The sequence below is a fragment of the Apodemus sylvaticus genome, chromosome 6 (genome assembly GCF_947179515.1).
Source record: "Apodemus sylvaticus chromosome 6, mApoSyl1.1, whole genome shotgun sequence".
In the NCBI taxonomy this organism is placed as follows: domain Eukaryota; kingdom Metazoa; phylum Chordata; class Mammalia; order Rodentia; family Muridae; genus Apodemus; species Apodemus sylvaticus.
In genome coordinates, this window is record NC_067477.1 from 109,816,574 (window position 1) to 109,938,469 (window position 121,896).

At 50.2% G+C, this 121,896-nt stretch overlaps 2 protein-coding genes and 1 pseudogene across 2 annotated transcripts; 2 read left to right on the plus strand and 1 right to left on the minus strand.

Moving 5' to 3' along the window:
- Window positions 1-56,619: 56,619 nt before the first annotated feature.
- Window positions 56,620-57,012, plus strand: LOC127687973 (40S ribosomal protein S12-like; annotated as a pseudogene).
- Window positions 57,013-72,085: 15,073 nt separating this feature from the next.
- Window positions 72,086-101,905, minus strand: Hs1bp3 (HCLS1 binding protein 3). The gene is made up of 7 exons (XM_052186140.1): window positions 101,827-101,905; window positions 97,883-98,048; window positions 94,317-94,524; window positions 91,952-92,177; window positions 79,952-80,106; window positions 78,521-78,659; window positions 72,086-74,114 (listed from the first exon to the last, which is right to left on the minus strand). Exons 1-7 carry the CDS (start codon window positions 101,856-101,858, stop codon window positions 73,856-73,858), a joined length of 1,185 nt encoding a protein of 394 aa, XP_052042100.1. The 5' UTR covers window positions 101,859-101,905; the 3' UTR covers window positions 72,086-73,855.
- A 9,793-nt stretch (window positions 101,906-111,698) lies between these two features.
- Gdf7 (growth differentiation factor 7) lies at window positions 111,699-120,862 on the plus strand. The gene is made up of 2 exons (XM_052186141.1): window positions 111,699-112,156; window positions 114,819-120,862. Exons 1-2 carry the CDS (start codon window positions 111,790-111,792, stop codon window positions 115,814-115,816), a joined length of 1,365 nt encoding a protein of 454 aa, XP_052042101.1. The 5' UTR covers window positions 111,699-111,789; the 3' UTR covers window positions 115,817-120,862.
- The last annotated feature ends 1,034 nt before the right edge of the window (window positions 120,863-121,896 follow it).

The following is a 121,896-nucleotide window of genomic DNA, read 5'->3' on the forward strand; positions in this document are numbered from 1 at the left end:
GCGGCTGGAAGATGGATGGCACATTTCAATACCGCTCACTTCATCCATCTGACTCCTGCTTATTCAACGCCTGTTAGTGTGTTAGGCTTTGTGTGGATGCAGATCCAAGTTTATACACGCACAAACACACACATACAGACATACCACATACACACACAAATGCAGACACACACACCACACATACACAGACATATGCACCATACACATACAGAGACGCACCAATACAAACACACACCTCACACACGGACACACACTCAAATACAGACATACACACAAACACAGGCACAAATATGCACCAACATACATGCATAATCATACACACATACTGCACGCACATACACACACAAAGAAACACAGAGGTATACACACAAAGACATGTACACACAGAGATGTGCATGCACACACATATGCATGCATACACATACACACACACAAAGAAATATGAACACACAGAAAGATGCACACAGATATGCATGCAGGCACAAACACAAAGACACACAGACACAAACACACAGACATATACCACTTTTGCTTAACAAAATGTTATCAAACATTTCAAATTATCCGAGGAACAAGAAAAAAAATCTCCTTCTTCATAGCTCTCCATGTTTAATTAAGGTGATCTAGAAACGCCTGGTTTCCCTAAGCTCTAAAGTTTAGTCCCAGAGTGAATTGGAAGCTGGTACCAGTCTTCCAAAGATGATAGTTCAAGGGACAGACTTCTGGACTTCCTCTGGCTGCTCTCTACTGCCCCCAGCCATGGCCATTTGGCCAGGCTGTCTGGACAGGACAGCAGGGGTGTCCTGTCACCCGCTGAGACTTTGCTGGGCTGAGATGGCATAGGAGTGGCCATCCACAGCCCACCACAGGAAGACCTTTCTGCTTAGCTGACTTCTCCTGCAGCTGTCTAGGGAAAAAAAAACCAAAACAAATGAGCCAATGCACCCAGGGTGAGTGATGGGGCTGCATGTGGCTTTCTTTTGCTCCTGTGGATTTTTCAATCATGGGAGAAGAGGCTTATCTCTCATTTTTAATTGATTTTAATGCTGCTCAGCCAGGGTAGATGAAATCTCAGCTTCTCCGTGGCCTGTGAGGAATGGCGTGAGAAACTGGCTGAATGTTAATGAGGAGGCATAGAGGCCCTCACAGGCTTTGGAGGCCTCTTTAGCTCAGCCTTGGGCTGTCCGGTCATGGTGTGCTGATGTGTGCCTTTCAGAGATGGTGCCGATACAGGACTGTGGTACTTTGACCTCTGAGCCGTGGAGCTAATACAGAGAGAAGAAATGTGTGGTTGTAATTACAGTCTCAGCGAGCTAAAATTAGTACGAGTTTTGGACTTGGTCTGGTCAGCTTCACATGACTACAATACTAACACACTAAGTCACTAATATAATACTAATACACAAATGAGCAATGAAGGAAACTGCTTACTTTGTGAGACAGGAAGCCCAAAGAGACAAAGTTGGCAGTCCACAATCCCCACCACTCCAATGTTACAGTGACCTAAAGACTGTGCATGGACCCTGCTTCTCAAAGGCTTCACCATTTGCCGCCCTGGGCACCATCAAAGTGGATTGTTAACAACTCATCTGAATCACAACAGGACTCCAGTGAGCTGATGGACATTGGACACACACACCCTCAACCTAATCTCCCTCACTAGGGCTTCTGCCTCCTCTTCAGGTGCCTTTGCAGTTCTCCGTGGCACTGCGAGTGCTGTCAGGAAGCCAGGCTTCTCTTTCTCTGAGCTGTTTCGTCCTTTCTCAGCTCTTACCCCCAGCCACACTGGACTCTGCCTCTAAATGGACGTGCATGAATGATGGTGTCTCCCTGGTCCTCTGCTTTTGAATTGGGATACTTACATTGTTTGGAAAGTTCAAAAAAAAAATGGCGTGCTGAGACTCGGAGACTGGTGCAGCACCTGGGGGATGGTGCTGACTCTTGTTCTGGCCTCATGATGAGATTCTGCTGGTTTGAATAGGAATGCCCCTCCCCGCCATCTCTCGTGTGTTTGAATGCTTGGCCCACAGGGAGTGGGACTATTAGGAGGTGTGGCCTTGTTGGAGGAAGCACGTCACTGTGGGGGCAGGCTTGGCGGTCTCCTATGCCCAAGCTCCACCTGCCATGGAACACAGTTTCCTGTTGCCTTCAGATCAAGATGTAGAACTACCGGTTCCTTATCCAGCACCATGTCTCCCTGGACACTGCATGTTTCCTGCCACAATACTAATGAACTAAACTTCTTAAACTAAGCCAGCCCCAATGAAATATCTTCCTTTATAAGAGTTGTCTTGGTCATGGTGTCTCTTCACAGTAATGAAACCCTAACACAGATCGATGCTCATCCAGTTTTCTTGAGGGTAAAGGGGCAATGGGTATACCAGAAGACTGACTTTGAAACTCAACTCCTAGAGAGGAACAGCTAGAACTGTTTTATAAAGTCCAGAAGTGGTGTTTATGTTCTAGGACCTGGCTCATTGGGTTAAGGTGGGCTGGACACTGGATTCTCTAGAAAGTAGAGAGTTTGAGATAGAGTGGGAAAACAGACTGTCTCATTTCACAAAATGGAAGCCCCTCAGGAGCTCCACTCAGAGCTCCTCAGATTCTCCCCCTGATGGATTTCTATTGGCTTCTTCCTGTGGTCACCAGAGTCATGTCATCTTCTAGTTTAGTTCTAGACTCAACAGAGCATCCTGGGAGTTTCACAAACCAAGACTGTGGATGGATGAGTAGGGTGGAGAAGTGCATCTCTTTCCTTATTTCTCAGTCTCTCTCTCTCTCTCTCTCTCTCTCTCTCTCTCTCTCTCTCTCTCTCTCTCTCTCTCCTGCCATTGAATAAAGAGAGCTGGTTCAGTTTCTCACAGACTCACATAGTACAGTGACAGCTTTTCTGATGTGTACTAACTCTGAAACACCTTCTCTCCAGATATCATTACCTCTAACCAGTGCACACACATACAAATGTGGCTAAAGCCAGAGCCACACTTATCTATAAACACGTTGTCAAAGATTGATGAATGCAGGATGGCTTAAGATTTTTATCTTCTGTGGAAGAGATTTAATTGTTTCCTTGGTTTTGAGAATACCGCCAGAGGATATGAGATTCCTGGCCCAGAGATGAAGGATGGTTTAACATTCACAGAAGTCTCAATAGTCACAGTACCAGCACTCATTCTGTGAGAATTGTCAGTACTAATTCCCACAGAAGGACATCAAGAGGATTAGATGACACCTGAGTTACCGCATACAGGAGATAGCAGAGTACACCACTAAGCAGGAACTGGATCTACCAAGGCTGTCTGCTAGACAATGATCAATGCCTACTTTGCAAGGTATGCAAATATCGCAAGAGATCTAACAAAGAATAATCTGACCTCCAGGTTCGGTTAGACATACACTTCCAATGGCCACTCACGCAGCATGTCAACACAACCAATCTACACAGAAACACACATATTTAGATTTCCCCCTCCTTGCAGCTGCCTGGCACCTGTTCTCTAGAAGCTAAAATCCTATCACTGAACTGTTGAATTTTAATAAAGATACTTCAAGTTCTGTCCTTTTCAAATAAAGACCATTGTCTTCCAGCCATTTTCTCGACTTGCGGATTTTCTTTTTGTAGAATTCTGGATGGTGAGGACAAGGCTCCTGCCCTGACCTTCTGTGGAGGGTCTTTGCTACTGACTTCTCCTGAACCCCTTTAGGCTGCCGTTACCTGGCTCTGCTCCAGCCGTCCTTCCCTCATCCATGTGAGGAACATTCTCTCAGTGGATCCCTGGGAGCCACAGATAGTACTGTACACTATGAAGGCTGGGCTACTAATCCTACACATACATTCTTGTGATAGAATTATTAAATTATTAAATTAGATGGTAAGAAATTAACAACAATTACTAATGAAATAGATTACTCTGATATAATTTTAATTTAGCAATTACAAATTCTTTCTGGAATTTTCCATTTAATATTTTCAGACCTTAGTTGTATTGCAACTGAGGTCTGGAAAGGAAACATCAGATAGGGGACCCCTGTAGTCCTCTTCGTTTTTCAAGAAATGTTATGACATGAGGTTTGGGTTTCTTTTCTGAAGTGGGGGGTTGGATAGGCTTCAAGACAATTTCTTTGTATAGCTTTGGCTGTCCTGGAACTCACCTGCCTGCCTCTGTCTCTGTTGGGATTAAAGGCATGCACCACCATGCCTGAATTGAGATTATTGTTTTTTTTTTATTTAAGATTCTTAAGATTTATTTATTTATTATATGTGAGTACACTGTAGCTGTCTTCAGACACTCCAGAAGAGGGAGTCAGATTTCATTACAGATGGTTGTGAGCCACCATGTGGTTGTTGGAATTTGAACACAGGACCTTCAGAAGAGCAGTCAATGCTCTTAATCACTGAGCCATCTCTCAAGCCCCGTTTTTTGTTTGTTTTTGTTTTGTTTTGCTTTTTGTTTGTTGGTTTTGGTTTTTTTGTTTGTTTGTTTGTTTGAGGTTTTTTTGAGAATTTCATATCTGAGTACTACATCTATATAATTTCTATAACACCTCCTTCTCTCCCTTCCAACTCCACCATGTACCCTGCCACAGACACTCCAGAGGGGCTTTTGCAGTGTAATCTTGTAACTCGATTATGAGGCTTTTAAGCATGAACTTTATAGATAGCAATGTTGTCTCTCAATGTCAAAAGGTTGGATGGACCTAGGAGAAGAACCTACCTGAGCTCCTGGGGGCTGTTTTGAATCACTTGAAGTTCCTCTCATCTCGGTTTCATCCATTTGGTGCCTCGGTTCCCTTGTTTCTCACACACACACTTAACCTATCTTACTGGGCTTTGTATTGATTTCGGCTCAGGCAGTGAACAGGAAGGTCTCTCTGTGATCGGATGACTCTCTTTCAGTGAGGGGTAGGTCAGTCAACGGGGAGTGGATTATACGGATTGTGAGGAGTCCTGAGTCTGACCTTTGATGTGAAGACATCAAACAAGGGACAGAAAAGACACAAGAACAGGACCCAGAACCATATAGCATGAGGCTCATGTTTTATAGTCACGCATCCTAGAACAGAGTCACTGAATATATCCTTTGGAGACAGGCTTTCAGGAGGGAAAGGGCGTCTCTTCTGGAGAACCCCTGGTCATTTTAGCAGGTGGGAGTTCGGGCTCACGGAAGGTCCTGTATGAGCAGAGTCAGAGGGAATGCTTTGTCAATGGTCTGTCCTGGGAATCAGAGTAGGTAGGTGGGCTTCCTAGGCTTAGCAGCAGATCTGAGCTCTTGGCGTGTAAGGAAGAGTGGAAAGTTCCAGAGTTCGCAGATGTCTGCTCCATTGCCAGTCAGAACAGGAACAGAGCAGAACTGGAGAGGATCCATGCAGAAAGGACCCTTACTACAAGCTTGGAGCTGTGTGACTGGGTCTTTTTTTGTTGGTGTAGAAACTGGGTCAGGTGTGGGAGCTACCACCCTCTCTGCAAAGCTTACCCCTGTGATCCTTCCAGAAGATTAGTTATCTGAAGGCTTTCTTCCATAGGACCCAGCCTGCCTGCCCTCCTGAGCAGGCTGGAGATTCAGCGCTTGGCTTCCCCACATGAGGTCTGAGCCTACCTTCATCATGGGCTCTGCCTTGCCTAAGCACTCAAAGCTAGGACCAGGGCCTGTTTTGAGTGTCTCTTTGGGTGTGCAAATGACCAATGAACTGCATTGTCTCAGGTCACTCTGCTTCAAGCTTTGTCCAGGTCCACAGCTGACTTCCTGGGCTGTTCCTGCTGCTCTCGACTCCCTCATACCTGACTGAGCTCCACACCACAGTTTTAAACTGTAAACAAACTCCTGGAAGTTTGGAGGATTTCTTAGAGGTCATTTCAAGGAAGGAGCAATATCAAACCCAGAATCTCAGAATTCTTGGAAGTGAGAATATGGGGCCCAGGGGTTAGGACTCCATTTAAATCATCCTACTCTTGGACAGCTACAAATGACACAATCCCACTCTCCCCCTGGCAGCCCTGGGTGAGGCTAAAGCAGGCCACAGAACGCATAGTTATGGGCATCTGTATCTCAGATATGAGCACAGACTAGGAAACAGAGAAGGTAACTCTAGGGCTTATCTCAGGCAAGTATCCTGGGGTTTCAGACCTGAGTCCAGCTAGTTTCCTATTCACTGGTGGGTTAGCAGGTGATGGGACCACAGTCAGGCCAGAAGATCTATTCTCCCCACCTCTCCCCAGTCCTGTTTTGGCCGCAGAAGTCTGTCTCCTTGGTTACTCTAGCCAAGAATCCAGCAGGAAGCAGAGGATGGGTGAAGTTATAGGGTCCTTCCAGGGGGGATGCCAAGGGGGTGAGAGGCAACTGCTCTGTTCTTGCTGAAACTGCCCGCTGTATCCTGCAAAAACAATTGCAGTGTTTTCGCTACTCTTGAAAGCAGTGTTTATCAAACTCTTGACCGCTATTATGTTAACGGCAAGATAGTCATATCTTCTTGTTTGATAAGAGGAGGACCCTTGGGTCCAGAGAAGGGGAGGGCCTTATTCAAGGTCACTCAGCAGAAAACACAGTTCTCAGGCCCAAGCCCAGGCTCAGCTCTTGTCCTGGTCCCAGCTTCCTCCTGCAGGTCCCATCACAGAGGTGCCCATGACAGGTAGCCCAAGTCACTGCTTTCTCTTTCCTCCCTGGGGACTGAATGCTGAGACAGTAGAGAAGGCAGGTCTGAGGGCCTCTTCAGTCTTCACAGGATGAAGGATGAGGGTGGGCAGCAGAGAACAAGAGAACTGTCAGAGCCTCCTCCCATACTCAGGTGTCTCCAAGCAGGGACTGATCTGCTGCCTCCTCTGGGCCACCTCTGGTCCCACCTATCTCTAGACACCTTTGTCTTTCTTTCTTCCTTCCTTCCTTTCTTCCTTTTTTAAAGGAATTATTTGTGTTATGTATACAAGTATACTGTAGGAGTCTTCAGACACACCAGAAGAGGGTGTGATCTCTCAGATCCCTCAGATCCCATTATAGATAGCTGTGATCTATCATGTGGTTGCTGGGAATTGAACTCTGCACCTCTGAAAGAACAGTCAGTGCTCTTAATCCCTGAGCTGCCACCTTTGTGTTTCTACCCTCATTCTTTGTCACTCTTTTGGTTCTGCCACTCAAGGCCCAAGGACAGGACAGGCATCTCTCTGGTTCATCTCAGTTCCCAAAACATGCCCCAGGCAATACATGGAGTGAGGGGCGGGGCACCTCCTGCAAAGTAAATGGGGGGGGGTGAGAGGCTGGTAAAGATGTGGGCCTTGAGCTGAAGATGTAAGTAAGTTAGTCTAGTGCTTGCCTAGGCCCTAGGATAGATCCCCTGCCCCTCCAGTACCCCATAAACCATGTATAGCAATGCTTGTCTCTAATCTTAGCATTTGGAATGTAGAGAAGAAAAAAGATCTGAAGTTCAAAGTCCTCTTTGGCTACACAACCAGCCTATATGGAACAGCTGTGTAGCTTGGTCTTCGTGTGGGACTCCTAACTGTAGGAGCAGGGATGTCCCTGACTCTGTTGCCTACCTTGGGGACCCTTTCCCCTAACTGGGCTGCCTTGTATGGTCTGAATAGAAGAAGTGCCCAGGCTTACTGCAACTTGACTATGTCAAGACTGGTTGATATCCATGGGAGGCCTCCCCTTCTCGGAAGAGAAGAGGAAGAGGAGCCGAGAGGGGAGGTGTTGGGGGAAGGGCTGGGAGAAGTGGGAGGGGAAACTGGGATGTTAATTAATTAATTAGAAAAGCAAACTTCACAACAATGATCCTGAGCATAACAGAATACAATAGGTACTTACTGGAATAGAAAAACAAATCCCAAGACTTATCTATGATGCCCCGACATCACAAATGAAGACTTTGTCTTCACTTTCTATTACGCATATATACACGTACAAGAGCATCCTTCCAGAACATTCTGAGGAAATCCTGCTCTGCAACAGCCAGAGAGTTTCACCCAGCACACCAAGTACCTCACTCTGAACACTCACATCCTGGGCCTCTGCTGTGACGCTGAGATGTAGTGAGAAATACCTGTATTCTTGTCTCATTCCCTGTCACACAACTCAAAAAATCTTTAGGCTCTGCAGAGTGATAGGGTGTTTTTGTCCATTAACGACATGACAGGTGACATCTCCCTAGACAGACTCAGGATGTTAGGTGATCACCAGCCAAGATTCTGGCGACTCAGGACTGGTTTCAAGCTCTATGGACCATAGAGGAGTTGACAGTCAAGCTGGCCTCTAAGGGACCCAAAAGAACCAGATTCACAAAGCTTCCAGATGGTTGTCCATAAGGAGGTATGGGGAGGGGGTGACCAGAGAAGTAGTAGCAGTCCCCACTCAATGCTTAGCCACAATTGGACAGCTATATCCCCCTTACCAAGGCTTTGGGACACTGTGGAGGGTTGGTGAAGGATTGTAAGAACCAGAGATGGGGAGCCCTAGAGAAAAGGTATCTTCTGGACAAGTCAGACCTGCAGTGTTCATGAGCTCACAGCACCCATGGTCACCTGTACGAGATATGCATGGGATCAAGCCAACATTCTACATGAGCCCATATCTGTCACTGAGGAGCAATGGGCAGTTGGGTGCTTCTAGCGGAGGGACAGATGGTTTTCTTTAAGGGTGTAGCTTCAGGTAGGCTGGCCATGTTCCCGTGGATGCCTGTAGCCCCCACATGAGCACAAACTAGAATTGACGGGTTATAAAACTTAGAGGACATGAAGGGGGAGGGACTGGGGAAGTGAGAGTGGACTGTGAGGAGTGAGGGGAAATGGAAATGTGAAAGACTTAATCTATCTATTCATCTCTCTCATCTAGTCGTTCTCTGAATCCTTCACTTATCCTGCATAATAAGTGAGCAAACCTATGTGAAGTGTTTCCCTGAGCTCTGTAAGCTGTCTTAGCAAATTAGCTGAACTCGAGGCAGGAGCTGTGAGGAACCCTCATTTATAGCTTTCTGAGAATCCCTGAGCACGTGCCCCCACCCCTCGGGCTTTTGATTGGCATGCGGAGTGGGGGAGGGGTCATAGGACTGAGTCCCCAGTCTGTGTGGGATGACAGGACACTATCCACAAGAAAATAGCATCCGAACCGAAGTGTGTGGGGACACTCTGCTGCCACCCCCTGAGAACTGCTTAGTGCATGGGTAAATGTCCCTGATTAATGGCCATCTGACAGGCCCTGACATGATGTGGGAGGGTAGGAGGGCACTTTTTTTTTTATCTATCTTTAACACCCCTCCCCAACTCGCTCCCGGGAGAGCAGAGCAGCTTTTCCACATCTTTGTCAGCTGCGTTAAGGAATCACAACCTGTAAGGTGCCAAAGCTTCCTAAAAATATCCAGAGAGCTACAAAGGTGAGCTGGAGTGCGCACCCCCAGGAGCCTTCCTGGGCCCTGGGCCATCCCCAGGGTTATCCCCTTCTCCGCCCTAGCCTGCCCTCATCTGCATGAGTGAGCATGCCTGGATCCTGTACACACACACACACACACACACACACACACACACACACGCACACACACACGGGTTGCAAGGCCTAGCACTTACAGGGAGCATCTCCACTGTACCCAGACATAGGAAAACTGAGGCCCAGAATGAGGCTCCCCAGGACACCCTGGCTACCACCAATGGGCTCTGTAGAGTGTTTTTCAGTAGTCAGAAGCAGCTGACCATACAAGGAAGGCAGAGGAAGCAACCCCCACCCCACCCCGACCCCAGGGATGGAATGTTGGGCCCCAAAGGCTTCCCTCTACTCAGGAGCCGCTTGATTGTGCCTCCCCCCGCCCCGCCCTAGCCCATGCCGTTTGAGATTTCCCTTATTGCTTTTTTTAATTAAAAATTTTATTCTTTGGGAATTCCATGCATGTGCACAATGTACTTTAATCATACACACCCCCACTCGCCCCAGGAGTAGCTATCTCTCTGATGTGAGCCTCATGCTGGGCCCTTGACATGCATAACTGTTTGGTATGGAACAGGAGGAGATGGGTGGATGGTGCAGTCTTTCTAGTTGGCTAATAAAGAAAGGGCTTTCAGAACTTGCCCGAAGCCTCAAGCTAGAGAATGGCCCCTGTTCTGTGCGGGATCGCCCATCTCCTAGAGCTGGCAGTGTTTGCTTCCAGGGCAGGGGCCCTCTGAGCATTGCCACCGGCTCTGTCTCATGCCCTACTGAATTGCTGATCTTCTGCCTTAGTCAGGGTTCTATTCCTGCACATACATCATGACCAAGAAGCAAGTTGGGGAGGAAAGGGTTTATTCAGCTTACACTTCCACACTGTTGTTCATCACCAAAGGAAGTCAGGACTGGAACTCAAGCAGGTTAGGAAGCAGGAGCTGACACAGAGGCCATGGAAGGATGTTTCTTACTGGCTTGCTTCCCCTGGCTTGCTCAGTCTACTCTCTTATAGAACCCAAGACTACCATCTCAGGGATGGCACCACCTACAAGAGGCCCTCCCTCCTTGATCACTAATTGAGAAAATGCTCCACCTCTGGATCTCATGGAGGCACTTCCTCACCCGAAGCTCCTTATTCTGTGATAACTCAGCCTGTGTCAAGTTGACACACCAAACCAGCCAGTCCACTCTCTGCTAGTTCTCTCTCTGGTGTCGTGGGAGCAGCTTCGGGGCTATGGTCCTCCTTCCATTTCGAGGCGCCCTATCTGAGCATGGCACAGCTCTGAGAGAGCCACAGATAGTGCCCAGGCTAGCCTCCTTCTCAACAGTCCTCTGAACGATTCCAGGGGCTGATGCTATGCAGACCAGAGTCGCGGAACACTCCCCTCAGCCCTCTACTCTTCTGTCCAGTTCCCCGTGCTCCTGAGTGTCCTCACCATTGTGAGTGTCACTGGGCTTCACGTTCCCATCTTTCTGGTCCGATGACATAGGCAGGATCCAAGTGTCACTTGCTCTTGTATGCCAGCCCTCTGATTATGGGTTCCTCTCCTTGGCTCTGGCCACACCCAGCTGCCACAGGCAGGGAACTAGTCCCAAGCATCCCTTCAGTTCCTGGAGATCTCCTTCCTGCTTCTCTACTTTGTGTGCCCAACTCTGGAACCTCTGGGCACTGCGGGATTCCTGAGGACAGGATGTCTGCTTGCGCTAGGCACATGCGAAGACCATCTAGTCTTGCAATAATGTGGTCTGGTGAGTCATCTTACACATGACAAAATAAGGTTTGAGGAACTGGTTTCATTAGGATCATCACCAGGGGCTTTAGGGTTCAAGTCTGAGCCTCAGGGGTCCTAACAACTTAGACTTGGCCACTTGCCCCCCACTACACCAATTAGAGCTGCAGTGGATAGGAGCTTTGCTCAAATCAGCCAGTCGGGAAGAGGAACTGATGAGGTTTGATGCTGCTGCAACTCTATCTCCTGGGTACTAACATCAGAATTAGGCTTAAATGGACAGCAAGAAGTACATGCAGCCGTGAACAACACAGCAATGGCCAAGATTAAGGCTCGGGGCCTGTGAGGAAGGAAGAAGCAGGAGCTGTTGAAACAATTAGATGATCTGAAGGTGGAACTGTCCCAGCTTCGAGTCGCCAAAGTGACAGACGCTGCATCCAACTCTCCAAGACAGGAGTAAGCAAATCCATCGCCCGCGTCCTCACTGTCATTAACCAAACTCAAAAGGAAAACCTCAGGCTGGGTGGTGGTGGCACATGCCTGTAATCCCAGCACTCTGGGAGGCAGAGGCAGGTGGATTTCTGAGTTCGAGGCCAGCCTGGTCTACAGAGTGAGTTCCAGGACAGCCAGGGCTACACAGAGAAACCCTGTCTCGAAAAAAAAAAAAAAAAAGGGAAACCTCAGGAGATTCTACAAGGGCAAGAAGTACGAGGCCCTGGACCTGCGACCCAAGAAGACTGGAGCCACTGCAGCCGGCTCACCAAGCGCGAAGAGCGTCATAGTAATGAAGCCGGTTAATAGAGAAAGGCGAGAAACTATTCTCCACTCTGCCTTCAGACAGCAAAAGGAACACGCTGGAGTAAAATCACAATACATAAACTTGTACCAGGAGTAGTGGTGCATGCCTTTAATCCCAGTACTCAGAGGACAGAGGCAGGTGAATCTTTATGAATTTGAGATTGACTTGACCTACATAGTAGGTTCCAGGGTAGCCAAGGCTCTGTAGATAGACCTCAGGTGACTCAAAAAGAAAAAAAAAATCAAACTTGAAAGAGGTGGGTGTTAGGCAAATCTCCTAGAAAGGGTCAGGAACCTCAAATGCCCAGGGCTTACCGCCTTGTCCCTGGCCTCTCTAGCCCCCTCCCTCCCAAGTACCTTGAGGTACTTTCTGTTTCTTAAGGAACTCTCTATTTCTATTTTGTTGTTGTTGATGTTGTTGTTGTTGTTGTTGTTTCAAGACAGGGTTTTTCTGTGTAGCCCTGGCTGTCCTGGAACTCACTCTGTAGACCAGGCTGGCCTCAAACTCAGAACTCAGTCTGCCTCTGCCTCTGCCTCCCAAGCGCTGGGATTAAAGGCGTGCGCCACCATGGCCGCCCCGCTTCTATTTCGATTTTTAACTTTGCGATCCTCGTCCACTTCTTTGTCAGGGTGGGTCAGAAGAACCCGGATACTTCTTTAGGTGCTTTGGAACTTAAATCTGGGATACAACGAAAGTGTGGCCCTACCCGCCAATGACCTTTATCATTGTCTGAACTCTTGGTCTGTCCTGCAGGGTGGTGTGATGGGTCAGAACCGTGTAAATTCTCTTCCTGGGAGACAAGTTCCCCCTCTGGCTGGTACCAAGGTTTCAGTCTTGTCCTTCCCTCATGACCAGATAGATTCCTGGCGGCCTGTCCCTTCAACAGTCTGATAGCCACAAGGGATCCACAGGTGTTTCTTGACGTTATAAGTTTGGCTCTCCAGCAACTTACCTTTCCGAGGCAGCAGTGTAAGCAGCTACATCATCACCAGCCCTGCCTCCAGGTGCACCACATGCAGAGCTTGAAAGGTCCCGGGCCCTCCAGATCGTGAGTGCTTTCTCTTCCATCTCCTCTCTCCCTTGTTTGGTCTCTCTGGCTCTGGCTCTCTGTTTCTCTCTCGTGTCTTTCACTCCAAGTCGGCCTTTCACTCTCCCCCTTCCCCAATAAACCTGTTGGCCTAGATCTGTTTCTCTGCCCGCCCGCCAACGGTAACACCCCACCCCGCCCCTATCCCCACCCTCGCTTTATCCAATACGTGCTCCTTCTAGGAATGTCCTAAAAGAAGCTTAACTGGCAGGAGTGGGATTCAAATCAACACGGTTGACCGTGGGTTCAAGTTCTTTCCAGGCCAGTGTGCTGCTTCTTGGGATGAGAGATGTATACTTGAGGATTATTAGCTTTGTCCTGAACCTCTCAGGCAGAAGGCTCGATGCTTGCGGGGTAACAGGAGGATGTGGCCCCGGGGACTCCTGCTCCCCCTCCCCCATTATAGTCCCAGCTGGTCTGTTGTCAGACTAGACAAGAAGGCACTCGGCTGGCAGCAGAACAAAGGGGTCTGTGGGTCAGTCAGATACTTCCTCTGCAGCACAAAGCCCTGGCCCTCCCCTAGACTCAGACCTCAGCTTTCCGGACCCCAAAGAATGCCTGGAATGTAATGGAGCCAGACAGCCCCTGGGCCGCAGAGGATGGAGGAGAGGCTGCCTTTGTGTTAGCAAGCTTGACCCCAGCCTAGAAAGGTCACTCCCTGAACTGCAGTCCCCCTCTTACCCCATTCCCTGGGAGTGGCTGGGTCACCCCTTTCCACAGCATCCCCAGTGTCTCTTGCTTGGCCCCATTTTATAACAGCTTCAGGAAAGAGAACACCCCCACACCCCACACCTGCTCCTCCATAGCTGTCTCTGAGCCCACAGGCCACGCGGCTCCCTGTCATTCCCTTGAATGATCACCCCCACCCCCCCCACCCCCCACCCTCGCCCCTCTTTCTTGTTCCTCTTCCAGGCCCCGCTGGTCTGTGCCCCTGGACCTTTCCATCTTGCTGGGTGTCCCAACTGTCCTCAAAAAATGGGCCTCTGACAAAACGATTGTGTCAGAAGGACATTATGTCAGAAGACTGAATGAAGCCTAAGTCAGGAGGGAGGACCTAGAAGCGGGGTGGGGGGATGGGGGGATGGGGGCTAGGGGAGTGGGGGGGTTGGGGGAGTGGGGGGTGGGAGAGTGGGGGGGTTGGATCTAGTCAGGGCTGAGGTCTTTTGAGTGACTGCTTGATGATGGTGAGATGTTTTTGCCAGCCCATGGAAGGTGGAGAATGATAGCTATACAGCGACTGCTCATCCTGAGAGCCACACCATTAACAGTCAGGAAAGGAGACTCCTAGGAGCCAAGGTGGCTGCATGGAATGAGGAGGGAGAGTGAGGAGGGGAAAAGCCAGGGTAAGTGATAAAGGCTGAAGTTTAGCAACCTGGACTTTTTGCTACTGTGCAGGTTAGAGAAGGGGGTAAAGGGCGGGGCAGGAGTCTGGGTAGCCATCTGATCATCCTGGGAGAAATGAAGACATTCTAGGTCGGCAGCTCTCTTCCTTCCTAATGCTGTGACCCTTTAATGCGGTTCCTCGTGTTGTGGTAACTCCCAATCACAAAATGATCTTCATTGCTACTTCATAACTATAATTTTGCTACTGTTAGGAATCCTAATGTCAAAATCTGATATTTCTGATGGTCTGAGGTGACCCCTGTGAAAAGGTTGTTTATCCTCCAAAGGGGTCACGACCCCATAAGTAGAGAACCACTCACTCACTGTTCTAGAGACACTTCCACCCCCTTCCCCTGGCTATCAGACTATTGGAGCAATAGTCCTCAAGAAAATGGAAGCCTGGTCCCTCTGCCCGGTGTAACCACACTGGATAGATCTGCTTTCCAGTGTTCCTTGTCTACCTAATTGGTGTGCGGAGGACAAGGGAGCGAAGCTACCTTGTTAGGACTGACAGGGAGCAGGCTCTCTAAGGACTTCAATAAGAGGCTCCTGGCTCAGTCGGGCACCTCTACCAGTTCTCAGGAGTGGCTCCTTGGAAGGAGCAGGACCTAGGCTGGGCACATGTCTGTCATAGCCACTTTATACTCACTGGGCCAGGACTGGGGGGGTAGCTTAGGTGGTTCTACCCATTCAGAGCCTCCAGCTCAGGTTTCGTACCTGCTCAGAGACCCTGTAGCTTTCTCTCCATCTCTGCCTCAGAGCGAGCGGCCTTTGCTCTGCTTTTAGCCTTGGCCTGCAAGGTTTGGGGCTGTGGTTTGAGGGTCTCGTGAGGTGAAGATGCTCGGGGGTCACTGGAGTCTGAGGTCCACATCCGGTACCAATAGAGCTGGTGGAGAAGACAGGGCGACCCTGGGTCGGCTCATTCTCAAAGGCCAGAGAAGCACGCTCAGCTTGAAGGTGACTCATTGCTTCTTCCTTAGAAGAAAACTTTGTTTTTTCCTTCAGAATCGCAGACTTCCACCTTCAGACAATAGCATGTTCTCAGGAAGTCTTGCGTTTTGTTTTCTGTGGAGGATTCTGGGGGTTGGTTTTTCAGAGTAATTTACTGGAATTGGGCCTGCAGGCTACTCTATCTCTCAGACCAGGCTGATGCCCAAATAAGGTTCACAAATATGGCAAACAGAAATATAGGACCCCCAACTAAATTATATATATTTGATCTAAGTTTGACCCTTACAATATCTGGGACCTACTCAGACTGGGGGACAATGTTATTTATCTGAAGTCAAATGTAATCTATAATTTACTTGGTAATCCTGCCTTGGCCTGAAGTCCACCAATAGCCAATACCATGAGGTATCCATCTCTGCCCTCTGCTTCCTGATGTCACCACTTGAAGCCACCGCAGAACACAGTGAGTCTCCCACTCTGTCTATGCCTTTACATTTGGGTCTCAAGACAAAGTCCAGGCCTAAGGCTGAACTTTAAAGCTCCTCAGAGTCCGAAAACCTTGCTTTGCCTTCTATTGGCCACCTCCTTTCCACCTTTAGGAAAGTAGATGGGGGGTTGGGCAGTGTCCCCTGTCCCCTACTGCTGCTCTCCCTGGGATCAGTATCCTTTACCTGGTGACTGATAGGAGATGCTGATCCTGCTCTCCAGCTCTGGCCAAGGCCTTCCCACCTCTTCTTCAGAGAAAGTGAACTAAAAGTGGGCCATCCTTGTGTTAGCTGTGGGGAGACTGCCATCTTCACCAGTCTGAGGAGGAGTTGCCTAAAGATGTATGTAGGAACCTTAACTCAGGCCAAGCTAGGATCTGACACTGACGTTGATAGTGAAAATCTCTCTCTCTCTCTCTCTCTCTCTCTCTCTCTCTCTCTCTCTCTCTCTCTCTCATACACACACACACACACACACACACACACACACACACACATCAGGATTTCTCTGTGTAGCTCTGGCTGTCCTGGAACTGGCTCTGTACATCAGTCTGATCTCACAGAGATCGGCCTGCCTCTGCCTACCAAGTACTGGGATTGAAGGTGTACACCACCACTGCCCTGCTGACACTGAAATTCTTTTCAGCACAGCACTGCTGGAATTCCGACTCTGCTGTGGTGGGCAGCTTCAAGCAGATGCCTGGATGAGAAGTTCTTTTCTTCTTCCCAGGTCCCCAAGAGCTTCCCTGCCTTGCTATCCTGCCTCCCTTGAATATCACCTCCATCAGTCCCACCGCCCTGCTGGTCCCTCGTGGCAGATCCTTCCATGCCGTGAACACCCAGTTCCCTTGTTCCCAGTACCTGCTCCACGTGGCCATGTCTAGAAGGGGAGCTGCTTCTCTGCTCTCAGGCTGAGATAGCAGGATCCAGACTCTTGCTTTCCTTTGAAAGCCTCATTGGGCAGCTCTTGCCTGGGATGTGTGTTTGTTTACTCTTTTCTATTCCACAGCCTCAGAAGGTCTTTCTCCAGCTCACCTGGCAGTGGCTCTCTGGGTACCTGCCTTGGGCATGGCCATGCATGGCCCTGAGCTTATAAGGACATATACAAGGTTCTGTTGTGGCTCAGCAGGATAGGAAAGAGATAGTGATATCCAATGATGACCGGTGGAATTCTCGCGGTTATCATTGGATTTAATGGAAGGCATTGGGGCTACCTATGCCAGAACAGCAGGGGCTTCCTGAATGTCAAGATCTGAACTGAATGAAATTCTAGAGGTAAGTAAGGTTCTGTTAGGAAAACCCTTGGGAGGAAGAAATGGGGTTTCAGAAAGAGGGGTAAAGTGAAATCCCAGCACTTTGGGAGGCAGAGGCAAGCGGATTTCTGAGTTCGAGGCCAGCCTGGTCTACAGAGTGAGTTCCAGGACAGCCAGGGCTATACAGAGAAACCCTGTCTCAAAAAAACCAAATCCAAAAAAACCAAAAAGAAAAAAAAAAGAGGGGTAAAGTGAGGGGGAAAGTCCCCAAGGCCTAAGGCTTGGGGACAAGCAACTCTCTGCATGGAGGGTGGCAGAGTCCCAGGGCCATATACTCTTTTAGACTTCTGGGACCAGGGCTCCCTGTCGCCCAGGACCCCAGCTGCCCTCCCTTCCTGCTAACCACTCCCCATATTGTTTGCTTTTTGTCTGTTTTCCTGTGCCCAGGCCTTTCCAACTCTATTGCCCTGTTTCCCTTAAGGGTCATAATGCCAAACTGGAGTTGGCACCATGAGTTAGAAAACAGGCTTGAGAACTGCTGCCTCCCTGCTGGGTCCTAGGGGGGAAGCCATCAGAGAAGACCATCTGTCTGTCTCTTTCCCTTGGAGCCTTTAGGCCTGGCAGAGTCTAGCCTGCCCATAACATGTCTGTGACCCTGCCCTGGACATGTATGTGGGAGCTTTTATAGGGGTGTTATGGCCCTGGACCCTCTCTTGAAGGGTGAGACAGATCCTGGGGTAGATCTTGGACCTCCTGATGCATATCTTGTTTTGTTCTTTCTGCCTTAGTTTGCTTCCTTCTAGCTCAGAGTGCCAAGATTTGTATAAAACAAATAACAAGAGTCTCCTGTCTTAGGGTTTCTATTGCTATAACGATACACCATGGTCAAAAGACAAGTTGGAGAGAAAAGGGTTTATTTGGCTTACATGTCCACAGCGATGTTCATTGCAGGAACTCAAAACAGAACCCTGGAGTTAGGAGCTGATGCAGAGCCCATGGAGCGGGGCTGCTTATTGCCTGGCTCCCCATGGTGCGTTCAGCCTGCTTAATAGTTCTTATAGAACCCAGGACCACCAGCCTGGGATGACACCACCCACAATGGGCTGACCCCTTCCCCATCAATCACTAATGAAGAAAATGCCTTACAGCTGGATCTTATGGAGACCTTTTCTCAATTAAGGTTCCCTCTTTTCAGATGACTCTAAGTTGTGTTAGTCTACAAGTTGATAACAAGACCGGCCAATACAGCTCCCATAACCAACCTGAGCTCATATTTTGCTTCCATCCCTTACTAGCTATGATCTAGATCAGGTGACTTAAACTCGGCAAACTCTTATGTCTTCAGTTGTAAATGGTTAGAATGATTGTGAGTGCTCAGTGAGATAATGAAGAAAAGAACCTAACGTCTGTAACACAGGGTAGTAATGGTTTCAACCCTCCCGCACCCCCTCTTTTTAACAGAATCTTGAGCCTGGGTTGGCTCTCAGCCGGTCTCATTAAGTCTTTCATGGCACATGTGGATAGGCACAGGTAAGTAACCAAGACTCCACAGCTTCAGTCCTGCACCTGGCACGTCAAATGTCTCTCTGCCTGACCTTAAGGGAGCAGAGAAGCCAGGACAGCCCAATTGTGACTTTAAAGTTCCCAGGACCAGAACCCACTGGGGCAGGGGGGCTATCAAAGCACAGGGGAGAAGATAGAATAATGGATTTCCAAGAAATTAGATCTGAATTCTTGGGATCTATGAATGTCACTGTAGTGTGTTGAATGACATTCACCCAACAGGATGTGTTCAAGTCCCCATCCCTGGTACCAGGATAGAGGACTTATCTGGATGTAGTTACTGTGTCATTTTCTTTATGCTCTTGAGATGAGACTAGCTTGGGTTCCCTGTGCCCGAATTTGGATGATGGCATCTTTATAAAACAAGAGGAAGTTTGGATTAAGGACAGATGCCATAAGAAGGCAGAGAAAGGCGGGTGGTGGTGGCGCACGCCTGTAATCCTAGCACTCTGGGAGGCAGAGGCAGGCGGATTTCTGAGTTCGAGGCCAGCCTGGTCTACAGAGTGAGTTCCCCAGGACAGCCAGGGCTACACAGAGAAACCTGTCTCTAAAAACCAATTCCAAAAAAAAAAAAAAAGGCAGAGAAAAGTTTTGGTGATGCTGCTAAGTCTAGGGACACCAGGAGCCTGCAGATAAAAGATGTTGGTGTGTGTGTGTGTGTGTGTGTGTACCATTCCAGAGCTTCCGGAGTAACTGTGGCACTCTGCTTCAGGGAGAGATTAGATTTTTTGTTTTGTTTTGTTTTGTTTATTTTTTATAATCTGTGGGGACTCAAAGGGGTTATGCACGAGGGTAAGTCGACCCAAAACAGCACAATGGTTCCTCCTGTATCATTGTGGAATGATTTTTTTTTTCTTACTGTTATTTTTAATGGGAGGATGGGATAGCTTGTTTGGACTCCTTGGTATTCAGAAGAAGAATGCCAACCTGAGGAAACAACTTGAGCTGGTGTCCGAAGGGGAAGAGGAAGAGGAAGCTGTGATGTCGGTGAGACCCTTCAGCTCTTTGTGGGGGCACAGCACCTGCCAGTCCTCAGTAGCGTGCGTGAGAACAAGAGTCGCTGTCCTGTGCTCTGGCATTGCCCATCACTGAGCAATCCTCAGGGAGGCTGATGTCAAAATACGAACGCGTTTCGCATTCTTGACATGGTTTTGAAAGCTGCAAAAAAAAAAAATATATATATATACAAAATCAGGTCCTTCTCGAAAGATGTCCTCGAAAACCCCGGGAAGTGTCATGTTCACAGCAGGGGGAACAATTGCACTGATTAATTGTGCTTCTGTTGATGTCTGCGCGCTCTGGCTTCGACGTGCATTGCAGTGGTGTGCAGTGCAGTGGCGTGGCCATCTGCCAGATGGAAGCCGGCACACACAGCGTCTTGGTGCAAAAGTGCAAGACCTGGAGACACGAGCAGCTTTGGTAGAATCTCCATTTACTAAATGACCATAATCACTAAGCAAGCTATTTGTCATCTAGCAGGGAGCTTTAGAAAGAGGTGCTATGTAAAACCACAGCACGTAAATGTAGCGATTTTTTTTCTCCTTTTTTCTGCTGACGGTCGCAGAAAATATTCCAGCTTCCAGGGGATCCCACCGGTTGATAATTTTCTGCAAGCCTGTGGTCTGTGACTGCCTCCTCTCACCTCTGCAGAAAGCCCTGGGCTTGGTAAATTGGCCTCAGGGGGGAAATGAGAGCCCTTATTCCAGGTTCCAGCGCATGGGGAACATCAGGAAGGAAGGGGTGCTGTAAGCCCCTGGAAAAGGCATGCTTATATATCGAGTCTTATGGGCCAATAACCTGGCTGGTCTGTTTCCGTTGATATTTGGCCTTCACTGAGCAGATTCAACATCTTGCCGGGCAAGCTTGACCTCCTGTTTACCTTACCAAGAGTCTGCCTCTTCACCTAGTTGGATCCATATTACAAGGCTCAAGGGAACCAGGCCTCTCTTTTGATGAGCCAAAACTTTGTACCGCACTAACTAGGAAAAGAAAATATAACTTTGGATTCAACTCTCCACTCAGGCCCTAGCTAACCTAAGGATCTAGAATAATCATGGCAGTTTTTGAGCCCAGTCCCCTCATCTCAGTCTACAGCGGGTCACAATGCTGGCTCTACTTGATTTTTGCCAAGGCTCCATGAGAACGCAGAAGGGGAAGTGGTTGTTATTACTGGCATAAAACGAGCCTTTTCCCAGCTCATTAATGCGACTAGTGTAAACGTCTGGAAGCCTGAGACAAATCCTGGGCCCTTCCCGCATTCCTCTCTCACTCCCGTATTGTGACTGGGAATTTGTTTTGGTTCCTCTGGAACTTTCTGAGCATGAGGAGGAGGGGGAGGCCTGCAGCTATTCACGGCCCCTCAGGAAGCAGTAACCGAGCTCAAGGTCACATGCCAGGGGCCAGTCAGGATGTTTACCTGAATCAGCCGGGTGCTGAAGGCAGAGTGGCATCACTCAGACAGGATGCCCACAGATGCCCACTGGCCTGGGAGCCTGGAACCACTGGCCCAAAAATGTCCCAGCCTCATTGAACCCATCAGCTGTCTGCTTAAGTCTGGAAATGTAATCTCCCATCTTTTCCAGCTACTTGGTTTCAATCATGACTGTGGTTCTCTGTCTTCTGTCTGTATAGATCCCCTAAGGAATGTTAAGTGATTCTGTTTGTTGTTGTTATTGTTGTTGTTGTTGTTTTGATACAAGGTTTCTCTGTGTAGCCTTGGTTGTCCTAAAACTTGATCTGTAGACCAGGCTGGTCTCAAACTTGGAGATCTGCCTGCCTATCTCCAAAGTGCAGGGATTAAAGGCATGTGCTACCACCGTAGGGCTGGTAAGTGAGTCTTATAGCAAGCACCCTTAAAAGAGGCAGGACATAAGTGAGGAGGAAGGCAAGACTCACCCACTACTCTGATATCAAAGTCCGAGCCTCGGTTATTTGCTCAAATGCTTGACCCTGGAGCTGGGCCCTTCTCCCATCAGGGCCTGGAGAGTGAGCCTTCCTAACTCTCCGGGTTAGGCCCTCCCTTTGGCCTCTGAAAGGCAGGAGTTGTGAATGACCAGGAGGCTCTAATGTGAATTTATACACAAGGAGCAGGTGCTTTTTGAAAGACAGCTGTTTATTTGTTGTTTTTGAAATCCTGCTGCTTAGGTAGTGTTGGGAATCAAGCCCAGGGTTAACAGAATGCAAGGGAAGTCAACTGAGTAACCTTTCCAGTCCCCCAAGAGGCAGCTGTGGTAAAAATAAATAAATAAATAAATAAATAAATAAATAAATAAATAAAGAGGTTACTCGGGAAACTTCTGGAAGTTGTAAGGGGTGGAGCTTTAAGAAAGGCAGCTGAAACCTGCCTCAGTCCTCTCCCATCTTTCTCTTTCATTTCCTCTGCTCAGTCTTTTTGTAAGTCACTACTTCTGTTTGAATTCTTTCTCTTTACTTTGGAACTTTGCTGTGAGTGTGTGTGTGTCTGTCTGTCTGTCTGTGTCTGTGTGTGTCTGTGTGTGTGTTTGTTGTATCTGATTTATTTTTTGTTGAGACAGGGTCTCACTTTATAGCAGCTCAGACTAGTCTAGTGCTCACTATATAGCCCAGGCTGGCCTCGAACTTGTGAACAAACTGGAACCTCACCTCCTTTGAGAAGCTTCCTCATAGTCTTTCCTACCACTGAGTCCAGCTTTCCAGACCCAGTCTTGTCCTGCCTTGAAGCTTCATTGAAATGGAGCCTGGTTTTAGAGGCTGCTGATATTGAGGCTGGGCTGGGTTCCTTTCCAAGCTCTGCCACATTCTAGCTAGGAGTGATGGAAAGTGTCTGCCTCGTAGCTAAGGACAATAAACAGCCTTGGCTCAAAGTTCTTCAGGAAGCAGGTGTCTCAGCAGTGCCTTCAATGTGAGTGGGGTTCACACCAGCATCCAGGGTCTTTCATTCCACAGCAGAAGTAGAAGCTGAGACAGCTCCAGCTTCTTGGCTCTTGGCTGTTTTCTGGGAAGCAGAGTGTATGTATCATCAGAGGGGCGGTCCCAGCTGAAGTTGCAGTTCTATCTCTCAGAGAAGCAGGTGTTTTCTAAGACTCCAAGGATACCCCGTTATATCCTTTTGGTCATGAAAAACAAAAGACCAAAGGGCAGAATTCCCCAGGAATGGATCTATTGGAAGGCTAGCCTGAGTGGGCCCTCAGGAATTCCCTGGGGATTCCCCTGGGGCCATCAGTCTTTCAACTGAAGTTTAACTGTAGCTCTGACTGTCCTACAGGGACGGCCCTGCCTGGACTCTCACACAGATTAAGCAAATGTCGCCAGTCTTACAGCAGCACTCCTCTTAGGGAACCTTGCCACAAGTCCACATGCAAGCAGCCAGCAGAACACCTGACTCTGGAGACGTACTGCGACCAGCACCACAGACAGTAGATGCCTGTGATTATACGACCTGCTCTGAGGTTCTAGACAGTCTAATTCTGTGCAGCAATCCATCCACAGGAGTGTGGAAGATGGTTGATCCTGGGTGCTGAGTGGGTTAGGGAGGAAAACAAAGTGGCTGAGAACTGAGCTTGGCTTCGCAGACAGTTAGGCTTGGTGGGACCAAGCAGAGTAGGAGGAGAAATTCAGCAAGAGGAAAAAGTCAGGTTGGAGACCCATGAGATGGAAGAACAGGAAGAGATGCATGAGGGTAGGTGACAGGGAGGTCAGGCTTTGGGACAGGTCACAGGGTCCTTCCATGGTAGGCAATGGGTAGGAGTATGTGTACCTTGGTCTAGGAAGCTGAGCCACGTCACAAGAAAAACCAGGCTAGGGAAACCATTCATCTGGCAGAGCTCCTGCATGGAATGGATGGGAAGATGGTCTTGAGCCATGAGGCTAAAGATGCTGAGCTATGTGGGCCTACTGCCTGACTTGCAGTGCGGCTGATATATTGACAAGGAGCGGAAGGACCAATGGAGCCCAGACAGCACAGGTGTGTCAGACAGTGAGCACAGCTGTTTGGGAGAAGGGCGGACTCTGTGCCACACACTTAGAATAGTCATGTATATTCCTTTAAATTTTCTTAAAATTAGATTTATTCATTTTTTAATTTTATGTGTGAGTTTTTTGTCTCCGTGTATGTATACGGCCTGATGCACTCAAACAGTTAGAAGAGTTGTAAATGTCCCTTTTACTTCCTCAGATGAAGGGAAGAGATGAGAGCCACACCCAAACTTTATGAACCCATGGCTTGAGCTGAGCCCAGAGTGTTCTGGCTATCCCCAAACCTAGGGCTAGAAGCGTCTTGCCTCTGCACAATCTAATCTTCTGCAGGCAGGCCTTGAGGGCTGCAGCTTCCAGCCTCTGTCCGCTAACCTAGGTCTAGAATGTTTCAGCTTCCGGGACTCACCACTGAATAAACTCACCCTTTCTAGCTCTTTCTGAACTCTAGCTGGCAGGTTCTACTGAGCTGTGCTGGCCAAAACACCTCTCCAAGCTGACTGACTCAACTTGCTTCTCTCTCTCTCTCTCTCTCTCTCTCTCTCTCTCTCTCTCTCTCTCTCCCCTCCCCTCCCCTCCCCTCCCCTCCCCTCCCCTCCCCTCCCCTCTCCTCTCCTCTCCTCCCCTCCCCTCCCCTCCCCTCCCCTCCCCTCTCCTCTCCTCACTGAATTGTTCTGCTTGGTCTCAAACTAACTCTGGAAAACTGTTCTCGTCTTCTAGTCTTTTCTGGCTTGTTCTATCTTCACCTACAACCTGTCTCTATAAAGTTGTCCTGGTAAAACACATACACACACTCTCTTTCCTCCTCTTCCTCCTCCTCCTTCTCCTCCCCTTCTCCTTCTCCCCCTCCTCCTCCTCCTCTTCCTCTTCCTCCTCTTCCTTCTTCTCTGAAGTAGCCTCTCTTTCCTGTACTGTTCTTGTGTGAGTTGGATGTATTCTATCTCTTACTCATTCTGTCAAATCTTTCTCTGATTTGACACTTTGTCATTTTTAAAATATCTGCTTCCTTCTACAAACTAACCTCACCTCCACTGTTAATTATTAAAATGTATACTATGGGTGTCTCTGTATTCCAGCCAGATCATACTGTAATCCAGAGCATGTCTGCATTCCAGCTGGATCACATAGACCTAGAAGGTTTTTGGATGTGATCCCTTGCCAAAACCATCATGTTGCTGGATTACAACTCCTTTACAGCCGGATGTGGGAGTGCACGCCTTTAATCCCAGTGCTCTGGGAGGCAGAGGCAGGCAGATTTCTGAGTTCGAGGACAGCCTGGTCTACAGAGTGAGTTCCAGGACAGCCAGGGCTATACAGAGAAACCCTGTCTCAGAAAAAAACAAATAAAAAAAAATTCCTTTACAAAGAGTATATCAGGTCCCCCCTGGAATTAGAGTTATAGATAGTTGTGAACTACCATGTGGGTTCTGGAAATCAAATCCAAGTCTTCTGGAAGAAAAACATGTGCCCCTAACCACAAAACCATCTATTCAGACGTATGTAACACATATTTCTTTCACATCGGTCCTCAAGATGGGAAGAGAAGCACAAACCTTGTAACGTCTACAACTGGCCGAGGGAAGGGCCCTGAAGCCAGTCCACTCAGCGAGCGTCACTGTAGCAGCCCAACACTGTCCCGAGTGATGGAAGCAGGGTTTATGTAGTGCTTAGTGCTAGATTTCTCGAGAGAACTGCTAGAGTTGGGTATATGGAAAGAACAGGGTTTTCTATCGAGTCTGGGCTGAGGCACAGGGCAGCCCAGGCAGGCCCAACACATGAGACTCCAAGGAGGTGAAGAATTGGGGATGTGGTAAATTGATGCTCGTGTATTATTATTTCAGCATTTAATTAAGTATGGGAAGGCCTTGACAGTTGAGTAAGAAGACAATAGTTAAAGAAGACTTTCATTATTGCCTAAAGTGGTTCAGTTCTAGCACCAAACCCAGCCTCAAAAAGAGACCAAAGGGCTGCTCACAGGAAGCTGCCCAGCTATTAGTCAGGGCAGAACAAGATCCTGGGGATTTTGGCTAGGTTTCAAGTCAATTACCCAAGATGTTCTTTAGACATGTGAAGTGTTTTCTTTCTTTCTTTCTTTTTTTCTTTCTTTCTTTCTTTCTTTCTTTCTTTCTTTCTTTCTTTCTTTCTTTCTTTCTTTCTTTCTTTCTTTCTTTCTTTCCCTCCCTTCCTCTTTCCCTCTCTCTCCTTCCCTCCCTCTCTCTCCCTCCCTCCCTCTCTCCTCTTCTCTTCTCTTCTCTTCTCTTCTCTTCTCTTCTCTTCTCTTCTCTTCTCTTCTCTTCTCTTCTCTCTCTCTCTCTCTCTCTCTCTCTCTCTCTCTCTCTCTCTCTCTCTCTCTCTCTCCTTTTTTCTTTGGAAATGAGGAGAGGCATAGAGAGCAGAAAAGCAGCAGGAAAGCTTAGTGCATCAGAGATAACGTGTCTCGGGATGCCAAGCTGAGAATCTAAGTAGAGAGGGTACCCAGTCTAAGCTTTTGTGTCCCAGGTCAAAGCACCAGGGACACATGATTAGAAAGAGAAATAGAGACAGCTTATTAAGAAGGGGAAAGGCACGAAGGGGATTAGGCTAATGAGCTAAGGCAAGAGCCTGTGTGGCCCAGGCCCAGAACCCTTTTTTTTTTGGTTGGTTTGTTTTTTTGGTTGTTTTTTTTTGTTTGTTTTTTGTTTTTTTGTTTTGTTTTGTTTTGTTTTTTGTTTTTTGTTTTTCGAGACAGGGTTTCTCTGTGTAGCCCTGGCTGTCCTAGAACTCACTCTGTAGACCAGGCTGGTCTCGAACTCAGAAATCCGCCTGTTTCTGCCTCCCAAGTGCTGGGATTACTGCCCTGCCCTTTGTGTGATATTTACATAACACCCAGTTCCCTCTTTTGTATTTCTCTGGCTTTCCCCACAAATGCTGTTCCTCAGATGAAGCGCATGTGAGGAAGAATTGCTAGTCTTCTACAAACCTGTTAATCTTGATGTTACAGTCTGGAGTCTCTATTCTCCTACCACCCTTGGACATAAACTTTTACTAGCTCAAGATCCTAGAGAAACAACTCCTCCCAGTAGACTGAAGGGCTAGTGTGAAGGGGTTTTGCCCACGTAAAACTCCACTCCCAATATTGAGCCAGGATGAGTGTGTCTTGTAGCTTGGTATCAGAGACACTGGTCTATTAGCAAAGGCAAGCAAAGACCTGTTTAGGTTTGTCCCAGGGTGGCCTCTTCTTTCAAATTTCTCCACTGTGACTCTGTAACTTCCTCCACAGCTGTGCTGTGCTGTAGCCAGGAGCAATCATGGCTTTGCAGAAGCCAAGAGACTAGAAATGTACCTGGTGTCTCATGATGATCCCACGGGCCGGAAAGCTCGGTGTAGAACACTCAGAACGGTGTCATTTTCCCTCAGGGAACTTTCTGTGCCCTGGCTGTAGGCTAGAATGTAGGCAGGACAAAGTTCCTCTTACAGAGCTCCAGAATTGGGGCTCAGGAGGGCAGCTTGGTGCAGAGGCGGGAACGCATGGGAATCAAGCTGGGCCCAGCTTGAAATTGCATGAAGCAGAGGTTATCATGCTGTGCCTTGCCCTAGGCAACTCCAGCTTACAAGGCTGCATTGGCTTTAATTTGAGTACAAAACAGAGGCAGAATGATTCTTTTTGCACATGGACAACACTACATGTATAAAATAAACCGCGAAACGAAGACTGGTATTTTAGCCATACAGGTAAAGGAAAACCACCTTGGAACTTAGATGGGAACATATGGCACATGGGTGTGTTAACAGCATTTTTAAAAAGCCCAAAACCAGGTCTGTGAACTTATTAAACTCAGAAGGCCAGTGAAAGATGCGACAACCTGGGAATAAGAACAGGATGGCAAGGGTGCCACCAACCTCTCCTTCCCCCACTGTGTGCGTGTGTCAGAGGCCGGATGGACCCACAATTCTCAGCTGCCTCCAGGGCTTAGCTTACCTGGCCTCTAGTTTTCTGTCCATTCATTTACTTGTATCTTCCCTTGAGGGTTGCAGGTCGTCCGTTCGGACCTGCTGCTGTGTTCATAAAAAGATATAAAGAGAGGAGGAATTTGTTTTGGTGGATGTGTGGTGAGGTGTGGGTGAAGGGGTGCCTCTGTGGGCCCATGATGAGGCATCCCCTCCCCAGGGACTAGCCACAGGACAGTATAGTATAGAGTGGAGTTTATTCAGGGCATGGGGAGGGGAGTCAAGAGGGCGGTAGAGGCAGAGAGAGACAGAGAGAGTAAAGAAGTAGAGGCCAGCTATGAGTATGTGGGGGAGCGGGGGAAGGGAATGGAAAGAGAGCTGGAGCAGGAAGGCAATAGCAAGAGAAAGATGAGGGCAAGCAGCCCCTTTTACTGGGAGTCAGGCATACCTGGCTGTTGCCAGGTAACTGTGGGGCGGAGCTTAGACAAATTGCTAGCACCTGTGGCTCAGGCTCGGCTGTGTGAGCCTCCAGGATGTGTTCATTCATATCCAGCCTCATAAGCCACTCCCTTCACATCTACATCAGCGCTCTACCCCAGCCTCTGTGAGCCCTGCAGCCTCTTAAACCTTCCAAGATGTAACACACACACACACACACACACACACATACACACACCTTTGTGTGAAGTATAATGAGTGGTCTGAGAGTTCAAGCTCATTAAGACTGAAATAAAAGAATAATTTTGGATTGCCAACAACCATACTACTAAGTAAAATGAAGACTACTCAATAAATTGTCATCAACGAAACAAACTCGTGCATTTATCATTCTTCAAGAAGTTCTGACGTTGTAGAAAGACAAATCCATCTATGTTTCTGGCACAGCACATTCGTGACCTACTGGCTTCCCTTGACCTCCCTACTCTGAGAGGTGAGACAATTCAACTATACAGAAGGGCCTCACTTCTGTGGGCGACAAAGCAAAGCCCCACAACCTATTACTTGGAATCCAAGGTCTAGACTTTCCATACCTGCAGCCAAAGCCCTCTGGACTGAGATCTCTTGGTAAGGATCACTTACCACGGTGACTAACAAACACAGGACCCCAGCCGAGGCAGCTATGGCACAATCCTTGACACTCAGACAACCAGGACCATCCTCCCCAGAGGCCCTTCATGTGTCTCTACTCACTACCTGTGCTCTGAGGAAACGTGGCCAGGAGGTGAGGGCCAGGTCTGATCTACAAGGTAAGAGCCTTGGCAAAGCTCAGGAATGAAGTGGAGAGGTGACTGGTTTACTGAGCGCAGGCCAGGAGCCACATTCCCGGCCTATGCAGTCTTGTCCACGCTTCTCAGGGTCGACTGAGCAATGGGGCTCTCATCAGTCCACAGGAGTGGAAACTGAGGCTGGGAAAGGGAAAGTGAGTTCTCATGGCTGCAGCTGGTAGGTGGGCCCTGCTTTATGCCAACCAGAGAGGTGAACACTCAGAGACAAACAACAACAATGTCCAACTGGAAGAATACAAGTTTAGTGCCCCAGTCATATGAACAACCGGAGGCCACCCCGGCCCTTGGTCTTCTGCCACTGGCAGGAACATTTCTAATCGCACTGGGGTGGGGTGGGGGGTGGGGTGGGCGGCGGCAGCTTCCCTGGAGTACAGGAAACTCCACAGGACACAGCTGAAGCCCTGTGGCCACCAGATACAGGCGGTGTCAGAGAGAACAAAGGGGACTTTCCCCAGCTTGCCCTCCTGATACACAGCAGCGGAGGCTCCTGGAGATGGTGGGTGGACACCGGACACTGGGCAGCTCCCGGAGCTCTCTCAAGGCCAGGATCAACCTCTGAGCTGATTGCAGGAGGAGTTTCCCTGAGGCTGAAGAGACAGGGCTTCCCCAGCCCCTGAGGATGAGGTCATCCTCTGTTTCAGGCTGAACTAAAAGAAAGATCTTTAGGCATAACAAAGCTGGGCCTGGAGAGGGCCTGCATGACTCACCCATAGGCCAAGCACTGGGGGCTTCCGGCCCTCAGAAGACACAGACACAGAGGTTATTGTTCCCTCCGGAAGCCCCCTGGCACAGAAGCTCAATGGGGTCATTTGTATTTTCTCCCTAGTTCTCCATCAGACAAGAGTCCTCTAGTCTGCCTGGGTCCAGGGGCAGACTCAACATCCAGTCACCCTCCTGGGAATACACCCCTCCCCAAATGGCAAATCAAGGCCTGGCCTGAGAGGCAGAAGCTTGGCTCTTAACCACATTAAGATTCCAAGACTCAGGGGCTGGGGAGAAGGCTTAGGAGGTGAAGGATTTGCTGAGCAAGCCTGAGGGCCTGAGTTCGAATCTCCAGCACCCGTGTAAAAACTAGGTGTGCTGGTGTGTGCTTCCAGAGTCCAACTCTGGAACTGGGTAGGAAAATGGGGATCCTGGAGGCCCCCTGGTTAGCCATACCAGCCAAAATGGTGAGCTCCAGGACTTTGTTTCAAATGATTCTTTTGAAGATTTCTTTATTTATTTTATGTATATGAGTACACTGTAGCTGTACTGATGGTTGTGAGCCATTACGTGGCTGCTGGGAATCTTGATTTCAGGACCTTTGCTCGCTCTGGTCCGGCCCTGCTCATTTTGGCTTAAAGATTTACTTACTGTTATATCTAAGTACACTGTAGCTATCTTCAGACACACACCAGGAGAGGGCATCAGATCCCATTATGGATGGTTGTGAGCCACCATGTTGAACTCAGGACCTTCGGAAGAGCAGTCAGTGCTCTTAACCACTGAGCCATCTCTCCAGCCCCCTTGTTTCAAATTATACGGTAGAGAATGATAAAGGAAAGTGTTAAAACCTCTGGCCTTCGCAGGTCCACAATGCTTGCACGAGTTTGCACACACACACACACACACACACACACACATGCACACACACACACACACACACACACACACACACACACACAATCTCTAAAACTCATTCATTCAATTGTCTTTGTCCTTTCAATGGCAATAATAATTTTAAAAGACAAAGTTTTTTTATGAGGATGATATATCGATCTGCTCCAACAAGGCACAGACAGTGCCAGCTCAGGCTTTGAAGCCACGATGACTCTTGGCTTAGTCTTTTTATCTTTATCTTACTTCCCAATCTTCAGGCCAATAGAGGAAGCAGCCAATCCACTTCTATGGTAACGTACTGGGTGTTATCAGAACCGAAACTTTCTGAACTCACTCAACCCTGTCTACCCCAGAATTGTGTCCCTCCTGAAGGACACGGTACGGAGGGGACACAGCTTAGGGTGGAAAGCACAGCGGCCAATGATCCCAACTGAGGACAGATGTGGGCATTAGGCTGGGTGACTGAAGGGCTGCCCCAGCTTTCAGACATGTTAGAGGTTTGTCATGGGGAAGGAGGGAGAGGAAATGACACATCTCAAGAAGTTGAAAGGAGGGGGTGGGGAGAAGTTCGGAGGGCAAAGTAATTTGCTGAGCAAGGGAAACACAGGAGAATTGCAGGGGCTTGCTGACCACGAGCCTATACTCTGCTCAAGTCTACAGTGAACAGGACAGTGACAGAGCGGGACACAGTGTGTCTTCCTCTGGCTCCTCACATGTGTACTACACACCCAAAGAATGACTAAGAAAAAAATTAAAGGGGAATCCAAGTGACTAACAAGATCTCCAACTGATTACTGGAGAAACAATGGAATGCTATTTTAAACAAAAAACCAAACCAACTAACCAATCAACCAAACAAAAACAGCAACCAACCCTTCTAAGATAATCATACATGCAAAGTTATGGGGGGAGGGAGGAACCATTGGTGTAGACACCTGGACAGGCGGGTGATGGGCAAACTGGCACTTTTCATTAAAAATCAATATGTATGCTGGGGGGCGTGGTACATGCCTTTAACCCCAGTTGGGAGACAGGCAAGAAGATCTTCATGAGTTCCAGGTCAGCCTGGTCTACAGAGTGAGTTCTAGGACAACCAGGAATGCATAGAGAAACCCTGTCATAAGCTAATTGTTGGGGAATGTTTATAGGCACTGTATATTCATATGGTTATTTCTGTACCCAGAGATCTGATTGCAGTTCAGACTTTTGTAAGGCACAGCATTTTATAAAACATTGTTCACTGTCATCTCCTGATTGGCTAAATAAAGAGCTGAATAGCCTATAGCTGGTCAGGAGAGGATAAGGCAGGGCTTCCATGCCTGGACAGAAGGAGAGGGACTCAGGTGGGACCCAGGGAGTCTCCACCAGCACACTAATGAAGAAGATGTCAGATCGAGTCTAAGGTGGCAGGTAACAGGCCACATGACTGTGAAGTAAGCCAGGCCCATTGTCAGGTTAGAATAGCTTAGTATCCGCCTAGCTCCAGTGCCAGAAGTTTATAATAAACATAAAGGTCCCTATGTCATTATTTCAGAGCAAGGGAAGGCTTAGAAAGGCCCATACTTTTACAAGAAATGAACAAACAAAAAAGTTAACATGAAATTCAGAAGTGTAGGTGTTGTGAAAGGGAGTTCTCTGTCCCTGCAAGGCCACCCCAAGGATATAGATGCCTCCTCTGAGGATATAGATGCCGTAGCTAAGTGTCCTGTATAGATGTCACCAAGAGCCTGGTGTGCACTTCTGTCCACACCCTTCCTAGCTTTCAGGTTCTCAGCCCCAGGGAAGGCACCAGACACCCAAGCCTGCCCACTGTTCAGTTGCTGACTCTAGTTTGAGGAGAGCTTTGGGCCAAGTCTGAAGGCTTGGAGAAGATAAGCAGTTTCAAGCTCTCAGGCTCCCGTGTGACCTTGGGAAGCCTTCCTCCTCCCTGCCGGTACTGGTGTCATATGATGTGACAAATTACTGCAAATTTAGCAGCTCGGGACAACACCCCTTTGCTTTCTCACAGTTTCTCAAGGCCGGGAGTGTGGACACAGCTTATCTGGATCCTTTGGCCCAGTGTCACATGGACCTGAAGCTATCTGCTGATCTGTGATCTGCTCTGGAGGCTTATGTGGGAAAGAACCCATGTCCACACTCAGGATTTCTTCTGCAGTGATGGGAGGGGGCTAGTTTGGGGGAAAAGCAGATGGAAGCTGCCTTGGGTCCCAGATTTTGTCTGTAGTTCCTCTCCAAGATGGCCTCTACTGTATTGTACCATTATGGAGTGGCTCCCTTTGAGGAAGGGTCAGCTTCTCTTGCAAGGTTTCTTCCATGTTGGAACCAGATTTGTGCAGAAGGGTCTGCTTTGATGAATTCAAAAGGTCTTAATTACATAGGCAAAATCTGGGGCTAGAGAAATGGCTCATTAATTGGGAGCACTGGTTGCTCTTCCAGAGGACCTGGGTTCAATTCCCAGCACCCACATGGCAACTCACAACTGTCTGCAACGCCAGTTCCAGGAGATCCGACGCCCTCACACAGACATGCAAGCCGGTAAAACACCAACTCCCATAAAGTAAAAGCAAATACATTATTTTTTAAAAGAGGATATTATTGTTGTAAACCTGAGGGTGAGAAGTCACGAGCCATTGCACTGTCTGATGTTCTACTAAAGGCCCAAGGCCTCATCCTGTCTACTGAGGCAAGTATGTCCTCAAGAGATGGCTTCCTCCAGGATCTGTGGGGATGCAGTTGGATGCTGGGCCACCAAGATGTACAGGGTCTAGAGTAGAGGAATATAGGTAAGGCAGGTCCTGGGTGGGGGGTGGGCGTGGCACTGGCTGATTACACAGGTTAGGTAAGTGAGAGCCAGAGAGATCTGGCCCTGTGCGTGCCGGTGAGGGCCTCTGAATTTCCCTTCTTCCAGCTGACCCCAGGAGTGCCTTAGTCTTCACATCAGTCTGGAGTACTGCAGCCCTTCGGTCCTCCCTCCTCAGATCACCCTCTCCATGGGAGTTTAGAAGGTCCGTAAGGGTCAGCTAAGGAGTAATGGGCACACTGTGCATACTAACTCTGTCGGGGTCAGTGGAAGACTGTCATGGGCAGATGTAATACCAGCCTGTCAGGCTTCCTGCTCCAGGGGTCTTCTGTGTCCCGTGGGAGCAAACAACCTCCTCCTCCACCCTTTGACAGACCTTCAAGTCAGGTCAAAATTTCCAGGGCCCATGAAACTGTTCTGACCTGGGGCTACTCTCAGGCTGTGGTTCCTGGGCTTTCTCCGTGACTTCATGATCCACCGTCACTTAGAGCTTCCAAGCCAGCTGTTACAGGCATAAAAAGGAAGTGTGTGCCAACTGTGGGGTAGGGGTAGAGGAAGTCCTCATTACCGTGTTGTCTCTCACAGAGGAGGAGGTGAGAGGAGGAGGAGGAGGAGGAGGAGGAGTTGGGATTTCCTTTCCTTTCCTCAGTACAGGAAGAGTCTTCAGAAACTGGGGTTGGACTCTCTCAGGTACTCACCCTTTGCAATATGGGCACCTCAGAACTGTTAGGGCTCAACCACCTACAATATGAGCTACACAGTCTTCCTGGTAGATCTGAGGGCACCTAGTGGGGAGGGGACTGTTGAGACCTGGCCAGCCATGCCCACATACTGCTCTGTATATGCCGATAGTGAATGAGACGGCTTGTCAAGTCTGGCCACTCCCACAAGTCAAGCAAGGTTGGCCCCAGTGTGGGTCTGGCATTTCTAGTCAGTTCCTTGGAGTTTCTGGTTCTACTCAGAGTCAGTACCTACCTCACAGACTCTGGTCTCATCATGTTTTAATCCTGGACATATGAGCCACTCTCTGCACATCAGATGAGGAGATTTCTTTTGTGGTTGTTAGAGATTTGCTATTAAATTTCTTCCTACAATCCGGGCAGTGGTGGCACATGCCTTTAATCCCAGCACTTGGAAGACAGAGGCAGGCAGATTTCTGAGTTCGAGGTCAGCCTGGTCTTCAGTGATTTCCAGGACAGCCAGGGCTACACAGAGAAACCCTGTCTTGAAAAAAAATGGGGGGGGCGGGGGGGCACTGGTGAGTTGGCTCAGTGGTTAAGAGCACTGGCTGCTCTTGCAAAGGCCCTGAGTTCAAATCCCAGCAACCACATGGTGGTTCACAGCCATCTGTAATGAGATCTGACTCCCTCTTCTGGTATGTCTGAAGACAGCTACAGTGTACTTACACATAATAAATAAATAAATAAATCTTTTAAAAAATTTCTTCGTACAATCAAAAATGGACAAAGCTATGTAACCTGGAGAACCCTTGGTTTAGGGTGGAGCATGGGAGTTACAGCCCTATAGTGGCTGGAGCTTTGTAAGTGGAGGTGGTTTGGGGGTGTCCCATGATGCTAGGTACTTTGTGCCTGGAACAAAGAAATGAGGGGACACAAGCTACCAGGAAATCAGGGCTCCCTTGTGCAGGTTTTTAAGCTTTGTTGCTAAAACAACTTTAATATGAACTCAGAAGCAAACTTTAGGATCATTTTATTTGAGTTTGAGAGAAAACCCACGTTGTAGACAGGCTGTAAGTCGCAGCTCTGGGAGATGGGAAAGGGGAAGAGAGAAGGCAACAGCCGGAGGCTTACAAGCAGCTGTGTGGACAAGCAGAGAGGGTGTGTTCTAAGAGAGAAATCCCAGGGCAAGCTCCGTTGGGATTCTGGTCCCTTTGCAAGGAAGAGGTAGAAAGAGAAAGGGAGAGAGAGAAAGCACCTCAGAGTTAGAACTCCTCCGGAGAGTGGGTAGGCTCACCAGCGAAGTTCTGTCAGTAATGACCTGGAGGGAGGAGCCTCGGGGGAAGTACATTATCTCATTAAGGAATAATTATTTCTCCCCTCTCAGTGTGTCATCAGGAGTGATCTCCAGGCCAGCTGACTGATTGACAGGCCTAGTTAGAGTGGCTTCAGAGAGCCCATAGTAATGAGTAATACTGTAATCTCTGGAGCAAAATTGAATATCAATGTCTCTAACGGGGGAGAGGGGCAGAGGAGGGACTCAGATTCTGTTCAACAAAGTCCTGGTACTTCCTTCCACCTATTCATATGATGTTTTACTAATTAATTGATTGATTGATTGATTGATTGATTGATCGATTCAGGATTTCTCTATGTAGCCCTGGCTGTCTTAGAACTTTCTCTGTAGACCAGGCTGGCCTTAAACTCAGAATTCTACTAGCTTCTGTCTCCCGAGTGTTGGGATTAAAGGCATGTGCCACCACTGCCTGGCTTACATATTGATTATCAATTACTTAATTATCAAGTGAAGGGTATCTATTCTGGAACTCTATAGATAGAGGCTGGGATTAAAGGTGTGTGCTACTCTGCCCGGCCTCACGCGATATTTTTTTTAAATCTTAAGGAAGTGAGAGAGTCTGCCCTTACTGGCCTTCGTGCTTGCTAATACAGATCTAACTATTAACACCTGGAAGGCAGCCATTATCCCAGAAAATTTGTCAGGGGTCTCAGAAGGCCAGGATGGCCTGACCCAGGCAAGCTTGTAGGAGAGAAACTGCCCTCAGCTCTGGATCCAGGGGCACCCCTCTTTCTGTTTCAAGAACTGGCCTGGGAAGACCTTGACCAACCAACCATCCCTACAACTATTTAGCTCTGATCTTAGGATTTCCTCATCTCTGTCTCCCTTCCCCACCTCCACACACAGCATAGACTCTAGGTAGGGATGTGTGGGGCAGAGCCAGGAAACAGCAGGACATGGCGGATACCTCCAGGAGCCTGGCCAAGGCTAGTAGTTGTTTGTTATTTACAGAAATGCCTGCCTGGCTTAGTAGTTAGGCAAGCTGTGAGCTCACCTTTGGGTGAGGAATTCACCCCTGGGAAGGGGAATCCGATGATTACACATTCCAGAAGCCTGAGTCATGCTTGGCTGGGGACCAAGCTTCTGGAATGTGTCTGGGTCACTGAGCTTCAGGGAAAAGCAAAAGGGGTCCTTTTGCTTACTCTGCATCAGACTAGCCCCAAGGCCAACGGCTGCGGGCTCCTTCCTAGGAGGAAAGGCCCAGACTGAAGCCTGTGGGTTACAACCTCTTTGGGGTCAAATGACCCTTTCACATGGATCCCATTATCAGATATTCTGCAAATCATCTATTTGCATTATAATTCCTAAGAGTAGCAAAATTACAGTTATGAAGTAGCAACAAAAATCCTTGTATGGTTGGGGGCTCCCTACAACACAAGGAACTGTAGGTCACAGCATTAGGAAGGTTGAGAACCACACTGTAGTAGGATATTGCCATAAGACTTGCTAGAGGAAGATGGGACCCAAGCTGCCACAGTTTCTGCCTCGTTTAGAGCTGGCTTTAATTGCTCTCATGGACAAAATAGAAGCGAGGCAGGCCTGGCAGGGTCCTGGAAGGGGAGCCACTCCTTCACTCTCCCTTATCACAGGCTTCCAGGGGTCATGGTTTCATGAGGCCCTGGCCTCTCTGACTCTCCTCAGAATATGGCTGTTAAGTCTGAGTCCTTTGCCCTGGTCCCATCCAGGAGTCTGATGTATAGTCCTTGTTTTTTGATCTGCGTCTAGCGTGGGCCAGCCACTGCTGCTAGGGAAACGTGCTACCCCATGGCGGTCATCACTGAGGATTTGTCAAGGGCTAAGTACTGTGCTCGGCCTTCCACTGAGTGGCCACATGCTCTGGCTTGCTGGGACAGTTCTGGGCCACTAGGGTGTTCGGAGGAAAAATATAGTTCCCACTTTAAGGGAATGAGATTATTTATTCTCAGTCACACATGAGAGACTATGGCCCAGGAATGTCGATTCAGGTGGCTCCAAATAGTGTGTTCCACAGTAGAAGCAGCTACGCTGTGTGAGCATTTATAGTCACTGAAGGGGGCTTAGAAAGAGACAAGGGGGGTTTAGAGAATGTGGCATGGCAGTGTGGGGGAAGGCAGTGCTTAGGCCGGCCCATGCCCAGGCACCTCTTCCCCCTGAGGGACCACACGCACACAGACATGGTGTAGAATAGAGTTTATTCAGGGCAGAGAATGGGAGTTAGAGAGAGAGAGAGAGAGAGAGAGAGAGAGAGAGAGAGAGAGAAAGTAGGGAGTAGAGAGTAGATAAGTGGAGGCTGGCCATGACCACATGGAGGGGGAGGGGAGGATAGCCCAAGGGGCAGAGAGGTGAGAGTGTGATGAGAGAGAGAGAGAGGAGGGGCAAGTAGCCCCTTTTAAAGTGGGCCAGGTCTATGGGGCGGGGCATACCTGGCTGTTGCCAGGTAATTATGGGGTGGAGCTTAGACAGAACACCAACAGTCACAGAGGGACAGTTGACTGCATTGCCAAATACAGTTATGAGGACTGCAGACAGCTATGTCACAGCAAAGTAGGGAAGTCTCCGGTACAGGTTTCAGATGTTTTGCTATGACATTCTTAGCTTTCAGGCTGGCGGAGGACAGGGATCTGTTAAATTGACACATTCCAGAGGTTTTATCTGACAGTTGGAAGGATGTTAGATCAAAGCAGAAGTAGACAATGAGTGGCTACTAAATGCACCTACAGATAGTCCAAGATAACCCCAAACCCCTAACATTCCAGGTCTCCTCAAGCGGGAAATGTGCGCCTGTCTCTCAAGCCCCACAGTCTCATGTAGGTGTGGCTTTACTCTGGAAACTTCAGTTCATAGATAATTTTTCACGGTGTTCCAGCTGAAAGGTGATTCTATACCTACCTGTGCTTTCTGGGAAGCCTTATATTGTTTTGTATTCAAACCCCTTCGTACCTAACAAGAAGAGTAATGTCAACATTTTTACAGGAAGAAAACTGAGGCTATGCGAAGTGACTTGCTCAAGACCACACAGTCAACAAGAAGTACATCTGGAAGTTGTTGGGAACTCAGCTTTTGACTATGGAATTGTTTTGGCTAGGCAGCCAAGCAAATTTCCTGAGATCCTTCGCTTGAACAGGTATCTCCAAATGCTATAAAGATGGGGTCCTGTAGTTAACTCTCTTCCCAGTCCCGTCCCTTGGTGTTTGGTTCTTTTCCTTTCCTGGAGAGGCAGTCTGGGCAAAGGTCCTTTGCACAGCAGCTGCATGACACAAGAAACGTCACTGCGCCTACCATGTGTCAAGGGTTGCACAGGGTTCATTGCTGGATCTCCATACCAACCCTGCCAGCTAGGTGTTAGGAAACTCCTAGAAGGGAGAGGCAAGGCAGTGGCTGGCATCCAGGGGTGCCAGCTTGTGTTGAGTGAACTCTCTGTGGTGAGGTATGCATTGTGGAGCTGGGCAGTCGAGTCCCATTTTGGCCTTAAGGGTTGGGGTTCTTCTGATTCCAAGGTAGAGACACAAATGGCTTCATTTGTGTCATGTATGAACATACATGAACCGGGCTTCTCCTCCTACCAGGGAACTGGGCTTTCTACCCTTTGAGCTCATCTTCACAACACACATTCTCCACGAAAAAGAGACCTGGATAGTGTTTGTATGTCTCGGTCAGGAGTGGTCAGACATCGTTTAGAACAGAGCACAGACATCTCTAAGCCGCTGCGACACTGTAGCCCATCCCCCTGCGTGGACCTCCCCTCCCCCTCTTCCTCCCCTCCCCCATCAACATTCTCTGGGGAGGAGGGATAAAGCAAGCACATTCCAGATGTTCCCAGGAAAACAAATTTAGGAAAAGGATGTTTTCTCAAAAGTTACCAAAAATAGAGAAATGAAGAAGAGGAAAGGCCCTCGGACCCACCTAAAGGGGCCATTTCCCAGTCACAGACATGGTGGAAAAGGAAAAGTCCAACAGCTGTGGCATAAAAATGCAAATCTCTGCTGCACCAAAACCCACCGAAAGCCAAATGAAAATGAAAGCCCCACAGGGGCTGTAAGACGCCTGGGTGGGTAAAGGGTTCCTGCTGCCAAGCTTGAGAGCCTGCTTTTTGGAGCACACACGATAGAAAGAGCCAACTGACTCCACGTTGTCCCCTGATCGCCACGTGTATGCCGTGGCACATGCGTGTCCACATGCATACATACACACACTAAATAAAGGTAAAAAGTATATATAAACAAATATCAAAATGATATTTCATATCTCAGGAAATAATTTCTCAATAATAAAATTAAATAAATAATGAAATCAAATAAGTCAATAAAATCAAAACACGGTTAGAGGGGCTAGAATGATGGTTAAGGCGTAAGAGCCTGAGTTTCACCTCCAGCATTCACATCCAAAAAAGAAAAGAAAAAAAAAAGCTGGATGCCTGTAATCTCAGCACCGTGGAGGGAGAGTCAGGCATATCTGTCCCTCAGGGCTCAGTAGCCAGCCAGTCTGTCCTGCTCAGGAGGCCCAGGCCAACGGGAGACCCTGCCTTAAAAACCAAGGTGGACGGTGGACGGCTTCAGAGGAACAATAATGAGATCGAGATCGACCTCTGTCCCCCACACTTACACACATGGTCCCATACATACATACATACATACATACCCAAAACCAGGTTAGACAGCAAGCAAAGTGTCCCCGCCTACCCCACCCCACCCTTCACCCCCCTCCTGCAGGGCCACTAACTAAATATACAGCCTTAAGCAAGCATTCTACCATGAACTACCATGAACTACAGCCCAAGACCTCAAAGAAATGCGGTGAGGAAAGGAGATATTTCAAAAAATATATACTGATTTCATAATTATGTTTTAATTGTTGTTGCTTGTCACATAAATTATTTGCCTTTCAGATACTAAAATTCTCTTTACTGGTATTACCCTAAGTTGGAACAGACAAGAATACCCTCAAAGGGAGGCACTCGAGCCAGGGGCAGCCCTTCTGGAAACCATCTGACAAATGCATCAAGGAGATTTAACGAAAAATGTAGTGGAATTCTCTCTGAGGTAATAACTTAGACTTTCAGACAAAATTTATTGCAGATATTATCAATAAAGAGGATGTTGAATACTAGAAAAGTGGAAACCCAGATGTTCTAAAATACATAAGTATACATCTGTAGGATTACATAGCCATTTCAAAGTGTTTTTGAGGCATATTTGTGCAAAAGAAAAAGAACCATAAAATATTAATGCAAAAAAGTAGGCTATGATTTCAACTTGGAAACCCAGGAAGCTAGCTGAACTGACCAACAAACTCAGAGTGAGGGCAAAGGTCATTTAGGAGGGCTTGCTTGCCTATGAGCCCTATACTTTCTAAAGCCACCCATTGCCAAGAGTCAGGGCTTAGGTTGTTGTCTTAGTCAATGTTCTACTGCTGTGAAGAGACACCATAACCATAGCATCTCTTATCAAGGAAAGCATTTAATTGGCGCTTGCTTACAGCTTCAGACGCTTAGTCAATAGTCATCATGGCGGGAAGCATGATCTGCAGGCAGGCATGGTGTTGGAGAGGTAGCTTGAGCATTCTACATCTAGAACCAGAGGCAACAGGGAGAGACAGACAGACAGACAGACAGACAGACAGATAGACATTGGGCCTTGCTTGAGCTTCCTAAACCCTAAAGCCCACCTGCAGTGACACATTTATCCTAGGCCACACCTCCTAATCCTTAATTATTTAATACTTAAGTAATGCCACCCCCTAATGACCAACCATTCAAATATATGAACCTATGGGGCCATTCCTATTCAAACCACCACAGGTATGCTATGCAGTTGATGTGTCTGGTCAGACTGTCCATAGTTGTACTGTGACTTTTTTTTAAGATTAATTTATTGTATGTATATGAGTACACTGTAGCTGTCTTCAGACACACCAGGAAAGGTCATCAGATCTCATTAGAGATGGCTGTGAGCCACCATGTGGGTGCTGGGAATTGAACTCAGGACTTCTGGAAGAGAAGTCAGTACTCTTAACCAGTGAGCCATCTCTCTAGCCCCATCCTGTGACTTTCTTAGGGACCAGAAGCTCGTCAAGCAAGCATGAGGCCCTGAGCTCAGATCCCCCAGCATTCGCATAGAAGCTGGATGTGGTAGCATCTGTAATCCCTGTACTCTTATTAAAGATGGGAGGTGGAGATGGGAGAATTCCTGGGAGCTCATAGGCCAGCTAGCCTGGTGTATATGAAAGAATAGAAAATACAGCCTAACTCCAGCCTTCTAAGGAGCTCCAAACACTTCACATTCCAGAGCCCGCTCTTTGTGCTCTTTGTTAGAAACTAGGTAAAAGGTCACAGTCCAGAGCCCATCCTTTAAGAGCTAGGCAGAAAGACCTTGAATAGGTGATCCTGGCCCCGTAAGGTAACTGGAAATGAGCTAAGCTTATCTTGCTTCTGTAAACTGCTTACGCCATTACCCCTATCCAGGAGTTCACGCAGCTATAGACATCCAAGAAAATAGGAAACTAATTGGTCCATTGAGCGTGGGCTCCAATAATTTAAACTGATTGGCCTAAAAACTATGGAGTGGTACAAATCGATTGGCTTGCACTTCAAGGGCTCTCCATGCTAAGAAATGATTGGTTTGTGATTCGTGGGCTTTGTTGTAAACTTATAAAAGCTGTCGCAATTCGGCACTCGGGGTCCACAGTCTTCTACACCTGTGCGGTGTACGACTGTGGAACCCAGAATTCTGGAATAAAGAAATCCTCATGTTATTGCATCGAGACTGTTTCTCGAGAGTGATTTGGGTGTCGCCTTCCGAGGCGTGGGATGCTGGGGCACCCTCGGTTTTTGAGGGTCTTACATATACGCTTCAGACAAGGCCCTCTCTCAAACAAGTGAAGTGACAAGATGTGAAGAAGACTGTCACCTGACAGTCCTCTCATCTTTAGACATGAGATGTGGGACCCCCCCCCCACTTACACATGAGCCAGCTCCAACAGTTGCAGCTGCCCATACAATGCAGACGTCAGAATTAAAGCCCATCCCAGGCTACAACAAGCCTCAGAGTGAGCCTGCCTTCTCCCATCCATCCCAGCAGCCGCCATGACCCGGAATCTGGGATCTTAGGAGTTAAAAGCTGCCATGGTACACAACTGACACATCTACTGTCAAGGCTCTGCGCCCATAATACGTGCTGCCTGTCACTTGTCTCTTTGGATCCTCATAAAATCATTTCTGAGCAGCAAGTATAGTTACAGGCAGCTGGGTAGTGGAATGAATCAGTAAATCTATCCCAGCTAGCAGGCTGCAGGGAACACATTTCCCATGGTGTTTGTGTATAATCAAGGCACAGAGATCAGAAATTGACCATGGAGGAAGCTGGCTTCCCTTTTCCTAGTCTGCTTACTGGAGGGTGAACGGTTTGCAGGGGAGCTTGTACTGTTGCAGAGTAACCCTGCTCTTACAACAACAGTCCAGCAGATCCTTAGGATTAGTTCTCAGGGAGTCATTCTGCTGAACTCAGGCCTACACGGAGTCTCTGGGGCAGACACTGGAGGGATGAACAGAGGCTAGGGACCCTGTAGGAGACAACCCTCCTCTCCCCTGCTTAATAACCCTAAAGGAAACAAATTTTAGGAGATAGAAGATCACAGTGATCACAGCATCCTGGGCCTAGAGATAGATGAGACACTGCTGATGACCATCTACTAACAAACCCTTTCCTTGTGCTCTTTTCCATGTTCCTTGTTTCTAAAACTGGGGCAACCCATCATGCCAGGGCTAGCTAAAATGAGTGGCATCTTACATATGGACTCTGTTAGCTCTACTATAGCTGCCAAGATTACTGAGTCAATAAGGATTTTGATCAAGGTCCAATCCAGTTGTAATAGGAAGGAAGTGCGGTGGTCCATTAGTGATGTCTGCTACGGGTGCAGGTAGGAAGGTGAGGACTCGGTGCTAAAACGTGTTAAAAGGTGGGTGACTGACATGAGTTCACTCTGGAATAAGACTGTGGCAGTCTAGGGAAAGATAAACGCCAGAAAAGGGAGATCATAGAGGAAGAGAACAGACCTCGATGAGTATCTACCGGCATTAACAATCCTAATTAAGTTTAGGAGACTCTGAGGTCATGAGTGTGGCCGGTTGTAGTGGATGACCTTCATGATCTAGTGGGAGCCTGCTTTTTCCTTAGACCTGTGCTGAGCTCCCAGGGCAGTTCATAGTCTTGTCTTGAATTTTGTTTCCTACGTGATTATGGTTTTTGGTGATGGAACCTTGGGCTTGAATCAGAACGGACATGCTGGCGAGTCTGATCGAGCATCTACTGAAGCTGGCCAGGACTGAGGTCTCCTGTCTTAGTCTTCTCAAGTTTCCATAACCAAGAACTATACACAGGGCACTACCAGCAATGAAGGTTATTTTCTGTTGTTCTGGAGTCAGGGAAATCCAATATCAAGGTACTGTTGGATCAGACTTGGCAGAGGGCCTGGTCTCTGGGTCACAGGTATGACTGCAAGAGGCTAGAAGTTCTCTCTGTCCTCGTGTCTATGCACTCGCCTCAGTCATGACCATGGGCTGTACCGTGAGGACCCGATCTCTTCTTCCAGGCCCTACCTTCTAATATCCTTACCTTGTGATATGAATTGTAACATATGAGTGAGAGTGGGGCACAAGCGTTGAGATGGAAGACCTCTTCTGGTCAGACACGGAGACCACCACATGTCTCCCACGGAGGCAGGAGACATTTGTGGAACAAGTGCCTTGGTCTCTGGAGGAGGAGAACCCAATACTACCAGACCTGCTTTCCCACCTGGAGGTGTAGGTTGTGGTAGGCTGCTGTGTTCTGATCTTCAGGCGGTAGCAGGGGCCTGCAGAGAGACCATGATCCCAGGGCTGTGTCTGCCCAGAGGACAAGTGCTTCAGTGTCTGTGCATTGTTCCCTAGACGCATCTAGCTTCATCACCACAAGACAGTTTCAGTGTTGTCATTAAGGGATGACTGGGGTTTAAGGCTGCTGCCAGGAATGGTGTTTCCTTCCTTCCTTCCTTCCTTCCTTCCTTCCTTCCTTCCTTCCTTCCTTCCTTCCTTCCTTCCTTCCTTCCTTCCTTTCTTCCTTCCTTCCTTTCTTTCTTTCTTTCTTTCTTTCTTTCTTTCTTTCTTTCTTTCTTTCTTTCTTTCTTTCTTTCTTTCTTCTTTCTTTCTTTCTTATTTAAAATAAAGTATTTTTCATACAGCATATTCTGACCAGAATTTCCCCTCCCTAATCTCCTCCCAGATCCTCTCTACCCTTCCAACTCCTTGCTTTCTTTCTCTCTCTAAGAAAACAAAAAAGGTAAATAAAAAGACAGGCAACAGGCAGATTTCTGAGTTTGAGGCCAGCCTGGTCTACAGAATGAGTTCCAGGACAGCAAGGGCTACACAGAGAAACCCTGTCTCTAGAAACCAAAAAAAAAAGTCTTCAAAAATACCATTGAGTTGGCTTTGTGCTGGCAACAGAGCCTGCCCTTCAGCGTGCTTTGTACACCCAGTGAACGTCCCTCGGAGAAAGCTGGTTGGGGATGGGAGCTTGTGTCTATGACGCCATCTCAGCACTGGGACTCTCTGTTTGGGATCTCTGCAGGCCCTATGCGTGCTGGAATGGCTCTTTTATAAAAGGGTGAATTTGCTCTCTGCCCCTTGTCCTTGCTTGGGCTTTCTATGTGAAGATTAGCAAGGAAGCCCTCACTAGAGGCAGCAAGGGACTGTGGACTTGCCAAGCCCCAGAGCAGTGGTTCTCAGCCTTCCTAATGCTGCGATCCTTTATTACAGTTCCTCATGTTACAGTGACCGCCCCCCCACCATAAAATTATTTTGTTACTAGTTCATAACTGTGATTTTGCTACCATTATGAATGGTGATGTAAATATCTGATATTTGATCCCTGTGGGGGTCACGAACCACAGGTTGAGAACCATTGCTCTGGACCATTGAGGCAAGTAACCCACCCATCTATCTCCTGCTCTTCAGGTGGTAGCAGGGGCCTGCAGAGAGACCATGTTCCCAGGACCGTGGCCTCCCAGAGGACAGGTATGTCTGTGTCTATGCATTTGCTCTCTCCTCGATCCCAAAATGGAGATTCTGATACAGCAGCACGACTAAGATCTGTCAACAGTAGTAGAGACATAACCCAGATCTGTTGTCACCCATAGCACCCTGAGGAATTAGTGTAGGGACTTCCACTCAGGTAAAGCAAGATTCTTGGTTTCAAATGTAGGAAAGAGGGGCTGGAGAGATGGCTCAGTGGTTAAGAGCACTGACTGCTCTTCCAGAGGTCCTGAGTTCAATTCCCAGCACCCACATGGTGACTCACAACCATCTGTAATGGAATCAGATGCCCTCTTCTGGTGTGTCTGAAGACAGCAACAGTGTACTCATTATAAATAAAATAAATATATAAATCAAATGTAGGAAAGAATGTCACTACTAGGCAGTATGAAGCAGAACTGTGTGTGTGTGTGTGAATAAAGGCATTGAAAGTAGAGTGTAAGCACAGGGCCTAGGACAGAGAGAGGATGTCTAGAGACACACAGCAAGGCACACTTGAGAGCGTGGGTGTGGACTTCTGTAAGAGTCACATGTTGTGAAGATATTGTTTTGTCTTGTTTTGTTTTGTTTTTGATTTTTTGAGACAGGATTTCTCTGTGTTGCCCTGTCTGCCCTGGAACACACTCTGTAGACCAGGCTGGCCTCGAACTCAGAAATCCACCTGCCTCTGCCTCCCAAGTGCTGGGACTAAAGGCGTGCGCCACCACTGCCCAGCTGCAGATATTGTCAATATAGATTTTTAAACACAGGGGTGGAAGGAAAGAGAGGAGCCCAGGGCAAGAATAAGACACACCCTAGTGTGGGTGTGTTCTTTCGAAGGGTACATCACACTAAACTGTCTTAGCAAGAGACATACATACCATTTTGGTGACTCTCAAGTTACATCTGAAAAGGTTGCTAAAAAACTCCCTCTGGCTCTCTGATAAATGAGATTATGGAGTGGCTCTAGAGCCTTGTCGGGTGGGATTGTAGTCTGATCAGGTAAAACCAGGAGCCGCCAAGGCTGGGCCAGGTGTCTAGGGAGTGTCCTTTTAGTTGGTAAGGGTTTTCTGGTGAGATTCCTAGAAAATTGTGGTGTAGTTAGGAAAGGAGAAAGGCCTTAGAAAGGAGAAAGCAAATGTTAATTGTGATCGGATTTCTTTCTTTCTTTTTTGTTTTTGTTTTTGTTTTTGCTTTTGCTTTTGTTTTTCGAGACAGGGTTTCTCTGTATAGCTCTGGCTGTCCTGGAACTCACTCTGTAGCCCAGACTGACATCAAACTAAAAAATCCACCTGCCTCTGCCTCCCAAGTGCTGGGATTAAAGGCATGCGCCACCACTGCCAGACTGTGATCAGATTTCTGATTATCAGCTGGCCAGAGGCTTTAGCCACATTCAGTGCCAGGGACGTCTCTCTCTCTCTCTCTCTCTCTCATCTCTCTCTCTCTCTCTCTCTCTGTTTTGTTTTGGCTTTTCAACACAGGATTTCTCTGTGTAGCCCTGGCTGTCCTGGAACTAGCTCTGTAAAACAGACTGGCCTCGAACTTACAGAGATCCACCTGCCTCTGCCTCACAGGTGCTGGTATTAAAGGTGTGTGCTACTACTGCCTGCCAAGGGACCCCTTTCTTTTCTCATGCCCTTGTAATATTCTGTCTTTCTTTCCTGCCTTGGTACCTCTGTCTAATTCACACAGAAATGCCCCAGGTATTAGTGATATCGCCGGCTCCACACCAGCTACTGTCCAAAGCAGTCATTCCCCTTCCCCCTGTTCCTCCTCCTTCCATCATCGCTGGAGAGTTGGCACAGACAGAACAAAGAGGGAGAAGAAGGGTTGAGCTGTGCCCATAGCAGCCACTACTCTATCCTGGCTGCTGGGTTTCCTTTCCTAGGGCAATGTGGTCCTTTCCAGCAAGGCTTTGTTCCTTCCTACACCCGTGCTTTAGAATCTCTTGCTCTTCAACTTACATGCAGATGAAACAATGAAACAATTAACTTCAAAGTCAAACTTCTAGCTAGATTGTCCTTGAGGTCCCCTGCTGGGCAGAGGGTGACTTTATCTATAAACTATGGTGATCCTTGCAGGCTTGACCAGCTGAAGAAATCTGTGGCTCAGAAACTTCCAAGGGGTAAGAAGAAGTTCCCATTGCCTGGCTAAGGCTTAGGCAATTTCCGTGAACTCTTTGAAGAATGGTGGACTTCAGCTGTCTTTTCCCAGATGTACTTAATACCATGGCTCTGGAGTCTTCCTGTGGGGCCTAGAATACAAAACCCAGCATTCCTTTTCTTTCCTTTGGAGTCTTGAAGCATGTCTACCAATCCTAGACTTCTTGAGCATTCTTGCCCCTAAAGTTGACGAGTTGCTGAGTTAGCTCAGCTGGTAATGGCACTGTAAGTCATAGCCTGAATTCAGTTCAACCCTGGAGTCCATATGGAGGAAACAGAGAACTGACTCCTGCATGTTGTCCTCTGACCTCCACCATCACTACCACCACTACCACCACACACACACCACCACCACCACCAGCAGCACCACTATCACACCACACACACACACACACACACACACACACACACACCAGTACCACCAACTACCACCATCAGCGGCATCAACACACATACACTCCCACTCCTGCCTGACTCTTTATCTTTTGATACTACCTGCTTTGTCACCCTGGAACAGCCCCCCTCTCACTTTTATTTTCCTGGAGAACAAGTCATCTTCTAAGATTCTACATAAATTCTTTTTTTTCCCTCGAGACAGGGTTTCTCTGTGTAGCCTTGGCTGTCCCGGAACTCACTCTGTAGACCAAGCTGGCCTCAAACTCAGAAATCAGCCTGCCTCTGCCTCCCAAGTGCTGGGATTAAAGGCATGTGACACCACCGCCAGGCCTCTACATAAACTCTTACTTTCTCTGGGAAGCTTCTACAATGTCTTAAATCTTTGTGTTTCCTGAATTTATATATCAGATGTTGGGGGGTCTCTGGGAGGGGATTCGTGTCTTTATGAAGAGGACCTAGAAACCCCCTTCCCCCTTTCACAGTGAAAGGACCCAGTAAGAAGACTCCCTATGAACAGACATCAGTTCTAGGCAGTTCCAGTCAGTGCTGCCTTGATCTCGGACCTCAGCTTCCAAAATGGAAACAGATTTCTGCTCCACACAAGCCATCTGGTCTATAGCTATTGTTGTTTTTTATTGCAGTCTGGAAGGACTCAGGTGTGTGTCCTCTGACCAGCACCATGGGTTGGTGGTGGCAGAATGATCATTTCTTCCCCTTCCTATAATCTCCTTACCTCTCCTGCCTTTCTTTTATACAACTTTGGTCTTATTTTGGGTCCCAATGTCCTTTATTTCACAGTCCCTGAGCTGGGTGACCATAGCTTCTCCTCTTGGGACCTTTGCTAGAACTTGGATCACATGGGTGTTTAGGACCCAGCTCAGGGCTTCCTAGAAGGCCACACAAAGGGGTCCCAGCTGGAGTCACCTGTAAACTCTCTGGAGGCCCATATCAGACTGGCCCAGATAAGACCAGAGGTGCCCATCTCCACCTCAGACTGCTACCATAGGCTCCCTCATGTTTATGACTAGTCCTTGAAAGTGGAGTTTACAGTCAGGAGCAGGGTGACGTTATTGGTTCCTGCCCAGCAAAACATAAGCATCTGTTTCATGACTCTGGAGCCAAAGGTCACTTCCTGGGTCACTGTGGAGGCTTGGTCTGTTGCTATGTTATGTTAATGTTATGTAATGTTAAATTCTGTATCCCAAGGTCTAACTGCTTCAGGACGAGGAGATCCTCACGTATATACCAGCTTTTGTTATATAAACCTTGTCTCCCCCACCCACTCCAGTTATCCGTGGTTATGAAGATGCTTACAGCTTGTAGCTGGGCAGAAGAGAGGTGTGGGGGGGCTTCCATTCCCAGGCTAGGGGTCTGAGGCAGAGACCACAGGGAAGGGAGAGGGAGAAGAGGAAGGAGGAAGCATAGGGTAGGTAGATCATGAGACCACCGTGAGGGCCACCAGTCCGAGTAGGAGCGGTCCAGGCAGAACACGGCAATCGATATCTTGGGGTTAACAACAGGGATGTAGACAAAATAGTACAGAGGGTTGATATCTTCCCAGCTCTAGTGCTTTAAAGCTTATTATAAATATAAAGGTTTTGTGTCTTTTATTTGGGAACTTTATGATCTAAGGTGTGGTAGAAGCCCCCCAAACAATATTTACCACAAAAGGTTACTGTGACCTGTCCTCAGCAGCTCTAAGTCTGCCCCAACTTTACAGTTTATGTTTGGGGGGCTAAGGAAGGTCTTGTATAGGTCTAGTGTTCTGGATGGATGTCTACGTGACCCAGATCCACCATAGGCTTGAGTGGACATCACTATGCCGCTAGCCTCTTCTCGACATTGCAAAAGATGGAAGGTAATTTTAAAGAAATAGGGTTCAAGTTGGGTTACAGGGGAACCTTAGGGATCCCATGGAATGCGGATGTACTGCCGAGAGGGTCCCTCAGCTGGGGAAGCTCTCTCAGTGATTTTACAGGTCATAGGTGTTAGGGACATAGGTAAGAACTGAACAGGGGAGACAAACATTGATTAAACCAACCAACCAACCACCCCAAACCTGTTGGACGTGACTTCTCTGGTTCAGGAATCTAGAAGTACTGATGTGGCAGTCTGTCCTGTGATGTTGGGGGTTACTTGAGGGCTGTCTGGCTTTCCCTTTCCTAGAAGGCAAATCATTATCTGTCTTCAGAATTACACTGGACTTTCTATGACTGTACTCTGGCCAGAGGGCTGGGTGGGAGCAGGCTGTGACTGCAGGTAGCTTAATGACTAGTGCCAGGCCCAGCCTGGAAGCAGTGTGGTGACCTAGCCAGGAAGTTAATCAGCTTGGACTCATGGGTGGGGTGGCAGGGAAACCTCCCTCTATGACCGACCTGTCTTTAACGTCAGCATTAATATCATCTGGATTCATTTCTTTGATCATGGTGCTCTTTAAATTCTTCTTAGAAACGTGGAATCGGTCCTCTGAATTTTTCTCTGGTGGAGGGGACAGAGGGGCCAGGATGGAAGAATCAGATGCCAGGAAACAGGAGGACAGACAGTGACGAGAACAGCCTGGCGAGCTGGTATGGAACCAGATACTGAGTCTGGAGCCAAAGGTCTCACCACTGTCCCAGAGCAAGTTTCTAAGACTTGCTAAGGAGACTGCTACACCCAGTGAAGGCTTCTCTGTTCATTTGTCCAAACTCCTGGCATCCGGTCCAGGCAGAGGCTATTGGGATTCTGAAACCACAAGTAGGGCAAGAAGATGGAAGACCTGTCAGGGCTCCGGGCTGATGAGGACACAGTGCAGGAGGTTCACATGTCTCTCTCCTGCAGCCTCCCCTGGAGCAGGGAAGGACATCCCTTGCTGGCAGTGCTGCTGACCTCGGGCAGCCAAAGGGACGCCCACAGCCTAGTGAACTGCCTGGGCTCAGGCCCAGCTGAGGACATGGATTTGCGTCATCCCCAGTCATCCAGGCCACTTAGAGCCGAGCAAAGGAGATTTAGATGATTTAAAATAAGATTTGCACACAGTCCAAGACAGGATTCTGTCTGGAGAGGGAGAGTGCTGGGATTGTCTACAGAGGCCAACAAGTTTAGCCTTGTCTGCACGCTCTCTCTCTCTCTCTCTCTCCCTCCCTACCTCCCTCTTTCTCTCTTTCCCCAAAGAAAAAATGTATTTATGAACAACTTGTGCAACAACGATAACAAAACACACACACACACACACACACACACCACACACACACACACACACTTATTTTTTTCCCTTAGAGATCAGATTTAAAGAACTTCCAGAAAACAAACGAATAAACAAACAAACAAAACCTAACTACTTTTAAACAGATTCCAAGTGAGGTCCTTTCCAGAAGTGCATGCGTGCGTGTGTGTGTGTGTGTGTGTGTGTGTGTGTGGGGTGTGTGTGTATGTGTGTGTATGTGTGTCTCGGGGAGGCAGGGTTCTGCATTCAGACTATGCATTTTAACTGCTGATTGGTTTGGAGTCAGCCAGTTCCCGGGTCTCAGTTTCACCATTGATATATCTCACTGGGAGACGGCCACAGAGAACCTTGGCTATGTAGAGTAATGAGTAGCCTCTCTGCTCAGGTACAGCTCTCAGATGTTTGCAGGATACTGGACTGCCAGCATCAGGTATGGGTATAGCTCCAGGGCCCTGAGCCATGGTGACTTCACACCCTTTTGTACTCCCCAGACAAGTCAGCTAAGCTTCTTTTTATGGGACAAGTTAACCAGGCTCCAGAGAGCTTCTGGGTGTCCCAGCGTCAGGGCTGTCAGACCCCATGATGCCCTGACTGCTTGGTTTGTCACCCAGCTGCTGATCAGCCATGGCCTGAGCTTGTCATTAAGACGGAGTTGGTCTGGTTAGGGATATTGGCCTAGTGACCCTGCCCCCATCCTGCACCAATCACTATGACAACAGCTCCCAATGGGCCCCAAGGGCTTAGGAATCCCACTTGCACAGAGGGCAAGGTTGGCTGAGGTCAGACAAAGAGGGATTAATAGAGCCCTGTTCTCATTAAGCCACAAAGTGCCATTATGACAAGCTACAAGGGCTCTACCAGGAGATGTATCGAGCTTTCAAGTCACAGAGAACCTGGCAAACTAAAGAGAACGTTCCCAGCATGGTCCCCAAAGTCACCATGGTACCTAGAATCACAGAGGGACAAAAACAAATAGAAATAACCCAAATACCAAATGAGAGGCCATCTTCTAAGGCCCTGCTCAGCCGTCAAAGCACAGGCTTCAAATGACAGTGCCCGTTGTTTTCATTAAACTCTTCATGATGCACGGGAACAAGTTCATGGACTGCGTGATGACATTTTTTTGTAAAAGATGACATATACAATAATTTCTAAAAAAAAAAAAAAGCTTCAAATCCATTATCAGCAGCTGCGTCTGAAAATTGAGATGAGGAAGAATATTGCTCTTTGTATTTCTATAACAAATGGGCACTTCTCTTGGCTTCCTTTTGTGTGTGTTTGTATGTATGTGGAAGCCAGGTTGGTAGCAGGGGTCTTCCTTAATTACTCCCTACCTCATTTGTCAGATTTATTTTACTTTTAATTATGTGCATTTGTGTGTGCAGGAGCATTATGCGCATGTGTGCGTAGGTGCCTGAGATCAGCAGCTGTGGATTACCACGGAGTTGGATTTATAGCAGTTGTGAGCTACCTGATGGTGCTGGGAACTCAGTTTTGGTCTTCTGAAAGAAGTAAACACTCTCAACTGCTGAACCCGCACTCCGGTCCCAGCCTACCTTAGTTTCTGAGGCAGAGTCTCTCAGCGAGCCTAGAGCTCCCTCAGCTGTGGGCTAGAGCACCTGGTCAACAAGATCCTCTTATTCCTGTCTCTGCAGTATCTGGGGTCACAGGAGTGTCTGACCCTTTTCACAAGTGTTCTGGGAATCGAACTTGGGTCCTCATGCTTGCTTTATAAGCATTTACTGGCTGAGCCATCTCTTCCATCCTTCTCTTGTATTTATTCTTTGTTTATTGATTATATGTATGTATATATGTGTGTATATATATATACATATGTGTGAATGTATTTGCTTATTTGTTTGTTTATTTATTTTCAAGCACTGATGGTTCTCCTAGAGGATCTGAGTTCAATCCCTGCGCTTACACAGTAGCTCACACATGTTTATGACTCCCGGGGGACTCTAGCACCCTCTCTGGCCTCAGCACGCATCAGGCACGCATGTGGTATACAGACATACAAGCAAAACACCCATATACAAAACAAACAAAAACAAAAACAAAACCCCACTAAATTAATTTAAAAAATGTTTCAGTCTCCTGCAAACAGCCTGCGAGTCTCAACGTTCTACCCGCTGCAATTCTTTTTTACATTTACTAGGCTGCTGTGTCTCACTTACCATCTTAGAAAACACAGAAGTGCTCGCCCTTGATCGTAGCATTAGGAAGGCAGCTCATCCAGGGCAGGAACCTGGATGCAGAGGCCATGGAGGGGTGCTGCTTACTGGCTTGCTCTCCATGGTTTGCTTAGAGTACTTTCCTATAGCACCCAGGACCACCAGCCCAGGGATGGCATCACCCACAATGGGCAGGTCCCTTCCCCATCAATCACTAATTTAAAAAAATGCCCCACAGTTGGACGTTGTGAAGACATTTTCTCAATTGAGGATCCCTCCTCTCAGATGACGCTAGCTTCTGTGTCAAGCTGAGGTAAGACTGGCCAGCACACTCTCTTTCAGTTAGTAAAGCCAAATGCATGTTCTCTTTAAGCAGAGGCAGGGATAAGATGCGTCTGTGGCCTTGGTGCCAGAGAAAGTGACAGCTCCTCAGTCATGGGTCTCTTTCTGTGCTGTGGTCTTGTGGAATCTCTGTGTATATAATCTTACTTCCTGCTCCAGAGTGTCTTAGTCACACACCTTCAATTAGCCTAGAATTCTGTGTTGTTGCTGAGGCATGGTCTGGTATATAGCCAAGGCTGGCTCACAATCCTCCTGCTTCAGCGTAGTGAGTGGGAGGAATTACAGGTGTGATGTTTTGAAAGTGGCATCAAATTATCTCTGGAATGATAGACTATAATGAAGGCTACCTTAAATCCTAGGCTTGCAAAAGCAGTGGTTCTGTCTAGGCTCTCAGATCTTTCCAACTTCCCATTCTGTAGGACTTTGTTCCTTTTGATCCAATGACTGTTTCAGGCTGAACTTATTTCTTTATGTCAAATATTACTCAGAAGAAAAAAAAAACCCAGCTGGGTGGTGGTGGTGCACGCCTTTAATCCCAGCACTTGGGAGGCAGAGGCAGGTGGATTTCTGAGTTCAAGGCCAGCCTAGACTACAGAGTGAGTTCCAGGATAGCCAAGGCTACACAGAGAAACCCTGTCTTGAAAAAAACAAAACAAAACAAAACAAAAACACCAAAACCCCAACACAAACAAACAAACAAAAACAACAGCAATAACAAAAACTCCAAAACAAAAAACAAAACCCTGGAAACTCCATGATTCTAAAAGCATAGGCTTTTAAAGAAAAATAAGATAAATGTATCAAAATTAAACATTTTGAACTGAGTGTGACTATTGAGTGTCCGGCCCTAAACAGGACACCAACATCATCACCCGCTCCAGGAACTCAAGTACCATTGCAAAAGAGGGGGCAAACAAGCCAGAGGATGGGAAAGAGTACTGTGGAGCGCTGTCGTCCAGATGTGACACAGGCATCACACTCAGGAGCAAAAGCAGCTCCAGTTCCCGGCTTAAGACTGAGCCATCCACATTCCATTATGGGTGGGGAAAGGCCTAAGGTCCAGCCTCAGTGTCAGGAGTAACTTTCCTCGGTGCTGTAGCCATTGCTAAGGTGCCTTTGCTTAAGTAAGTAAGCCCCATGCATGTCAGTGTCAATGCAAGCAAACTTAGTTAAACTTAATCACACACACACACACACACACACACACAGAAGACATGAATGGTCACTGGTTGGGTAAAACTAACAAGTTCAGCGGGAGAAGAAGGGTGACTGAGGCTAATTCAGGGTGAGAATGACAAATATAGCTATGTATGAAGTTGTCGAAGAACACTGAAAAATTGTGTGTGTACACACAAAAATAATAAAAAAAGTTAAGCCTTTTGGTTTTCAAAGGAGACCATGAAGAAAATGAAAAGCTAGCCCACATGATGGGAACGTTTGTAAATCCTGATCAAGGATTTAGAGCTAACATACGTAAGGAACACCACCACTCAATGATAAAACAGCACACAATCCAGCTCAAAAAAAGGGCTAAAAGATCTAAACAGATGTTTCTCCAAAGACAATGTGCATCTCATAACGGTCACATGAGAAGAGAGACTACATCCTAAGCTCTTGGTGGAGGTCAGCCAAAGCCACAAAGTGATACACCTCGATGCAGTGGCTCAGATCAAAGCACAGATAGTGCCAGGAGGGGACAGCCAGGAACCTGCAAGCTCCTCTGGCTGGGATGCAAAATGGCTCATTCTAGAACACACTGCGTCAGATCCTCCAAACATCCAACATGGAGTTCTCGCTTGCCTCAGCAACCCCTCTTCTGCGCACATGTGAAATGAAAGCATACTCTTGAATATGTGCAAAAATGAATGCTTACAGGAGGACAGTCATCAACAGCATCGCTTACAGCATCTGATTGGTGAAACACCCAACGACTGAAGAAGAGATGGCAAGAACATGCAGCATCCACAGGAAGGAATAATATTTGGCCACAGAAAGGAATAAAGCACTCACAGAGCATGCGGCAACATGAACGAACCTTGAGGTCTGTGTTCTACCTGAAAGATGTCGGGATTACCAATAGGTCATGTGTAAACATCATTCTGCTTGCTGAAAATGTCCAGAGGGAAATAAAAACAGAAAGTGTCCACCTAAGAGCTTTGAAGATGTGTGTGTGTGTGTGTGTGTGTGTGTGTGTAGTGCTAAAGTAGTGCGGAATCAATTTCTTTCTCTCTCTCTCTCCTAGGTCTCTCCAGGACTTTCTTTTCTCTTTCTTTTTGAGACAAGTTCTCAGTGTAGCTGACACTGGCCTCAAGTTCAGGTGCCTTTTGCCTCTGTTCCTGAGTATTGATTGCTATTAGATGTGTGTGTTATCACACCTGACTTGGGTTTCTTTCTGAGGTGATAAATATTCTAAAGTTGGATGTGGTGATTGTATACTCTGTGAACGGAATAAAACCCACCGAATTGTGCGGTTCATATGGGTGTGCTGTAGGGTATGCCAATTATATCCTAATAAAACCACTGAAAAGCTCCTGGTCCTTGGGCACACGCCTTTGGGAGTCAGAGGCAGGCTGATCACTCTCTGAGTTAGAGGTCAGCCTGGTTTATAGAGTGAGTTCCAGGACAGTCAGGGTTATACAGAGAAACTCTGAATCAAATCAAAACAAAACAACAAAAGAAAAGAAGGAAGGAAGGGAGAAGGGAAAGAAAAGAAAAGAAAAGAAAAGAAAAGAAAAGAAAAGAAAAGAGCCAGGCAGTGGTGGCGCACGCCTGTAACCCCAGCACTCTGGGAGGCAGAGGCCAATGGATTTCTGAGTTCGAGGCCATTCTGGTCTAGAGTGAGTTCCAGGACAGCCAGGGCTATACAGAAAAATCCTGTCTTGAAAAAACCAAATCCAAAAAAAAACACCCCAAAAACAAAACCCAAAACAAACACCCAAAAAAAAAAAAAAAGACAAGAAAAGAAAAGAATAAAAAGAAAGAAAGAAAGAGAGCTTTTCTCCTGCCATCGTGCAGAGACGGAAGTTCAGGTGTGTTCAAGATTCGGCGTCACCTGTCACCCGCAATCCACCGCCATGGCCCAGGAAGGCATAGCTGCAGGAGGCATAATGGGCATCAACTCTGCTCTACAAGAGGAGCTGAAGGCCGCCCTCATTCACTTGGCCGAGCACGTGGCATACGTGAAGCTGCCAAAGCCTTAGACAAGCGCCCAGCCCACCTGTGTGCTCACATCCAACTGTGATGAGCCCATGTGTGCCAAGCTGGTGAGGGCACTGTGTACCGAGCATGAAATCAACCTGATAAAGGCTGATGGCAACAAGAAACCAGGGCACTGGGTAGGCCTCTCTAAGATCGAGCGAGAGGGGGAACCACGGAAGGTGACTGGTTGCAGTTGCGTAGTGGTTAAGGACCATGGCAAAGAACCGCAGGCCAAGGATGTCATCGAGGAATACTTCAAATGCAAGAAAGAAATAAATAAAATTTTGGCTCATTACAAAAAAAGAAAGGAAGGAAGAAGGAAAGAAGGAAAGAAAGAACGACGGAAGGAAGGGAGGGAGGGAGGATGCATGTGGTACTTAGCTTACCTGGCACACCTAGAAGGCTGGGGACATAGATGGGAACTCAGGTGTGATCCCGAGCTGGTTTGAACTCCGGCTCAACCACTTGTCCAGGTTGCGCAAGCCCACAGTGGGACATTTTCAGACAATCACTGCATGTCCTTACTTGGGAGACAGTGACGCCTGAGGCACGGTGTGCTAGTGTGGTTCTGGAGGTGTGAGCACCAGAGGACCTGAACATGCTGTGTCCTGGAGGGGCTGCGGTGGTTTGAATGTGTCCCCCAGAGTCCCTATGAAGGGACTTGGGGGATGGCACAGTTTGTAAAATGCTGCCTGTATAGGCATGCCTCCCTAGAACTTCTCCCTAGAAAGGCTGGGCGTGCTGGTATATTCTTGGGATTCCAGCCCTGAGAGGCAGAGACTGGCGAGTCTCTGGGGCTTGTTAGCCACTCAGTAAGTTCCAGAAGAGTGAGAGACAATTTCTCAAAACTAAAACCAAAACAAAACAAGAGGGATGGCTCTTGAAAAACACCCAAGGTTGGCCTCTGGTACACACACACACACACACACACACACACGCATGCACACACTCATGCACATGAACAGGAAGGGGAATCTAATTCCCCAAATATATATGCTAATGATATTTGGAAAGCTGGATCCCCTTTGGGAGCTAGTTAAGGCTAGGGTGTGGCCACTGTGATAATCTTAGTGGCCTTATGAAGAGAGGAAGGGAATTGCAGCTGCCACGCCTGGTTGCTGTCTCACCATGTGATGTCCTCACCATGTGCCAAATGCCTAGCAGATGACACAGCACATGCTCTTCTACTTCCCAGCCTCCAGAAACACTGGCCGAATAAACATCTATTCTTTATAATCTACTTGGTGTCAAGTACTTTGTTATAGCAACAGAAAACAGGCTAAGGCAAGCCTCCCCAAAGCCCCTGTCCTCGGAAGGTGTTACAGATACATGGGGCCTGTAGATTCCCTTTATAGGAATGAACTACCGCTGGCCTTGCTAATGTTTAAATAACAGTGTTGGAACCCCGAGAGATGGCTTAGAGCTTGCAGCCAAGCCTGACCTCAATTCCCAGAACCCACACAGTAGAAGGAGAGGACAGATTCTAGCAAGCTGTCCTCTGACCTTCACAGACACCACTGGACACGTACTCCTCCAGCAAATGTTTAAAAATCAAATAGCAGTTCACAAAGTTTATGGGAGTGATAGCCTCAGAGAGGGAGGCAGGAGCTGCCGGGTAGCTGTGGAAAGCTACTCTGCCCTATTCCACAGGAAGCCCAGGGATGAACGGTAAGAGAGGTGGCTATCCACACTTGGCGCTTAGCTGGAGTAGCATTAGGCTTTTAGTCTACACTTGAGTCCTACTTTTCTGGGGCCCTGAATCAGCAACTGTATCTAAAACCTGACCAGGGGTAGCCCTGAGTCTTGAGGCCTTGGTTATAAAATTAGTGAGTCAATGCCAGGCCCCTGGTGATGAGATTGGAGGGCAGAGGACACAAGGCCAGAGTGCCTGACATGGTGGTCTTGAAGGGACTCTAGCCAGCTTGAGCATGACAATCCTGACTCTGGAAGGCCTTGCCCTTCTCCCCCAACTGTTAGATTGCATTCCTAAAGGTAGCCCCCAAGGTCTATTCCCTTATTTGGCCACTTCTTCATACTGAGGCTAACTACCAAGGTCCAGCTATCAAAGAATTGAAGTTTAGTAATCAAAAGCCTTCTTTGACTCACCTAATTAACATCCCCAATTAAAATTAAACACCTCATCCTAACACAGGTTCCCCACTTTACCTTTATAAACCACCATTTGCCTGTGGGCCATGTCTGTCTCCTCTCTCTCCAGAGGCAGTCAATTGTCCCCCACTGGGACAAATATCCATATCTATCCCTTGTTCCCTTTCTCTTCTCTCTCAGCCTCTGTCTCCTGTCTTTGTCTTCTATCCCCTGCCCTTTGTCCCTCTTGGACAAATAAATCTCCTTTGTGGTAAGCATTTGGTCTTGGGGTATTTGAACCTGGTCCTTTCTGTCTCTGGAGGCCACTTCTCTGGAGGCCCCAGGGAGCTTTTCTTGAACTACTTCAGCAAACCCCAATGTGCTCATATTTCCAGGGTGTTCACCCTCAGAATCCCACTGCTCAACTCCTGAGGAAGGTGTTCTTTTCCACACAGTGACTCCACAAACGTCATTAAGACAATGGCATGCTAGGAATCAAACCCTGTTTGCCTAAGCCAGAAGTCTCCATGTCTCCCCATCCCTGGCCCCCTCATTTCTGTACTCCAATGCTGGCTTCTCTGTAATTCAGGCTCCCTGCATAGGATCCATCTAAATCTGAGGCTGGGAGCTTCCGTTTAATGTCCCAAGGGAGAAAAGGAGAACGAAGCATTGCTGGCCGTTCCAACTTCCAAGCCCAGAGCCTGTCTCTCAGGATGCCTGCTGTTGCCAAGAGAGAAGAAGCAGATGTCTTGGCAGTAGCTTCAAACACTTCCTGCCAAACCAGGGGAGAGCTTGTCTTCAGTCTAGCTGCAGCCAAGAGAGACAAGCCCCAGCCTACATTAGTCACAGGAAATGCTCACACACACAACGAGAGAGCATCTCAAACCTGGGAGGCCTGCTGCTCCCGGCAACCGGCCTCTCTTCAGCAGGATTTCAATGCTGACTGCAGAAGTTGCTTGGCTAGGCTGTGACAGCTTCAAGGGTCCAGCCTCTAGCCCCACCCTGCTGATAGACTTCCCAGGTCATCCCCCTTTTTCCCATGATGCTTTGCTCCGTGGCGTCCTTGTTTGGCAGGGAAGGAGACCGGCTAGGGAAGTTCTACCTTAACGCTCTAGGTTTATCATTTTAGTTTTTTAGGGGATTAATAAAATGCACACAGCGTAACGTTCACCATTCTAACCATTCCCAAGTGTCCTGATTCGGTTGTATGTAGTACATTCACCAGACGGTGCAACCATCACCACCACCCATTTCCAGAACATTTTGCCACTGCAGGAGGCTGCTTACACTCAAGAAGAAATTTCTTCTCATTCCTCCCTCCCCTAGCCTCTGGTAAGTGGTCTCTCATCTCTCAGTCTACAGCTTTTCCATGGTTTATGTAATTCATATAAACAATATTCTATAGCACGGCTTCATTCACTCAGCATAGAGTTCCCAAAGTTCATTCATTCTTTAGCTACTATACCTGATGTACTTTATGACCGAATAGTACTCTGTTGTATGGATATACCACATTGTCTTTATTCACCCATTGGTTGGTGGGCATTTGGGCTATTTCTACTTATAGGTTATTATGAACAGTGTTATGAAGTTTTTGTATGTTTCATTTATTCAAACACTTGTCTTCAATGATCTTGCCTATATAACTTAGCTGTGGGATTGCTGGGCCATTTCATTTCTATTTAGAAGTCCTGATGAAAGTTTTAAGAACCACCAAACCCGGGCTGGAGAGATGGTTCAGCGGTTAAGAGTTCCGACTGCTCTTCCAAAGGTCCTGAGTTCAAATCTCAGCAACCACATGATGGCTCACAACCATCCGTAATGAGATCTGACGCCCTCTTCTGGAGTGTCTGAAGACAGCGACAGTGTACTTACATATCATATATAAATACATCTTTAAAAAACAAACAAATAAAAACCCACCACCAAACCAAGCTAGGTTTAATCCCTACACTCAGGAAGCAGAGACAGGTGCATCCCTGAGTTCGAGGCCAGCCTGGTCTACAGAGCAAATTCCAGGACAGCCAGGGCTACACAGAGAAACCCTCTCTCAGGGGAAAAAAAAATCATCATCAAACTGTTTCCTTTTCTGGGTTGTTTTTCATGTTCTTAATGATGAAGTTTGATGCAGAAGAGTTCTTGATTTGATCAGGTTTTATATTTTTTTCTCCTTTGAGCTGATTGTGCCTAGCATGCACAAGGTCCTAGCACTGCATAAAATAGGCACGACGGTTTACACCCATAACCCAGGACTTCGAAGCAAGATGTGATAATCAAGGTCATGCTTGACCACATAGCAAGGCTGAGGCCAGCCTGAGCTATGTGAGGGCCTGCCTAAAAAAAAATCGAGTTTCATAGATGTACAAGTTTATATCTGAATTCTCAGATCTGCGCGTGGTCCTTGTGCCAGTACCTACTGATTTCATTAGTCTAATTTCGTGGTAAGTTTTGAAATCAGGACGTATAAGGCCTTCAACTCTGTTCTTTGTCAAGCCTGTGTTGGCTGTTCAGAGTCCCTTGCAGTTCTCTTTATTTCAGTCCTCTGGGACAAGGTTTCATTCTGTATCCCAGACTGGCCTGGAACTCAGGGTCCAGCCTCCAAAATAGTGGCATTAGGTTTGCGTCACTGTGCCTGGCTCCATACATTTTAAGGTCAACCTTTCTGTTTCTTCCTTTCTTCCTTCTTTCCTTCCTTCCCTCCCTCCTCCTCTTCCTCTTCCTCCTCCTCCTCCTTCCTTGGTTTTTTTGAGACAGGGTTTCTCTGTGTAGCCCTGGCTGTCCTGGAACTCATAGACCAGGCTGGCCTCAAACTCAGAAACCCACCTGCCTCTGCCTCCTAGAGTGCTGGGATTAAAGGTATGCACCCCCCCCCCCCCGGCTTCTTTTCTTTCTTCTAAGGTCACTGAGATTTATATATGGATGGCATTGTCCTGTATATCAAATTGAAGGTTATTGCCTTCCAACAAAATTAAGCCTTAAACAATTTAGATTTATTCATTCAATTGTTTTATGTGTATAAATGTTTAGCCTGAGTGTATTGTATGTCATGGTCACCATGTGCATGCAGTGCCATCAGAGGCCAGTAGAGGGCATAGGAGCACTTGGGACTAGAGTTACAGATGGTGTGAGCTGCCCGTGTGGGTGCTGGGAATTGAACCTGGGTCCTCTGCAAGAACAACAGTGCTCTTAATGTCTGTGCCGACTCTCTAGCCCCAATGTTAATTAAGACTTTCAACCCATGACTGTGTGTGTGTGTGTGTGTGTCTGTGCACATGCACGCATGTGAGATGTGGAAGCTTATATTGGGAGTCTTCCCCAATTGTTCTCTATCTTACTCTTTTTGAAGCAGTCTCACAATCAACTCCAGAGCTCACTAATAAAGGTCTTCTCCCGGCCAGCTCAGCTGGAGATGCCTTGTCTCTGCCTTCCAAGGCTGGAGTTGCCGGTGGGTTGCCACACCCACAGAGCACTTGGTGGGGTTTGGGATCTTAACTCTGGCTTTAGTAGTTGACACATCATGTTCCCAATCATCAATGACGTTTAATGGTCTCCAGTGGATAAGTCTTTAACTTTCTAGGCTAAATTTACTTCTGAGTATTTTATTTTGTGAACATTACAGAAAGAAAGCATGGAATTACTTTCTTAATTTTCTTTCTACATTGTGTATAGATATATGCCTGACTTGGATGTTTTTATTATATCTTTTGGCTCCATGGAATTAATTTATTAGCTACCATAATTTTCTCTGTCTGAATGAGTATTTTTTACGAGTGTCTGTCTACATGTAAAATCACATCATCTGCAAAAAGAACACTTTTACTGCTCCTTTAGCCTTGTGGGTGCCTTTCATCTCTTCTTGCCTAATCGCTCTGGCTAGAACTTCTGGTCTTGTTGCTGACCTGGATGTATGCCTGGTGTGTGTGTGTGTGTGTGTGTGTGTGTGTACCTGGGGTGTGTGTGTTGGTTAGGGTTTCTGTTGCTGCAATGAAAATATCATGACCCAAAAGCAAGTTGGGGAGAGACGGGCTTATTTGGCTTCCAGATCATCATCCGTCATTGGAGGAGGTTGGGACAAGATCTCGAGGTTGGGACAGGATCTCAAGGAGGGCTGTTACCTGGAGGCAGGAGCTGATGCAGAGGCCATGGAGAGGTGCTGTTTACTGGCTCGCTCCTCATGGCTTGCTCGTCCTCCTTTCTTATTAGAACCCAGGACCACCAGCCCAGGGATGACACCACCCACAATGGGCTGGGCGCTGGGCCCTCCCCCATCTATCGCTAATCATGAAAATGCCCTGCAGCTGGACCTTATGGAGGCATTTTCTCAATTAAGGTTTGATAATTCTAGTTTGTGTCAAGTTGACATGCAAAACCAGCCAGTACAGTGTGTGTGTGTGTGTGTGTGTGTGTGTGTGTGTGTATGAGAGAGAGTGGAGGAGGGAAAGGGAGAGGGAAGAGGGAAAGTGAGAGGGAGGAAATGGAGAGGGAGGAGAGGCAGAGGGAGGAGAGGGAGGTCAGGACTCCATCAAACACTCTTCTGCCTCTTGTGATCCCTCTGTGGCCTTCAGGGTGGCTTCCACCCCTGCTCACTCTCCTGCCTTTGGCAACACTAGTCCCATTTCTGCCTGCCATTTCCTCAGAAAATACCCCATGTTTACAACTGAGAATGTTGAGTTCTTACAACTCAGAAGCTTGTGGGCCTAGTTTATGCAGCTCTGTCAGTTGGCATGAGTTCTGGGCCTTTCCTCACTTCCCGGAACATACAGACATAAGATTCATCTTAAGTGCTGGGGAACATGCTGGAAGCCTTTAGACGATTTTAGAGGCCAGGTTTGCTGTCTTAATCTGCCTGGAACAGGACAAATAAATCCCCAAACCCTCCAGCCTGATTTGGCAGAAGAACCAAAGGCAGTCACCGAATCACAGGTATTCCTGAGGACCTGACCCGTGGCAGGTGGCACCTGCTGACAGTCTGTAGGAACAAACAAAACCAAACTGAAACCCCATCTCCTTCAGCTAGAGGGGGCCAGATGTGCCCAACCCCTGAGCCAAGTACCTCTGTGAAGGCAGTGGCTGGAGACCCATGTGCTGCTTAGAATACAAAGGCAGAGTGAGCCCAGGGCAGTGCTCAGTACCTTCCCACTGGAGACATGAGAGTCACATCATAGACAAATCCTCACGGAGGTTCCCCGCCCTGCTCTGTGATGAGGCCAGAGTCTACCTTGCAGATCCTTAGAACTGGCACTAAATGGCACCCAGAAGCCCTTGACAAAATCACCACAGTAAGATATATGCATATCTTCTCTCAGATATGATGGGTCAAGTAATCCAGAATAAATAAGAATACAGAAACCCTGGGAACTGTAACTAATAAATTTGAAACTATATATTCCCCCCAAACAAGGTATAATTTAGGGAAATTTAAAATGAATTACAAAGGGATGGCAAAACTAAGGAGAGGACATGGGAAACAAAGATAAACACATAAATGTTACCCGCATTTAAAATAATTTATTATATTTTAAATGAGAAATAAAACTTCAAATTTATACTTGTTGAAAAATTAACAAAAATGAGAATGATAAATGATTAAGCCAATAGGAGGTGACCCAAACTGTGCTTTGATGGATAGAAGAAAATATTGGGTGCTGACGAGGTGGCTTTATAAGGTTAAGGCACATATACAAATAAATAAATCTAAATAAAAATAGAAAAAATACTAATATATACATGTAAAACTCAAACTATCTGCTTTTTTTAAAAAAATATCTATCTATCTATCTATCTATCTATCTATCTATCTATCTGTTTGAGAAAGGGTCTCACTATGTAGTTCTGGCTGTCCTGACTCTATACTCACTCTATAGACCAGATTTATTATTGTTAATTTTTGTTTTGATTTTTGAGACAGGGTTTCTCTGCCTGTCTGTTCTGGAAGTCTCCCTGTAGATCAGGCTGGCTTTGAACTCACAGGTAATCGACCTGCCTCTGCCTCCTGAGTGCTGGCATTAAAGACAAGATAGGTGACAGATAGGAGGGCTTGGCAGAGGGCTTCGTTGGTGATTTTCTTGACATGCAAGTGCATAAGTCTGGTTATAATACTCAGGAGCTCACTGGCCAGCCAGCCCCGTTGAGCTGTGGAGTTTTAGGCTCTGTGGGAGACCCCGATTCAAAAAATAAATGTAGGGGATGATTGAGGATGGGCATACAGGACCTGGCCTCTAAAAGCATGGACACACTCAGATACAAGCACACACATTTATTAAGTCCATATTCCATAATCAATATGCACTCACTCACTCTCTCTCTCTCTCACACACACACACACATGCATGTACACACACATACACACCTTTACATACATTTAAAACAGAAAGAACTGTGACATTCATTTCTTGTAGATATAAGTGCTAAAAGAAAGAATTAAAAACAAAAGCCCTAGACTGAAAACTATTGATAGTACAAACTCAATTTTAAAGTTATAGAAGAAGAATGTAAACTTTTGAAGTCTAAAGAAGAGGATGCTTTTCTAGAAAAATATAAAGGTTAAAAGCTAACTAGAAAAGAACTAGAAAAAGACACGAGGGGCTGGAGAGATGGCTCAGCAGTTAAGAGCACTGACTGCTCTTCCAGAGGTTCTGAGTTCAATTCCCAGCAACCACATGGTGGCTCACAACCTTCTGTAATGGGATCTGATGACGTCTTCTGGTGCATCTGAAGAAGGCTACAGTGTCATAGACATAAGATAAATAAATCTTTAAAAAAAGACATGAAATTAATATCCATTGAAGAAGCAGGTAAATATTGATAAGCTGAGGGAGGGTGGGGGGAGCCCAGACAGCTTGGTAGAGCCCTCACCACAGCTTGGTATTTTCTGGAAAGCTCACTCTGCTATCCTGATCCCCACATGAGCCTGGGAGACCGTATTCTTGAATTCAGGCTCTCAAACTTGCTCCCTAAACTTAGGACCCTCGAGCCTTAGATCTAAGGGGGGTCCTCAGGACTAGCTCAAATGCCATGGCTGGTGGCAGGGTGGGTATGATTTTAGGCAGGAGCAACAGCAGGAGCCTGCCTCTTATTTATTAGCAACAATAATGTCCCAGGCAGAAAGTAGGGGACAGGAAATGACTTGCTTAGCTTTGTCCCTTGTAACCATGAGACGAAAGAAAACAAAGCACAGTGAAGCACACACTTCTTTTTCGTCATTGTCAGCAGCTGAGTGAGTGCTGCTTGGGAGGGAGAGACAGCGACTTCATTACACACACACACACACACACACACACACACACACACACACACTTTGCTGTTCTCATAGCAGTGAACAGTCTGAGATCATGCAGTTGACATTCTTTGTTTCCTACACATCACACAGCTAGACTTCCTAGATGTTAACAAGGCCCAACACTGAATCAAAAGGGTGGTCTGTAACTTCATAGCCCACTTCAGGGACCGGTGTGTGTGTGTGTGTGTGTGTGTGTGTGTGTGTGTGCATGGGTGGGTGGTGATGAGGGCTTCTCTCCCAGGATGGCCTTTTTTCAACAGCCATGTGGCCTAGGCTCCTGCGATTTACTAAGGTGCTTCAGGGAGAACCCTGGGCACGGCTTCCTCACCAGAGACCCTTGACTGTTTAGGATAACACAGGACAACTTGAGGAAGCAATGGAAACTGGAAATCTCACACAGAGACAAACGCAGCTGGTGTCCAGGGCTTCTAGGCCCACTGGGGATTTTGCCCCTGAATTTCTCCAGGGGATTCTAGAGACTTCTATTCTCCCATAGATGTCCATAGCTCTTTCCTTCTGTGTGGTTGTCTCTGGGACAAGAGTCCTGACCACCACCAGGAAGATGTTTGCTGAGTCTTACCTAAATCCCAGATGAGGGACAGCACAGAGTTGGGGCAGGGTATAGGGAGGCGGGGCTAACCTCTAGGAGTGGCAGCTGTCTTCTGAGTTAAGAGATCTCCTCCTAGTGGTACCTTCCTAAATTTATGCTTGCAGATAGATTGTGTGTGTGCTTTATAGGTGTGTATACATGCAGGTGTATGTGCACCCACTGGGAGCTCATATTTAGAGGTTGACTTCCACCCAAGATATGGGTGTCTTCCACAATCATTCTCCACCTTATTTCTTGAGACAGTGTCACTAAACTTAGGGCTCACCAACTTGGCTAGATTCCCTCCCTTTGAGCTCCGGAGACTTGCCCGTTTGTGCCTCTCCAATGCTTGGCACTATAGGCTCACACTGCTATACCTGTTCTATTTTTGTTTGTTTAAAAAAACAAAACAGAACAAGTCCTTAAAGAATGTTTTTATTTCCCTCCAGCCCCGCTCACTCCAGCCATATTTTTTTAATGTATGTGGGCACACTGTCACTGCTTTTACACACAGAAGAGGGCATCGGATACTCATTACAGAGTGTTGTGAGCCACCATGTGGTTGCCGGGAATTGAACTCAGGACCTTTGGAAGAGCAGTCGGAGCTCTCAACCGCTGAGTCATCCCTCCAGCCCCCATACCTGCTTTTTATATGGGTGCCGGAGATCTGAACTTAAGCCCTTTGCCAAACTGAATCATTTCTCCAGCCCATTTTTAGATAGATGTTTATATTTTAGAGCATTCTTAGGTTTACAGAAAAACTACAGACAGTACAGACTTCCCGTAGTCCACAGTCTTCTGGCTTCCCCTCCCCCAAATGCATAGCGTCTCCTCTGTGGACACTCTGCTGTAAAGAATGACCAGTGATCCTATACAGCACCACTCATCCTTCCTCCCCCTTGACCCTTTGGTGACCAGTGATGTTCTGGGGCCCTGTAGTATCCCTCTGTGTGCTACCGAACTGGCACAACTCAGTCCTGTCTCTCAGACGGTACTTTGCAATATGCGCGAGATGCTCTCCCAACCTTTCAAGGCCTCCTAGTGCATCTCCTCACAGTACTAATGCTATCCCACTGCCTGGGTACCAGTCTTCATCCATTCACTCCGGGAAGGGCAGTCTGATTGCTTCCATGTTTGAGCAATTAGGAGTAAAGCTAAAGCTGTAAACACTGGGTTAGCGTGCAGACTAGGATCTTTCAACTCCTCTGGGTAAGTACCAACGTGCACAATTGCTGGATCCGCTGGGGTCGGCTTGGCTCCGGACCGTGGTTCCTCTTTGAACAGCTTTGCAGAGTCAGGGTTTAAAAGCAGTAAAAGCTCCCCCCCCTCCCCCTCCATTTAAAGCCAGGAGTTTGGAGCATCTGAGTGAATGTTGACGGCATGCTCACATTCAAACCATTTCCCTGCTCGCTCCCTCGCTGCTCCGGAATGTAAATGTTTCCTCATGCTGCTGGCAGTTGGGTCTCCCCCCCCCCCCACCTCTCAGCCCCCCAACAGCTCCCATCTGCTTTCTGCCCACACCACAGTTTTACCCTTTCCAGATTTCCACACAAATGCAATCTTGCAATGCATTTGGGGTCTGGCTTCTTTGGCTTCACAAGTTTTTGAGGTCCACTTTGCCACTGTCACTGGAAACTCTTCCTCTCCATGCTGAATGGCGTTATACCATATATGGATACACCACAGTATATTCACCCATTAACCCGAGGGTATTTGAGTTGTTTCCTGTGGACAGGAAACTGTGGAGAGTAACACTGCCCTGACCATCCGTGCCCAAGTATTTGCGTGGAGACTCCGGAAAGGATGGGATGCTAGTTCTGCTCCCCGGTGGGAGCAAAGCATGGAGGAGAAACATGGGGGCTGGGGGGTGGGTGGGGATCCACGGAGGAGGCAGCTGCCTTCTGCCAGTGGCACCCAGCCTACAGCTCTGAACAAAAGGTCAGGGGCTGGGAGAGAGAGGAAGATGTTTATTCATCTCCATGGAGCTGGGAGAGCTCTCTTGTCTCCTTTGTGGGGTGAGCCGGGATGAGGTCGCCACTCCCACCACCCTGCTGTTATTACCGAGTCTCATCAGAATGGCCGGTTTCCAGCATGTTCCTTCTACCCTGCTTCCCACATGCTCCATGGCCTACACCCAAACAGCATGATCCCAGCCTCGGTGGGCCTCGGTGGCGGTGTGTCAGGCTGCCATTTTCCAAGGTTCCTGAGTCATGGTAAGGCAAGGGAAGCCTGTCACTACCCAAGCCGGCAGACCATCTCAGGGGAGCTGAATGGCAGTTATGAGATGAGACATTTAATGCGGTGGGCTCCTTCCTCTCAGTCACATCTGTGCTCCACAGCACCCCCCCCCCCGACCCCCAGCTTCCCTTCCCATCCAGTATCTGGTCCTCCCCTTTAGGGATTTTTCAGTCCAGCAGGCCTGGGTTCGAATCCTCGGCTACTTGGACAACCAGAGAGAAGTTCATGGGCGCTGTAGACCAGCTGGGGCAGAAGTGAGGTCACTGTTGGGTGTCTGCTCAGTATCTCTATAGCCTTGGGTGCCGGGGAAACAGGTGGACAAGAAACCTGTTGTCCTTCTTTCTCATCTAAGAGCATGGCCCTCTGGGACCTAAAGCCCTTGTCAGGGGAAGTCAGTAAAGTGGCCATTAAACCAAAAATAAAAAGAGAAGCAGACCCAGGGGAGGCTATGAGCCTATGCTCCAGAGGCAGGAAACCAGTGTGGGCCAGCCAGTGCTGAGGCGGTAGCATATGGCGCGTATGGCCATCATGCGCTGGAAGCCCTAGGCTCTAGCCTCCAGCCCTCCCTGACTTTCTCAGAGGATGGCGAGCTGGCTGGAGGGATGTTCAGGAGGCAGCTGCTGGGGAAGGCTGAGCCACGCAGAGTCACACAAGGACAATGTTCTGGATGGCAGGTAATGCTCCGTAGAGGTGTCCCCTGGCTGTGCTGCCCTATAGGAAGGCAGGCAGGCAGACAGGCAGGCAGGCAGGCAAGCATGTCACCGTCTCCACCATTAGCAGAGACATCTTTGTGAGCTCTTTGGAGCAGGAGGCACAAGGAATAGACACCAAAACTGGAGGTTCACGCACAGAACCTGACAGCACCAGGACCCAGGATGAGACAAGAGGGAAATGGATCCTGTCTGCCCCAAGGTCAATTGTGAGTGCCAAATGCTTGGGACAGGAAAGGAGTATAATGAGTTGAAGAGCGTCTCCCCAAATTTTAAGACTACCCAGAAGCTGTGATTCAGTTATAGGTGATTGTGAGAAACCCAACCTGTCATGGGTTGTAGGTACTAGACTTTGCTACTTTAGAGCAGCAAGCTTCTGTGATCCCAACCTGACCACCTCTCACCAAAGTGCTGTGAGTCACATGAGAATTGTCAACTGTTTGTGTTACTTCTCTATCAGTCCCTGGTCACCTTTCTCCTGACTCCATAGGGTAGAGTTGGGTAGTGGTGGCTCAAAACAACAGGTTGCACTCCATGGGGACATCCAAGGCTGGAGCTGGGAAGCTCAGCTTTCTGCATCATGCCTGCTCATGGCTGGCGTCAGCCTGTGGGGAGACAGATGCACTGGGAAGTGCCTGCCACCCGGGCAGGAGATACACTGGTGACTTTGTGGTCCTCTTTTGAGGGATGCGTAAAGCCGGGTGGTGTGTGAGCTGGAAAGCGAAGCCAAGCCTTCCACATCAGCCTGGCGCTGGGCAGCGGTTTGTAGACACCAAGCCCAGGTGATAGCTGGGAACGAAGAGCAGCAGGACTTGGCTGTGATTAGCTTCTGCTGCAAGGGCTCTAGTCTCAGAGCAGATCCTTGCGCACATGGGAATGAACAGAGATGCCGAGAGAGTCCCTCTAGGCAGCAGAGCCCAGGAGGCCAGCCTGGCCAGGATTAGCCCTAGAACTGGGACTTTCCAGAACTGTCCCAAGTTCATGATGTTCTAAGAACAAGGATGGGAGGAAGGGAGCTGCGGATGCAGCCGCTGGCAACACTTCCTGCCCACGGAAACCCATAATAGCCCCAGAGAAACACACACTGCCGTCCGGCCTTCCCTTTCTCTTGCTTGGAGATATTAGAGCTGCAGGCTCCCGAGGAGTCAGTCCTCAGAACAGAACAGCCGTTGGTCCATCCTCAAGAACTTAGACTCCAATTCAGTCCTAAGAATTCAAACCAAAGTGCGGGGAAGAGAGGCTATGGGTGGCTCAGACTGCACACATCTGAGAATCCCTGAGAATCCGTTTGCTCTGCAGTGGGTGGCAGCCTGCAGAGCTGTATGCTATCGAACCCTGGATGAAGCAGTACCTTGGGGTGCAGGGGCCCAGGGCTAGCCATTAGGCGGAGCATGCCTGAAATCATGGTTGTTCCCGCCCTCTGCGGTACCCAAGGTGAGGATTTGGAGGGAAGGGGTCCTCCTCCTACACAGGGCTTGTCTGGGTGATTACTGGCCAGAGGCTCCACTGGGCCTGGATTTCTGGGCCCTCTGTCTCTGTCTACACAGTGGGTAACACTAGACTCCCTAGACTCCTTCCTTTCTCCTAGCTCCAGCTAAGAGACAGCCTGGAGGGCCATGGCAGAGTTAGCAGACATTTTGTACCTTCCCTGGTTAGAGAGAGAAGAGAGAGAGAGAGAGAGAGAGAGAGAGAGAGAGAGAGAGAGAGAGAGAGAGAGACAGAGAGAGAGACAGAGAGACAGAGGAGAGACACACAAAAAGAGGCAGAGAGACAAAAGAGAGAGGCAGGGCAAGAGAGGGGAAACAGACACACACAGAAACACACAGATAGATAGACAGACACACAGAGACAGAGACAGACAGAGAGAAACACACACACACACAGAGAATAAGAGACATAGAGTATCTTTCCTGGTTATAAAAGACTATCCTAGCCTCCATCACAAAGAAGGAGAGAGAGAGAGAGAGAGAGAGAGAGAGAGAGACAGACAGACAGACAGACAGACAGAGACAGAGAGACAGAGACAGACAAAGTGGAAGAGACAGAGGTGAGGAGAGAGACGGGATAGACAGAAACATGGAGGCAGAGTCATACACAAAAACAGAGACAGACACACCAGACACACCGAGAAACATACAGATAGTCAGAGACATAGAATACCTTCCCTGGTTACAAATGACAATCCCTCAGGTGGATTTCTGAGTTCGAGGCCAGCCTGGTCTACAGAGTGAGTTCCAGGACAGCCAGGGCTACACAGAGAAACCCTGTCTGGACCCCCCCCCCCCCCCCAAAAAAAAGACAATCCCCTCTACACACACACACACCACCTCCACCACCTCCACCTCTACCACCACCACCTCTACCACCACCACCACCACCACCTTTTTTCCGTCAGCTCATGAATACCCTCCCAGGCATGAATAAGAACACCACCGAAATTCTGGCTTTGTCCACACAAACTTTACTGGATAACTGGGAGACAGTTTGGCTGTTGTCCACAGACCAGTGATCAAAATAAGTCATGATTGGAAAAATGCTATCTGTGGGGCAAACAACCACGCCAGGATGTCCCAAAAGCTCCACAGCAGACAAGTCCCCACTAGTGGGCAAAACCACACTAGACAGTGGTAGGTCAGGTCAGGTAGTGTTAGGGACCCCAGGTGGGGATCAGTCCATGGTCATCCAAGCCCTGACACACCCATGGCTCCTATGTCATCTGTCACCCAAAGCAGGTGCAAGGTGTGTATGAAAGAGGTAGAGAGCTGCTAGCCAAGGCACGGAGGAATGGCGATAAAGGGAGAAGGGTCCAAAGACGCCCAGGGACACAGTAGGGTGGCTCCACACAAGACCAGGCCACGTGAACTATCCTTTGCAGTCAGTGAGGAAGGGGCTTCTGGGCACCGGGCTGAGAGCTAGGCACCGAGAGATGGAGGGGGTGAAGGCCCGCTGGTGAAAGGGGCGTAGAGTTGGGGTGGGGGCTATCTAGAGTCAGTTCTAGGCTCTGGGGAGACCCTTAACCTAGTAAAGCAGGGTCCTCTGGTCCTCTACCTAGAACCGACCGGCTATGTCCACTCATTCAGCCTGGGCGGGTGGCCTGCTCAGAACCAGGCAGGTGCCAAGGGACATGGTGAGATGAAAGACAGACCAGACTACTCCTAGTCTGATCCAGTAGGTCTTCCTACAGGGTAAGAGCTGGGGACCCAAGACACTGAAGGCAACAAACAATTGAACTGTGCCACTCAGGGACTCCGGAAAGGGACTCTTGGTCCCAACTGGGCCCTTCTAATGCCTCTGTGAAGCACAAATGGCTCCGTTTTGTAAACAAAACAAAACAAAACAAAACCTAAGTGTTTCATTTAAAAAACCCAGTTCCTGACACAAAGAATATACTCTAACGTTCTTTGTTCCACAAAACACCATCTAGTGGAAGGCACAGGGTTGCCCTGGGGCACAGCTCCTTCTCCCTCAAGGTGCCTCCACTGGAGAAAGGCTAGAAAGTAAGTTCAGATCCTGAAGGCAGACCAGGCCTCAGAGCCTCAAACCCCATGGGCTGAAGTCTGGGAGGTGCTAAGATGTACTCTGTTGAAAGCCACATCCAAAGGGCCATGGGCTGGCCAGGCTGGTGGAAAGGTGGTGGAAGGCTTGGGGTCCTGCAAGCCCTCGGTGCCCTAGAAAGGCAAGTTGGGCCTACGTTCTCTTCTTAGCATTGGAAGCCAGGAGAGTGAGAAGGGACTTGGGCCAGGGCAGTCTGGAGAGCTGGGCTATCTTCAGAACAACCTTGGCGCCCTAGCAGCTATGTCAAGGAGAGAGGCCAGAGTAGCCTGTCTCAGGTACATCTTTAGCCCAGCCTAGCCTCAGGATAAGCACTCCTTCCCATGCTGAGCTGGCAGAGGCAGTGGGCACAAGTATGTGGAAGATGTCCTTTCCCTTGATGGGGCTGAGGGGGACACTGTCCTCTGATCTCAAGACAAGCCTCCTCTTCACAGCCCACTGCGTTGATTCCTACAGTGTTTCCAGCTCTTCCTTCTGCAGAGAGTCCTTGTCCATCCCGTAGGCCAGGAGAAAAGGAAAGGATGTGGTACTGGGACTGGGCGGTCCAGAGTTCCACCTCTATTGGTGGTCCCTGCCTTGCAAGCAGAACCCACATATTCACATGCAGGCCTCCTCCCGAGGCCCAGTGCAGGTGGAAGGGCAGGGCTGTGGGGATGTCAGAAGAGGCTGGGGGAGTCTTGGGCAAGTGTGTCATGGTCCCGGATATACTGCAAGATGTCCATTTCATCCATAGCTTGGATCTGCTGCTGCTGCTTCTGTGGTCCAGCCCCAGTTTCTGACGGGCCCACTGACGCGGGCAGCACTGGTTTCCTGGGCAAGGCTGGTTTAGCTGGGACTAGAGGCTTGGGTTTAGTTGGGGGCTTGGGTTTTGGTTCAGATCCCAGGTTCAGAATCTGGTCCAGGTCCTCTTCAACTCTAGAGAAGCAAGGAGAACAGTCTTGGCGTGACTATATCCACAAAGGAGCAAGAGCCTGGAGCCCCACCATTCCCAACATGGGAGCTGAGAAAGCTACCAGCTTGCCTTATCCTACCAGCACTGAGGAGAAACCCAAGGGCAGGTCTTTCTGACCCCCCACCTCCACAGCAGCCAGAGTAGATAGAGCCAGTCCCTTAGTGGTGACACCACATCAAACCTGCTGGTGTCTTCAGGGGACTTGCCTCCCAGACCCTTAGAAGTAACTACCTGCTACCTGATACCAGACTCCCAGTATTTTCCAGAGCACCTCAGAGTCATTATCTGTCTCCTAAATCCCTATTTCAGGAAAGGACATATATATGTCTCTTATTTTGCAGACAGGAAGCTGCAGTCCAAGAGCCTGGTGGCTCAATGAGAGGTCACTAGATCATAGTTATGCCTGGGTCACAACAAGGATGTCTGACCTAGGAGACCCAACATGGAGCTAAATCAACTCCATCCAGAGACACGGTAAACACTGGATTCTGAGCTGCCGTGGGAAGGGGTCTGCTGGCCTCCCTGTATCTTCGAGTCACCCGAGTTCTAGATAGAGCCCTGTGAAGGCTGCAGTGGGCTCTCCAAGCCAGTGCTCTCCAAGATTGGGTCATGTGAGTCTGGAGCAATGACTCAGCAGCTGAGAGCACTGGCTCTTCCAGGGGACCCAGGTTCGATCCTCAGCACTCACACGAGGTTCACAACTACCTGCAACTCCAGTCCAAGGGAATCCAATCCCTCTGCTGGCTTCTGAGAGCACTGTACACACTATGCTCAGATACACAGCAGGCAAAACATTCACACACACAAAGTAATGAAAAAAATGTCTAGGTGATAGCAAGTCCTAGATTGCCCATAGGCTGATGGGATGGGGAGGCTTTAGAAGAAACTGGCAAGGAGAGTGTGTCTGGGGACTGAGGAGTCTGACCAATGGCCCACTGCTCACCTGTTCTTAGCCTAAGGGAGCTTGCATTGGGAGTCCCCACCGGAGGAGCTATCTCAGAACCAGATGTGCAAAACACAGCCTCCATTAACACATTCTCCCACGGGCCTACTCAGCACTGTGGCGAATCCTACAGGCCAGGTGCTTCTGCCTTCCTTAGTTTATTTGATTCTTTCAAAGCACTGTCTGTGAGCAGATACAGGCCTTATTTTACAGAGGTGCAAACCGGGCTAATGCAAGATGAAGGGCCCTATCTTGGGCTCCATCCATCGCTAGGATGAGGATAAAGTATCTGACCTATAGGTGGCTGGCTCTCTTCACCTTCCCGGGTACTGCTACATGGAGGCCCCTTCTCCAGCTTCAGTATGGGGCCATCCCTTGTGGCGATGGTTATCTCCACAGCACAGTCATAGGAAGCAGACAACCTGGGGGCCACTCAGCACCCCCATCTCCTGGAAGGGGAGGAGGAAGGGAGTCCTTAAGTGCTGTCCAGCAGCTGTGAGCAGGACTGGCTTCTACATTGGCTCTGTCAGCTCCTGAGGGGACGGCCTCAGGCCACTCCACCTCTCTGGCTCTCCCAGTCTCTGCCTATCTGTAAAGGAGGGGTGTTCTTGTTCCTCTCACCTCACAGGGATCCCCACAACCACCAAAGACAACAGCACACAGGAGGTGCCTCAACAGTCTAACGGAATACCACACTTATTGCCCCGGACAGACAGCTGAGGAGCGTTAAACAGAGCAGGCGTCGGCTGTAACAGAGTGAATGCTGTGTTCCTCCCACAGGGCACCCCAACCCAGCTGGACAGAGAGGATCTGACAGTGACAGGGGTCAGGAAGCAGTCCCTTGATGGCCGGGGAAGGGTGTGGCCAGAGAAGATTGGAACGGGTTCTAAAGGAAAAGGAGAAATAGCAGGATCCTCAAGAGGGAAATGACAGAGCGCAAAGGGCAGTGGGAATGAAAAGCAACGTGATGAAGGCTCTCTGCCCCTGATCGCATGTCCTTATCGTACGGCCCCAGCAGGGCTGCGGTGGGGGAGGGGAGGGGCATGGACAGAGGCGCTTTTGGTCTGAACAATAGTGGCAGCGTGAAAGAGGTCTGAGTGAGCCTAGAGCGGGTCCCAGAGAACTGCCTGCCAGGCACCAGCTGCTTGGGGGCTCTGGATTGTCCTGCCTGATTTCTGAGGTGACTGAGGCATTCAGAGCCTGCTTGGGGGGTAAAGAAGTAAACAAAAAGTCTCAGACAGAGGGAATGGGTGGGCTAGCGTCTAGAAAGACCGGCCCCTGTTGGGAGATGCTGGGGGTGTCACCCGTGGGAAGACTGTTCCCGCCAGTCTCGGCTCCAATGTGTAGCAGTTCTCTCCAGGCAGCCGTTGTCTCCTGACTCACTGGGTCAGGGGCTTGCTACCTTTCCGTTCCCTTACAGGACATCAAAGGTACCCACGAGAAGCTCAAAGGTTCAGAACTATCTTCAGAGTTCTTTAGGGAAGTTGAACAGCAGCTAAAGGCCTGAGGCTGATTTCAAGCACGGGCAGGACTCCTTGGAACAAGTCACAGATGGATCTGTTGAGGTTGGGAGGGGTGCCCTGGGCGGACAGGCACAGCACGGCCAGTATCGCCACTCTTAGCGTCCGGATGATCACCCGCGCTCCTCAGAACAGGTCTAACCCCGGGTCCTGCTCCTCACTCTTCCAGAGCCAGGTGGTACGACGCGGCCAACCAGGGAGGGTTGACGGGGGTGTCCTGAAGTGTTCTGCACCCTGAAGCCACAACATTCTCTGCCTTCCTAAGCCCCCACAGAGGATGGAACTCAGCTACAGATTGACTGAAGGCCTCAGATAAAGGCTTCTTAAAGTCCGCTTGGTTTTCTCAACAACCCAGTCACTGCCACCTCAGGAGAACTAATGCCCAGGCAGGTGGATAACAGCGATGGCGGAGCGAAAGCCTGCGACCAAGAAGCCGGCCACTCGCTGCCTACACAGGAACAAGGTGGGCACAAAGAAAAATAAATTCTGGCGCCTGCTTTCAAGAAGCCAGATCTTCACCACCAGATGTCTGTTAATGGAGACAGGGATGAGGAGCCCACATTCTTTAAGCCGTGATTCCCAGGGGCTGTGCAAGATATGGAGGCACAATGAACAGGAAGGTTCCCAGGGACCAATAAGGCCGTGAAATGCTGCACGGCATGCTTGCTTGTGCATGACAAGCCTGCTAAAAGCTGGTGTCAGCTGGCCGCGGAATCCTGTGAAAATTACCTCGACACACCCACAGAACACATTCTGTGGAAGGTGGGATTGAAAGGAAAGGGTTGAAAATATGCCATGCAGGAGAGGCCCCATGATGTCCATCCCACGGGCATAAATAAATACCCCGCTGTCACTGTCAGACTTTCCTGTGCCTCAGTTTCTTCCCTAATGGAGTAACAATGATCCGGGCTCCTCCCAGCCAGCAGGATGTGGAGGCAGAGGACACAGGAGGAGAGAGTGAACAGATGCCAGGGGCCTCTGGGAGATGTAAATACAGGCGCCGTCGAGGTGACTCAGGCTTGGCGGGCACTTAGAGGGCTGTGTAATAGCCTGGGGCGGCTAACGAGGGGTGCGGATGACAGCCTCTGAGGACCACAGGCCTCGGCGCCATTTAAACTATTCCTGGAAAGAGGCAGCTCTGCTTCATGCACCAAATATGTGCTGCATCCCGGGGGCACAGACAGGGAGGGAGAGACCCCAAGATGGAAGCAACCGGAAGCCGGCTTCCGGCACCAGGAGATGTCAGGGAAACCCGCAGCATGAGACAGGAAGGCAGGCCTCCCAGCCTCTTCTCCAAGGGCTCAGGGTTTTGCTGGAACAGAGAGGCGTCGACAGCCGCCAGGAGTGGTGGCCTTGGGCAAGCGATCGTTCCTAAACTATTTTCTGTAATTGCAGAGAATAGCGCCCACCCTAGGGGCTGCGTGAGGGGTGGATAAGGTTATCTGTGGTGAAGCCAATTTCTTCCAGCACCGAACACACAGTAGGCTCTAAGGAAATAGTGCGTTTTGTTTTTTACCACGTCTGATATCAACCTTCAGGTAACAGATTAGCCATGGCTTTCTCCTTCCTCTGATACGACCCTCCATATACTGATATGCTGCAGTATATCAAGGGTCAGTTTTATTGTCCCTGAACCCACTTAGGCCAAATTAGACTTGCTCATGAATTGTGTGATGTATTCCTTAAAATAGAAGTGTGCGAAGAAAATGAGTGTAGTTCATGGACCGGTGGGGCTACCCTGGTTGTCCGCAGCCTCCCCCCCTGCAAATCCTCACCCCCTTCTAGCCACTCACGGCTGCTGGACTTGGCCAGGCCTGGATGCCTCCTCCCTCGTGGGCTGAAGCTGGTAAGACACTCTTGCACTTGGGTTACGAGCTACTGAAGTCTTCCTGGGGAACAGCAGTACCTGAACAGCTCCGTGGAGGAGGCATCTCCGTGGACTGGGCGGGATGTGGGCCCTCTGCTCTCGCGGGCAGCCGGCAGCAGTAAAGGGTCACCCAGGGAGACAGCCCCGCCAAGGTCAGGGTCGTCAAAGAGCTTCAGGGCTGTGGGAAGAGACGACAAGCGATGATGAAGGAAGTGCTAGTCTAGCCTCAGATGCTAGAGAGCCCGCCCGCTAAGTTTCCTATTGCATCCCAGTGAGTGAGCATGAAAAGCTGAGTGCAGAGAGCCAGGAGGGCGGAACGAAGGGCAAGACCGTAGCAGCTCTATACAGGTCTGAGCTGCTTGTCCACCTCGGCCTGGCTCTGTTCCAGTCCTTGAGGGCGTCTCACTGCTGGCGGAAGTGGCTTCTCACTGTTGGCGGAAGTGGCTTCTCACTGCTGGCGGAAGTGGCTTCTCAAGACCTTGCACCAGGATCCCCGGAGTTCCGGGAGGACAGGGTCCCTGAGTTTGCCCACAGGGACTACTAATAAGTAGGTACTGAGGGGCACCCACCAGCCACAGATCTTGTCAAGGTCGTGAATGATGAGCAGAGGCAACTGACCCAAACTACCCACAGGTCCTAACTTCAGGAAGCCCAGGCCCTTCCAACCTTTCCCACCGGAGCTTCCCTTTGGGCGTGTCAATCACGTCTTGGAGGATCTTTTCCCAGTGGACCTGGTTAACCCCCCCTGGCCTTTTGGGATCCCCCGCTGCCCTCTCTCCCAGGATGTCTGCTGTCCTTTGGGAACCTGCGTCTCTCTGCTCAGCCCTGAGAGACTTGAGCTGTGCTGAAATTTTGGATGATATTATCCATCTCTATCCTCCATGCGCTCTGAGATCCAGAGGCTGGGGGTTTGAGCTGGATCTTCCCCTGGTGGATGCTCACTAAACACTGGGTAAATCAATATGTCACTGTCAATTGTTCCCTGGGGAGGAGGCCCTGGACAGGCATGAGGAAAGGTCAGAGACACATGGAAAAGTCCCAAGGCCTCTAAGCATTTCCTCTAAACCCTGCACCACGCCTTGCAGTAGAATCTCTATGGGTGGCATGCACTCATTAAAGTTAAAAATTGTACAGAGTCACATGCATGCCCAAGGTAGGTCAGTATCCACTTCCCATTAAATGGTTCCAGGGAGCTCCAGTACCTCTGCGGCTGAAGATGTAATTAAGGAACTAGGTCTCTAAGCAACTAAGAAACCGGTCATTCTCTCCTCTACAGGACATTCAGAGTAATCGTGTAATCCCCAAATGTAGCAGCCTGTGGGGACACCAGGTGTGAGGGACACCATCAGGAAATCTCCGCATACCTAATCCGTATTCTCTCCAAACAGGACAAGGATGAGACACGATTGCTCAGGGATGCAGACATCTACCAAGCTCTACGCCAACACCAGGAACAACACCAGTACTTACGGTCCTGTGTGGTCTCCAGAGGTCTCCGGGGAGACACCTTCTTGTCTGAGCTGAAGAGCCCCGCGTCAGGGTCTACCTCCTCATCAAAGATGGTGAGCCTCGGTGAAGGCTTGGGCCTCACAGCCACTTCTGGGTGTTTCTTGGGCTTCTTGGAGCTGGAGATAAAACACAGGGTAAGGATTCTCATGAGGTGGCCTACTGGTCAACCCCAGGTCCCCAGCTCAGCTGGGCCTTCTGGATGCCAAGGAACATAGAAGAAGCTCAATGGAGGACCACAGGAAGGTCAGGGATAGCCCAACCAGAGCCATCTGAGGTGAAGCAATCTCAGTAGTCATCAAATCTCCAGCTGACAGGTCCTCCTGATCCAAGGGGGTCTGACGGGAGAGAGGCAGGAGAAGGGAGGAGGCAGGGTTGGCAGGTTGCGCATGTGCTAGGAATGAGCTTCCTTATCATTTGACAGAGAGAAGAGACGCCCCACTACTGAAGGATCTGGGTACTGTGCTCAGGTGTGATGGGGACTGGGGAGGGCAGGAGAAGCAAGGGGCTATCTGAACTACAGACTGATGGCCAGACAGCTCCTAACCCACTTGCCACCACGTGTCCGTGGGCCTGACAACATGCTTTTCCTCTGAAGGTGGCTGTGGTGGTTTCAATACGCTTGGCCCAGGGGGCAGCACTATTAGCAGGCGTGGCCTTGTTGGAGTAGGCGTGGCCTTGTTATAGGAAGTGTCACTGTAGGGGTGGGCTTTGAGGCCTTCCTCTTAACTGCCCAGAAGACAGTAGTCTTCTCCTGTTTGCCTTTGGAGCAAGATGTAGAACTTCTCAGCTCCTCCAGCGCCATGCCAGCCTGGATGGAGGCCACCATACTTCCTGCCTTGATAGTGGACTGAACCTCTGACCCTGTAAGCCAGCCCCAATTAAATGTTGTCCTTTATGAGAGTTGCCTTGGTCATGGTGTCTCTTCACAGCAATGGAAGGAAATCCTACCTAAGACAGTTGGGCTACCGAACAGAGCCCTGGGGGTCAGAAGGCTGCACTCCACAGCCACTCAGACATGGGGTTGATATGATGTGGGGCTCAAAGTTCAAGGGACGGGGTCCAGGAGAGCAGGAAGACGCCAATGTTAGTGACTTTTCTTTTGTCTGGTACAAAACACTGGAGAACAACAGCAACAATAAGAAAACGACTTCAAGAAGGCAGGGACTGTGAAGGTTCACAGTTTGAGGGTACAGTCTACCATGTGGGGCACAATCACGGTGACAGGTGCGGCTGGTCACAACTACAGCCATCATTAGGAAATCAGAGAGATACATGCTGGTGCTTGGTTTGTTTTCCTCCTTTTATGAAGTCCAGGACACCCGACCATACAATGGTGTTGCCCATATTTAGGGTGGGTTTTCCAACCTCAGTTCCAAAGGCTGCTGTTCTAGTTAATCCTTGGCCCTGTTTGACTGGCAATCTGAACCACCACACAGCCTAAGCCCTTGCTTTGCTGGACATCTGACGTCCCTCAGTAGTATACCCTCCGCCCTCTAAGCAATACCCGGGTAGGGTAGCCTGCTCCTTTCTGAAGTTCCTCTAGAGTCAGCTGGGCCTGGCTCTGCCACACCCATTCACTGACTGATAAGCTCCTGCCCTGGGATGCTTGTGGTGGGAAACTGGGGGTCACCAGGGAGGTTTCTGGGGTGTGCCACAACTTTACTTCTTGATTCAGGTGGGTAGGCAAACTTCAAGTTGTAGGATCACATGCTCTGGGCTGCCTTTGTGACACTGCCTCCAGATCACAAACTTGGTTTTATTTTAACAAGTTGACCTCATTCCCATTCCGGGGGTGGGGGTGGGGGGTGCTACCACCCATGTTAGGCATTTAACTTAACTCCTATAAATGGCAAAAGTTTTTTTTTTTTTTTTTTTAACTGGAAACCAGGATCGCTTTCTCCTGAGTGCCTGCCTGGCAGCCAGTTCCACTGGACTGAGGTCATCTCTGAGCTCGTGCTGGCAACACAGTGGTAAACTGCACAGAGCCTGGCCATCGCCCAAAGCTGTAACACAGGCTATCCAGTGGCAGATAAAGATACCAGGTCCCTGGATGCTGCAAGGCCGGGGACTCTGAGGTGACTATTCCCCCAGACCCCTCCCTAGTTCAGAGGTGTCAAGTGTCCGGTGGAGATCACCCAGCAGGCCGGACAGTTTGGGGCTGGGAGTAGGGTAGTTACGACTTATGATCCTACTGGGATATTACTTATGATCTTGCTCCTTACAGTGTCCCATGAACAGGATTGTCCTTGCTGCCCTCTGGGGAGAAGTTGGCACATTTCAACAGTGATGATATTTGTGTCCCTACTGTCATAGGTGCACATCAACAGAGGCCTCCAAAGGGAAGTGCTGACAGAGCCCCGCTGTGCCGGTGGTGCTGGGGTGGGTGAGGGGAGCCAGGCTCTCTAGCCTGACGGTGAGCACCTTTCAGAAAGCCTCCGTTCCTCTCAGTCCTGCAGTGTGGGCTCAGCTGCTCTGCGTGGGAGGGCTCCCTTATATTTTTATCTATCAGGCAGAATCAATCGTCCTGGTGACTAACGGTGGCCACAGCCCTAGCAAGGATGGCCAGAGTCCGGACTCCCTGTGTCAATATGCCCAGAGGGCCCCGGAAGCTGTGAGCATGTCTCTGTAGAATGTAACCATCAATTGGGTTTGGGAGCCCCTGGACCAGCCCTGGGGGCAGGAAGAGAACCGCAGGCTCTGTTTCACCACCATTATGTCCCAATATGACCAATAAGTCCTTGCTTGGCCCCTCGCTCTGGATCCAGTGGGCACCGCAGCAGTGACTGGCAGAGAACCCCACTAACACGTGTACCAGCGCCTGGCCCAGTAGCTTCTGGAAGGCAGGCCGAGGCTGCTCCTCAGTCATTCTGGTAGTGTCCTCCGTGTCCAGTGCTTGCCTACTCGGAAACCACCTTCTTTGGGACAATGCTACCCACTCAAAAGGCCCACAGGGCAGGGGAGCAAAGTTTCCTATGGATCACGAGCAGCAGGAAGATGGCGGAGCAGGGAGTGCCTGCAGAAGACGGGAAGCCAGGCGAGGGAGGTTTTAACTACTTCCCCACTTCTGCTCAGGCTGGCCTGGACAAGCACAGATGAGGCTAGACCATCGTTCCGGGCGAGGTTCCCTCTAAAGCTAGACTCACATCTTTGTCCTCCTTGGTGATATCTGTGATTTTTGCTGAACTGAAATAAAGCAGTCAGGCACTGTCCGTACTCTACCCCAGCCCACCGAGGGAGCTGTCCTGTCCACAGACAGACAGACAGACAGAGTAGTAAGACAGGAAATGAGGGGTCAGAGCAGCAGTTGTCAGCACTCATGTTTACAAAGCCCTTTCTCTATTCCAACACTGCTCTTCTAACGATACTCCCTGCCGGCCTTCAAGCTGCAAGCAGTCTGTCCATTCCTCCTCCTCCTCCTCCTCCTCCTCCTCTTCCTCCTCCTCCCAGCATGCTCTCACGTAGAGGTGCCTGCTCTAGGTGACGCAGACAGACCCGCCTGAGCTGCATCCACAACCGTTCCCAGAGGCTGTGAGCTGAGCAGACACCAGTCATTCCCCAGGAAAAGCCCAGGCTGTCACAGCTGGAGCACAGAGGGGTGGAGTCAGTGAAGACGCAGGGAGGGGGCTCCTGGAGGAGGAAAGGAACCAACCAGGCAGCTGACCGACCTGGTGGGCTGCGAGCGGCTCACCCTGCACAGGAAGGAGCCCGACTGTAGCTTAACCAGGAAGATAAACCCCGCTAGGTGATGAGGAGGAGAAGCCCTCCCTCGTGGAACTTTGCTCACAGTCTGGCTTGAAGAACCAAGCTTCATGGGAGGCAGGGGAGGCCAGGGTAAATGCTGGAGGGAGGGACCATTACAGCACCATTACAAGGACAACACCCGAGTGTTGGATGGATGGATGGGGTCAATCGCTTCATCTGGATTTGAGTCACCGGGGCTCTGAGCATTCTTCCTCCTCCACTTTCCAAGGCCAACGCCTCCACTCAGCTGTCCACAGACACACAGCTCACCCTCAGGAGAGATAGCCATGTACCGACACCAGGGACAGAGCAGGGTCCGCAGCCCCCGACTTCCTGGCAAACCTGTGCAGATCCTGAGGGCTACCTAAAGAGGCATCTTGCCGAGCCCAAGGCTGTGTGAGGTGGGTGGCGGTCCCTGCGCAGCCGCAGGCATGTGTAAGCATGTTCATGCTGGTGTACAGACTCCAATTCTCCTGCTGTGTGTCTGACAGGAGCCAGATGCACAGCCGGGCCATGCTCAGAGCCGGGCGGGCGTAGCAAACGCAGGGAGATACAGCAGCTGCCTGGCCAAGAAGTGTCTCCCTCCCCGTGGCTCAGGCACTTCTGGTGACAGTGATTGACACAAGAGAGCAGCCTCTCCTCTGGCCACCCAGGGGCTTTGTGGAGCTGGTCCAGACTCCTCCACCTCCCGCAGCAACCAGTGACAGGCACCAGCTGCCCTGGACCTGAGAGCCAAGGAGTAGCCGTGAGGGTCTCCAGACATGGCCCGCCCGCCCGCCCGCCCGCCCGCCCGGGTCTGGATAGAAAGGCTGGGAGTCCACAGCACACACAGACCACCTTCAAAGCCAGGGTGCTGCTTCACCAAATATGGCAACAAACCTCTTTCCCAGCGGTGCAACTTTCCTGCTTATAAAAATGGAGCACTTCTTACATCTTGATAGATTAATTACCTAATCTATTTCAGTTGTAGAAAAATTCTTAGGGTGCTACTAAACAATCTTTTTTTTTTCTGTGTAAGCATGCCACACACACACACACACACACACACCTGTGTAGAAGCCAAAAGACAACTTAGCTGTCATTCCCTGGGACTGTGCACCTCGGGTTTTTGAATCAGGGTGTCTAGCTGGCCTGCAGCTCAGCAAGTAGGTGATAGGACCTGATCCATGCACTCCAGTGACCCACCGGTCTCAGCGCTCCAGTCCCAGGATTGTAAGCGTATGCCAGTGATTCAGGCTTTTTCTGTGCGGATTCTGGGTTTGTTTAGGCGATCTCTACAGTCCTTTCTGATCTTCAGCCCTGGACAGCTTTACCTGCAGCCAGTACCACACAGGCGTCCCCGGGGCAGCAACTGCCAGGAGAGTTAACTACCCCGAGGGTAGTCTGGAGCTTCAGGGAGGGACTGGGTAGAAGAAGCAGAAGCAGTAGCTGTGCCTCAAGGAAGTGCAGACACGAGCACAGCCTGGCACCCCTCGGTCGCCACATCGCCTCTGAGTCCATTTTCTTAATTTGGTGAGTGGGACTCAGGAGGAAGCGCTACGGAAGCACTGTGCAGCCTGCACAAAGATGGCAGTGGGCAAGGCCAGGGGCATGAGGCTGTCTCACGATGTCCAGCTTATGATTATGGGCTTAACAAGACAACGGGCCCAGTGTAGGGAACCACCCTGGACAGGCCTCATTGCGGTGGATCCCAATGGCAACAGCCTAAGCCTCTCCAAGCTTTCCAGAGCCAGGGCCTACGCCGGGGACCAGAACCTCAGTAGTGACTCCCTCTTCTTAGATTCTGGGTGACACCATTTCATTGTCTCCTGCCTACCACGCACCACCAGGAAAGCAAGTGGCCTCGCCTGCAGCAGGGACAACCCTTCGCCCTGAGGGGAATATCCAACCTTGCTCCGGCTGCAATTATTCCAAGCGATTACAATACGCACAAGGGGACAAGGGCCAGGCTACATGGACACTGACCAGAGCCTGCAGCAAACTGCACCCTCTGCGGCTGTCAGTCCCCAAAGGCCACGCACAATCAATACCTGCCAGGTTGCTTAACTGTCACCTTCTCTTCCAATTTAGCTGGATCGATCAGAGAAAGCGGGCCAGACACACCTCCTTAGCAATTCCCTAAGACCCAGAAGTCCTGTGTCTAGGTGCCCGTGCTGACACACCTCCAGTGACAGTCCAACCTCGCCCTCCCTTCTGTCTGCTGTCCCTTCTCTTCGAAGTCTTTTCTTCGGTCCCCATCAATATCCCACAGTATTCTAGCTGCTGGCACGACAGAGGGAGCAGGATGCCACTGCTGAAGAGCTGTCCATCATCACCCACGGCAACCGCAGACAGCACGCGGGTAAAAATGGAAAGTCATGGGTGTGGGTGGCACATGCTGTTAGTCCCGGCACTCGGGAGGCAGAGGCAGGAAGGTTTCTGAGTTCCAGGCCAGTCCTGTCTATAGAGTGAGTTCTAGGACAGTCAAGGTTACATAGTGGGATCCTGTCTGGAGAAACAAACCAACAAACAAAAAATTGGAGAAATCCAGACTTGACATAGGGAGTGGTCTCAGCTGGGTAGGAAGAGTCTGACCCACCTACCAGGTCACTGAGGCGCCTCCTCTCTGGACTTGTCTGCTGTCTTACTAATGTTTCTTAGCGGTCACCCAGAACACCCAATCCGACCTCCTACTGAACACAGACTGTCACACACTTGAGGTTGGGGAGCAGCCTCAAACAGGAGGATGGTAGACATGACCTCCCCTGACTCTATCCCCGAGGAATCAGATAAGCATTAGCTCCATCAAGGCCTCAGCCTAGCAAACCGCTTCCTCTAGGAGCAGAGCTGTGGGAGGCTAGCCAGCGTCCTCCACTGCACAGGTGCAGGTGGCAGGAAGTACCGCCCCTGTGCGCCCAGAAGCTTTTATCTAACCCTGGGATTTGCTTGACAATAGGAGGTATTGCTTCCTCTAGTTCATCAGATGCGAAAGACGTATCAGTCCTTGAGAGGAACACAAACTCGTTACAACATTGTACGAAGAATTCTCCTTCCTTTCTTTTGGACTGTTGGGCCTAGGCATTTGGGGGCTTTGGTGGGAAATGTAAGAGTTCTGAAAGGCTAGACAACCCCCCACTCCTCCACCCCACTGGAGGTCCCTTTGCTTCCGACACCCTGTTTCACAACCTAAGAAGCCACAGCCTGGAGCTCTGCAAACTGCCCACGGCCTGCTTCAAAGCTGCAATCCCAATGCAGAACCCTCTGAATCCCCTTGGGGGTGATCAGACATCTTCCAGCCTTCCCAGTGGCTTTCAAGCTATGCTGCGAGAGGCCCCATCTCTTCTAAAGTTATCCAGGGCCACTTTAGAGGACAAAGAGCTAGTCTCCATGCCTGTCCGCATGAAGTCAATTCTACTTGGGTCTGGTTTTTACATTAGGGGTCTGTGTGAGGCTTTCCTCTTGAATCTCTTGAAGCCTTTGCTTCTCAAATAAAAAGGACAGAAAGCACTGTGCTAACCATAGTCCCTGGAGCCCCTTCATTGAGGCTGGGCCAGGAGCAATCAGTCCCTGGATGGGGAACAGCAGCAGAGGATAACCGCTCCTTGGTAAGCGTGCCTGAATGTTTTGACTCGGTCTCCCTTGCTACTTTGGGGCCAGTCATGACGTGGGACCCTGGGGGTACTCCTAAGGATCTCCACTCTGGTACCTGGTCCTCAGAGAACCTCTTCAGTAGAGACAGTCAGCAAAGAGAGTCAAGGGGACCAGGAGGAGAGGGGATCCCTGCCCACCCCTCCCCTCTGCACTGTGTAGGTCCGTCTCTCAGACTTCTGCATACTTTAGCGCCTGGACTGCTGCAGTGTGAGTGTATTGTGTGTAACTCCCACACACAGGCTCGTTGAGAGTCCATGGTCCCACGCAGGGCCGAGGGGGCCTGGGAACCTGTATCCTCACCTGGTTCTAGACCTCCACACAGCCCCTAACTGCTCTCTGCTGCAAAGGAGTATCCAGCAATGCCTTAGTCTCCTGACTCAAAATCCTCAAGACAGGAGTGATGATACTATTATCTACTTAGTGAGAGGCACCCTGGCAGGCACTGCAGCGTTGCTTGGAAGCAGGAAGGGCAAGGCTGAAACCACTCCATCCCCAGAGCCTCTGACTTGGATTCTAGATGCTGGGTTTGCAAATCCAGGAGGACCAGCAGGGGGTCTACGGGCATCTAAAAAACTGGAGGATCATCCCAGAGCAGAGATGACATCCAAATTAAAAAAAAAAAAGCCATTTTTATGTTCATCACAAGCAGTTGCTTCATGGGAAAAAAAAAACTATATAAAAATAATGATAAAACAGTATCCAAGGAAAGGTCTTCTCCACCTGGATCCCGGGCTCTCCTCTTCCTTTGAGAGTCTGAGAAGCCAGTCTCACATATAGGCAGGGGCAAGAGCCAGCTGTCCTCTGTCACCAGCAAGCAGGCTGGAGAAGTGGCAGGTGGGGTGGAGGAGGAGAGGGATTTTCAACAGGACAAATGCATCGCCCCCAGAGAGCTTTTATCAGACTGTCCCCTGCAGAACCTTCAGGGACCATGTTCTGAGGCTATGATTTAGATGAAAAGTTCTATAGAAATGACAACTCTGGACCCGAGAAGCTCCTCACATTACAGCCTGCGACAGCTAAAGCCCAGGAAAGGAGGTACTACAGTGTCCCCAACTTGGGATCTGACAGTGCGGGTTTACTGTCTCAGAGGGATTGGCTCAGAGTCTGGAGAGAGACCAATTCCAAACTGTGGGAGCGGAGCGCAGATGCGGAACAAGCCCTTTGTTAAGGGGGAAGTGGGAGCAGTGAAGGCTACAGCGAAGTATCCGCGCTCCTGGGAAGGGACTCTTGCGCCAATCATTCCCCATGACCAGGGTATTTTTGAGTCCCGTTAAAAATGTTTCTACTGCAAGGCACGGTTTTCTCAGAGCCACACAGACACTAAAATAGAGTTAAATACGGAAAGTATGTATGACAAGAGAAAGGCGCCCGAGACAGAACATTAATTGGAACAGCGGAGTGTGAAACAGTATGTACGCTATGTCTAGAGTCCAGATGGCTCTGGGACAGGGTCAGAAAAAAACAACCCAGAAAATAAGATGCGATGCGGCTTCAACGGGCTAGAGTGGGGGCTTTTCTTTGCTCCCTAACGGTATAACGCAGCTGACTTTTCCCCTAGTCTGAGGCAGGTTGAAGAGACAAAGGAAAGCCGGGCAGGGCAGACTCCGCTTTGTGCCAACTGCTCCCACCCAAGCAGACACTCCTGCAATGGAGCCCGAGCGCCCCCGTGTGGCCGCAGCAGGGAATGTCTGAGGCAGACAGAGGTGGGTGGGGGAGATGTGTGTTGTGGGTAGAGAGTGGGGGTGGGGGAGCGCTGTGTGCACAGAGGAGCTGAGGAAATACAGAATACAAACCTCTCGTGGATAAGAAGAATACCCCAAAGGGTGAGGCGGGAAGCCCTGTGACCGCGGGGAAACCTGACCCCCAGTCTCTGCTGTCATATACCAGATGGTTAATTTTTTTTTTTTTTTTTTTTTTTTTTTTTTTTTTTTTTTTTTTTTTTTGTCAATTTGACCCAAGTTAGAGTTTCCTGAGAAGAGGAACCTCAGCTGAGAAAAAGCCTTTCTCATTGCCTTCATGAAGCCTGTGGGGCATTGTCTTAATCGCTGAGGAGGGAGAGCTCAGTCCACAGGGGCACGGCCATCTTTGGGTAGGTGGGCCCAGCAAACTGAGCAAGCCAGGAGGCGCAGACCAGTGAGCAGCAGTCCCTCCATGGTCTGTGTGTGCTTCAGTTGCCTTTCGTCCCTCAGGGGCGGACCTGAAGCGTAAGCCAAGGAAAGAAAGCGTTTCCTCCCCGAGTTGCTTTTGCCCATGGCCTTTATCCGAGCGGCAGAAAGCGAACTACACCACCAGGCTTTGGCCAAGCCCTTGCTTGGATGAGGCTTGATTTCCCTACGTGTAAGGTCCCTACCCTAGCTCTTGCTGCACTGCTGGAAGATGACTGACTGTAGGTGGCCTCAGGTCCTGGTTCTCTGCCTTTTGGGGCTCCATGACTGAGCTCAAGCCACCTGACTAAGAGTCTCCAGTGTCCTGCCACAGAAAACAAAAGCAACGCTGGTATCAGCCTCCCGGAGCTCTGTTTCCCACGCGGCCCCCCGGCAATGGTCCCAGAAAGCCATTTGGCACGTTATGACTCTTTTCACAAATGAAGCAGGATAGGAGCCATCAGCCCGGAATGCACACACACACACACACACACACACACACACACACACACACACACCCCCCGCACCACACGTGTCCTGACGCACAACGCGTTTACTGCAGGTCACAACCAATTTCAGAAGTGCTGTCTCAGAGGTAACGCGAGCTCCCGCGAGCAGAATGCCAATTAGCTCAGTTCCTGGCACTGAAAAAGGCCCTCGAAAAACATTACTTATTATTCCTGACAGAGCCCATAATACCAACTGGGTGTCACATGGGTCCTTAAAAGAAAATCTGGCAGGAAGGGGAGCCGGCTTGGTCCTGTGTTCCCGGAATCCAGGAGCCAGGGCCCCCCCCAAGAGCGCAGGGCTCGCTGCAGGTGGTCCCAGGCTGCCTGGCGGGCTGCGAATACCTCCGCCCCACCCCCACCCGCAACTCCTGCTACTAGAGTAAGAAATTCAAGGCAGCACTCGCCAACCCCAAGAGCATTTTCCTACCCAAAAAAGGAGCCACTTTGCTAACTGTGTTGTCCAGCCAAAGGCTGGTGCAGCCTCAAAAGTCCATTTCAGTTTGGCACTACTCATGGTTATTAGAACCACAGATGGCATGAGTTCAAACAGTGCCTTATCCTTAACAAAATAAAGTTCAGGCAGGGCCCCGGGACTGGGCGAGGCCGATAAGGCGTGGGCATTACAGGCGTCTCCCCATGTCACCCTGATGTCCTTACTGCCAGTCCCTTGGAGACCAGACCCCCCACTGACTGGAGGGTCCTGGGAGGACACAGATTTCTCTGGGCCCCACTGCAGCCTCTGTGTCTCTGTGCAGCTTTGGCCCACGTGAGGCCTCTATGGTGATCTTGAGGTTCTGCAGCTGATGGCTCACACATTACAGCACAGGAGGAAGACCTGTGCTAAGTGGACACCGATTTGGGGGACTTCATCACACTGAACACGCCTCTGTCCTATTCTTTGGTGGCTCTGGTTTCAGGCAAGGCCCCCTTGTCTGTGTACTGAGGACGGCAGTAAATTCCTAAGAGCCATTTGTCACAACTCGGAGCAGGGTGCCCTGGCCCGAGGTGGTCTGGTTCTGCTGACAGCAGAGTCTGTGACGACAGCTAATGTTAACATCTGAGCATATTAGAGCATCTTCCTGGGATTGCTCCAGGCGGCAGGCACTACCAAGGGCCCGTTTACTGCAGAGGCACAAAGCCAGGGAGCCTTGGCTACCGAAGGATGGAGCTAGAATTCAGGTCCCAGCAGTAAGCCCTCAAACCCAGTGCCAATGCAGTACCGTTCTCCACCTTCAACTCATGCTTACAAGGCAAGGAACAGATGCGACTCAGCATGGGAAGTACGGAGCACCACTCCCAGCACAGAAAATAGGAGCTGCTCCTTGCTTGAGCCAGGAAGGAAAGCAAGTATTCTGGGATGGCTGAGTAGCTGATTTCCATTAGGGAAGCCATCGCGTCCACTGGCGGGGCCGTGGTGGGAGAAGCCTGGTCTGCATCTCCTCCTCCAGCCTGAGCCCCGTCCTCAGGGCCAGCACAGGGAGGTCCACGCTGCCAGCGCTCAGGAGCAGCTAACTGGCGGGTTGCCTCAGAGCCAAAGCAAAGAAGCACCTAGTTGGGCTGCCTCTTCATTGTCTAGCGGAGTGGGGGAGGGGGGGGACGTGAAGGGGACACTGTCCTGTCACTGTTGGTGCTTACACCCATGTTCATGGAGACCTCCAACTGTGCTGGAGGAGCTGAAGGAAGTCCCACCTTACAGATAGATGGGGAAGCAAGCTCTGGGGGCAAACAAGTCACACGGTCACTCTGCAAGGAGAAGCCAGGTCCCAGTGCCAGCAGGGGATGTAACTAGGGAGGGGAGGGTGATTCTGAGCCCGGCCACAAAGACAGGGAATACTGAGGTGGGGCTGAGCCAACTCTCTCAGCACACCAGGTTAAAGCCCCACGGCCCAGACCTTTGAGCAAACGACACCTGAAGAAGTGGAGACATGGAGACGTACCGCAGGATGCCCAGGGGGTCCAGCGCCTCTTCTTCCTCCTCCTCCTCTTCATCCAAGGGCTTCTCCACATCTTTGTGGCTCAGGCTCAGCGTGGGAGGCTGCACTTCATCATCCTGTTGCCCAAAGAAGTCGAAAGCCTCATCCCTGTCCCCTGGCTGGCTGGCTGTGCCATCCAAGACAGAGGGATCTCGGGTGGCAAGGCCCGTAGCCCCGGGGGATCTGGTGCCTGTGGAGGAAAAGGAAAACAAGAGGTTGATGTCTACTTTCAAGGCGACATTGCCACACCCGCCCGCCCAAGCCAGGTTCTGAGGCTGAGGGATTCCTATAACTTCCTGGCACCAAATCTGCTTTAGCCCGAGGGGAGGGTCTGGAAGAGCGCCCAGTGCTGAGCTATCCTACTACGTGACGCTGGCGCCAAGGGAGCCCGATGCTGCCTGACTGTGGGAATGTCAGAACAAGCCTGTGGCAGGAGCTCCCAAAAGTGGCCTATAAACTTTTCCCAGGGAGACATGCCCAGATAGGGGTCCGCCTGCAGAACAAAGCGGGATTCCACCCATGTCTAGCTTAATGCGCGGAGTTTAACTGGGGTTACCTACAGGAGCGTGGGCTGCTTATAAGCAGTTACACCATGCAAGGAAAGCCTAACAACTATTAACTGTGTGTCTGTCCGTCCATCCGTCCATCCATCCATCCACCTATCAATTATCTACTTGTCCATCCATTTATCCATCCATCTATCCATCCATCCACCTGTTTAGCTACCTATCTATCCATCCATCTATTTGTCTGTCCCCTGGGGAGGGGCGGGGCCTTGTGAGCCCCTCCCACCCCCACGATGGAAGGTTAATGGACCCAATCTTGCATGGTTTCCGGATAGGTAAGTGGTCATAGCCGCTCAGCATTCAAGAGGACAGCAGCTGTGTTACACTAGAGGAGAGCGTGCCACCACACCCAGAGTTATCTGTGCCACAGGTGACTCTGCCCACTAACCCAGTGAGCCAGCCAAGGTACGGGCAGGCTGCGACAGGACTGTCTCTTTCAGAAGGCTTTACAGTAGTAAGTCTAGCAATAAACTCTGCTGATCTCACTGTGGACAGACAACAGCCTCTGCAGTATCAGATGACCCCCTGGCCAGGTGCGGTGAAAATGTGGAAGATCCTAGAACAGACGGGATCACCGGGGACAACTAGGCGTACATCAGCGCCTCTCAAAGTGTGGCTCAGAGACAGGTGGTGCCATGGTTAAGCTCAGAAAAGGGGAGCAAGACCCAGGAATGTCCATAGAGGCTTGTTGCAGTCACCACAGCATCCGACCGAGCACGCCATCACCACACGGCCCGCCCACGCAGGATTGTGAAAGTATCTGTCTGTGAAAGGCTGGGAATGCTAGCTAATTCTCCCCGGAGGATAGTTTTTAAGAAGCACAGATTCGGACTATTTGTTTGCTTATTTCTAAGCAAGCAGTGACTGGTAAGTTATCCTTTAAACAAGCCACTTAAAAAAAAAATCACTCTGCCAGGCGTGGTGGTGTGCACCTTTGCTTCCAGCATGGGAGGCAGAGGCAGGCAGATCTCTGTGAGTTTGAAGCCAGCGAGGTCTATGTAGTGAGTTCCAACATAGCCAGGCCTCATGTCTCAAATGAGTGAATGAGTGAATGAATGAATGAATGTCACTCAATAGTTAAAACCTTCACATTTGGTTTATGGGAATTATGCCATGTTCTGTGGAACTGGAGATCCAAAGAATTAGAAAAGAGCAAAGTTAAATGACTGACCAGAAGACGGAGAAGGGGAGGGGAGAGATAGGTTCCATCCATAGGTGTGGCCTGGCCCCGTCTTTCAGGGGAGGGGCAGATGCTTCCCCAGGGGGACTTAAGTAGACAGAAGGGGGGTGGTCTTTTGATCACTACCTCCTGATGATAGGCTCTGTCTGAAGCACTTTGTGTGTTAGTTCATACAATGCCCACAATCTCCCTCAGAAAATGGCTTCTTTTATAGAGAACTCTAAGAAAGAGTGGGGGTGGGAGCTCCCTGACGCTATACGGAAGAGCGTGATGCTTCCCACGAGGGATCGGGCCAGCACGAGCACAGTGTTCCCAGGCTGACAGGTCTGGTCGGCAGGAGGCAGAGGGACATATGGACACGTAGCAAGTGTTATAACTGAAGGGAAATATACCATCAAGGTGACCGGCCTGGGTCTCCCTCTCACCGTCCAGCCCAGGGGGTTATCGAGGCCCAACTCCCTCAACATCCTTGCTAATGCTCGCAGGGCGTGGAGGGTGGCAACGGGCCTCCCACTGAGACACAGGGGTGAGGTGGGTTCTGGGATGCAGAGACCTCACGGACGTGGGGCACAGCCTCGGGTACCTAAGAATTCTAGCAGCTCTGGGCTGCCTGCCAGCTGGGCGTCCTGGGAGACGCGGCGGAGGATCTCATCAAACATGACTCTCCTTTCCCGGATATCAGACTCCCCGACAAACAGCACCTTCCTAGGCAGTGGGGGCAGGCTGGCTGCTGGGTAACGATTGGACAGTTTCTGGTAAAACTCCTCGATCTCGCTGTATTTTTTGGAGACCTGGAACGACAGGAGCACGGGGTTTCCTGAGAGAAGAACCAAGGGTGAGGAGCTTCCTTGCCCTGACCAGATATGCGTCTGGAGCGGGCCTGCCTGCTGGCCCTCTACACACCTCCCAGCCTCAATCTCGGGTCCCCAGGGAAGGCTCAGAGTCCCCAAAGAAGGACACAATCATGGAGAGATTTAAGGTATTCCCGTCGGCTCATGTAAAGGACTCTGACACAGGGACTTGAACCTGGTCTGCAAATGACCACGACCTCCACCTATTCTGGCTTTTCCGAACCTGAGCAGAGTGGGTTTGGCACCTGGCAGGTGTCAGGCCATCTTGTGACAGCACTGTGTGACTTCTTCCCAGCACAGGACAGCTGGTGCCTGTCCTGACATGCAGCAGATGTAAGTAAGGTTAGCAGGAGTCAGTGGCGCACGGGGGTCCGGGCAGAGCAGGCCACAGCTCCTGCCGCTGCTCCCAAGAGTCTCTGAAGGGAGTACTAGGTTGACCGCAGACCACGGGACAGCTCCTTGGATGGATCGCATGAGCCTCCTCTACCTCCCCACAGCTCAGCGAGCACGCATTTGTCGGCATAGGTGACAATCCCCGGCTGGCTCTGGACCTCATGCGGCGAGCAGCCACAGCCCCGTGGGTTTGGTGGTGACATTGCCGGGACGTGTACAATCCATATGGGCTCAGACAAAAGTCACCGCCTTCACCAACACCCTCGACTTATCTCAGTCCTGAGCTCCTTGGTGTCTCCCCGGAGGCCAGGCCCATCTCCCCACGTGGCAACGCTAAGGAAGAAGGCATGGGTGACCTGTCCCAGGCCTGGTTGCACCACCTTGAATATGTATGCTAGCGTGTGGCCAGACTGTGGATGCCCCCATCATTGGGGGCTCAGAAAGGCGTGGGGGTTCCCCTGGGATAGGTAGCTGCTTTCCAGAGTTGAGAACAAGAGCCTGGTTCTGAAACTTTTCTGGAAAGAACTCCCAGGGAAAGGGAAAGGGAAAGGGAAAGGAGGATCCCCACTGTACCCCAGTGTACCAGTGTTGGGAGGGGCAGGCAGCTGCCGCTGGCCACAGTGAGGGACGAGCACCCCCTGCTGGCCTAACTGCTCCATGCAGGCTCAGGCCACAGAGCCACAACCATGCCTGTGAGGGGCAGGAAGGGAGCTTTATTTTAAGCCCTGGCTCCTGGCACCACCCAGGGCTCTCATCCATTGTGTTCTAGCCAGAACATCAGGCAGCCGCCAGGAGACATGTCAAGGTCGACAGGGAGCTGAGGCGGGAACACGGAAGTACCCAGCGGTTCGGTGAGGCAGGCAGTGCGGAGCGCTGGGCCAGCATGACATGACGCCCTGTCCTCTCATAGGAACATACATACATCTGTGTAACGAGACACGCAGGGTGTCTGCCAGACCTCAGACACAGTGCTACTTCCTGGGGCCGGCTTTCCTCAATGGCTAGCAACTAAATGCTTGCTTTCATTAAAAAAGTATATATCCTTTTAAGGAGTTGACACAAACTGCTCGCTAATTCTTTTAGCTAACTCATCAAATTCTAGGGGGATTGTAGACCTGGGAGCATAACTCTGGCCTACACCCCTGGATACCACCATGTGTCAGGGAAGCAAATGAATTTTCCTTTGCCCTCTCAGGTCTGTGAGGCACCGGCAGGTGTGTGCATGCCCACACTCTGAGTACACACCCCAGCATGCTTCCCACAGGGCATGGGCATCGCTGTTTAGGACAAGGCAGTGCTAATGTGGCTAATGTGGTCACAGGTGACCTTTCCTTCACCCTGCCCTGAGATCCAGCCTTTCATGCAGGACAGAACAGGCTGCGCCGGACCCCCAAGGGCTCCCAGGATGCTGCCTCTCCCTCGGGTCCCAGAATCACTGGGTGGACCTGAGCTCAGGTCAGACCACCAGGACCTACCACAGGCCCCTCAGACAAGATTCATACTAGAACACAGCCGACGCAGGACCATGGCTCAGAGGCCACCTGGGTTCAATCAAGAGTCGGTCTGAGGAGCAATCAGATGAAAAACAGCACTGTGGGAGCGATCTGTGACACATGTTCTTTTAGGATTCGGTCCCTTACTGTCGCAGAGCCGTACGCTCAGCACTTTCCTCTTCTTTGGGCCGTCTGGAGATGCCGCGCCACCCTGCAGGAGCTGTTCCCATGTGGAACTGAGGGACTCTGGTTCGTTTTACCATTTTACTGTATCCCAAGACCCCGAGGCCCATCGGTCTTTCCTGCACACCAGGTCTGGATCCCTTCCATAAGAGGCCGGTAAATGAATGTGTGAGCCCATAACGCCTCTTAGTTGTAATTCTCTGTCCCCTTAGCTTCCTTGCCTTCAGTCACCCGGCCGTCCAGCATCTTCTCTTCAAGGCCTTGATGGCTGATCCAGCTGTGGTCGTCCTGGCTCTCCACTTCTGCTCTCAGGGTAGCTCTGCCCACTCCCAGCTCTTCACGGAGCCTCTAAGCTGACACCTAAGGACCGTGGGCCTGGCCCACGCCTATGCTGGGCTTCCCGTGTCCGCCCAGTGGGTGAGCACCGCACGCCCACCTCAGCCTCTAACGCGCTCCTCACCAGTGTTGCTGATCTTGGCCTCTGCACACTGTGAGTATCTCTTCCTCTCCTTGTCTCTTACCCTGTTGCTTCTGCTGCCTCCCAGTATGGAGGTCTGCCTACTATGTGGTCCTCAGAACCAGGAGTCTCTTGGCCCCGGGGCTCTGCTGCCACTAGATGCTCTAGTTAAAGGCAGACAGGACTGTCACATCCCTGCTTAAAGCTACATGGCCACAAGACAAGTCCAGGCACCTGAGTCGTGCACGTCATCTAGCCTCAACTCCACCCGTGTCATCCTAACCCAGGTCCTCTTTCTGGGACAGTCTTCCTTCCTCCCCTGCTGCTTAACATCATCTATTCTTTTAAGACAGGGCTTCTCTGTATAGCCCTGGCTGCCCTGAAACTCACCCTGTAGACCAGGCTAGCCCTGAACTCAAGAGATCTGCCTCCCTCTGACTCCTGAGTGCACCACCACCATCCAGCAACACTATCTACTCTTTGAACCATCGTCCTGCCTTCGCCTCTTCCAAGATGTTGCCAGCATCTTCTCTTCAAGGTGTATTAGGTTGTTTCTTCTACACACTCCAAGGCCCCCAGGTACCTGCGCCATTTATGCCTCTTTACAAGTCTGCCTTCCTGTGGACTCTGAGCACAGGTCTACCCTGGCATCCCTGGCATCCCACAGTCTCGCATTCCAGATCCTGAACGCATGTTGTATAGAGATGCATCAGCACTCTGAGGGGGAGACATACCTGCCCGGGCACCCTTAGAGCTAGGGTCCCCCGCTCACCAAGAACTGGACGACATCTTCAGGCCGGTGCTTGGCTGACTTGAACACAGCCAACCGGGTCACCACCAGGATCTGGTACTCCACGTGGCCGGACATCATCTTACCCCGCACCTCCTGGTGCTGTGGTACGGTCAGGTCGAGGCCTGTGTGCGCATTCTGAACTTGCCTGTAGAGCAAAGGGAAGCGGGTCAAGATGAAGCGCAAGTTAGCAGCAGGCTTCGCCAATGAGGTGCAGGCAGGGGGTCAGCGCGGGCCCAGTCACCAGGTGCTGGGTCATTCAGCTAAGTGCCCTTGTCAGTCTGTCCTTACATTCTGAGGGGTTAGGGGTATGTAGGCCACGAGAGGAGCCTGAATCTGTGAAGACAGAGCAGGACTGAAGCCCTCCAAGGAATCTGGACAGACGCACTTCCTCAGTTCTGAAGAAGGCAAGGTTCCACAGAGCTGGCTGGCCCAGCAAAGTCAGATGCTCCCATCCGTCTTTAACCAGAGCATCTTGTGGCAGCTTGGAATGACACACGAGGCTGCAGGGAAACAGTGGCTTGCTCCTTAGATACCCTCAGGGGACAGACAGCTGTGCCTGAGTACAGTCAGAACATTCGCTCTGGGTCGCAAGGATGTGCTGGCTAACCTATTGCTCTCGGAGAGCTGTGAGTGCCTACCAGAGACCACGGAGTGTTTTTAATACAACACAACACAACACAACACAACAAACAACACACACACACAGGCCCAAGAACAAGGCTGCCACATAGGGACAAGCATACTAAAAGCATGAAAAATGCAATGAGACTGTACAGGGAATATTTGCATCCCGTGTGAGATGCACGAACAAGCAAGAATCCCTCTGCGGGCTGGAGTTGACTGCCGCTGGAGAAGCATCCCGAAGGCACCCAGAGCCGACTCAGGCTGCAAGATGAGATACACTATGCCAGGCCACGTCTCTTTTTAAAATTTTAGTATGTGTATACGAGTTTTGTCTGTATGTATGCAGTCTCCTCAGAGGCCAGAAGAGGGCGCTGAATCCTCAGGAACTGGAGTTACAGACAGCTGGGAGCTGCCATGTGGGTGCTGGGAATTGAACTCAGGTCCTCTAGAAGAACAGCCTGCGCTCTTAAGCACTGAGCCCCGAGCCAGGTCATTTCTTTACCAAGGACCAAATGACAGTGTTCTCTGACTAATGCTAAATGAGCACGTGCCACTGTCACAAGGACAAGAGGAGGCATAGGAGCAGAGGCTTAGATATGGCGGAGGAATCTGGCGCTCCCTGCAGGTGGATGCGTGAAATGACCTCAACAAAGGCTCCAACCGGAAGTAGCTTATCTTCGCGGAGGGAGTTCTGGGGAGCAATCCCAGGCGGGAGATAGGGAAATGCGGCGCCTTTTCTTTAGGATTGTTGCGGAGGTCTTGGGCCATGGTAATGAGGAAGGCTGCTCTCCCAGAACGGCAGACGATGGGAGACATCGGTTAAGCCCCACTCGGAACCTCCCACGGAGGTTTCCCACGGACAACACACCAGGAACTGAACTCACGTCCTATCCCGGTCCCTAGAGCCCTGGGATTGGTTCTGCCAGCTGAGTGGACCAAACAAGACTCCCTGCCCCTCCGGCTTGGCTCCCTTGTCTTCACGCCTAGGGCTCAGCTTACTTTAAAAAGCCTTGTTTAGCTTCTTTGCTCCTGTGCCTCGACGCTTATATTTCCGTATCCTTCCCGGATTGGCACAATTATGCTCTCCTGTCCTTCCCTGAAACTCCTGACTACTGACTTTTAGGCAAGAGCAGTCAGCCTGGGACTCCGCCTCATCCAGACACAGAGTTCGCATGAACTGGTTGGTCCCTGGACAGTATAAGCATCACTCCGGGACGTGCGAGAAAGATACACTTGGGTCCCTCCACTGGAAGCCTGAGACCATAAACATCTCAAGCTTTGCATGTTATCTTCTTTCAGCTGGGACTGTTCAGACACACAAGGGAAGCAGCCTCAGCCAACACCTGCACGGTCTGGGCGCTGGGCGCGTCCTTGTACAGCCGGAATCACAAAAGCAAGCAGTTGCAGGATATGGATGGCTCGCAGGCACAGTACACTCACTATGTCCTAAACCAAGCGGCACAGTCATGATGTGGCTATTACAGGTCCCTTCTGGGTCCTATTAACTTTACTCCCATGGCTCAGCCTGATCCGGCTGCCCTCCAGTGACCTCACCCAGACTCAAGGCATCATAGTATCCCAAGCCAAGGGCGGCCCAATTCCTACCTGTGGTCGACTCTTCCCTTCAAACCATCCGCCTCTTACTTACTTACCTAGCCTCTCCATTCGACTGCCAATCATGCATCTGAACCATCTGAATCCAACCCATCTGAACAAATGCCTATACGCCCCACCCCTCACCATCCCAGGAGGCAGTAAGCTCAGGACAGTATAGCCTTTCAGCTGATATCCATATTCTGGTCTTCCTCTCCTTCCCCTACAACCTTACCATTTGCCGACCCTAAAGTTGATCATTCAAATTACACGGAGAACCTAATCAGGCCTTGACCCTCCTCCCTGCCCCCCTCACTGCTCCGTGTGGATTCCGGCCAGCACCTGTAGAAGATGGGTGCCACCGCCACCGCCGCAGGCTCTCTGTCCCCCTGCTCCCGTGGCCAGGCTGCCAGTGCTTCCCACCACACTCACCACCCTCAGAGTGAAACCTCATGGCCTTTCTTGATTGCAGGCCTCTCCGGGCCCCCTCAGTCTCCATGCTCCGTCCACCTCAGCGCACTGGCCTTTGGAGCGTGGCTCTTTCTGCTAAGCACACACTGCAAGATCTCCCTTCTATATATAGTTCTTTCCATTGGGGGACTTCTCTCAGAAAGATATCCCTTGGCCACACGTCTGTCACCTGACTTCCCTCCCCACCAAAGCCTCACATCAGTATCCTAGAACCCGGACCAGTGTCTAGCACAGAAGGGGTCTCGGAGAAAACGCCTGCTGGGTGGTAGATGCACGAAGCCGGAGGGAGGTGCCCAGCACATCAGCTGACCCAGGGCGCAGGGCCACCTCAGTGTTTGCTTTGGTGGCAACGCTTCTCAAAGGCAGCGCCTCACCATCTGCAGCACACCATGCCCACTAACACCCGTGAGCATGCTAGCACCAACGGAAGCTTGCACTACCCTTCCTAGGCACTGGCACCAAACTCACAGTCCTGGGTCTGCTTGGTGTGGCCCACGGGGACATTGACCGCTCCTGTACTATTTAGATGGAACCTCTCTCTACAGGAAGGGAAACTGAGGCACAGTGAAAGGGAACAGCTCACAGGGCCATAGGGACATCTCTTAATGCGCACTTGGCCTGCACCCTCTCTTACCACACCAAAGAGAGCAAGCAACTTTCAACATCAGGGCTTCTGTACAGAAACGTACTTTCCTAGTCAGGGAACTGGGAGTACAACTGAGCTCCTGTTGGGTAAGCATCCGTTTACTCATCTTGGCTAAAGTTTGTATATGGGGGGAGGGGGCTGGGGAATAAAGGCGGAGTATACGAAAATCCTTAAAGTTCAGGACACCCATCCTGCCCACAAGCCTTTCCAGACCTCATCCTAGCTGTGAATGCGGCCCTGGATGGCTGCACACTGCTCTGAGCCCTTTGAGGAAGCTCCTGCGCGCTCTCCAGCAGCAACTGCCAGGGTCTTGGCGCAGAAAGGTTCGGGGGACCGGAAGAAATGACGCCCAAGAGCGCAGGGACAGGAAGCCAGGCCCTGCCCCAGCCAGCGCTATCTCTCCAATCCCAGGCCTTCCTGGAGTCTTGGATGAGTGCTTGATCCTATAGAGGGGGCCTCAGTTTCCTTGTCTGTAAAACGGGGACTCTTGACCGCGCGCCACCACGCCAGCAGGATAGTGTGCGGTGCAGCGGGATAAACTATCAGCCGCTGGGATGTCTGGGTCGTGCGTGTTGGGGGTTTGGCTCACCTGGAGGTGACGAGCACCGCCGGGGACTGCATATCTGCTGCGGGCTGGCGGACGGTCACGGGATCTGGCGTCCTGGGCGTCGCTGCGTCCCCGCCCCGCCCCACTCGGGCGCAGCGCCACCTCCCCTGCCCTTGCCCGCCCCCTGGTGGCAGCGGCTGTGCACATCGCAGTGGCTGTGGCCTCGGAGTAGTGAGGGGCTTGTGGTGCTCAACCCTCCCCAGGTCCCCCCAGAGCCACCTCTTAAGCCTGGCACCTCGTGCCATTTAAGCCTAGTACATGCGTAACCTCTAAGGCTACAGGAACCCAGCCGCTGGTTTTCAGGCTTCTCTCCTAGCTACAAAAGCATTCTCTTCTCGAAGGGCCGTTTTCACTCAGCCAGTCACTCAGTCCACAGGAGTCTTCCCATTTGGTACTCTGTCCCTTTAGGCTTGGGGACTGTGCACTGAACACAACAGACCTCCGGCCTCTCTTTTGGGCTCTTCTCCTAAGGTTTCCTGTCCCCTCCCTCCCTCTCCCTCCCTCCCTCCTCCCACTCCCTCCTCCCCCCCCCCCCCATACAAGTTCTCTTGTCCGTGGCCTGGCTTGCTTTGCATTGAGGAGGAGGTCTTGGACATTTTACTCTGTGTGTCGCTGATGGAATGGACCCGCTGGGAATAGACTGACTCTCTACCCCACTAGAAAGTACCTGCCATTTCCTGTCTCTGCCAGTGTCCCAGGAGACAGGAACCAGAGCCAGGTGACAGGTACAAACTGCTGTCTGTCCCTTGCTCTCTCCAGTGGTGATAAGTAGCTACAGATGCTGGGCCACACCAGAAGTACCAAAGGGACATATTATGTTCCCTCCTTTATTATTTGTGTGTGTGTGTGTGTGTGTGTGTGTGTAGGAGTGTGTATGTGTCTGTGTATGTGTGTGTGTGTGTGTGTGTGTACACAGTTTAAAAAGATGTTGCTGTGGTTTGGCTCATGGGAGTGGCTAGATGGTGGTCTGTTTTGTGGCTGGACATCTGGAGGAGCCTGACTTGGTAAAATGGTGAGTCTGGTTTGAACAAGAAAGGCTTCAGGACTTGGGATATAGAGGCCATTGAATCTATGCTCAGGACCTGGGGATGCGAGACTTGGATGTGGGGTCCTAGGTGGAAAGGAGACAGTCTTTCCAGATGAAACCTCTCACATGAGAGTCCTGAAGAAATATTTTGAGGGGGTTTAGGAAAGCAGAAACCATAATGGGGGATTTGCCAGGAAACCCCAGGCTGCTAGCATGCCTGCCACCAATACCTTGCGAGCTAATGAGCTGGACTTTCCGGTGACTTGGGCTTGTCCTGTGCCCTCCAGGAAATTCAGCACACCTGGTGCCTGCCAAGAGCACTCCAGGATTCCTGTGGAAGTGACCCGCTTCCTTGATAGCAATTCCATTTTCTGCTTCCATGGGTCCCACAGGCTCCAGTGCATAATCGTGTACAATACCTGGAATGCGGGATCTGAATCTGATACTGTGTGCTTCCTGCTCAACTCCACGGCTAAAGCAGTGGTAACAAAGACCATGCTGCCCAAGATTTTCCTCCCTCCCGCCTCACCCTGGGAGGACCATTCCCTGTGTGCTTCTCCCAGAGGGAGTCAGGCCTCTGGGGTTGTGTGGGGTGTGAGGGACACTCAGAGTCTGCAGGGGGATGTCTAAACATTGGCCCAGCATCCGGATGTCCTCTTTGTTTCTAATAGGGTGGGCTGTCTGAGAATCTGCTCATTCTCTCTGTCCGTTAACTGATGCTCAAGGAGTCTGCTCATCTCCATGTGGCTAAGTCGTAGGCACCACCATCTTGCTGTTCATCCAGCTGGTGCTCACCGACACAGCTCAGGCCTGGGGCTGCAGAGGTTGACTGTATTCACTGGTCAGTATTCACTGACCACCTGAGACTAGTTGGAGATTTTGACGAGAAAGCAGGCTCTGGGGACACAAGGACACCCTGGAGATGGAGAGCACATGAGTAACAGCAGGAGTTGGGGGTACAAAGAACTCTGCCAGGAGGAGTTGGAACCACACCTAAGAAATGAAAAAGCAAATTTTCTTGTTCTAGCTTTCTCTGTGAAGAAATGGGCCTAACAGAGCCCAGCTGATGGGGTCTGAAGCATGGAGCGAGACAAAATGTACAGCGCTGGAGGTCAGAAGGCACCAGTTGCCTTCCGGATACATTGACTGTCATATTCCCTTGTGGCCCAAAGGGGCCACATGCCTTCCTCTGGAATGCAATGGGAAGTCTCCGCTGCCCTTCCACAGCACAGAGTTCTATTCCCAACACCCACAGAAGACAGTTCACAACTGCCTGCAACTCTAGCTCCAGAAGATCTGATGCTCTTTTCTGGCTTTTGCACACACACACACACACACACACACACACACACACACAAACACACACACACACACACACCATTCATACGAGCACAGTATAAATTAAATTTTTTTGGCCTTTTAAGACAGTGTTTTTGTCTGTGTAGCCCAGGCTTTCCTAGAACTTGCTTTATAGACCAGGCTGGCCTCAAACTCACATTTTGACATGTCTATTTCTGCAAATGAGTGAATCATCATTCCCATTTCTAAGAATAAGTCTTTTAAAAAAAAAGTCTTGGGTGGGGGTGACGGTGTTGTATTACCAGGAGAAAAGTCCCGTCTTCTGCCTGAAAAGAGCCTTAATGTTGGTGATGAAGACGGCCATCTTGTGAGCATGAGACACCAACAGGAGTTTGGAGCCGATGTGTTCAAGACAGAAGAACCCGGGATCTGATGGCACATGATTCCTGAAGCAGAGGTGCTGGATGGTGTGTGTTATATGGAAAAATTCATGATCCTGGAAGAGAGAAAGAGAGGAGGGGGGGCGGGAGGGGAGGGAGAGGGGGAGACAGTGGAGAGGGAGAGAGAGAAGAAAAGGGAGAGAGGAAGAGGGAGACAGATTGTTTTTACAAAGCAACACAAATCACCTCTCACTTAATGGCAGACATGACTACCAACGAAGCAGCAGACCCCCCATAACTGCGTTGTTGAGGAGCATGGGTTTGGGGACAGCACCTTGGGGATCACCGTGTTGAAAGAGCCCATGACTGGCGTGGGGAGAGACCAAGGAGATATTGGTGTTCCCTGAGATGGTAATGTTGAGTGTGACCGTTTAGTTAAAGTCATTTCTGTACTTAGAATATTTTATATGCACGGTTCAAGATTTTACAATTAAATTCCAGTTGTGAATATGACCCTTAGTGGTTTCCACAAAATAATTGTACTTAGAAAATAATTCCCGATCCAAGCTCGCTCAATGTACCAGTTCCCATAATGTGCTTATTGTGTTCATGTTTTCTGTAAGTCATTTGATGCACCTGAATTCTTTTTGCTTGTTTGGGGTTTTTGTTCTTTGTTTTTTGTTTTTTGTTTTTTTGTTTGTTTGTTTTTCAAGACAGGGTTTCTCTGTATAGCCCTGGCTGTCCTGGAACTCACTCTGTAGACCAGGCTGGCCTCGAACTCAGAGATCCACCTGCATCTGCCTCCCACGTGCTGGGATTAAAGGCATGCGCCACCATCGCCCGGCTGATGCACCTGAAATTAATGTGGGCTTATATCATAAGAAATGAGTCTTGTAGGTGCACTGTTCTCTGTGGGACAGCCTCAGGGTACCTTCTGCAGACAGATTTCCTAGAGGCCTTTGCCACACGGTCCCAAGACCTGAGTCAGCTTGAGTATCTATTCAGTGGATCTGTTTCAGGAATCGGGAGACTTATTAGGTCCCAGTTAGCTTAAAGTTTTGTCTGAGACTAGAAGCTACTTTCTGGTGTCTGCATCTATTTCTGATCTGCAGGCTCACGGTCTTCTGCCCCATCTTCCCAGATAACAGTTAATTTTGCCCCAGAATTGGTGTGCTTCTCTACTAAGATACAGGTTATATTACTATTATCCACTAGTAACATAGCATCTACTAGCAATACAGTAACTACTGTGTTTCTAGTCATGATGTTTCATGCCTAGGGGAGGAGAGGGTTGTTTTCCCCCTTGCAGGTTACAAACTATCATCAAGGGAAGCCTGGGCAGGAACTCAAGGCAGGAACTGGAGCAGATTATAGAGGAGCACCGCTTACGGACTTACTTCCCATGGCTTGCTCAGCTTATACAATTTCTTATACAATCCAGGAACACCAAGTGTAGCAATGCCCACAGTAGTCAGGGCCCTCCCATATCAATCACTAATGAAGAAAACGTCCCTCAGACATGCTGGCTGGCCAATTTTACAAAGGCAATTCCTTACTTGCAGTTCTCTTCCCTGGTGACTGTAGTTTGTGTCAAGTTGGCAGGCACGAACCATCCAGATCCCCTTCACCTTTGTGAATCTTGAACAGAAACCCTGGGTTCTTTGACCACAGGTGGAGGGATGGGCATTCCAAATTATTGCACAACGGCAGCTTTGATTCTAAAAGCCCTTGTTGATTTTTAATTTTGGATGCTGTCTTAGTTACTGCTCTATGGCTGCGAAGAGACACCTGCCCAAAGCGTTTAATTGAGAGCTTGCTTACAGTTTTAGCGCATCGTCACTATGGTAGAAAACAACTTTGCACCCTGATCTGCAGGTAGCAGGCAGAGGGGACAGGGGCGGGGGGATTGGGTCCTGGTGTGGGCTTTTGAAACCTCAAAACCCACCTGAAGTGACACACGTCTTCCAACACGGCCACACCTATTCCCATTGAAAGAGGCTTTGTTTGGAGAGACACTGTCTCTTCATGCAGCCCAAGGCTGGCTGGAAAGTCAAAATCTCTTTGCTTCCTGAATGCTGGGATTGTGGATAGAGGTCAACTCTGTCAAGGTCAAAAAGGAAGTCTATAGTAATGGTGGTTTGAAGGCAAGTTCCTCCCCACACTGCAGTGTTTTGTTTCTTTTAACTTCCCTGGATGTGGTCATCTCAGTTTAATAGTTCCGGGACTTACGCAGCCAGGCGTTGTTGCACAATCCGGCCAGCAGATGGCACTATCCACAAGTCTTCTGCAGTTTGTCCGGAATAGGAGCTGCAGAAATGTACCCTGAGGAAGGCCTCTGGGAAAGAAGCTACCCTTGTATCTTCTCCCGTTACCTCCCCTCCCCCACCGGGTGGTCTGGGCCGCGGAGCAGGCCACGCCCAGAGGCCTGGGGCCAGGGCTTTTGAGGACCCCAGTGTGAATGCCAGAGCTGTTGCTGGGGGCAACCTGTGCAGCCTAGTTAGAGTTAGTTAAGCATGGGAAATTCCTGCAGCTTGAGGAAGCCTGACCCTGGGCATACACCGGTGCTGTGCTAGAACTTTCTGGAATTCGTATTTCTGCTCTCCCAGGTCTTTCTTGGAGAGACTCATGAAGCTTTTCTAGGGGCTGAGTAGAGGGGATTGTGTCATCAGAAGAGAAGGAAGAGGCCAACAGATGGCTGCACAGGTTCTCTCTTCTCTCCCTGCATCTCCTCTTAGGGAGCTCTAAACTGGTACCCTGCTTCTTCAGAGGACATACTCCTGTTCCTCCATCTTTCTTTGCCCTCAGTCTCACTATAATGAGCAGGAGGCAAAGCCAGGAAGAAGGAGGGGCTTGCAGCCAGAGGTTAAACGGCCGCTTAAGTTCAGGTCTCTTGGCTTTCTGGAGCACACATTGGGTGTTCTCGGGGACCCAGAGCCCCAGCCAGTGGCCAGGACAGAGAGCTTCAGGTCACTCCCCACTTCATTCACTGGCACCCTCAGCAGAGCAGAACCAGGATGTTCTGGACCTCAGTGGAGAGCAAAGGGTCAGCCAGACACAGAGACAGGTGTGGTTCTAAGTTCCAGGCTGCAAGCCGCCACTCTCTGCTGCAGGACTTGGCGTCCTCTCCTGGATCATGCGGGCTGCAAGGCAGTCCGTTTCTAAGGGACCTCTTGTTCCTCTGAGAACACAGGAGGCCTAGGTATCTGGGTGTGGCTGGAGGACCATCAAAGCTGAGCCGGCTACAGACAGCTTGGATTTCTTTAAGTTCCAGTACCCAGAAGCCATCCCAACACCTCTTGTGATAGGATTTCAGACCAGATTTCAAAGCAGCATGATCCCGGGAACCTACTGTCAAGGGGACTTTGAAAGCCACTTTGAAAGCTCTCGTGGGTGCAGACTACAGAACCGCCTTCCAATCTGTTATGGAGAAGGCTGCTTGGGATATGCAAAGGCAACTTGACATGGAAAGTTGGTCTAAACTAAGAAGGTTTTGTGACTGAAGCAGGGGCATTGTGCTCAGAATAACCCAATAGATTCTGCAGGGGCAGTAAACAGGGAACTTATTCCCAGGGAGAATACTTGGGGATAAAAATGTGGCCCCCACTCCTCCTGACCGTCCTGGGGCTGATCACCATAGAGACAGGAAACAAAGGTGAAGACTTCCTGTCTCGTTTGCTCCCCACCATCCCTGAACTCTGCCCTCTGCCACTGGGATGCTGCAGCCGCTTTCCAGTGAGTCCTGGGGCAAAGCCAAGGTCAGGCATTCAGCCAGTGGCAGAGCACACCTCCAAAGGCTGGCATCTCAGGCGGAAAGCTCCCTGTACCAAAAGTGGACCCCTCAAGGGCTAGGCTTGGGGCTGTGGATCCAAGAGGGGCAATCTCCTCAACAGGAGGATTTGCACAGTGAAGGATGAATGGCTGAGGGAATTCCTCGACCTTCTTTTTCTCTGTCTTCTGAAGTTTCACCTCCGATTGGTGCTCATTCACAGGCCTTGGGAGCTCTGGGCGAGGGAGCCAGAGATCTGGAGGACAGGTGTCCCCGCTGCTTGTCCTCCGGGCTGTTTCCCAAGCACGGTGAGTTAGTTCCCAGTTCATGGCAGAGGCAGAAAGGAGAGTCCACTGGGGAGTTCTCTCATAACCCTCTCCAGAACCTTAGAGTCACCTTCTTTGCTGAGAAGATTCCAGAGAGCCAGGGAGGGTCATGGAGGGGATTAGCAGATCAGAGTTCCTTACATGCTCACTTCCTTAGTGGAAACCAAAATCTGCGCCAAGACAGTTTGTTATTCCAGGCTGGGCTACTTATCACTTGGCCCCAGGCAAAGTTAACGCTGTTGTGACTCAACTTTCTAAACAAACAAACAAACAAACAAACAAACAAACAAAGCCAAATCTATCACAGGATAGAGGGGCTGTGAGGAGAAGATGGCATGGGACATGTAAGGCAATGGGCAGTGACAAGTGGCTAGTATCACTTCAGCAGAAGGAAGAGGCACAGAGCCAGGCAGGCCTCCAATACCTCCATGCCTTCCTCTTGGCTTCAGTGTGGTCTCTGCTGACAAAATAAGACCTCTCTCATCAAGGCCCTGGGAACGTCCTTGGTAGTCTGTCAGGTATTTGTATATTACTGGCCTTTTCTTCTGCACACCCTGGCCCTCCATGAGTTTGTCTCGAGTATTGATGGGTTTGTAGCACCCGGAAGAGTGCCTAGCAATAAGAAGTTGCTACAAAGCCGGGCAGTGGCAGCCCACACCTTTAATCCCAGCGAAGCAGCCTGTGCTGAACCTCTGGCCTCTTCTCCTCTAACAGCTTACAGTGACCTCATAAAACCTGCTTCTGCTCTGGACTCTGCTAGTGCTCAGAGCATCCTAGGGGATGGGAACAAGAGACTGAGGCACCTCTGTTCCAATCTGCATCTGAGCCACATGCAGAAGCATGGACCAGGACATTTAACCTCAAACAAAAGTGAATTCATTGCAGAAAGAATCACCAACCTATCCCAACCCGCTGAGCCCCAAGGTGGCCTAGGGTCAGGGGTGTCAAGTAGTCAAGAAACACTCAGCACCCATTGGGCCGACAGGACCAGATCCCTCCCACTCTTCCCTGTGTACAGTTGGAAAAAGGGAAAGCAAGACAAGCAGAGGGGACTTGGAGGGACTTTGGCCAAGACTGTTAGTGGCCAAAACCAGAGCTGGAACCAGGGCGGTGCAGGCCAGGGCTCTGTTTTCCAAACATAGAATTGATTTGTGAAACACTTGAAGTCTGGACACAAGTGGTGTCTGTAGAAAGAAGGCCAGTGAAGAGGCAGCAGAATGCAGTGTCCCTCTGGGCAGACAGAGCCCTGCTGGCCATTGTGGGCAGGGGTGGGTGGTTGGGTGGGCAGGGGTGGGTGGTTGGGTGGGCAGGGAGTTACACCAGGAAGTCTCCCCCTACTAGAGCCACCTCCTCCAGTCACCCAAAGAAAGAAACCCATAATTATGGCTTTTGCCTCATTCCCCAACCTGGCCACCAAAGATAGGTTGTCATCCCAGATGCCCACCATCTGGGCAACAGCAGGAAGGCCCTGGGCAGGCAGGCAGGCAGGCAGGCAGGCAGGCAGGCAGGCAGGCAGCACAGACTGTGGTCCGGTCCAGGTGCGCACGTGCCTGCTATAGACTGAGGTAACATCAGGTCTGTCACTAACTCCAACTCTTCCAACCTTCCAACTCTAAGACCTCACATCGCTGCCCCAGAGTCAGCCTTGGCCCAAGCCTCCCAGCTGAAGGAGGAGGAATTGCTTCAGAGAATGAGTGCTGTGTTCCCTCCCTCCCTCTCCCGCCCCTTAGGTCTATCCAGAGGGTGGGGAGGGAGTATAAGACTCCCCAACACCGGAGCCTGGGCTATAGTTTATTAGGAAGAGGCTTTTAGATAGCACTTCGATCTGTGACTGGCTTAGATTTTGAGTGTGGTATCCAGGGCAATGTTAAGGTAAAGGGTTTGGGGTCCAGGCGTTTAAATCCCCTCTCCCCCATGACAGTTGATCATCATCTGGTCATTCTTGCTCTGGAGTTTGCCTAAACCATATTGACACACACGCTGCTGCTGGCGACTTCCCTCCTCAGAGCAGGAGTGGAGAAGAAGTTAGCCAAACAAAAGCCCAGTGTCTGCATGCTCAGGGGTCTCCCAGGCATAGGCCAGAGGTGGCCCTTTCCACACAAGCTCATAGTGTGCTATAACCACACTGGCATCAGAGCGCTATTCCACGGCTCTGCTGCCCTGCCTGGCTCTGCTGCCCTGCCTCTGGGCTTGTGGCTGCACGCGGACATACCAGTAGCCTTTTGCCCTGCAGACCTTGAAGAAATGTGATCGCCTGCTCCCTCCTCCCCGCCCCACAGACGGCAGATTGAAGGTCACCACTTTGGTTGCACATTCGAACACAACCCTTCTTTGCATGGGAATCCGCTAGTCCCCGCCTTCCTAATTCATTAAGCTCTTTAAGATTTTGTCTCCTGCTTTGGCTCAAGATGCCCACCCAAAGCTTTTCCTTTCCGACTGCCGGGTCCGCGCCCATCTTTCCCTCCAGCCACTCATCTTTCATCACAGATCCTCTCCCTTGCTCTGGCCTCCCAACTGTTATCCTCAGAGGGCTGTGGAGGTGAGAGGGTGGCATCCAAATGTGTACCGTAAACATCCCTAGTAACTCCCTAATGAGCATCCGTCAAAGGGGCTCAAGGCAAGAAAGCTGGATGGGAGGGGCCCTGTCCTGTCTTGGCCCGGGTCTGGCATCCCTAGCACTCGCAAGATCGCGGGGAGGGCGGTGTTCCTCCGTAGGAGAGTGGGGAGGAAGCTGGGCGGGTACGCGCGACGCCCCATCTTCCAGCCAAGGAGAGCGCTGAGGTCTTGGGGCGGGGAGGGGGGGCTCGCAGTGCCTTAGGGAGGGAAGGCGGGGCACCGCGTTGTGGCGGGAGCCTCGGGCGCATGGCCTTCACTTGGCAAGGACAGGGACCAGGCACTACAGCGAGGGGAGGCGGCTTCTACCCTGCTTTGCGCGATAGGCCTGAGTTGGGGGGCTCAGCGCTGCGGGTCGAGCGTTCAGCAGGGGGCGCTGCTCCGAGCGCTGCGCGGGGGTGGGGTGGGAGAGGAGGGGGGCAGCGGCTTGCTGCGCACACTTCCCCCATTATTAAACACTATGTTCAAAAGGCGTCGGGGGACTTCCCGGAGCCACGGAGCCCGTGTCGCGCGGCCGGCCGGCCCACGGAGCCCATGGACCTGAGTGCTGCCGCCGCGCTGTGTCTCTGGCTGCTGAGCGCTTGCCGTCCCCGCGACGGACTGGAAGCTGCCGCGGTGCTCCGAGCGGCGGGGGCAGGACCAGCCTGGAGCCCCGAGGGTGGCGACGGCGGGCGGACGCTCGCTCCGGCTCCAGGCCCTTCAGCTCGCCAGGCCGCTGCGGTTCCCGGTCCCCGCGCTGTGCGCCGCGCTGCGGGCTCTGCCTTCAGGAACGGCTCGGTGGTGCCACACCACTTCATGATGTCGCTTTACCGGAGCCTGGAGGGTAGGGCTCCGGCCGCGGTCGCTTCAGGGCACGGTCGTGTGGACACGATCACCGGCTTCACAGATCAAGCAACTCAAGGTACTTTACGCGTCTTCTGCGCACCAGTCCATCCCGTGTGCTTCTGGCCCGAGACGAGCCAGGGGAGGCAAGCTTCTGCTCCATCGACCCTGAGCTATGGTCTCTAGAGCTATCCTCAGGTGTTAGAGAGAAAAAGTCGTCTTTGAAGTCATCGCACAGGAACCCCTAAGCCTGGACTGTGGTGCAAGTCAAGGCTTGGTCTCTGAGGGCTGAGGGGGGTGAAGTGCTCTTTATAACAGGCTGGCTGATTCCCCTCAAGCAGAGCGGAGTTCAAGGTCCACTTCTTTGGGGAAGGGTCTAGTGTAGCCTCGGGCCTGGAGCCCTGGGAGAAGAAAGAAGAGCAGGAGTTGGGGCCTTTGAGTTCCCGCCAAGAGGGACTAGCAGTGATGGCAGTTCCTTGTTTCCAGCGGGGGACTGGGTACTATACATAAACTGTAGCTCAGGGGAATTCGGGGTAGTGAAGCTGGTGTCCGATTAAAGTAAATGGGTATCAGGAGGACCCCTCCCAGGCAGGCCGCTTCGGGCGGGCGGGCAGATGGTGGCTTGTGTATGGGAAGAGAGTTTGGGCGCCTGTGTTCTGTGGCAGTAGGCCCCAGCAGCCAGAGACCAGGACCTCGGGTTGTGTGGGGAGGAAGGGGATGCCTGGAGCGCAAGTATCACATCTTATCCTGCGCTGGGCCCTCCAAAGGTAGGATGTGGGTGGGGTTGTGGGGCAGTTGCAGTATGCCTGTGTCATCTGGCTTTTATTAATCTCCATTGAAGTCATTAAAGCAGACAGATAGGGAAAATTTAACTAATTTCAGGCGGAAATGCAAGTAATTTTGGCCTCAATTCTGCCCAGCCAAAGATCTAGCTTGGAAATTAAGAGGGAAAGGAAGGCAAGCCGGTCTGGAAAGTAAGGCCAGGCGGCCTCTGGCAGTCTGTAGGCCTTTGATACCAGCGTGGGAAAATGGGCTGTGGCCACTGCACATCACCCATCTCAGAAACACACCCAGTGCACATCAAGTTTGTGCAAACAGCTTTGTTTCCATACATAGAAATCTCAGGTCCAGATGGTCCTTTGGGCTCTACGGGGGCACTTAGGACCAGCATGCGTATTCCAAGGGTGGGATCCTTACAGGAAATTCCAATCCCAGTATACAGAATCCGGGAGAACTCCTAACCTGTCCCTCCATAGGATGCTCCCAAGCCGCAGATGGCGAGAGAGATGGGACAGGGCCTAACGTAGCAGACGCGTCAGACTTTATTTAGCGCTGGCTCGGTGTACAAGGTTATAAAACAAGCTAAATCCTTCCTGTGTGTGGCTCTGCTCGACTAGCAAGACCCAGAGGCCAGTCACCTTTTCACTCTACCTCCCTGGGGAGGTAGCAAGGCCGAGGAAGCAGGGTGAGGTGGAGGGTGCAGAGAAGGGTCTTTGGGGGAAAAGCAGGATCTGGGAATACAGCCCAGGACCTCTGTCTAGCTTGCTGCCACCAGCTCCGGGTTAGAACAGAGCCGCTGGAGACAGCACACTACACCCAGATTGTAGCCGCAAGGGCCTGGCGTCCATGGTTGGTGAACAAATCCCCAATGGTGGGGGGAGTTTGCATGGTCTCTCCGATGGGGCAAAACGAAACCATATGAATCCCCTTCAAAGGCAACGCCTTATCTGCTCTTTGGTGGAATTTAAACTTTCTTTCTTTCTTTTTTTGTCTGAGTCCACCCCAAAAGAAAAAGGGCCCATGACCAGAAATTAAACCCCAAGCCCGAAATAAATCACACCGGAGCAAAAGAATAAGTAAGCCTCCCCTGCAGCAGCCGCTGCCCCCTCTGATCCCTCCGTGAAGGTTCCCTGCGTCCCGCTGTCCTTTCCGTTCCTCTTAGTGGCCACGGTGCACCAGAAGGAGCCAAGAGCAGGCTTGACGAGGGCGACCAAGAATGAAAGCTCTCCGAGGGCTTGGGAGAACCTGTTGCTAACCTGGCTGAACAGACAGGGTGGGCTGGAGCGGTGCTTGTGCGTTCCGTTTCTGGACAATTCTCAGGGTCCAATTTGCACGGAAAACCGGGGTCAGTGATGGTGTCTAGGCTGGGTTGGGAGAAGAAAAAGAACCAAAGGGAATGAGAAGAGTTTTTAGGGAATGAGAAGTTTTCGTTTTTATCCCCGCACAGCCAGAGGTTCTTGTAGCTTCTCTGAGGCTCAGCTCAGCTGTAAGGGGCAATTGTCATACAAAGCAAGTTCTTTGGAAAGTGTGTGAGCGCCTTCTGTTGGGCCCCTTTGTCCTTCAGGTCGCCCTGAAAGTTGACCTACCATTTCGGCAAAGGTAAGACGTTGGAGCAGACAGCAGAACTAAAGAGTAAGCCTTAAGTTTTCGGTCCCGAGGTGCGGTGGTGCTCACTTGGGCCCCACAGTCCAGCGATTAGGTGTGTATATCTGTGGCTGTCGCGGTGGTCGGAGAATGAAAGCTTCAGGTGTAGGCGACAAGAAAGAATCCCTTTCCCAGGGAGCAGATTGACAGCATTCCTGCGGGAACCCAGATGCGGGGACACTTGCCGGCTCCTAAGGTCCCCTTCTGGGTCACATTATGTATCAAGAATAGCCAAGCCAAAGGAAGCCAAGCCACCTTCCCCTTTGCCGAGTGCGCCTGCTTTACCCCGCTCTTTCTGTTTCTGTCCTTCCCCGCAGACGAATCGGCGGCCGAGGCAGGCCAGAGCTTTCTATTCGACGTATCCAGCCTCTCTGAAGCCGATGAGGTGGTGAAAGCCGAGCTGCGCGTGCTGCGCCGGAGGTCTCGGGAGCCAGACAGGCACAGTGCGACCCTCCCTCCGCGGCTGCTGTTGTCCACGTGCCGGGACGAAGCCGGCACAGCTCACCTGCTGCACTCGCGGGTCGCCGAGCCCCTGGATGGTGCGCGCTGGGAAGCATTCGACGTGACGGACGCGGTGCAGAGCCACCGGCGCTGGCCTCGCGCCTCCCGCAAGTTCTGCCTGGTGCTGCGCGCGGTGACCGGCTCGGAGAGCAGCCCGCTGGCCCTGAGACGACTGGGCTTCGGCTGGCCGGGCGGTGGCGACGGCGGCCGCACGGCGGCCGAGGAGCGCGCGCTCTTGGTGATCTCCTCCCGAACGCAGAGGAGAGAGAGTCTGTTCCGGGAGATCCGCGCCCAGGCCCGCGCTCTCCGGGCCGCCGCAGAGCCGCCACCGGATCCAGGACCAGGCGCTGGGTCTCGGAAAGCCACCCTGGGCGGTCGCAGGCGGCGGCGGACCGCGCTGGCTGGGACTCGGGGAGCGCAGGGAAGCGGTGGGAGTGGCGGCGGTGGCGGCGGCGGCGGTGGCGGCGGCGCAGGCAGGGGCCACGGGCGCAGAGGCCGGAGCCGCTGCAGTCGCAAGCCACTGCATGTGGACTTTAAAGAGCTGGGCTGGGACGACTGGATCATCGCGCCATTAGACTACGAGGCATACCACTGCGAGGGCGTTTGTGACTTTCCGCTGCGTTCGCACCTGGAGCCTACCAACCACGCCATCATTCAGACGCTGCTCAACTCCATGGCGCCCGACGCGGCGCCAGCCTCCTGCTGCGTGCCCGCACGTCTCAGTCCCATCAGCATCCTCTACATCGACGCCGCCAACAATGTGGTCTACAAGCAGTATGAAGACATGGTGGTGGAGGCCTGCGGCTGCAGGTAGCATGCGGTCTGGGGAGGGTCTTGCCGCCCAGGACCTTAGCTGAAGAGCACGTGTCATCAGGCCGGAGGGACGGCGGACTATGGCCACTGCCAGCACAGAGGAGAGCACACAGTTAACACTCACATTTACACACTCCTTCACTCACACACGTCTACTGTGGATAGCAGGCGCTGGATGTCTTGGGCAGAGAGATATAATCAGAGCCAACCTTATTTGCTAACATTGATTCAAACCACTGTCCCTTTTGGGAGAGGGAGGGGCGTCTGTGTTTATGTTGCAGTAATTGGCACCAAATCCAAGTAGAAATTGGCACTAAATCCAAGGTTAGCATTAGATTCTCCTTTTAGTTGGAGGCGGTGGTGTGGCCCTGCTGGGTGGCTGGATTCCTGACATTGGATATGGAATCCTGCTACAGGGTTGTAATACCCAGATTCTCTGGAGGTGGGCACTGGGAATCTTCAAAACTCAAGGAACCACTGGGGCTTGGGAGGAGGCACTCATCTCCTAAACAAGTCTGATGTGGTACGGTCTCAGTTTTGAAAAGGAAGCTTTACCCAAAAGAATGTGTTGTGCTGCGCTGCAAATGCCAATACAGACTTTTTTTTTTTAAAAAAAATCTATTCCAATTAGGAATGTTCTGGAATGTAGAAAGAATCGTTTTCTCCTGAGGGTGTGTGTGAGATGCAGGAGAGGTGAGGAACAGGATAGGATCTGCCAGGTTTAGAAGCATCTAGAAGGCAGTAGTAGGAGAAAGGTAGAACACTGGCTGTAAAAGGGGCAGTGAGTGGAAGAGTGTGCCAAGAGGAGTTCCTCAGAGGCTGGAAAGAGTATCCTGGGGCCACCAGCTTCAGCCCAGGTCCTCCAAAAGGCAGTGAGTGTTTATGTTTCGCTATCAAATCTGTGGTAGCCTGTGTGTGCCTTTTACTGTGTTCGTTGCTTTTGGGGGGGGGGCACAGTGTGACAGCAAGGAGGAGTGAAGCCACACAACTTTGTCAGACATAAACACACAGCCTGGACCTGCAGGACTAGAGGAAGCAGTTCTTGCTCAGACATTGTGGAGCGAACAGGCAGCCTGTCTCCCATCTCCAGAATTTTGGTTCTGCAGAGGCGTTTGATTCCTTGGTGCCAGTTCATCCTTTGGAGCCTCCTGTCAGTGGCTGGGGAAACAGAAAGTGGGCTGCACCTGTTGAGAGGAGGGCTCTGAGGACCACTTTAACCGTACCCTAGGTTTTCTACTTCAGGCTTTGGGAGAGGAATTCATTCTGCTGTTGTCTTGAATGCCAAGGCCCAGGACAGTTTACAGGTATTTTAGTTCTTAGTCGATACTCCTGAGAGACAGGAAGGATGAAAATTTAGATTCAGCTAATTTATTTAAGAGTCTCACCAGAGTCCTTTTTCATTTTGTAAAATTTCCTCCCAATGGGGAAAATAATCCATGTATAATTTATTCTTAAAATGAAGACTTCTCTCCTTTTAGAATGTGAACTGATATGACTGGGGGAATCTCCGTAACCAGAAACTGCAACAATTTCATCATTTTTTTCTTTTAAATCACAAAGTGGCTACTCTTGATAATTTCATTTTTTTTGGAGGGGGGTGCCTGGGCAGAAATGTGTATCCAGATTTCTGGAGTCTGCCAGAGAAACCTCCCTCTTCTGTTTTAGATGATTTAATAGTGGCTGTTCTCATGTCACAATGGAGAATAAGATGGTTGTAGAGCTAAAAGCTGTATTAGAAAGTTTAGAAAAAAAAATCAATGAAAATTACATTTGACGATTATTTTTTGAGAAAAATTTAGGGTGTTTACTACTTTTGTATAGAAGAAAAACATTTTAATACTTTTTAAAAAATTGTTGTGACTAGGCCAAACAATATTTGGGGAAAAATAACTTGATTTAGCTTGGTTGTTGTACAGTAGGGAAATATTCTTTGGTCCCCACCACCTTTAAACTTGATGACCTCTTTCTAACAAGAAAGTGGTGTTTTGAGAGTATTTCCCTGTGTTGAGGCTGCAGCCACAGAAGGGTATTGTCATTAGAATGGTCAACTTTGTCCTCTGCCTCTGAGGCCTGAATGATCAGAACTTCTCCCAGGTTTCCCTCGATCCTTTGTGGAATTAGCAACTGTGCCCTTCTTCTGGTTCTGATTCCTATGGCCATCTTCTAGAGGATGTATTTTATGACCACAAAAGGGCCAACCGCATGTGAGACAGATGGGATGTGGTTAAAATAGCTTGCCAAGAGGCGGAGAAAGGCTGCTGCCTGCGCAGTTGGGAACACTCTTCATCATCTGCCTGTCATCTAGGGTTTAGGAGGACTGGGTGACCAGGACAGAGCTGAGTTTGTCCCTGGCTGGGTACTGTAGTCAAGCAAAGACCATGTCTGTTAAGGTGTCCCCTCCTCTCCAGCCTGAGATCACCAAAGTCTCCCTTCTGAAGTAAACAGAATTCTCCACGTTGCTGGGGAACAGTGCACTGCTACTTGAGATATCCTGAAGCACTACTTCAAGTGAGGGAAGACTGACAGCACTACTAAGGAAGTAGAGGCAGCCAGCTGGGCCCACAGTCCCGCCAGACACCAAGCTGGTCTGGTTTGCTGCTTGAAGCCATAATTTATGGATTAAGGTAACCCCCTCCATTGGCAGGAAGGCATTTTCAGGATTCCTAGACTCTGGCCTTGTGGGATTTGGGGTTACCAAGCAGCTGGGCTGGACCAAACAGAGAGGGTGGTCGGCTACTTAATCTCATTGTGAGGAAAAATGTCTGGAGCTGCGCTGGGCTGTAGTGTTCATGCTCAGCTTTTGCCCCCACTTTCCTGGCATTTCTGTGCTCAAATGGCATGGGGTAATAAGCTTGTGCATTGTGTGGTAGTGCTGCCAAAGGCCAGTGGAGCTCTCTGTCCCATGCTGACCTTCCCTGACAACCATCATGGCGTCAGCAGCGACAGACCCTGGATGTGAATCCTGAAGAGAGCCTGGGCATACTCTGGCTGCAAATCCTACAGGTTCTTATCTCATCAGCTCCTCCCATTCAAGGCCAGCACAAGAGCGGCCAGCTGTAGATTGCATTCCTTCTTAAAGTACGGTGGCATCTGGGCACATTCTTTCCAAGAGCATCTTATGCCCCAAGAGGCTAGCTCCTCCTTCGAGTCCTCCCTGAAAAGGCAGTGGAAAGTAGAGAACACACTCTCAGGCCTTGATGGTTCTTAGAGAGAGTCCTCTTGGGGGCCAGGTACAGAGAGGCAATACCCTCTCTAATGGACTCAGCAGCTGGGTCCGGAGGATGGGGGGTCTGAAAGCAGTTTTCTGTCAGGGAGCAGTGGGCCTCCATTTCCCTTTTGTAAGTGTCAGGGGTGGGAAGGGAAGAGAGGATGTGGAGGACACCACAAAGTTGCTACAAAATTGGCGGAGTGGGTGAGACGTCACTAGATCTCCATGGGGTGGTCAGCTGATGTCTCCAGTTAGTCTTAGAGTCAAGGCTTCTGTACACCAATGAGTCAGCTCTCTTCATAGTGTAGCCTGGGCCCAGCTTGTAGGAGGACACAGGGGTACCAGGGCTTTACAGCACATCTCTTGAGTCACCTGAGGCAACTCGGTCATAGGCAGTCATCTCCCTGCCTAGATCTTCAGCACCTGGCCCTTAAATGACAACTGCTCTAGTCCCAAGGTTCTAAGATTCTTCCTAGAAAGCTGCTCAGACATTCCAGAGCAGCTCAAATAATCCCAGCCATAGCCACATGGCCAGAGTTCTGAGGGTGTGGGCTTGTGCGCGCCTACCACCTTATCTAAATGCCAGCCTATGCCAGAGCTTCTCAGACGTTGCTTCAGTTTTCTACCCAGGCTGAAGCAGGTGCAGGAGAGGCCAGGATCTGGGCCCTGGGGTTTGGCTCCTCAGCAGCCAGGAGCTGGTCTGTGTTGGAGAATGCGGCTACTCTGGCCACATCCAGGCTGAGCCTGCCAGGTGACTGGGTTTTGGGGATTGCTGTGAGTCCTCTCTGGTGACAGCGAGGGTGAGTCGTGCTCTGCTGGCGGCCCACAGGTCTTAGGTAAAGTAAAGGAGCCAAGGGTGGAGGTAGGCTGCCCTCCCAGGGTCTCCTCTCTATGCCACGGGGGTAAGATCTGGCTGAAGTTACCAGCAGAGTGATTTGGGGGAAGGGGTCAGATGACCTTACCTTCTTTTACATGACCTGGAAAGTGGTGGCAGAGTTAAGTATTAAGACGCACCAAATGAGAAGAGTTCAAGAGGTTTATCTAGGTTCTCCCCCCACCCCCACCCCCAAACTCTGCTTTTTGTAGCAAATCCCTTTGTAGCTTTAGGCTGAAGCCAAGTTGTTTTTCTCCCCTTCTTTTGTGCCAGAGCTGAGAACAGTACAAAGAGGCACCCCAAGTGGGGCGAGGGAACCCTGTTCTTAAGACGGCCAAAGCCCTGGCTGCCGTGAGACTGGCAGTTGCTGTCTCGAGTCAGTGACTGTGAGCTCCGAGAATCATCATCCAGGGACTGGGGGACGGTCTACATCTGTCTTAACTGAGCCCCGCCCGAGTCTTCGCTGTGTTTGCAGATAGCTTACGCTTGGCTCCAGACCTCCAGCCAGGTGGAACTGGGGCTGGTGCTTCCTGGCAGCAGCAGTGGCAGCCATTACATTAAGTCAACGTGACCAATGGAAGGTGTGGGGTCACCGAAGACGAGGCTGAATTTCAAGGCTCTCTTGCTCTGGTTGGTCAGTCGATGTCTTTCTCTTAGCGGCAAACCTGTCACCTGGCAATGGTCCATGTCTCCTGCTTAGTGCCGAGCTTGCAGGCCTCCTTCAGCATGTGAGGCAAAGCCAGGACCTGTTTCTTTCGCATGCATCCCTTCCAATGGTGAGAGGGCTGGAGCAACCACAGACACTTCCTGAGACTCATTTCTGTGTTTGGTGTGAAGGTGTGAGAGGCACACTTAGCTCATCAGGTGAACTCCCTTCCAGAGTGGAAACTCTGCTTTCAGAGGGAGTGGTGAGAGAGAATCTGTAGTCCAGAACTTCGTATCCCTTTCAGTGGATACTTTAATAATCCGCCTAAGGAAATCAGAAGAGGCTGAAGCCAAACCAAGGCACTGTGGGTACTGTGCTACACAGACTTCCAGAAGAAGGCCAGCTCTTTGGCTTTTGCTGTTTTGCTATTGTTTGGTGGTGGCTGGAGATGTGGCCGGGCAGGAGGTGGGCATGGAGTTGTCTTCCTGTAGTCATGGAGTGTTCCATATGACCAGTAGTGGAATCTACCACCCCCCAGTTCCAATGTCTAGAGGTGGGATAAGATGCCATGTTCTGTATCGAGGGCCCTCAGACTCGTGACTGTCATTATCTAGAATTATGTCTGGCCCTTTTGGCCCGTACACACGGTAGACCAAAACAAGAGTTGTGGAAAAGGTGTTGCAGAAGTCCTGCTGAGCTAGAAGCAAATGTGAATTGATCACTTCAAAGCACACAATTTCAACTCCCCCGTGTGTGTGTGTGTGTGTGTGTGTGTCTGTGTGTGGGTGTGTGTGTGCATGTGGCCCATGCCTGCAAGATACTTGTTTGCAGCAATTGTGCACAACCTGCCCCTGCTTAGACAGTCCTTCCAGATCCTCCTGACAGCCTAGCCCCCTTCAAACAGCTCATGTGGGCAACAGGAAGCCCTTGCCTGACTTCTCAGTGGATCAAATCTGCAAGGCAGTGATGTTCAGGGGTGGGGGTGGGGTGGGGCTTTCCCCGAGACAGGAGTGAGGGTCTTGATTCCCCTGGAGGGCATCCGCCATTTGTTTTGAGGATTGTGGGATGACCTGAGGAATGGGCCTCACTTTTGGAGCCAGCCTGTCAGGAGTCATACAGAGTCAACCCAAACAAAACAAAACAAAACAAAACAAACCCAAAAACCAAGGTTTAACACACTGTCTGGGACTTGCCCTTTCAGCAGATGAGGTAAGCTGTTCTGAAAACGTCAGGACTGTTTTCCATCCTGCCTTCAGTATAAATAACTAGATGCTTCCAGTCCTCTCATTGGGAAGGTTGTTGCTGAACCCTGGACCTGCGCATGGCATGATGCTGTGTAGGTCGGTCCTGGGT

Excerpts from the sequence above, each read along its gene's own strand:
- Gdf7 (XM_052186141.1), top strand. The coding sequence starts at position 111,790 with ATGGACCTGAGTGCTGCCGCCGCGCTGTGTCTCTGGCTGCTGAGCGCT. Across the intron at positions 112,157-114,818 it reads CACAGATCAAGCAACTCAAG|ACGAATCGGCGGCCGAGGCA; the intron begins GTACTTTACGCG and ends CCTTCCCCGCAG.
- Hs1bp3 (XM_052186140.1), bottom strand. The coding sequence starts at position 101,858 with ATGCAGTCCCCGGCGGTGCTCGTCACCTCCAG. Across the intron at positions 78,660-79,951 it reads TCTGGAGACCACACAGGACC|CCCTGAAGCTCTTTGACGAC; the intron begins GTAAGTACTGGT and ends CTCTTCCCACAG. Across the intron at positions 74,115-78,520 it reads TCCTCCACGGAGCTGTTCAG|AGTTGAAGAGGACCTGGACC; the intron begins GTACTGCTGTTC and ends TTGCTTCTCTAG.